The sequence below is a fragment of the Schistocerca gregaria genome, chromosome X (assembly GCF_023897955.1).
Source record: "Schistocerca gregaria isolate iqSchGreg1 chromosome X, iqSchGreg1.2, whole genome shotgun sequence".
NCBI classification, from domain to species: Eukaryota; Metazoa; Arthropoda; class Insecta; order Orthoptera; family Acrididae; genus Schistocerca; species Schistocerca gregaria.
Window position 1 is genome coordinate 187175671 of NC_064931.1, and position 144179 is coordinate 187319849.

The 144179-nt window shown below is 40.1% G+C and overlaps 1 protein-coding gene across 3 annotated transcripts; it reads right to left on the reverse strand.

Moving 5' to 3' along the window:
- Positions 1-42300: 42300 nt before the first annotated feature.
- On the reverse strand, positions 42301-107085 carry LOC126299120 (uncharacterized). Of its 3 annotated transcripts, none has more exons than XM_049990819.1 (2): positions 105767-107085; positions 42301-44585 (listed from the first exon to the last, which is right to left on the reverse strand). In XM_049990819.1, the coding sequence occupies exons 1-2, from the start codon at positions 105985-105987 to the stop codon at positions 44240-44242; spliced, it is 567 nt and encodes a 188-aa protein (XP_049846776.1). In that variant the 5' UTR covers positions 105988-107085; the 3' UTR covers positions 42301-44239. The 3 variants fall into 3 exon arrangements, with proteins under 3 accessions (XP_049846776.1, XP_049846777.1, XP_049846778.1); XM_049990820.1 differs by lacking the exon at positions 42301-44585 and adding an exon at positions 91688-92186 and having other exon boundaries at positions 105767-107066; XM_049990821.1 differs by lacking the exon at positions 42301-44585 and adding an exon at positions 103443-103708 and having other exon boundaries at positions 105767-107077.
- Positions 107086-144179: the final 37094 nt, after the last annotated feature.

Sequence of the window (144179 nt, forward strand, 5' to 3'; positions counted from 1 at the left end):
TGAGCTTTAGCAGTACCCAGGACACATGCTGCTTGGTCAGTTACTGCAACAGCAACCTGTTAATAATTTCCATGTGATTGGAAGCCTTTCTCTTCCAGGTCCACACCAAGCTCACACATGTTTTTGAATGTCATTTTCATATTCTTTCAGCCATTTAATTACATCATGCCTCTCCTCAGACCTTCCAATAGGTGATACTCTCTCAGTGCAGCACTGTAACTGCTGCTGTTCACATAAAATTGTTTCACTAATAGCACACAGTCTCTCTTCACAATAACCATACAATTTGCTTACATTATGGCTTGTCAAATGACAGCCTAGATGTCATATCATTATACAAAAAGTGTGTGAAGCCAGATATGCAACTGGTGGCCAATTTGGAACTAATTCTTTTCCAGCATAAATTGCTGCCACATCAACATATTAGCATATCTTGCAACTTTTGCTGCCACGTGATAATTACAGCCCACATTCAATCTTGGTGAGTAGCAGCACTTTAATTATAATCATTTGGTATTATGGGAAAGCTATGGAGAATGATAAATTACAAGACTCTAACAACTACTGTTCCATTCATACTAGGCAATGACCCAAGACCTACTAGATGACTATATCTTTCTGTAACTGCTTTCAAGTAAAGGTGAGTAATAATTAGTTTATTTATTTTGAATACTTACCTCCCCTACTGAAAGTATCACATGCCACATTAATGTTGGACTTAGCTAGAAAGGCACTGTTACAAAATAAAATCTATGCAATGTATAAGCATTACTGTGAAATCTTTTGTGTGTATGAAATATTTTTAAAGTACCACTTATTGGAAAAGCTCAAGTATTTCATTGATTTGCTCATCTGGGATTTATATACTTATCTTGGATGCAAAGAGGAAGACACGATGTTTCATTTTCAAGAAAATTTCATTTTAATTTTTAAGTGTTGCAGTTTCTCCATTAGGCTCGATTATAATACTTGCACCCTTGTGGTAGGAGGGAAGTTCAATAAGTAATGCAAGACATTTTTGTCTGAAACAGGTTGGTTTTATTCAGGATTCCTATACACGATATTATTCCTCACTCTTTTGGCTACAAAACCCTACTTTTCAACATAATCTCCATTCCATGTGATGGCCTTATACAACCTTATGGGAAGAGCCTATATGCTACCACTCTTGTTATAACTTCAAGTTGAACAAATATATTTCAAGGATGACGCAATACATGAAAGTCACAGATCAAGTAAACAGAGAAAGGCATGTGTCACTTTAACAGTCAAATCATAACTGAGTCCAAGTCTAGTGGCTGCTGGCTGGTTGGCCACTTAGGTGGCGCTGCTGTTGCATGGCTGGCAGACAGGGTTGCATGTAGAGGACGAGTGTAACTGTGCGGCGGCACTTTGAAAGATCAGCGAGTCACAACACTTTTCCCCCCTTTGAAGTTTTTGCACTGGTCTTCATGGAGGTGGCCTGTAGATTGCTAATGTCCATATGTGTTGTTTGACTGGCCATAAAGTCTTGAGGAGGAGGCTTCTTGTATGGATGGAAGTGTCCCCGATGATAACGGGTCGAGATGACAGGAGATGTGGGGGTCGAATATGCTGGGGCCCCATGCACCAATCTGCCCATTGTGGCAAGTTTGGTTGTTATAACAGGAGACACAGACGATGTGTCCACATCCATAGGAGAAGGAGGCGAATAGAGTTGCTCCGACAAAGGGTGGTCATCTGGTTCCTGCATGAGCACGTCTCCTGTTGGCATCAGTTCTTGTGCTGGCACCGATATGATGGTGAGAGGACTGCATTGTGAGTAATGAGAGATTCCAGGATTCCGAGCATCAGGTGGAATCTAAGGTGGTGTAGTGGCATCCGGAACAGGCATTGCCTGCACATGAGGCCAAAGCTGGTCTGAATGACACACTGCAACACCCGTGTCCATTTGGATTTCATACAGGCATCAGCCATGGTGTCGTAAGATGCGGCCAGGACTCCATTTTGGGTGCCTGCCATATACTTGTACCCATACAAGGTTTGCCTATGGTGAACCGGTCAAGCGATGGCACCCGCGGCTGTGAGCTGGAAGGCCGCAGACGATGAAGTAGCGTGCGGGGCTGTCGGCCATGTAAGAGCTCAGCCGGGCTGTGGTCGCCCATGGGGGTGAAATGGTAAGAAGCCAGAAACTGGAGAAGTGCATCATCAGCAGCAGAAAAAGTCAGGAGTTTCCTCATCTGAGTCTTAAATGTGTGGACCAGTCGTTCAGCCTGACCGTTTGACTGTGGATGGAACAGAGTGGCCGTGACATGCATGATACTGTGAAGGGCACAAAAATCCGCAAAATTGGAAGAGGCAAATTGTGGATGATTATCAGTAACAAGAGTGGAGGGAAGGCCTTCCGAAGAGAAAATGCGAGCTAGAGCATTGGTGGTTGCTGCGGTGATAGGCGACATGCAATGGACAATGAAAGGAAAGTTAGAGTAGGCGTCAATAATAAGAAGCCAATAAGTACCTAAAAAATGTCGCACGAAGTCAGCATGAATACACTCCCAGGGCTTCTCAGGCAAAGGCCACAGTGACAAAGATGACTTCGGGGTGGCGGCCTGTGATGCACAAGGGCCACAGGCAATGACCATGTGTGCTATTTCAGAGCTGATGCCGGGCCAGTACACATGACGGCGTGCCAGAGATTTTGTGCGAGAGACACCCCAGTGACTTTGGTGAAGGAGGCACAAGACTGAAGCACACAAAGACACAGGTACCACAACATGCGGCGAAGCATTTTCAGTGGAAAGAAGGATAACACCATCCCTAGGCGTAAGGTGGTAACGCAAAGCGTAGTAGTTCCGCAACAGATCAGAAGTCTTAGCGGATGGACAATCAGGCCAACCCTTCTGAATACAGCATAATACCTAGGAGAGGGTAGGGTCAGAACCCGTAGCAGCCAGTGATGGGGAACCTGTCCACAACCCGCTGCTCGGCAACATCCAGGTGGAAACACAAGAGTTCATCCCTATCAAATGCCAGATCATGACCCATGGGAAGGCGAGACAATACATCAACATTCGCATGTTGAGCCGTCAACCAGAAATGAATCTCATAATTGAAACGAGACAAGTAAAGAGCCCAACGCTGGAGGTGATGTGCAGCCTTGTCGGGAAGTGACATTGATGGATGAAACAAGGAAACAAGTGGTTTGTGATCTGTAACAAGATGAAATTCGGATCCATAGAGAAAAACACCAAACTTATGGATGGCATAAATAATGGCCAAAGCTTCTTTTTCAATTTGAGAATACTTTTGTTGGGCATCTGTGAGCGTTTTGGAGGCATAAGCAATGGGTTGTTGAGAACCATCAGAAAAACAGTGCACAAGGACTGCACCAACCCTGTATTGAGAGGAATCCATGCCAAGAACAAGATGTTGGCCAGGTCGATAAGTAGCCAGGCATGGGGCCTGTTTCATCATAGTCTTCAATTTCTGGAAAGCCCCAATGCATGACGCAGACCAGTGAAAAGGCACGTTTTTATGCAACAGGCGATGCAACGACTGAGCCACTGAAGCAGCAGACGCTAAAAACCTATGATAGTATGGGCATCGATCGCAGCAACAGTTTGCTGAAGCAGACGAATACCATCCCATGAGAGTTGAAACCCCAAGTATGTGATAGATGCCTGAAAAAATTTTGATTTCTGAAGATTACACTTAAGACCGGCAGTCTGTAAGACATGAAAAAGTGTGCAGAGATTTTGAAGATGTTCTTCAGTGGTGGAGCAGTGACAACAATGTCATCCATGTAATTTATACACCCAGGGACAGTCAGTAATAATTTTTCCCAGAATCGCTGAAAGAGAGAAGGGGCGTTGGCAGCCCTGAATGGCTATCATTGGTATTGATAGAGGCCGAAAGGCGTGTTAAGGACCAGAAACTGCCAGGAACCAGCATCGAGAGGAAGTTGATGAAAAGCTTCTGACAGGTCAAGTTTAGAAAAATACTGGCCTCCAGCAAGTTTAGTGAGCAATTCTTCAGGTCGAGGCATTGGGTAGGTGTTGATAAGGCATTGAGCATTTACAGTGGCCTTTAAATCACCACAGAGACGAATAGCACCATTTGGCTTAGCAACGACAACAACAGGAGAGGACCACTCACTGGAAGTGACAGGAAGCAAGACCCCTGAAGCAGTGAGATGATCCAGTTCCCATTTTACCTGATAATGAAGGGCCACAGGAATGGGCCGAGCCTGAAAAAACTTAGGCCGTGCAGTGGGTATGAGAGTGATATGAGCTTCAAAGTCATTTGCATGGCCTAACCCAGGAGAAAAAAGGGATAAAAATGTCATTGACATGGAATCCAATTGAGCATAGTGATAGCATCAGAGACGATATTGACAGAGTCATCTATGGAGGACCCAAAAATGCGAAAGGCATCGAAACCAAAAAGCGTTACTATGGTTGACCACAAATATGGGAACAGTGCGAACGACAGATTTGTAAGATACCTCAGCATCAAATTGTCCAAAGAGAGAAATCTTCTGTTTATTGTACGTCCATAATTGCCTAGTGACATGTGACAGGATTGGAGAACCCAACTGAAGATACATCTCAGAATTAATTATAGTGGCAGCAGAACCGGTATCCACCTGCATGCAAACATCCCGACCAAGGATTTGGACAGTGAGGAATAACTTCCCTGAAAGGGAAGAAGTACAATTGACAGAGAACACAGAATCAGAATCAGCGCCATGTTCATGAACATAATGCATGTGGTTGGATTTGCAAACGGATGACACATGACCCTTTTTTTGCATTTGTGACACACGGCCCAACATTGTGGACAATCCTATCATGAATGGTTAATAAAACACCGTGGACATGAAGGAAGTTGCCGTGGGTTTTGCTGCAGTTTCTTAGAGGTTTGTTTACGGGTAGGCCGAGGCTGCACTTGGGAGCGTACTGCAGCCATGTCGGCCGGCAGGGACACGCCACACGCTTCGTCAACAGCGCACAGAGGTTGTATTTCCCTGGCGTCACCCCATGCCTCTATTTGCACTCCAGCGGTGCGAGAAATTTCAAAAGAGTGAGTGATGGATAGGACTTCATCTAGAGTCAGATTTGCCAACTGAAGGGGACGTTTCCGAACTTCTTTGTTGGGCACCGACTGGATAATAGCATCCCGTACCATGGAACTGGCGTAGGATTCTTTGTGAACTTCAGTAACAAATTGACACTTTTGACTGAGGCCGTGAAGTTTAGCAGCCCAAGTGTGATAGTATTTATTTAGTTGTTTTTGACAACGACAAAAGGCAACATGAGAGGCTACCACATACGTATGCTTTTGAAAATAAACGGACAGAAGTAAGCACATTTCAGCAAAGGACAAAGATGCAGGATCTTTCAAAGGAGCCAATTGCGACAACAACCGATACATTCGAGGTGAAATCCATGAGAAGAACAGAGACTTACATGTTTGGTCGTCTGCAACATGAAATGCCAACTGCTGTTGAAGACGTTTTTCATAATTGGACCAGTCTTCGCGACGAAATCACGAATCGCATTTCTGAGAAGCGTTTGCTGTTCTATGAGACCTTGCAATAGTTGCTCTAAAGTAGCCATGGAAACACGTGGGTCAATGATGAAAAAGAAAAATATCCCATCCTTGTCGCCAATTGTTATAACTTCAAGTTGAACAAATATATTTCAAGGACAATGCAATACATGAAAGTCACAGATCAAGTAAACAGAGTGAGGCGTGTGTCACTTTAACAGTCAAATCATTACTGAGTCCAAGTCTAGCAGCCGCTGGCTGCCTGGCCAATTAGGTGGCGCTGATGCTGCATGCCTGGCAGACAGCGCCGCATGTAGAGGACCCGCGTAACTGCGCGGCGGCACTTTGAAAGATCTGCGATTCACAACAACTCTATTGGTCAACTTCAGAGCCAACATCTTGCTACATCAATAACTTTCTCACCACTCACATACTACTTTCTGTGGAGTGCATCTTTCATTGAGCCAAACAGCTGGAAGTCATTATGTACAAGATCCCTGCTGTAGGGTGGATGAGAAAGAATAATAGAATGAAGTTTTGTGAGCTTTTCTTGTGTGCACAGAGTTGTGTGAGGCCTCGTATCATTATGGAGAAGGAGAAGTTCATTCGCATTTTTTTGATAACAAACACGCTGAAGTAGTTTCTCGAATTTCCTGAGGGTAGCACAATACACTTCAGAGCTTATCATTTCACCATGAGGGAGGACATCAAACAGAATAACCATTTCAAAAGACCATCACCATGGCTTTATTGGTTCAGGGTGCAACCTTGAATTTATTCTTATGAGGAGAGGTGGCATGGCGTGAATCCGTGCACTGCCATTTTGCTTCTGGTTCAAAATGTTGAACCCGTCTTTCATTGCTGGTGACAATGTTTGACAAGAAATTGTTATGATCAGCCTTGTAAGATGCAAAAAGCTCTACATAGATGGCCCTTCGTTACTCTTTATGGTCTTTTGTTAGGTGGTGAGGAACCCAGCGCGCACACACGTTTGTTACCCCAACTGGAGTGTGTCAGCAATACTAACAGAGATGTGTTTGATTGTGATACACTGATCACCTCAAATGAGTGTGTCCGCACATTCTAACAGCTGTGTGCAGCTGGCTGGCATGCGGGATATTGGTTAGGTTTGTGCAACCTTGTTGCAATGATGACAGATGCCTTGCCCAATGACTACAGTGCTTTTGTTCATTGCCAGGCTTCCGTATACATTCTGCAAGTGCCTATGAATATCTGTGATGTGCTGGTTTTCTGCAAAAAGAACGTCAATGGCAGTTCTCTTCTTGGAATGCATCTCTGTTACAGATGACATTTTGAAGGTTACGCACAGTGCTGCCACCTATCAGAGCTTTATGAAACTGCAGGGGCTGAAGCAGGAATATTCTATGATGTCCCATAACAAATTCTGAATTTTTCAGGTGACATTGGCTAAGAAAAAAATGTGGTGCATTACTTATACACTCCTGGAAATTGAAATAAGAACACCATGAATTCATTGTCCCAGGAAGGGGAAACTTTATTGACACATTCCTGGGGTCAGATACATCACATGATCACACTGACAGAACCACAGGCACATAGACACAGGCAACAGAGCATGCACAATGTCGGCACTAGTACAGTGTATATCCACCTTTCGCAGCAATGCAGGCTGCTATTCTCCCATGGAGGCGATCGTAGAGATGCTGGATGTAGTCCTGTGGAACGGCTTGCCATGCCATTTCCACCTGGCGCCTCAGTTGGACCAGCGTTCGTGCTGGACGTGCAGACCGCATGAGACGACGCTTCATCCAGTCCCAAACATGCTCAATGGGGGACAGATCCGGAGATCTTGCTGGCCAGGGTGGTTGACTTACACCTTCTAGAGCACGTTGGGTGGCACGGGATACATGCGGACGTGCATTGTCCTGTTGGAACAGCAAGTTCCCTTGCCGGTCTAGGAATGGTAGAACGATGGGTTCGATGACGGTTTGGATGTACCGTGCACTATTCAGTGTCCCCTCGACGATCACCAGAGGTGTACAGCCAGTGTAGGAGATCGCTCCCCACACCATGATGCCGGGTGTTGGCCCTGTGTGCCTTGGTCGTATGCAGTCCTGATTGTGGCGCTCACCTGCACGGCGCCAAACACGCATACGACCATCATTGGCACCAAGGCAGAAGCAACTCTCATCGCTGAAGACGACACGTCTCCATTCGTCCCTCCATTCACGCCTGTCGCGACACCACTGGAGGCGGGCTGCACCATGTTGGGGCGTGAGCGGAAGACGGCCTAACGGTGTGTGGGACCGTAGCCCAGCTTCATGGAGACGTTTGCGAATGGTCCTCGCCGATACCCCAGGAGCAACAGTGTCCCTAATTTGCTGGGAAGTGGCGGTGCGGTCCCCTACGGCACTGCGTAGGATCCTACGGTCTTGGCGTGCATCCGTGCGTCGCTGCGGTCCGGTCCCAGGTCGACGGGCACGTGCACCTTCCGCCGACCACTGGCGACAACATGTACTGTGGAGACCTCACGCCCCACGTGTTGAGCAATTCGGCGGTACGTCTACCCGGCCTCTCGCATGCCCACTATACGCCCTCGCTCAAAGTCCGTCAACTGCACATACGGTTCACGTCCACGCTGTCGCGGCATGCTACCAGTGTTAAAGACTGCGATGGAGCTCCGTATGCCACGGCAAACTGGCTGACACTGACGGCGGTGGTGCACAAATGCTGCGCAGCTAGCGCCATTTGACAGCCAGCACCGCGGTTTCTGGTGTGTCCGCTGTGCCGTGCGTGTGATCATTGCTTGTACAGCCCTCTTGCAGTGTCTGGAGCAAGTATGGTGGGTCTGACACACTGGTGTCAATGTGTTCTTTTTTCCATTTCGAGGAGTGTATAATGCCCCTCGTACATCAATTATGGTTATTCCTCATTCTGAAGATACTGTTTTCTGGTGGATTCTGGCGACTAGAGGAAGCAATGAGGTGCTGGGGTGCAAGACTCACACATCCACTTATCATTGGACTCATTTGGAGGTGCTTTGCCAATCTTTTTCTCAGGATAGCTTGCTGTGATGATCTGCCCAACTTCTTCTCCAAAGATATGATGATGTTTGGAGTAATTTTCTCTACTCCTAAAATGATTGCGTACAATCAGTATACTTTTAAATCAACCCTACTACATTTCACTCCCACAAACAGAACACCACATAACAGTTTCACATCAATGAATAATATTTGGTAAACCCAATGACTTACAGTCCGTCAGAAACTATTGATTACTTTTACAATAAATACAGTTCCAAAAATCTCTCAACGTTGTCTCAAGTCCACCACCTGCAATTCTAGCAAGTCAGTAAGTAAGTGTAAGTAAAAGTAAGAGTCTTTTCTTTTCGTTCACAAAATTCAACTATTTACAATAATGACTGATATGGCACTGTCACGGAGTAAGGTGTGCTTGCTCTTAGTGCTTGTCATGTAACTTCTGGGATGAGCACGGCAACCAGTTGCCTGCACTGATCGACCATCACTGCTGTCGTATCCTCTTGGCACATGTCCACCCTGCACACACAGAAAACTGCTGCGAGGTAGACACTCTCCCGTTTCTCACGCTCATACATAAAATATTGGGTGTTCAAGATGGTGGAAAGCCAAGGGTCTCTAGAATTTGCATCGAAATTATCGAGGCACTACATATCCCTCCTCTTAGCTCGAACACTCGATATTTAATATATATTCAGTATGTACATTGACACAAGATAATAATTCGTTATCTTCTAACAGTGCCGTGCATATTTGACCACAATTACAAACTGTGAACCTTTCAGTCCATGTTGAAGTTATCTTTGTTTTCTGTTCCTTTTCCACTCGTAAATTCCAGGTGCACATAACTTATGAATATTCTGCTGCTTTGCTCTTACTTCACATACCACTTTTCCTAAGTATGTACTAAATCATTACTTGTTATAATCTGGAGGAACTCTGGGTAGAATAAAAGTGTTCCCTTCTTGGACATTTGTAAACTTGACAAGGCTAGTGTAATAGAGAAGTCAAACTTACCAGAATAATCTCTATAAAATTGTGTGACTTCTGTCATGATACTGTCCTTCCCTTTAGGAACAGTACCTATAGCTTACATGGGTTGATCCTAGGAGTACCCTTTCTCCTTCTATTTTGGTAGGTACTCCCCTTTTAATTTCCTAATTTATGGTACAGGTCGATCCCCTTATTGGTGTATTGGTGACCCTGCCTACAGAGTATAGGTCAGCCTCTCTTTGGTCTGCCTATCTGCCCTTTTTCCCATTCAATAAATGGTGGGTGCACCCTCCTTCTCCTTCCTAAGTAGGCCTCCTGGTTCATTGCCCAAGCATACATCTTTATGAATACAATTCTTAAATACTCTCTGGTACAATTACACTCTACTTTACCCTCATATTCCACTTTCTAATACATCATCTTATGCCCTAGATTCCTCTCTCACTCCTCACTTTTACTGTTGTAAATAGATATCCTGCACACACATAGTAGACACTATGTCTACCTGTATTTACCAACTTTCATAAGATATTATGCCTTTTCTCCAAGGACTAGCATGGCACAAGTAAATATATATTTTAGAGTGAGAGGGAAAAAAAATAACAATGCAGAACCGTCACATATCCACAATGTAATATGTGCAATGATTCAGATGTACACGTATCTAGAGTGACAAAAATAACAATGCAGAACCATCACATATCCACAATGTAATATTTTCATCGATTCAGATGTATGTATATCTATATTCCTCTACATCCCTTGGCAGTTCTGACATCGCTTTAGGTTTCTAGCTCGTAATTTTCATGTTTGTGTCTAAGTGCAACTTTGTGCGTATGTCAATGTGTGTTTGAGGAGCCTGATTCTTTGGCCTACTTATGTAAAATAAGTTGGAGGTTATAGGAAACCATGGAAAGTAAGAAGGACTTCAGCGATAGAAGTGTATGCATATGGAAAGAGGGAAAGATAGACTGGTACTCAATAGAGAAGTAAGAAAAGGAAAAAGTAGAAACAGTTGCTAAGATCAAAGAAGTGAAATAAGATAACCCCAAAGCAAGAAAAACCTTTCCAACCCCCGTTCCCCACCGGTACTTGAGTAAGAAGCTGGAGGAGGTATGATGTTAAACATATCCTACAGAAGGGACATTCTCACCTTCACCTTTGAGGTCTCCAAAGAAAGACCTTAGCAACTCCTATGGAATGGCAAATGGTGAAGAATCAGTTACACTTGTCAGCGAGGGTCATTTAAAAGTTGTGGTGTGTGTGTGTGTAGTTTTAGTCATGATTGTGCCTATACTACCCACCTTTCCAAAAGTGATACAAACCCTCCCATTTACTTTGCATCTCACAAACGGTATAAAATTACTCTATAAAAATAGAAAATTATACACTACGATAGCACAATTGTTTAGTCATTCAGTTTATACTATTTTTCTTACATACATAAAGTACTTTGTTCAGTTTATGACATCTATATATTACTTTGCTTGAATAGTACAATGATATTACCTTTATGCTAGTACTATTTCCTATTTGTTTCATTCCATGTTTAGATATCACTGCTCATTCGTGAATCTCTTCAATTAGTGACTATATTGTAGTCATATTTGGTTGCTTAAATACTAATATGATAGGATAGTGTAAGAGGTTATGAATAGGATACAGAATAGTTGAAGATTTGAAGGGAATTTAGTGTGGGAAACTAATGTGGAAGTAACACCGAAAACAACTCAGGGACCAACGGTTGTCACTCCACCCATTAACACAGAATGTTAACATCCCTGGAGTACAGATGTGACTCCTCCTGGATCCCATGGATCTGACATCAACCTCACTTGATTATTCACGGACCAATATTTCTCATTAAATTTCGTGTCAAAGTTTCCCTAAATTAAACCATTACCATTTTATTAGGAAACACAACACTACGTAAAGTTATTCTATTTTCTACTCTGTCATGGACAAGTTTGAATTCTTCATCCATACCCTTGCTAGAATCATTAGGATTGGAAAAAGCAGCAGTCGAAATGTTTCCGGAGATTATACTCTCGGTAATTTCTTGATCTATAATTATCTCAAATGGTTCCGCCAGAGTACTTACATTTATAATGTCAAAGTTAGCTAATTTTTTTAAAATTTTGTTCTACTTTGTTTATTCACAAACTAACAGTTCATATACTAACACCTGGAATACTCGATTGAATAATCAATATTAATTCCTTAGGCCAATCTGTTCTCTCTTTTAAGATATCCATTTTCTGGTTTACAGAATTACATTTAACATTACATAAAGTTCCACAAGATTCTAATTTTTCGATAAGATTGGGTTCTTTATTATTACATTTAGCGTCAAATTTAGTTTGCAAGGCAATCGTGCCTTCACACAGATTACTCAATTCTTTATTCTGAGTGTCTACTTTGACATACAACAAATTTATGTTTGTTGTTTGGCTTTTTCGAATTTTATTTGGAGCATGTAACTTAGAACTTACAGATACTACGTCTTTACTTAGAGTTGCACTTAAAACTTTAGTCCGGTCTTTTATAGTTGCAGTCTGGGTATCTTTTTTAGTACCGATTGAGTGTATCAAGTCTAGGGTTTTCTTAAAATGATCATCTAAATCTTTTGTAAAAGCATTTAAAACTTCATCCTGGGCTTTGAAATGATCATCTAATTTAGCATCTGATCTAGTTAGAGCTTCACTCTGGGCTTTAATTAAATTTACTAATTCAGACAAGTCATGTCATTCTTTAGCAAATTCCATAGCCATGGCTGGTTCTGACTTCTCCCCAACTGGTTTTATACTTCCATGCTTCTATAGATTTTTGCTCTTGTGAGCATCTAATACTACAGGGTGGTGCACAAAATGTGTTACTATTTTGTTTTTTAATATAAACTTTATTGTCAATACAATCTGAAAGGAACATATGCTACAATGAAGAGCCGTCCATCAAGATTTTTTCTAACTCAGCACATGCTCAATATGTTCACCATTTCATTTCCTAACTTCCTTCAAACAAACACTGAAGTTAGTGATTACCCTACGGCACATGTCTTCTGTAATTTCACTGCAAGCTTGAAGAATAAGTCTTCTGAGGTCCATTAAATCAAGTGGACGTTTCGGGAAAATTTTTTCCTTTAGGTACCCCCAAAGAAAAATGTCACATGGATTGAGGTCTGGACTACCGGGTGCCAATTTTGTCCATCATTGAAGCTTAGGCCGAGGTTGCTTCACTTCCAATACTGTTCCTTCCTGTACAAATTTATCGTACAACATGTGAATGGTCTTATTGCAAGGGACCCATCATGTGTTAAACTGTTGTCGAAAACGCCTTTGTGTCACAACAAGGCTTTTTGTTTCATGAAAAAGTAACACAATTGCTGATTGCTGCTGTCTTCCATTGTCAGCCATTGCTGCTTACTAGTCTCCTAGCGGCAGTATCGTGAATTACACATCATTTCGTTACTCATTTGTTTTTCCAACTCTGCTGGTACTGCTGTAGAGATCCCAGAGGGATATCTAATGTGCGTCATAAATTGTGAAAGAAATAATTGGTAACACATTTCATGTGCTATGCTGTAATTTCAATTATACCAATTACACAGTAAAATTTTGCATCATAGTATTTTGTAACACCTCTTACTAGAATAATAAAGTTTTTATTTCACACTCACCTGGCATAGAATTTCATGCTGTGTCTGTGAGCAGGTGCAGAATCAGCAACGGTGAATAGCACAGGCTCCGGCAGCTTTGAACGGTGGTTGCAGTGTCGGCGAGAGGATGCGAAGTCAGCAATGGTGAATGGCAGTTGCAGACGGCCACGGTGGATGGTTACCATGTTGGTGTCATTGGCAGGATACTGCATTGACGTCAGGGCTGGTTACTGCATCAACATCAGCCGGTTACTGCATCAGTGTCGGCTGGGTCAACGTATGTGTGAGGACTGTTTACTTCCCCACACCAAATCTTCTTAATTGAACTATTCTCTGCGTCTTCCTTTGTTCAGAGCTTATTAACTTTTTCACACTTTTTTTTCTTTTAGGTAGAATCCAATTCTGTGTAACGGTTTCTTTGTCTTGTTACTCTCAGTTGCTATGACAACTAAGTATCTTCTTATCTCAATTTCTGTTGTAAAATTCCTCCTTTTCGAGTCATGTCATGGTCGCCATGTTTTGGCAGTTTCCTGCAACTAGAGGAAGCAATGATGTGCTGGTGTGCAAGACTCAAATGTCCCTTTCATCACTGGACTTATTTGAAGGTGCTTTGCCGATCTACTTCTCAGGATAGCATGCTGTGACAATCTGCCCAACTTCTTCTCTGAGGATATGATGATGTTTGGAGGAATTTTCTCTACTCTTAAAATGATTGCATACACACAGGATACTTTTAAATCAACCCTAGTATATTTCACTTCCACAGACAGAACACCACATAACAGTTCGACATCAATGAATAATATTTCATAAATTCAATGACTTCCAGTCCATCAGAAACTATTGATTACTTTTACAATAAATACAGTTCAAAAAATCTCTCAAGTCCACCATCTGCAAGTCTAGTAAGTCAGTAAGTAAGTGTAAGTAAAAGTAAGAGTCTTTTCTTTTCTTTTACACAATTCAACTGTTTACAATAATGACTGATGTAGCACCGTCTCAGAGTAAGGCGCACATGCTCTTAGTGCTGGTCATGTAACTTCTGTGATGAGTGCAGCAACCACTTGCCCATGCCAATAGACCATCACTACTGTCATATCCTCTTGATACAAGGCCACCCTGCCCACACAGAAAACCAGTGCGAGGTAGACACTCTCCTGTTTCTCAAGCTCATACGTAAAATATTAGGTGTTTGAGATGGTGGAAAGCCGTGGGTCTCTAGAATTTGCATCGAAATTATCGAGGCACTACAGTTTTGTTGTGTACACCCTCTGGGTTTCTTAATGTGACACTCTGCATTCTCTATTTAGATAGTGTGAAAACCAGTTGCCACAACGTCTCTGCTTCCCTAGGAGAATACTGAGGACTGCACAATCAAATGCATTTGAAAAAATCAACTCTATGATGAGCCCCAGAGGACCAAATGATGAAGCTGCCATGTCATCCTGTGCCAATGGTGGCATTTTGATGTGGTATGGGGTGTACGGACTCAGCATACTGTTCTCCCACCAGTTATCAGTTTTCCAGACCTTGGAACCATTACTTTTCATTCAAGTAGCTCGTCAGTTGGCTTTATGAGTATCAGTGCACCCTGTTCCAGATGTCCCACCAAAAAAAAAAAAAAAAAATCCCTAGCAGTACCAGGAATTGAACACATGATCTCCACACAGCAGGTGGACAAATGTTTTTGAAGAGTTGCAGCAAATATCAGTTCGCAATATTTTGTCACAGAAATTTCATATGATCTGATTTGTGAATTGAAAACTAGCATGTTATATGAATCCTTCTGCAGTACAAATTAGGATGGAATAATTATTTTGGATCAGGCATATTATTTTTCTTGTGTGAGTCATCTTTTCACTACCTTAGAGGAGGAAGTAAACAATGAGACTATTCAGCAACTTTGTTTTTCTTTTTTTTCGTTACTGATCATTGTGTTTCATCCTTGCAGACATCGCAAGACATCCTGTTCAAGTTCGGTGGTTGATCCTTCCACTCAGTTTTTTATTACAGAGGCCAATCGGGTCTCTGACCAAACACGCTGAACTACTGCGCAGGCTATTTTGTATCTATACTTTATGGTCTTCATTGGACCACTATAGTCAATTAAACAAAGGTTTGTTAATATTCATTAATAAAATTCAGTTCTTTAACAATTCAATAACACAGTTGAATAATGCAATGGCTATACAAAGGATTATTTTAATTTATTGTTGTATAAAGGATTTTTCTGTATTCTGTATGCCCAATATTTCTTCATTCTTTCAGATATGTTTTTTTCTTCATTTGAGATCACTATTCCTCCAGTCCTTTTGTTGATCTTCATTTGTAATTGGATTTGTGTATCTTGCAGTATTTTGGTTTTGTCTGTATTGTTTTAGGTCATCTACTGTAATTTTGAGTTCTCTTATGTCTTTCTTAAGGTCTGTAATTCTGTGATGTTGCTCTTTCTAGTCCACAGTTCTTCTATTATCCTCTCATTAATTTTATTTTCTGGTTTTATGATCAGATTTCCAAAGAATGTGTTTCTTCTTCCAGTAACTTTTGGGTTTGCAGCCGGATCCCATCAACATTCTGCCACCATATTTTGGCCCAGAGACATCTGGCCATCCTCAGGTGAGTAGATGAAGTAATGAAGAGACCTGATGCAGTTATTGTATTTATAGCAAATTCCGCACATGCGAATCGTACTGGCAGGTTACGGCGCATGTGTTAGGAGGTGACACGCATGAGGCAGCCAAGTAGTATGTGATGCTCTCAGTGGTGAAGAATAAACAGTCTAATCACTGAGTATCGACTGAACATGTCAATTCTGCTGTGACCGGATAATTTTAATAATTGGATTCCAATTTGTATCCAGCTGAAAGCTGTTATTGTGATTTATTAAATTATGAGCAAGATGTATTATCATGGATTCTTTAATTACAGAGTCCCAGAAGTGTTATTGTATTCCATTGAATGTCCCATGGAAATGCAATGTTCTGCTACTGCTGATTTTAAGGGTTGCCACACATGAGTGTGTCTTTCATGTTCTACACAGTGTTCCTGGACCATTCATGTCATCTGACCTATAAATGCCGCACCACACTAACAGAGAATTATATAAACACCCGTCTTCCTCAATTGTAAATCGTCTTTAATGGATCTACTAAGGCGCTGCTCTTTGCTGGTGGATGGAAGATGATATTGATATTATTCTTCCTAAGCAATCTGCCTATATTAGAAGATATGTTCCCGGCATATGGAAGGAACGCAGTTGATTTATAGTCACGTCACCTCAGAGCATTGCTTCTTGTTATTATAATTGTGCATGGCGTTCTGTATTTGATGCAAAGTATAGCCATTCTCTTTAAAAACCTTCTCCAGAGGCACTAATTCTTCATGAAGGCTATCAGCATTCAATATTACATTTGCCTGGTGAATTAAAGTACTGAGAACACCGGTAGTTTGTGCGGAGTGATGGCAGCTGGATGCTTGAAGATATAAATCTGTATGTCTGGCTTTTCTGTACACCGAATGTCCCAAAGACCCGTCATTCTAAAAAGAGTAAAGTCCCATCTTTCTCAATCTCCATAGTAAACTTGATGTTCTCATGTAAAGAGTTTAAACGACAAAGGAATTTTTCCAGTTCTTGTCTGCCATGAGGCCAAACAATGAAAGTATCATTTATATAACACCAAAAAACTGTAAGCTTTAAGACGGCAGACTCACGAGCTTTTTCTTCCATAAAAAGATTGGCCACCGCAGGGGACAAGGGACACCCCTGGCGACACCATCAGTTTGTTGAAAAAAATTGTTATTAAATAAAAAATACGTTGAGGAGAGAGTATGTTCAAACAAAGCCATCAAATCATCACTGAACAAGTTACCAGTAAGATGTAGCCAGTCAAATAAAGGCATTTTGGTAAAAAGTAAGACCACATCCAATCTAACTAGTAAATCCAACCTGCTCAGCTTAACAGTCTTCAAAGGATTGATAAAATCCTTGAAATTATACATGTGGTGGCAGCACTTACCCACATACAGCTTGAGTAAGGAGGCAAAATGTTTTGCAGTTGAATAAGTAGGAGTACCAATATTACTCACTATCAACTGTAGTGGAACACCATCCATATGAATCTTGGGCAGTCCATACAGTCTTGGTGGAACATCATTGTGTGGTTTCTTGATAACTTGTTTAGGTAAAGAAATATCGTTCAAAAGAGTAGCAGTCTTTCTGGATCTATGGCTCATTGAGTCCTTATCAATTTTGTGGTACATAGAATCACTTATGCTGTTGTTGTGGTCTTCAGTCCAGAGACTGGTTTGGTCTTCAGTCCAGAGAGTGGTTTGATGCAGCTCTCCATCTACTCTATCATGTGCAAGCTTCTTCACCTACCAGTACCCACTGCAACCTACATCCTTCTGAATTTGCTTAATGTATTTATCTCTTAGTCTCCCTCTACGAGTTTTACCCTCCATGCTGTCCTCCAATACTAAATTGGTTATCCCTTGATGCCTCAGAACATGTCCTACCAACCGATCCCTTCTTCTAGTCAACTTGTGCCACAAACTTTTCTTCTCCCCAATCCTATTCAATACCTCCTCATTAGTTATGTGATCTGCCCATCTAACCTTGAGCATTCTTCCATTTCGAAAGCTTATATTCTCTTCTTCTCTAAACTATTTATCATCCACGTTTCACTTCCATACATGGCTACATTCCATGGAAATAATTTCAAAAGCATCTTCCTGACACTTACATCTATACTCAATGTTAACAAATTTCTCTTCTTCAGAAACAGTTTCCTTGCCATTGCCAGTCTGCATTTCATTCTCTGGACTGAAGACCACAACAACAACGACAGAATGACTTAGTTGACTATATATCTTCGTGTTGTAGGATTCCCTTGGCGAAAGGACTGTAGCATTACCCTTATCAGCAGGGAGTGTGACTGTACCAATATCTTCACGGAGATTGCGAAATGCAGCTCTATCTGCTGGAGAGTTGTTGCTCTGTTGCGGCACACATTTCAGCAAGATATGACATGATTCCCATCGAATTTCATCTGCAGAATCTGCAGAAAATAGGTCTAATAGCCTCTTCAATAGAAATAATGAAATCCATTAAAGGAGGTGAAGAAGGTGTAGGAGCAAAGTTCAAATCTTTCACAAGCACTGACATTGTTGCATTGCCAAACGATTTCTCCGTGAGATTCACAATGGATTGTCCATAAGGGGCTACTTGTGGTTTACGTGTTGCGAGATGATTAAACTTAGTACTTTGTCTGTCTGTACTATCCCTTTGGGCCCAGTCCACATTGGCCGAAGTTACACCATCAATCCAATCGCATCTATGGGAGGAGCATCTTGCCACAATCTTCAGATGTAAATTAAATAAATCTTTGGAAATCACCTCTAACTCTCGACATGTAAAACAGATTCATTCTCTAACCAAGGCTATACTTGCCCTACGCTTAATCTTATTTGCAGCAATGCTATTAATAAAATGAACAACTCTAGCAAAGATTGGAATCAAATTATTTTCTCTACATTTCAATAAGAAATTTAATGAGGACAGTAAACTGGCTCTTTTCTCATGTAATTTATCCAGTCTGTGGATATCCTGAACCATCTCCTCTCCACAGAGGTATTTTTAGCACAGTTTCCACCTTCTGGGACTCTGTAATTAAAGAATCTGAGGAAATATGTCTTGCTGACAATTTAATAAATTGTGATAATGGCTTTCAGCTGGATAAAAATTGGAATCCAATTATGAAAATTATGTGGTCACAACAGAATCAACACGCTCAGTCGATACTCAGCGATTAGACTGTTCTTACTTCACCACTGAGGGCAGCACACACTAACTGGCTGCCTCGCGCATGTCACCTCCTAACGCATGTGCCATAACCCACCAGTACCATTCACATGCTTGGAATTTGCTATAAATACCATGACTGTATCAGGTCACTTCAGTACTTCGTCTACTCACCTGAGGATGGCCGGACATCTCTGGGCCAAAATATCATGGCAGAATGTTGATGGAATCTGGCTGCAAACCTGAAAATTACTGGAAGAAGAAATACGCCGGGAAAATTTCAGAAGTCACATCAATGTGTTTCTTCCTGATCATGCTCATTACCTCTTCTATTTTCCTGCTGCAAGAAGGGTGGCAAGTTCCTTCGCATACTCTGTGTAAAATCAAACTGGTATCCCATCAGGTCCAGCGGCCTTTCCTCTTTTGAGTGATTTCAATTGTTTTTCTATCCCCCTGTCATCTATTTTGATATCTACCATTTTGTCATCTGTGCGACAATCGAGAAGGAACTACAGTGCAGTCTTCTTCTGTGAAACAGCTTTGGAAAAAGACATTTAGTATTTTGGCCTTTAGTCTGTCATCCTCTGTTTCAGTATCATTTTGGTCACAGAGTGTCTGGACATTTTGTTTTGATCCACTTACCACTTTGACATAAGACCAACATTTCTTAGGAATTTCTGCCAAGTCAGCACATAGAACTTTAGTTTCGAATTCATTGAACGCCTCTCGCATAGCCCTCCTCACACTTGCTTTGTGTAATTTTTGTTTGTCTGCTAGGATTTGGCTATGTTTATATTTGCTGTGAAGTCCCCTTTGCTTCCATAGCAGTTTTCTAACTCGATTGTTGTACCACTGTGGCTCTTTTCCATCTCTTACGATCTTGCATGGCACATACTCATCTAATGCATGTTGTACAATGGTTTTGAACTTTGTCCACTGATCCTCAACACTATCTGTACTTGATATAAAACTTTTGTGTTGAGCCGCCAAGTATTCTGAAGTCTACTTTTTGTCACTTTTGCCAAACAGAAAAATCTTCCTACCTTTTTTAATATTTCTATTTATGGCTGAAATCATCGACGCAGTAACCACTTTATGATCACTGATTACCTGTTCTGCGTTGACTGTTTCAGATAGTTCAGGTCTGTTTGTTACCAGAAGGTCTAATATGTTATCGCCACGAGTCAGTTCTCTGTTTAACTGCTCAAGGTAGTTTTCAGATAATGCACTTAAAAAAAAAATTCACTGGATTATTTGTCACTGCCACCCATCATAAACATTTGAGTCTCCCAGTCTACATCTGATAAATTAAAATCTCCACCCAGAACTATAACATGGTCAGGAAATCTACTCAAAATATCTTCCAAATTTTCCTTCAGGTGCTCTGCCTTAACAGCTGCAGAGACAGGGGGCCTATAGAGACATCCAATTACCACGTTTTCTTTGAGTGCTTTTTCTGCTCATTGTTTGTAAGTCTAATTTATTCAGTTTGGTTCTTATCAGGGCATTTACATTGATTTGTGAGAGTTATTGGTGTTCTTCACAGTTCAAAAGTTTATTAAATGCTTTTGCCATGATTTCAGCATTTTCTTTGTTACTGTGTATCTTTCTTCCAATCTCCATCTTTCATTATTAGTGTAGGGTGTTCATATTGTTGTAGCTGTTTCGAAAAAGGTTTTTTAGTAAAAGGTACATTCAAAAAGGAATGTGCGAGAGGCTGTAGAACTACTGAAGGGATCATAATGCCATTACCTACAGAAGAGGGTGTGGTCTCTATAAGAGTGCTGATCCTCTAAACTAAGCACTAGGACAAAGGCTCACACCCACATGACAACAGAGCAAGCATGTGCACACATTGACTATACACTGTACTTAGACATGGAAACTTCAAAAGAAGTTCATGTCCACTGCAAGGGTCATGGCACAGCATAAAAGATTCCAGGATGGACAAATGTCATGTACCAATGATGAACAATCTGGAACGACACTCCGTATTAGGAGCACCACTGTCCAGCTGGTGAATGCCATCATTATTGAAGACCAGCAGCAGCCATTGTGCCAGAGGTCAAACTGAACATTAGAATTTCAATGAACATGCAGTGCTCTCCTTACACTTGTGCCATTATTTGATGAATTTCTGTTCCCCTCTCTCCATCTGGTGTCACAAAACACACTACAGCCCGTTGATGTTCTTTTGAAGCTTCCATTTCACTATTTTCAACATGACTGAGTGCACATGATGTTTGACAGGTGCACATGATTGCTCTGTGATAAGGTGTCCACAGATTTTTAGAGGTTCAAATTCATGACCTTTTCATGACTTTTTCATTACCTCCATTATTATATTCATGACTTCATGAAGCTGTGTGTGGTATGATGACAAAAATGCTTTTTTATGAACCTGAAAGCTGGTTGAAATAAAAGATGAATGTAATAATTCTTATATTACTTAATTGTATATCAGCATGAATAATGTAACTGCGTAGTGTCAGGAAGTCTTTTCTGAAAGTATTTGCATGGAGTGTAGCCATGAATGGAAGTGAAACATGGACGAAAAACAGTGTAGACAAGAAGAGAATAGCTTTTGAAATGTGGTGCTACAGAAGAATGCTGAAGATTAGATGGGTAGATCACATTACTAATGAGGAGGTATTGAATAGAATTGGGGAGAAGAGAAATTTCTGGCACAACTTGACTAGAAGCAGGGATCGGTTGGTAGGACACATTCTGAGGCATCAAGGGATCACCAATTTAGTACTGGAGGGAAGCATGGAAGGTAAAAATCGTAGGGGGACACCAAGAGATGAATACGCTAAGCAGACTCAGAAGGCTGTAGGTTGCAGTAGTTATACATAGATGAATAGGCTTGCACAGGGTAGAGTAACATGGAGAGCTGCATCAAATCAGTCTCTGGACTGAAGACCACAACAACAACATAGGATTATCACCACTCCTCCCACTATGACTCAATATTTTTGCTATTTGGTTAGTTGTCATTTTTATTACTCCCAAACTATTCACATTTTGCCACAGCTACCGTTACCATATTTAAAATGGTAAGACTTTGTCAAAAGCCCTCCATGAGTAGCTTTCCATAGATATTGTCTCTCCCAATATTGTAAGTCTTCTATAGCTCACAAAGTCCTGTCTTTGTAGGGACCTTTGTTATTTACCCATGTTCCTAATTAATACTTTATTTCCATTAATATCCCACTGCATAATTCTAAATTTTGACATTTTACTATCAAATCATTTGTAAACCTGAAGCACAATGTGGCACACACAGTGTTATATGGGGCATGCCATTCCCTTCTTCTGGGGCAAAGCTAATTCACATACAGTTAAATTATAGAATAACCTAGAGAGTAACATAGAAGCTCAACAATGATGTTACTGCTGTAGTTATTTTTGGCATGTACAAAGGACCCGCAGTATCAGGTATCTAACACAGACTGTTCATCATGACACTCTCATATCAACTTACAGACGTGAGTATAATACATGGCTTGTTAATTTTACAGTTTTATCAGACCAAGTGAAATTATTGTCACTTTCAGCGAGTCATTTTCACTCATCCACATATGTGAGATGTGTGTGATACAGTGTATATATTGATGTCATAGCCCATAAATGTGATTTGGTAGTGGACAGTCAACAGTTATACGTTGTAGATTAACCAAGGTTTTCTTGGGTGGCCAGTTGGTCCAATGAAATTTATCTACAGACACACAGTAGTCACCACACATAACACTTACCTTGACTTGACTCCACAATTTAGCCCGTTAGTCACACCAAGTGCAATAAATGTTACAGTAGCAGCTCACAAATAACTCATAAGGGCAAATGTTAGAGATGAGGAGTCCCTACAAAACAGCCCTCCAGGTCCTATTCCGAGTTACTAACTGATCAATTTGATACATTTTACAGGGTTTATGACGAGGCCCTAGAAACCCCACACAGCTGTATTAGGCATTTGGGAGTGTGGTCATAATTACTGATATGTAAATCAAACAGCCCTTGAGGATGCATGTAACCTCTAGAGGGCACAACAGCAGGTAGCAGAGAGGGGAATGTCCCCCCACATATGGGTGGTAGTGGGAAATCAAATACCTCCCATGGACCAACAGGCACACATCAGTGTCTGATCCAAAGTCTTATGAGCCATCCCCCAAAAATATTTCTGGAAGTCATGCATCAAAGGTTATAGGAAATATTTTAGAAATTAATTGGTGAAACTATAAAAACCTTAGATACAAGAGAAGCACTAGTTGCATTAAACTTTTAGTACAAAAAAATGCTATGATCAGTATAAAAAAGTAGGGCTTAATTTTATTGTGGCACACATTTTCAACTGTCCCCATTGACTTATATCAATGCCAGTATGCTGCTAGGGATATGCATTTCACTGCAATTACAAGCTATTTTGGCCAGCTATTGGCCAAAAGCAGTGCTCATACCATAGCTGTAGTTATAGGGGGTAGAGCACCTCCAACTTCTCACAGCACAATAAATAACTTTCTAGCCAATCTACCATCCAGACTAACAGTTGGCATATTTGTAAATGAATGCATTAAAGCACTGTTGTTAGTTGATCTTGATACAAATACCTGGGTATCTAATTTCCAAGGTTCCTTTCATATGCATTTCCTCTTCAAATTCCAATCGATCAGAGTTGAAAATCAATTCCTTACTGAACAATGGGATAAGTTTGTTTATCTCATCTATACATTTTTAGGCCAATTCTACAGTTTGCTGTGCATAATTAAGCTGACACTTTGCTTGAAATTTCGTTATCTTACATCTTCCAGTTCTATAGCAATGTTTAAATCTATGCAACCATCCACTGCTTACCTTGAAATCACTGTAATCTAAGTCACTCACAATTTGATGTGCATAGCATATTAGGTCACTGCCATGCACATCCTGTAAATTGTATCAAGCATCCTTGAAATGTGCAAACACCAGTTTTTGTAATAAGTTTGCCTTGTCCTCCCTTGAATATCAGTAGTTTTTCTTATGCATGACATTGTCATATTGCTGCAGACTTATTCGAAATCTGTACACAACTGTTTTTTTACTGTGCTGCAAATGGTCTTCCACATACGTAATTCTGTTTAGAACCTATTCCTTCAATGGTTGTCCTTTACTACGTTTCAGTGGAGAGGGAATTTGTGGCTCCCTGCCTGCCAAGGATGATGAACTACATGGGTCATCACCTGCTTTAATATCATTTTCTATTTTTAAGCACACATTGTCATCACTGTATTCCTCATGTACATAGTCCACAGAGTCGAGTGGGTACGACACCACACCTTCCACTGACTAATGTTGCAGAAACACTAATATTTCATCTGCCACTTCTTATTCACCCTGCAAAATTCCTTGGGTTCCTTCCTGACAAAATGTCAACTTCAGCAACTGTTGTTGTAGGTACAATGCAATGTTTTCTTTGTTTATCATTCCATTGCTCTGCTTTGTATCAACACACCACTAGCACTGTAGTGATTTACTTACTGACTAAGCAGAAATGTTAACAATGTTTAAAAAGAAAAAACTAAATACCTAGGACATAACTTACTGAAGACAAAATATATACTTCTAAAATTGATAACAGAAGGGAAAATTGAGGTTAAAAGAAGAAAAGCGTAAAGAAGAAGAATGTTTTGGTTAGATAATATAAAACAGTGAGTGCAACTCAGCTGCTAGCAGTTCATGGAATAATGATGCATCGTGGGGTTGACAACATCCATTAATGAATAGGTAGCAGAAGAAGAAATCAAACAGCTGTTGCATCAGACAACATTCATTAATGTCACTTACCATGGGCAGCTGAGGAAACACAAAGAATTAAGTGCTAACAAACTGTGAGTTAGAACTGACATGCTTAGCACAGAAATTGCAACACATGAGTGGCATTCAAATGAAAACCGAATACTTGCAACAATGCGACCATGGAATGGCTCTATTCAAAAGTAATAATAATAATGTCATGTGACGAGGGCCTCCCGTCAGGTAGAGCGCTCGCCTAGTGCTAGTCTTTCGATTTGACGCCACTTTGCCAGCTTGCACGTCGATGGTGATGAAATGATGATGATTAGGACAACACAACACCCAGTCCCCTAGCGAAGAAAATCTCCAAACCAGCCGGGAATCGAACCTGGGCCCTTAGGATTGACAGTCCATCGCACTGACCACTCAGCTACCGGGGGCGGACATTCAAAAGTAATCACCCCATGCATTAATACACTCATCCCACTGGGGGATGAGAAGATCAATTCTTGTTTCGTAGAACAAAGTTGGCTGCTCATGCCTCCACAACCAAACCAACTCTCTCATTTAGTCATCCAACTGAAACTGATGTCCACATGTCCTTCTTCAAGTTGCCAAAGATGTAAAATCACACAATGACGACCCAGACTGTACAGAGGATGTTGCAGTGTTTCCCTACAAAAGTCCTGTAGTGCAGCCTTGATCCAAATGGCAGTGCAGGGGCTAGCATTATTGTGCAACAGAATGATTCTGTCCAACAGTATTTTGACATCATGAGGATAAATGGCAATGCCAACAGTGGAAACATCCTACATCTCCCCCCGCCCCACCCCCGCCCAATGAAATCCAGAGCTGCTCACACAAGTCATGATGACCTCCTTCCCTAACTGCAGGAGCACTCTGCTCATTGAGTTCCTTGGATGTGGACCACAATCATTGCGCAGTGCTATGAAGACACTTTACAGAAACTGCAATGTGCCATAAAGTCAAAACATCCAGGAATGCTGATGGATGGAATCGTCCTGTTGTATGATAATGTCCGCCTCCACACTGCCAATCGAATGAAGACTACATCACAGTGATTTAGTTCGTAAACACTGCAACATCCTCCATATAACCCAGATCTTTCATCATGTGATTTTCACACCTTCGGAGAACTGAAGAAAGACATACATGGACGTCAGTTTCAGTCTGATGAGGAAGTGCAAGAGTGGGTGTGGTTGTGGGTCTGTCAGTGGCTGGCCACATTCTGTGAAATAGGAATTCATCGTCTTGTCTCCCAATGGGATACATACTTCTTAATGTGTGTCATGATTATTTTTGGATGGAACCATTCCATGATCCCATCGTGGCAGGTGTTCAGTTTTCATTTGACTGTTCCTCATATGTCCCACACACAGCTTCATACTAGACTCTTCTGCATATCTTTGTCAAATGAAGTGCCATTAGTAAAAGCAGGCATGTCACTTAACAGCCAAAATGCTTTTGTGGATATCATTTTTCTAATTTCTTTCTAACCAACAATTATTCCATCTATCAAAATAGTAAATATAACAGAGCAGAGGTATGGTCATGGAAAATAAGATAGTAACATTCACATCAACCACATATAAATAATTAAATCAGTAAGTAGGGAAACAAGTTATGTCAGATTATTTATTTTTTAGGGTTTTGAAGAATCTGCATTTGTTAGACCTACATTCTAGAACGAAATGCAGTACAGGCAACAATCATATTTTGCCTTTCAACATTATGAGGTGACATGAATTACGTCAGCAACATAGTCGTTTTCTTCATGTTGCACTGACCATTTCGTACAGTTGGTGCAACAGCTGTAGCAACATTTCATCTGTCAGAAAATACTGCAACCCAATTATTGTTTCAATTTAATCTGTGGTTTGTGCAGCCATCCAAGAGAAATCAGAATGAAAGTAGGGCAAAAGAAAGATAGATCAATTTGAATGCCAAATGAAGAGGATTAAGGAAGCAATGATCCAGTTTTATCTACAGTAGCCTTAGATGAAATGATGTTCCAAGAAAAGCACAGACAGTGGCATAATAACATTCCCTGCACAACTACTTGAAGTTGCCACAGGTGACTCCTGCTCTTGGGGGTCCCATAGTACTGGCACATTAGTCTCAACCCTATAATGGCCCAGGTTTTACTACATTTAAAATGAAAATTTATAAGTTGAAAAATTCAACAAAATGTTTTTGATGGGTTTGAGTTCAGATGCAAAATGCAGAGGAAATGTAGTGTTCCAACAAAAGAAACAAGTGATGCATTTCAAACACACACTGTGTGACTGGTTAGTTACCCACCCATTTTATGGTATAAAGGATTTTATCAATTTTAATATGGTACTGTAATGTTAATAACTAGCCTGTTTTTTTATTATCAGTTGTATTGTACCATGTGTACCTTGTTGTCTACTGCCATAATGGTTTAGTGACAGTAAAATAATAATAATAATTGTTACTATTATTATTACTATGCCAACAGAAATTTTATAATCACATTCAAGGGTAAAAATGTATTGAAATTCTTCCACAGTCTTGAAAACTATGAATGAAAGAAATCATCATATACGTATATAAAGACCAACTTTTTTGCCACATGGCAAACAAAGATGGCCAAGGAGAACAGGCTTTGAACTTTCAAATTTAAGAAAGAACATTTCTTTAATATTTTGTGATGTGAAATGATATACATATTTGTAAAAGTCCCTTCTTATGTTTCCACAGTGTTTCACAAAAACAGATCCTCCACATAGGAAAGTATAAGTCTAAGGCAAAACATGCAAACATGTGCAGAACAAAAACCTTGCCCCACTAAAAATTCCTGAAAATTGCAAAGGCCATCGATTCCTAATGTGGAATTGCATATTTTATACTTTTAAAGGAAGAATACAGAAATAGACCAAGAGAACACTCCTAGGGAAAGTGTCAAATTATAGCAAATAACATGTTTGTCAAAATAGTTCATTGTTGAACTATTTCAACATGAAGTGCACCAGGACAAGCTGAAGAATCACAAATAATATGTTACAGTGATTTTGACTCAGGGTGAAGATGGAATGGATTTCATTTCATGGTGGCCTCTAGAAAATCAGCCAACAGGTGAGTACTTCATAACAAAGATCAAAGTTTTACCATTTCAAAATTAATATTTAGATATAATCCATCCAACTATAGAACACTTAAGTTTATCCTTTTATACATAACTGAATCATGATGTCTAATAACTGATTCCTCCTCTCTGTTGAACCTGGCTTTAAAGGGTATATGAAATGGGATTAGTTAACACCATTTAAAATAAAACTGATGATATTTAGAAACTGTTACATGCATATAACTAGATGAAGTACAACTCCTTTACGGTGAAAAATTTAACTGGACAACTCTTTTTGTTTAAGGATCCCATTTACAAGAATGTGATTCTGTTGTACCTTTATAGTGCCTGCAGTTAGTGTAAACACACATTTTTAAAGAAACAAAACTCTAATGAGAATAGATCATTCTTGTAATTACACTCTGATTTTTGTTTTTGTTATCACAAATTTTCCATGTAATTTTCATAGCTTACCATATAAATAGATTTAAAAATTTGAAACTTGTCAATTTAACACTTTAGCTACAGAATATTTTTTGGCTCCTTAAAAAGGAGAAAAGACTTTTCTTAGTGGTTGTTACTGTGATTTTCATTTTAAAATATGATATCATCTTCATTAAGAAAAGAAAAAGTTTGGTTTTATTATAAGGTTTTGTTTTTACTTTGACATTTTTTCATTACAAAAAGATAAAGTTGGTTTTAGTATAAGGTTTTGTGTTAGACTGTTTGTTTGTTTGAAAATTTCCTCTTGCTGACTGAGGTGGGAAGGTACTTTAATGGCAATGCTAAAATTTAAGTACAAGATAAGATTATTACCCTTTCCCACCCCCCCCCCCCCCCCCCCTCTCCCCCTTCTTATCAGTCTTCTGACGAGTTTGATGCTGCCCACCACAAATTCCCCTCTTGCGCTAACCTCTTCGTCTAAAAGTAGCACTTGCACCTGACAACCTCAATTATTTGTTGGATGTATTCAAATCTCTGTCTTCCCCTACAGTTTTTACCCTCTACAGCTCCCTCTCGTACCATGGAGGCTATTCCCTGATGTCTTAATGTATGTCCTATTACTCTGTCAACATTCTTCTGTAGCACCACACCTCAAATGCTTAAATTCTCTTCAGTGCTAGTTTTCCCACTGCCTATGATTCCTTACATCATCAACTAACTTCTTTAATGGTGTTAGTATTTCATTATAAAATGTATGAGGGTGATGCCTTCTTACAAAAGATATTCCCAACTTAACATTATAACACCCTTCCACCACTAATCCAATTTTCTAATCTTTCTTTACTTTTCATTATGTCAAACTTCTGCAACTCTTTCACTACTCTGCACCCCTTACTGTTACTTTCATATCTGTCTTAGTGCCAAACCTTCCCCATAAGGTATCACTATTAGTGCTTCCTACAGGATTTTATTAATAAGCTGTAATTCATTACTTCAACTGGACTTTCTGTGCTCTTCCTGCCAAAACAGTAACACAAATGCTTAACTTTGGCAGTGGCAACTCACACTCTACTATGTATTTAGTTCCTCACAATGGCTGGCACAAAGATAATACTTATCTTGCCAGTTGATGGTATATTATCCAGTTTTTTCTATTTTCCACCCACCTACCCACTCCCCATCCCACATACATTCTAACTTTAACAATTATTTACACTAGTCCAATAAAGAAAATTGCAATATTGAATTTTTACTTCCTGTACCTCACTGTGATGTCCTTGTGCATTTCACAACCTCTAACTGCATGGGCAAAATTCCGGGGAATGAACATCAGTAACAACACAACAAAAACATATAAATAATACATTTAATCACAACATACACAAAATACAATGAAAGCCACATTTATATCTTATGAAACAACAAATTTACAACATCAATACATATATTGAGCACTATGAACACAGATACACATTTCTGTACAGTATCATCAAACTTCAAGGTTACAAAAATACTTGCTTAAGACGATAACACATTATATTTTAACAAAAGTAAAAGAAACATTCTTTGTTGTACTTCAAAAAATTAGTATACACCTTGCTTTACTAGCATTTTCTATTATGAAATACTAATAATGTAAATATTTAAAAATTAAAAAAAATTATTTCTTTGAATACCATAAAATATTGAAAGACTAGAGATGGAAAAGTGGGGAAACTTTGAAGTGTATCAGTATTACAGTGTTAACAGAGGCACAGCCAAGACCTGAACACACACACACACACACACACACACACACACACACACACATCCTTCTTGTAAGCCATGTTATTGCTACGAACACCACCAAAAGAGGTCATATAAAAAACTGTGTCAGAGGAAGAGCTACACATAACAAATTGAGCTGAGACATCTGCATCAACATTTTAATGGTACAATGCAGATCATATTCCTGTTATGGTATTGTGACAAATATTTTATATAATTATTCCATTCTTTTCTTCACAATTTCTTTGGTCATCAGCATGTGAAGTGTACAATGATTGATACATGACACACATTTAACTCTGAAATACTTAAACATATTTTGCCAATTTCTGGAATTTATATAAGAGATTCTGTATAAATTACATGCAAGTAAAACTGCCATAAATTATGTGTAATGTACAAGTAAAACACACTTTGACAGTTCACATGAAATGTGTTGTATGCTTTGCTTGCACCTACCATTTATAAATAATTTTGTATTAAAACACACCAAGAATGACACAGATATGTTTCTGTCATCAGCAGTCTAGAAAAATGTTTGCATCTGCAAATAAAATACTAATTTTTACTTTGAAACACTGTTATTGCAGCACAAGTGCAGCTTAACAATGATCTTCATTAAATGAACCAACTGAACAACTAGAGGCAAGAACATAACTTACAGTTTGAATGATTTAACAGAAAAAAAACAAGAACAAAAGCGAATATAAATTCATTAATCACTCCTCAGCAATTGTACTGCAGAGTGGCTGCAAAATGACAGAAACAACAGAACAATTGTCAGATGTAATTCAAAATATGGTTGGCATAGACATCTACAACAGAAGAGAGCAATAGTGAAATTTTTGGCCGAACGTGTAACACATGGTGGGCCACTATCATTGGTTAGAAAGGGCAAGGGCGGGAATACTTCACTTACTAACTAATGATGATGGCCCACCAATGGTAACCACAAGAATTCTACCCAATAATCCCATGTCTCCTTTTTATAAGGGGTCATGGCACTGGTCTACAACAGTGTTCAATCAACAGTGGACACCACAACATCCTGCAGCAGAGGGGTCAAAACTACTATCATTTAGAAGAAAATATGATGTGGTCTAACCACCCAGAAGATTTTAGTTCCAGTGACAACAGCCACAAGAGCCAACAGACATACATTTTAACCACAGAGATTCTTTTATGTATAAATACTGATAAACCCATTACTGGGTAAAATCCTCTTAATCTATCATCCTTACTTATCAGTATTAAAATATATAGTGATAACATAAATATATATATACATATACTTTTCTCTTGAATATTTCACTTCCACATTAGTCTGTATAAAATGCAGATGATTAAATGTGTGATAATCTAGAACACATTACAATAGTTAAGATACCTAATTTGAACGTACACATTAAAATACACCGCAGTCCTTACATGATATACATCTTCAAAAATAATTTAGAGTTCAAAAGAATTGAGCATAATGGCCACAAATGTGCTGTTTTCATTATATACATCTCTCTTTCTAATGTTTTCATGGATATCACACTTTATTTTTTTAATTTGGCATGACAAGCTTTGGCTTATTACACAAAACTAATGTTCTACTTCTCCTTTTACTCTCAGGAATGAGAGAAAGAGCAATGAAAGCGTTTATGCATTCCAAGTATGCACAACACGGTAAAGCCTCTTCTCTATGTGAAATGTCTGAAAGACTAGAGACAAAACAGTACCCACATAGTAGAATTTTTTTTCGGTAGGTGAGTATTATAAGGAAACACAGCCACAAACTGCACACCAGTGTCCATCTCTTTGATTTATCTTCAAACAGTCTCCACCCTCTGAGTACAGAAGGTGAGAAACAAGACAACAGCGTGTCTAAATTATTTTCAGTTCCAATAAGGCTCTATCAAAATAACAATATTTAAATATGAACAATAACAGAGATAGATGGGCACTTACAATTTTCCAGTTATAAAAATGCTATAAACTCTAGTTAGAGAAAAATGACATATTATTTTATCGTCATCACTGCCCTAAGGCTTCCACAAAGGTTCCTGTTAAATGTAATACGATACCTGTCAGAATTACACAATTACAGTCTCCAATTAAAGCTATGAAATATTTCTGACCACAAATCTGAGGTCTATTATAACCAATGATTGCATATTCTCCCACATTTTCCAGTAACAACAATCAGTTGGTCATCACAGAGTATAATTTTTGGTATGCAGATACCATCCTGCATCTCTTTTCTCTTGCTCTTAATATTGAGTTTTCCAACAACCAAAGTCTAAAAGTTCCCTAAAATGTAAATTATGTTTTGTTCCAGAATAGCTCTGAAATAAAACATCTACTACTGTCATTTATGTAAATAGAAGACACTTTATGCAGTATTGACTCTGCAGTTATGCAATTTATGACTTTTCTAAATGCTGAAAGGCAGACTATTGTCCTATGTTGTCCTTTAGATTCAATAAAATACAGCATAAATGCTACCACATTTCAGTGCTATTGCTTGTGCTTCAAATGTTTGACTCTGTACATCTGGTGTCCAAAAAAACAATTAGAACACAAAATGGACACAGGTCTTCAGTCACGCAGTCAGTCTGTTTGTTTCATATCCCATGTATCATTTGCATGAGAAATCATAACAATGTGGAATGAGTTACTTTATACTCACAAATTGTTTTATAAGTAAGACTACATGCTGATCATTTAGAATGTCTTTTTTTTTGCTTTCTTCTCTTTTTAGGGCAATAAAATGATGACTGAAATGAAATCCCATCTGAGTGCAGCACCTGTTACTACAATTGAGAGCTGGAGATATACTAGACACGTAGACACGGGCTACAACTGAATAGGAGAGGGAAAAAAGAGGTTGGCTGAGCTTCTTGCAGATAATATACAGGAGCTGCCACCACCACAAAAGCAACATCCCTGTGGTTACTGGTGTCAGGGACTTATCTTTTTTAGATTAGGATCAGGGGTCAGGCACCCTGTTTTGAAAGAAGTCAAAATAACAGACGAGCACAAAATGTTGAAGAATGCACAGAGAAGTAAATTTAGCTTATTTCCTCAACATATTAGAGAATTGAAAAATTAAGTAAAAGAGCTTCTTGAGTGGAAAATTTACAGAGCTCTGAAAAGATAGACATCCTGCATCTATCTGAGCATGAAATATGCACAGGGTTAGGTACGTTACATACAAAAGATTACACTGTTGCAGTTTATTCAAGCAGAACTAATATGGGAAAAGCAGGAGTTGTTACATATATTAAGACAGAACACATATTCAAACACATTGAGACAAGTATATTTTGAAGAGATTAACACACAGAAGTGTGTGTGTGTGTGTGTGTGTGTGTGTGTGTGTGTGAATTAATACTGAAAAACAGTTCACTTTTAATTCTTGAATAATACTGAAAAATAGTCCAATTTTAATTCTAAGTGCATATAGATACTCACTGGAAAATTTTGAAATGTTTAAGATAAATCACGATTCTTTACAATGCTACCTGTCAGACAGCAGTAAGCTGTTAACAGCTTGTTGTGACATCAATGTAGATTTTCTAAACGATTCTGATAGAAAAAGTGGTCTGAAACCTCGTGTGGATTTACAATTTAATCTTTGTTATTACATTTCCAACATGAGTAGATAAAGGCAGTAGGACCCTAATTAATAATGCTTTCTCAGTGAAGCTCAAAGCAAAAAAATAACTGTTTAACCAGTAACAAATGCTCTCTCTGATCATGGTGCACTGTTAGTGAGGATAAATAACATAGTGCCTCACAGTATGGATATTGCTCAGTGGAAATTAGTTAGAATAATTAAGGGCTCCAGGGCAATATTTTTAAGTAAAGTTTACAAGATATAACATGGGATGAAGTTTAATCTATACCAACATAAGTTCATATCATTATTTGAAAATAGTTTTCAAACATAAGCTAATCAGAAAGGACATTCAAAAGCCATGAATCACTACAGGGATTAAGTATTTTGGAAAGGAAAAGGGAAATGTATCTGCTGACAAGAACAAGTAGAGACCCTGCAGTAGCTGTACAATACAAATACTGCTCAAAATTAATAAGAAATGTTACTAAGAAATAACGGAACATTCACATAATGTCAGAAATCAGTCATTTTGATGACGACTTACTTCTATATGGAATGTAGTGATACGAGAGACACAACACCAAGCCACAGAACAGGATAACATCACTACTGAACTGAATGGAATGGCTATAAATGATACATTTAATAATCATTTCTTAAATATAGCAGAAAGTATAGAGACAAACAGTTCAAGAGAAAAACCACGGCACTATCTTGAAAACTCTGTTAAAATTCAGTTGTATGAATGTATCACCAACTTCTCCTACTGAAATTAAAAAAAATTTTATATGCTCTCAAGAATATAAGCTCCTCTGGTTTTGATGGTGTTTGCAATAGAATACTAAAGATTAGTTCCCATACAATAAAGCTGGTCTTATCTGAAATATGTGCTGCATCACTAACTCAAGGAATTTTTCCAGAGAGACTGAAATGTGCCATAGTCAAACTCCACTTTAAGAAAGGCAATAGGAGAGATGTCAATAACTACTGACCTGTTTCATTGCCCACATAATTTTTCCAAATTTTTGAATTCATGTATTCTAGAATAGTATCTCACCTGAGCAGCAATAATATCCTCAACAAATCACCATTTGGCTATCAGAAGATTTGCTCTACCAAGAACTACATTTAAATGTTCATTCATCAAATTTTACAAACATTAAACAGTGGTGGCTGCTTCTTTCTGCAACCTGTCTATGGAATTTGACTGTGTGAATCACAGTATTTTCCTAGAGAGAATCAGAGAGAACCAAATTATTATTTATTTTATTTTAAAATTGCATCATAAAAAATAAATACTAATGTCCAGAATTCATACAGATGGATGGAAGAGGGAGGGAGGGCAGGGGGCAGGACGGGTGGATAGGGAGGTGAGTAGGAGTGAGGAAGGGCATGGTGGGGTGAAGGGGGCGGAGGAATGGGGGACTGTAGGGAAGGGGAGCAGAAGGAAGTGAGGGGCACAAGTAAGGGGGGGGGGGGGCAGGGACAGAAGGAAGGGGAGGAAAAAGAAGGGAGGGGGGAGAAATAATGAAATAATGGGGAGTAAAAGGAAGAGGGAGGAGAATAAGGAAGGGGGCACCAAAGGGAAGGGAGGTGTGGAAGAAAAGGGGGGGGGGGGGATGCAACAGAAATGGGGAGCAGTAGTAAGGGGAAAGAGGAGGTGCTATATAGCCGTTACATTTCCTAATAAAAAGGTTCCACCTCCCTCCCTCCTCACCACCCACTTCCTTCTTTCCACCTTCCCCCCCCCCCCCTCCCACCAACCCTCTCTAGTCCCCCATTCCTACAGACCCTCCCACCTAACCTGCCCTGGCTCCTTCCTACTCACATCACCATCTCCCTCTTCCATCCATCTCTCAGAATTCGAGGCTTTTATTATGTATACTTTACGATGCAGTTAACCCTCGAGTGGGCGAGCCTGTGTATAAAGTGCGCCAGCTATAAATAACATTATCCTTTACTATTCAATTGCTAGTCTGTATATGTTCCTTTGTTATTGTTTCAGTTAATACTGCGATAAGTTGTGCCATATGTCCAAGAGAGCAGCAAAGGCATGCGACTTCTCATGGTTAACAACTTCATAAATTGTACTTAATATGTACACCTCACATGATGGTCTACACTTTGCTTGTACTGCTTGCTAGTGTGAGCATTTTTGACCAATTTGCAAGCACTTACTTTTCAGTACGAGTTTCATTCTTGTTGCTACTTGATTTTTCTTTGCCATATATTTTACTTATGAATTATGTATTGTCTTTTATTGCCACTGTTTCCTGAAGATGATGTATCAAAAAGCGTCACAATAAATAAATCCATCTGTGACCAAGACATCTCTCAGAATTTATTACAAGTGAAGGTTGAATGGTCATGTACCTAAACTGATGATGAATTTTTCAGTCAAGTGTAAAAAATTTCTTCCAGTTAAAAATACAACAAGCAGCTATATTGATGATTATATAAGGGTCAGTCAAAAGAAAACTGAACACCCACAACAATGGGACCATGAAATTGCTACATTCAAAAGTAATCACAACACACTTTAAGACATTTATCCCACTGGGAGACAAAATTATCAACACCTGTTTCATTTGCTGACAGAACCACAATCACACTCACGCTTACACTTCCTCATCCAACTGAAACTAGCACCCACACATACTTTTTCAGGTCACCAAAGATGTGACAATCACACAGTGAAAGACCACGGCTGTACAGAGGACGTAACAGAGTTTCCCAACCAAATTTCTGCACCTCTTCCTATTGGCAGTGTGGGGGGCGGGAGTTATTGTGCAATAGGATGATTCCATCTGAGTGCATTCCGACGGCCCAAGGGCCAATGGCAAAGCCAACAATGGAAACATCCCATATTTCCCTTGCCAAAGAAATCTTCTCTGCCAATCAAGCTCCTCTAGCTTGGAATCACAATCAATGTGCAGCACTATGACGAAACTTTGCAGAAAATGTGATGTACCATAGTCAAAAGGCCAAGGAATGTTGTTAGACTAAATCATCCTGGTGCATGATAACCCCACATTGCCAATAGGTTAAAGGCTGCGCCTCAGCAGTTTGATTGCGAAACACTGCAACATTCTCTGTACAGCCTGAATCTTTCATCATGTTATCTTCACATCAATGGTGGTTGATGAAAGACATGCATGTTGGTTTCAGCTGAACGAGAAAATGCAAGAATAGGTGCAGTTGTGGATCTGTCAGTGGTCAACCACATTCTATGAAACAGGAATTGACTGTCTCATCTCCCAGTGGGATAAATGTCTTAACATGTGTGGTGACTGCTTTTGAATGGAACCATTCTATGGTTTTATTGTGGTGGGTGTTGCTTTACATTTGAATGCCCCTCATAAAAGAATTAATGATGAAGGACATACGCAGAATAGACCACGAACACTTTCCCACTCGCAATCATAATGCTCCAGATTGACATCTACCATCTTGTTACAATCCAATAATTTACAGCCAGACAACGTGATGACCTGTGTACTGGAACCACATGATCTGCCTGCAGAGTACGCACTATACATTAGTGTAAAGTATTTGGTGAACATATCATGAGTGCAGATTTCAAAAATGTGAAAATCACTTTGTTAAAGGCCTTGGCTGTATGGAGGACATTGCAGTGTTTCCCATCCAAGCTGCTGAACTGTAACCTCATCCTGTGGGCAGTGTGGGGGAGGGAGTTATCATGCAACAGGATGATTCTGTCCGAGTGCATTCCGAAAGCCTGAGGGCCAATGGCAAAGCTAACGATGGAAACATCCCATATCTCCCCTGCCAAAGAAATCCCCTCTGCCGATCGAGTTCCTCTAGCAGGGAACCACAATCGATGTGCAGCACTATGAGGAAACTTTGCAAAAAATGTGATGTGCCCTAGACAAAATGCCCAGGAATGCTGTTAGACTAAATCATCCTGGTGTGCGATAACCACACACTGCCGATCGGTTAAAGGCTACACTTGAGCAGTTTGATTGGGAAACACTGCAACATGCTCCGTACAGCCTGAGTCTTTCATCGTATTGTTTTCACATCAATGGGGGCTGAAGAAAGACATGCTTGTATGTCAGTTTCAGCTGAATGAGAAAGAGCAAGAATGGGTGCAGTTCTGGATCCGCCAGTGACCGATCACATTTTACAAAACAGGAGTTGATGGTCTCATCTCCCAGTGGGATAAATGTCTTAAGATGTGTGGTGACTGCTACTGAATAAACCATTCCATGGCTATGTTGTGGTGGGTGTTTGCTTTTCATTTGACTGCCTTTCATGAAAAATTGATGAAGGAGGTACACAGCATAGACTACGAACACTTTCCCACTCACAACCATAATGCTTCAAATTGACATCTACCATCTTGTTACAATCCAGTGATTTACAGGCAGACAATTTCAAAAATGAAGAGGTTTGTATAAAAGGTGAAAATATTTCTATCCCACATGCTTTTTCATGAAATTGTGGCAATAGCTGAATGAGGAAGATAGTGATAAAAATTACCACGATGAAGACCGTTGCCATAAGGATACCACTGATTTTAGTGATCAAATATCTGATCTATAGTGAAGAATAAAGTGTCAATATTGAAGAAGAGTATAATTGACAAGACGAGTTTTAAAAGTACAGGTAGTACAAATGAATCACCCAATGCTGTTTCTTTTCTAATCATTGACACACAAAACCTCAAAGTTGAATCAGTATCACACCAAATCAATAGTTGCTCCAGACCTTACAATTTCCAGTTTTTTCTGGAGATGCCTCCATGATAGACAAGATACCTGTTATATCCATGCATGAGAAGTCAAGTCCCAATATTGTTAATCACAATGATAATAGAAAGATTGACTCGGGGCTTGGATGGAGAAGCAGGCATATTGCTGTTTTGTTATCCCAGGGCGTTGGTTAATATGTACGGTTCGTGGTCAGTCAACTTGAAAGGGAAGGTTTGTTTTTAACATACCACTGACATCGAGGTCATTAGAGATGAAGCACAAGTGTGGATTAAGGAAGGATAATGAAGAAAATTGGTCATGCCCTTGCAAAGGAGCAATCCAGGCATTTCCCTTAAGCAATTTAGGGAAATCTCGGAAGACTTAAATCAGGACGGCTAGAGGGGGATTTGAAATGTCATCACTCCGAATGTGAGTCCAGTGTGCTAACCACTGCACCACCTCATTCAGTAGTTGCAATGAGAAACAATTTATCTATATGTTTGTATGTGATGTGTTTTGACAGTTGCTGTTAATACTGCCCAGGTATCTTATTAAAAGGCTAACAGAGCACGATACATGGAAATACACATATGGATGTAGGAGAAGTATGACACTGAGCCATAATAATAAGTGTGACAGAGAGCACCAGGTGAGAGAAAGAAGGAATGAGAGACCAGAAAGCAATCTCTACATTGTCACCTGGGGCCAATGAAAGCAGGAGGTATTAACATTATGTCATCAAGCATCAACAGAGATCAGAGCTCCCCCACCACAACCCCCCACACCACCTCAGGACATGGGAAAAACAGGAGGAATCAGATAGGTAAGGATATCAAATTGTGAGGATAGTGGCACTGAGGGGCCAGTGGTCAGTCTCAATAAGTGAGAGAGAGAAAATAACTTTGAACTTTTACTTTTGTAGTCTGACATTTAGCCATCATTTCACACAGAACTGATTACATGCATTTTGAAACAGAAGCTATTGCTGAGGAAATTTAAATATTTTGGTGCTCTAAACGGAAAGCTCATTTTGCTGTTTTACAGTTTTCCACCATGTGAAGAGTGTGAATCTGAAGCAGCATAAAACAGAAACAGACAATAAAGGTTTTTATTTAAAAACAGTCTAGGATCGCATGTAAGTTGTTAAACACTGCAGTGTTTATTGTCAGTGCATAAAGGGCTGTTCCTCACCGCTCTCTCCAGCTGTCATCATGGAGCTTTAATAGTCTGATGATTGTAACACAATTCAAACCGGTCACCTAATCAACAAATTTTAAAATTTTAACAATTTACATGCAATCCTAGACTGTTTTTATTTAAAAACTTTTAATTTAATGATCACTGTTTCCCAGGAACAATGTCCCAAATGATGCTTGTAATTGGCTGTTGTTCACAGAAAGTTTCAGCTGATACACGAGAACTTTCAGCTTTGCAGCTTTTAATCACTGCCTATTGTGATAATGTTTACATGCTTCCCCCTTAACTAAATATCATATGAAGCAGGAGTTGACTGTAATCCAGTGGCAAACCTCACAGATATATACAAACAGAAGACATCAATATTCTAGGCATTATCTCATAACACAGAGTCATAATTTGAGGGGGGGGAGGGGGGGGGGAGGGGGGGGGAGGGAGGATGTACAGCAATGATCAACAGCCTTTCTTTTAATGGACAGCCAAAGAATAGAGTTGAATGGTACATACAGCCACAATTACAAAAAATTAAAGTAGACGAAGCGTGCTCATCAAAGGTGCACTGGTGTGTTGTGCAGTTTTCTAGTGTCTAGTGTTTTGTGCATTTTGAGTGAATCAAAGGTATGAGCAGCAGAGAAAAAAGGAAAACAAAATGTTAAACCTAAGCTCAGGGAGCAAAAGCACAGACATGTGCAAAATTTGATTCTAGAGTTTCTGAGAAATATAGAAGAAAAGACACAACAGGCTATACGAACAAAAGGATGAAAACCTGATTGAAAGAAAGCACAGAAGTAGTTCATTAAATTACTCACACAAAGCCAATAAGCAGCACAGGGAAAGCCAGAAAAGGAGAGGTTGAAAGGATACAATTTATTTTAAAGGCTGAAGGCAAACTCAAGAAAGACCAGTTTTTTAAGAGGGAAAATGAGAGGTAAAGTTTGTATGTGAAAAAGAGAAGAAACAGCAGAAGCTCAGCAAATTTTTGCAGGATGGCAAGGAATAATGAGGGGAAATAAAATTATCTTAAAATGCAGGTGAAATCTGAAGAACAAGAAGGATGGAAGGTAATAAGAAAGGAAGATCAGTGTTTAGCATACTGTCAAAAACAAAATAATAAGACACAGATATTTGGAGGGTGTAAAGACACAATGGACTAAGAGGAAATAAGTCAAAAAGGAATTCAGAAGTTACAAAGTACAAAAGAGACATCATATGAACTGAGTCTCCCCATGGTTCAACCTGGTTCAAGAATGGAAGACCACTGTCAGTAAAATGTCAAATGATTTTTGTAATTGTGCACAACAACAAAAATTAAATTAAAAATAAAAATAAATTACAGTCTGATCATAACTAATGACCTCTTCTACAAGACAAGATGTAATCCGTGTGTGATACAACTACTCAACACAATACATGGCTCTTCAGAATAATTAAATAATGTAAAAACTTATTTCATATGCAACATTTTAAGAGCAACTAGAGACCTCTTTTTCAAACATAATATTCAAAATTCTGGAAATCCCATATATCAAACATAATTCAGTTTTTAATCATACTGATGTCAAGTATGGTAACCACAAACCACAACTACATGCATGTATAGCTTCTGAGAACTATGATGATTATGTAATACAACACTTTAAATCAGATTTTCTGAAGATGCGTTCACATGAGAGAACTGTGCAAAATTCTAGTGCATAGTGCATCCGATGGATAAAAATTTACAGCTAAATGTCTAGTCCTCAACTGACTTGTAACAGTATCTTTTTTATTTATATTTTACAAAAATAACAAAGTGAAAATCCTGGGAATCTTACTCCACAGCCACACAGTATCCTGAAACACATTTTGTACTACAATATCAATAGGAAATAATTACACTACTGCCCACTAGCAGAGCAATCACAGCCATTGGTTTGTCACAATGCTAGTATACTTTTCATTTGACATAACATGAGTACCTTTTCAATTACACACACAAAGGACAACAGTAACAATTGAAACAATTACAGCCTTTTAAATTATTTTTCACAAATTAAAAAAGAACAAGCACTAATAAACTACATAGTAGTAATCATTCTTTACACATAAATCTTTGAAAAATTTTAGGCAGACTAACAGACAAAGAAAACATCCTATTTCATAATGAAAACAAGTTAACAAAACCTAAATAACTATGTTTTCTCAGTAAGTTCGAGTAACGATACAACAGAATACTTAAGGATAAATAATTTCAGTCATTTCAACAGTTAATAAATCCTGCTAAAAATGCTTAAAATGAGAAGAAACATGAATATCAGTATGTGTGTTTCTTGTCTTGAGTTTTTAAGAAAAAAAAGGATGTAGTAGACATCAGTTTATGTACAGAAACTGAGCAAGCAACATTCAGAAGCAAGCATCCGTGTGCCAGTAGTAGAATGACAGGAACAGTTCTTTGTGATGAATCACTAAGAAAGTCATTCAATTTAATAAAATAGCTTGTTTCTCTCAAAAGTGCTCAAAATCAAGATGATATATCTGATTAGTGAAAAAGTGTGGAGGAGTTACAACTGTTCCAAGCAGCAGATGGAAAATGAGAAAGAAAAGAAGTAGCTGATTTGAATGAGGAGGAATGTAATCATATCATGAGAGGAGAGGGGGGGGGGGGGGAGGGGAGAAGAGAGGGAGAGAGGGAAGGGGGGAAGGGGGGAGGGGAGGGAGAAGGGTGTGGCAAGTGACTCCATAATCAGTATGCTCACTGATATGCACAAACAGATATAACACTCATTATAACACCATATCAAAAGGAAAAAAAGAACAATAATCATCAGATTAATGGCTTTTGAGAATATTGGCTTTAAGAAATTATTAACTGAAACTGTACTTATTTGCTTTTGGGAAGTTAGCTGCAAAATAGAAACACAGTGCCAGCACTATGCAAAATCCCCTGTAGTTGATTCAAAATGTCTAATCATTGCACTACTTACCGCCAGAAGTAGAACACATTAGTTTTTAGGATACCATTGGAGTTACAACAAATTATCAATATATGGCACAGCATAGATCTAAATTGGGAAAATATTATTCTGATTAATATTGTATAGTGATGGCTTTTTAATGTAAATCGTTATCATTTACCACAAATTCTGTCATCCACTCAGTCTGACACAAGACAATTTTTCTAGTCTTCAGCTTCGTGGCTGCTTAAATTCCATAACATTAAGCAACTGAAGTGGCATTCATGGACACCAATGTATATTATATTGTTGTGTTCATCAAATTGTTATAATTACATTCAGAATTAGTACAACATGTCTAGATCATATTCTGGTGCCAGTAAATTTCTGCTTGCTTTGTTTCCTGGGTTTGATGCTATTTTGTCACCTTACACAGTGAAAATTAATACTATCTTCAGTTCTCTGAATAGTCAATTCTGAATTATGTCAACATTGCAATAATTTTTTGTAGTTTTTCCATATTAACTTAAAAAATTATGCCTTGTAGTCAGTATATTCTCCAATAGAAAATTAATGCTTTGAAATAATATTCCATAACTCATTTTACATCTTGTGCAAAATATTTAGTACCACTGTTACTTAACAGATATATTTTATCTTAACAAAATTCATAAAGTTCACAAACTGGTATAAGTAAAATCACCCAGAAAAGATCACTGTGGTCCCTATTACACTTAATCTTTCAAAGTGTATTCAAGTTTACTGATACTGTACTATACAACTATTATTTCTAATACACTATTTTATACATAGGGCAACCACAGCCAAAATATTCCATGATTTGAATAAATAAGACCACTGCAATTGTTAGAATTCTTTATTGGAGGACAGACAGATAGCAGTTATTTCGCACTGCCAACAGCAACGCTTCCTCCCCAGGCTGTCTACAGTGGAGGTTGGGGATGGCCTTAGTTCCCAATACATTTTTTCATAAATGCACCCGTATTTGTGAGTCAGAAGTTTTAAATACTTGGACATAAATGTCGGGGATGGCTCTATCTGGTTTAAATAGCAACTTTAATCTCTTGACTTGAATCACCTGAAGATACAAATTTAATTTGTAAAACTGATAATGTTCTCCAACAAAAAATTCTAACAGTTGCAGTGGTCTTGTTTATTGAAATCATGGAATATTATTTCTAACTATGAATGTTAGGGAAATTAGTAAACTGATCTGGTAATCACACCATCAATCTGAGCAGCACATTTGTGCAATTCTTTGGTTGAGGTAAACATTCAAACAGTACCACATTTTTGTCAAAAATACATATATAAAAAGCTGAACAATAAAGCAAATGTTTCCTATGTTGACATATTTCAGTCTGGATTCAGAAGTCAACGTTACATATGGGATTGAATTTTTTTAATCTTTAAAATTAGCAACAAAAATATGAACTGGGAATGGGAGGACAATAAGTTCTTAAACTGCTCAAACATGAGTAGAAGGAGATGTGGGAAACTACATAAGGAACATGAAAACCAATATTGTTTTTTTTCTTTTTAGATACAAGCATTAACTAATGGAGAAATGTTTGTTTTACAAATATTCAGTGGGGAAAAAAAATACTTTCATACTGTCACTGTGAGCTAAGCAGAGGACTGACAATGTACACTTATTTCTGTATCTTATATTTATTCATGTAGAAGTAAATCTAAAAGACTATGAAACTTTGAGTACCCTTTCAACATCTGTTCTTCTTTTTCATCAGACACATTGTTGAGTCCAACACATGGTGATATAATGCAGCTTTCTGTTAGGTATTTAACGGGGTGTAGTATCTCTGTATCTCTAAAGTTCTCTCTCTCTCTCTCTCTCTCTCTCTCTCTCTCTTTCTTTCTTTCTTTCTTTCTTTCTTTATTAGAAACACATTGATGATAGGCCACTCCATAGTAATGCAGAATTTCCGTTACTAGTTTCGGGTGCTTTAATTTGATAGAAAATGAAACAAAGATTCTTGTTGTGCCAGCAGTGAGAAACCTGAAACAAGAAATACTGTAAGATAATAAAAAGAGACAAATGAAAACAATGTAATAAAGATTTTGTGTGCCAAAGATAGACCTTACACAATAAATAAACAATGTGTATGACAATTTCTGTCTTTAATAAATTCAATTATTTTTATGTTTCATTTAACTGAAATATTTTTATGATGTTAGTAAATTAAATTATCTTTATGTAATAGTAGTAGTAGTAGCAGTAGTAGTAGTAGCAGCAGCAGCAGTAGCAGTAGTTGTAGTAATAGTTCATTCAGAAATACCAATATGATTGTATAATTTGAGAAAACCAATAAATGTATATTAACATAAAATCAAAATTTTAAGCTTAATTTTAATCTTCATAATACCTACTCCAATCAAAACATAAACTGACATATAGCAGGCTCCAGCAGCAGATTCAGACCCGACCAAAGGATAACAATACTAGATTTTATAACTCGAGGTTTCTTCATACACCAAAGGAAAGAAATGGGTGACAGGATACAAGACAGTCTCGTATTATGGAGGAAATAATCTGGGGCCATGGGTGAGACAGTGAAATGTAAGAAATAGAAAGCTACACAGTGAAACATCACAAGTTAGAAAGACTCTCCTTCACTCCAATAAAACACAACATGGAGTGTTTAGAAGAGCATGCAATTTACCTGATTCATTTATCCATTTTCTGTTTCATTTACAAAAAGCATATGGGAGAAGTGACTGGTTGCATGTATTCATTCATGTACGCAGTCAACATGTCAGAAAAACAAGAAACACGAGCAAACTAGAAGTAGAACCAAGACAAATATTTGAAGCAATGGCAAGAAAAGAAGTAGGTAACAATGTGCTAAGAAACAGCAACAAAAACAGAGTACACTCTAGAGAAGGTGCTCTGCTATATGGAGAATATGAAACTTTATAACAGATTGAAACTGTGTGCCAGATCAAGATTTGAACCCAGAACTTTGCCTGGATATTCAGACCTGGACAGCTGAGTCAGTAAGAGTATTATCCACAGAGGGGAGGTTCCAGATTCAAGTAGCGGTCCAGCACACAATTTTAATCTCTCTCAAAATTTCAAAATAGCACTACTCCCCTGCTGGATGAGACATTTGCACTGGAGTTCTCTATATTCATTCCACTGTTTGTATTCCAGTAAAGAATTTCCAACATCATATTGACTCCATGTCTGTTTAACCCAAATATGTAATTACTTGGTTTATATGTTGGATCATCCCTAAAATTCTGAATGTGTTAAGTTCCTGAATCTTCTAGGTAGGGCATTTTCACTGAGTGGGTCAATTTGATTAGCTAAGATCAATTCTCGCAGTGACGCAATCAATATTCAGAGAGTTTCAAATAATTATTTCACAGATGGAAGTCAGACAGGCACAGCCTAGTGATGCTTTGATTAGACAGAAAAAAGTAGACATATGGACTCAATAAACTACAAATCAGGTTTGCGACACTAGTGTTGTAACATGTAGAAAAGATGACAGTTCGCATACATTTACAGGTGTAAGAATCAATAACTTTTATTCACTAGTGACAATTCACATTAAACAGGCTTTGTCAATGGTACAGTACAAGCATTTCAATGAGCATATCAGAAAACTTAAAACTAAAGTCAATACTGTGCATGTCATAGAAATCTTTTCTACAGCAAAATCAGTTGTCTGGCAGATAGTTTCATTGTTTTATTTTTGTATTTTTCAATAGCATTGATCCGTCACAGAGACGTAACACATTAGACATTCCAAGGATGTAATTGGTGATTTTAGTTATATGGACATTAGCTATGGTCTAAGTCATGTTTCTGTAACATTTCATCTCCTAATGCTAGACACATCTTCAGAGGTTATAAAGTCTTTGTTGGTTGATTTGTAAACTCAAACAAGCTCAGTGAGGCAAACTGTTTATATGTAACAACACAATGGTCAGGTTATGACATTATTTGATCACTACCTAAGAATGAAGAGTCATGCCAGCATGTGTTAAGGAGCTCGTACTGATGAAGAATTGGTGCTGTTCATTTTATTTAGCACTTTGGCCCTCAACTTGCCTAATTTCAGTCCTCCTTTTCTGTTAAAAGTGTTTTTTAACTTCTATGGTGTATGTACATCCTGGCATAGCATGCATTTTATTGTTCTGAGGACACTCGATTCATCTGAATTCCAGTTTGTATTTGCTGATACTTTTCCTTGGTTCTGGCACCATGTTGGTGAATTTCTTTTCTGGCATTACACATTACTTGTGTAATGTTGTTCCTGACATTGAGAGCAGAAACACAAATATACAGTGTCACAATTGTAGTAAAAAGAGAATGACAGGGATCTACAGGACTAGACTTACATACTGTATGGACACACTTTTTTGGGATCAAAACCTTTTAGCTGATATCCCTGTAATGTTACCCTACTGTGTCTTCATTATTCAGAGACTGTGTATGATTTCAAATATAATCCTCCAATAATTTCCTCTCTCTTTGCTGTATGAAGGAAACTCAATTCAACTAGTTAGTACTGAAGTTAGCTTTTTTTATGTGTGTTAGTCATCCATCGACTGATAAGTCCTTTTATCTTTATTTAACTGCAGTTACATTTTGGAATTTCCTTTCTTACTTTCCAATTTAAAAAAAAGAGGCTGCCAAAATAGTAATTAAAACCAGTCACTCCTGAGCACTGCACTAAGAGCATACAAAGTCACAAATCCAATGACAAACTTTAATTATTTTTTAGTAGCTATAGATTTTTTATTTTCATTACGCATTGGTCTGCATGATCAGTGCTATTCACTGAACTGAAATGTGATGGAGGGATAATATCTGATATCCACCCTCAAACTTTACGAAGGAAATTATTCAAAACAATTGGCATACTAACAACAGTTCCATGATATTTTTCCTCTCTTATGAAGTTTGTTATGAATAACCACTCATAATTTTAAAATAATAATAGCATTTATAAATAAAATATTAAGAACTATAACGGCCTCCATTACCTACAACTTACTCTTAACCTTGTACAGAATGGATGAAAGTATACAGACATAAAAATATTTTACCATGTCCCTTGTGAATTAAATATACTGGTAGACTATGAATACAGTTTTAAAAACAAACCGAAAACTTTTCTCTTTAAGAACACTGTCTACGTCCTGGACAATTTCCTGAATAGACAGTATCTGTGTATGGTTAGGTTGTATTTATGAAGTAACATTACAGATTAAGAGTAAAGTAAAAGTCTAATTATGTACATAGTTAGCTTGCAGCCATATTTTCACTGAGAAAATGTATAATACTGGTCACCTTACTGGCATAATTGCTAGTTGTCGCAAATGTCATTAACAGAATATCCGTATAACTAAACAGAACTGAGCAATACTGTCAACAAAAAATGAACACTGCAGAGGCATCCTATCATTGACAGCCAAACATTAACGAAAATCACAGACATCAACACTTAAAACAGACCTTTGAGGAGCAGCATTTGCTTGTTTGAATATTTTATATTGAGTGTTTCCAACCTGATACACAAAAATCATCTTGCACAGACACCTACAAGGTTTTGTCTTCAAAATGAGCATGTTGTATTGTCATCTCTACATGTGTAAGGTTGTCAAGGGTTGAAATTTATGTCCTGAGCCCAAATTTGAAGAATCCAGTTTCCTATATTCCAACTATGTGTTCTACACTCATTCTTACATGTTAGTGAACGCAGCACTACAACAGTTATTAGATAATACACTGGCACTCACTTGCTTCATGAGGAGTACCACAAATTCCATCACCCAGAAGTCTGGTAAGCCTTAAATAGGCTAACTTACAGCTCTATGTTAGGTATTTTATCATGCTATAATAGATGATACCATTTTCTACACAAACTTGCCCACTTAGTTGTCACATGGAGAAAATGTAGTCGTACTGTATGATACTGTTGGATGTGAAGTCCCAACTAACCCTCTATACTGGTGTGCAGTGGCACTAGACAGATAAGACTGTTATTTGTAGTGGAAAGGACTAGATGGATATAGTTTGCCATAGTTACCACACACTGTTTGCAGACACCCTCACTTCAAAACAGAACTTACTGATCACTTGTCATTCTTGCAGAAATTCTCCTTATGGTTTCTCATATGTCTGAGGCGGCACTGGAATGATTTATTGAGTTCTTTATGCCTTAAACATTATTATTTGGAAGCACAGTGGTTATCTGCAATTGATAGGCATCTGAACCACCCAAATTGCAGAGCAACACCAGACATAGTACAGCTGTCATGGTGACTTCAGGACTTTAGGATGGGATGGGTGCATCATGATTGTCAAATCTGCTGTGATGAGTTCAACAGTTTCCTATTGAGACCTGCATATTCTCTTGGGTGGGTCCAAATGGGAAGTAGTCACTGTTTAGTTTCATATACTGCTTTAGCTAATGTGTGACTTTAAATTGGAAAGTAATCATTTAAAAGTCACCAATTCTTTTACACTGAGAAGTGAATGAGGGGAGTACAATAGAATGGGGTTTTAAGGGCACAGAATGACCCATCACAGTGTTGATGGTATGTTACCATTTGTAATAAGAGGGTGTAGTTCTTACAACATGAAGCTCTTAATAACAACTCAGTTCCTGTGGCTAGTATATGCATTAAAGTCCCTTAGAAGTAGTAACAGTATGGGGAGTTATGATGTATGATCTTTGAAAGGATCTCTATCAAAAGCTTCCTCAGGTGGCGAATAAATATTAACCAATGCAGCATTAAATGTCATTTATTTATTTATTTATTGGTCCAAGAACCAGTTTCGTACATTGTTTGTACATGTGATATAGGACAGTGGTAAACCGAGTTAGTTTACAATACAGTGGTCATTTTGACTACATTGTTGACATAATAAAAATGTGTAACAATGTAGGTTGGTGTACTACATTGCTTCTACATGTGACAATAGCAGTTATTAAGTGAGATGACATCATAAGCACAATTTGAACTATATTATGTATTGACAATTAGTGAAATTTGGTAAATGTGGTTTACTTATTATGAAGTTCCATAAGCTCAGACAAAGACTAGAAGCAGTGGTCAAGCAAGAACTGTTTTAACTTTATTTTAAATGCATTTAATGTTGGTATGCATTTTAGGTAAGAAGGCATATGGTTATACAGGGTGTTACAAAAAGGTACGGCCAAACTTTCAGGAAACATTCCTCACACACAAAGAAAGAAAATATGTTATGTGGACATGTGTCTGGAAATGCTTACTTTCCATGTTAGAGCTCATTTTACTACTTCTCTTCAAATCACATTAATCATGGAATGGAAACACACAGCAACAGAACGTACCAGCCTGACTGCAAACACTGTTACAGGAAATGTTCAAAATGTCCTCCATTAGCGAGGATACATGCATCCACCCTCCGTCACATGGAATCGCTGATGCAGCCCTGGAGAATGGCGTATTGTATCACAGCCGTCCACAATATGAGCACGAAGAGTCTCTACATTTGGTACCGGGGTTGCGTAGACAAGAGCTTTCAAATGCCCCCATAAATGAAAGCCAAGAGGTTGAGGTCAGGAGAGCGTGAAGGCCATGTAATTGGTCCGCCGCTACCAATCCATCGGTCACCGAATCTGTTGTTGAGAAGCGTACGAACACTTCAACTGAATTGTGCAGGAGCTCCATTGTGCATGAACCACATGTTGTGTCGTACTTGTAAAGGCACATGTTCTAGCAGCACAGGTAGAGTATCCCATATGAAATCATGATAACATGCTCCATTGAGCATAGGTGGAAGAACATGGGGCCGAATCAAGACATCACCAACAATGCCTGCCCAAACGTTCACAGAAAATCTGTGTTGATGACGTGATTGCACAATTGCGTGCGGATTCTCGTCAGCCCACACATGTTGATTGAGAAAATTGACAATTTGATCATGTTGGAATGAAGCCTCATCCGTAAAGAGAACATTTGCACTGAAATGAGGATTGACACATTGTTGGATGAACCATTTGCAGAAGTGTACCCGTGGAGGCCAATGAGCTGCTGATAGTGCCTGCACACGCTGTACATGGTACGGAAACAACTGGTTCTCCCGTAGCACTCTACATACAGTGACGTGGTCAACGTGACCTTGTACAGCAGCAACTTCTCTGACGCTGACATTAGGGTTATCATCAACTGCATGAAGAATTGCCTCGTCCATTGCAGGTGTCCTCGTCGTTCTAGGTCTTCCCCAGTCACGAGTCATAGGCTGGAATGTTCCGTGCTACCTAAGATGCCGATCAATTGCTTCGAACGTCTTCCTGTCGGGACACCTTCGTTCTGGAAATCTGTCTTGATACAAACGCACCGCGCCACGGCTATTGCCCCGTGCTAATCCATACATCAAATGGGCATCTGCCAACTCCGCATTTGTAAACATTGCGCTGACTGCAAAACCACGTTCGTGATGAACACTAACCTGTTGATGCTACATACTGATGGGCTTGATGCTAGTACTGTAGAGCAATGAGTCGCATGTCAACACAAGCACCGAAGTCAACACAAGCACCGAAGTCAACACAAGCACCGAAGTCAACATTACCTTCCTTCAATTGGGCCAACTGGCAGTGAATCGAGGAAGTACAGTACATACTGACGAAACTAAAATGAGGTCTAACATGGAAATTAAGCGTTTCCAGACACATGTCCACATAAGATCTTTTCTTTATTTGTGTGTGAGGAATGTTTCCAGAAAGTTTGGCCGTACCTTTTTGTAACACCCAGTATAACATAGCTCCAGAATGATACATTCCTCTTTTGCATACATTTGTATTTACTGTGTTCCTGTGTAAGTTCACCTTCTGTCTAGTTTCATGTGTGTGTATATCATAGTTGTGTTTGATAAGATTTTCCTTTTTTAAGATGCTGTCTTTTGTGAAAATTAGTATTTCGTATATATACAAGCAAGGCAGTGGCAATATTTTCAGAGTTTTAAAAAGGGGTCTACAGGAATCCTTACAGTTAGCTTTTTTTATCACCCTGATAATCTTTTTCTGTATTTTAAATGTCCTTGTAGTATTTGTGGAATTTCCCCAAAAAATTATTGCATACGTAAGTAGCGACTGTATACTGCAGTGATACATTGTCAGCACTGATGAGCAGCTTGTATTTTGAGTGAGGATCCTAACAGCATATGCTAGTGAATTCAGTCTCTTATTTAAATTGTTTAGGTGTGCCTCCCACTTCAGATATGCCTGAACATGTACACCTAGAAAATTTGTATGACTGACGTTCAACACATTTTTTTCCTTCGATTGTGAAAACAGGGTTTGCAGGATGGAGGTTTTGTGTGGTATGGAAGTTAACTGGCATAGTTTTTTTTTCAGAATTTATGATGAGCCTATTGGTCTTGAACCAGTGTGTTAAGGTATGCATAACTGATACTGCAGCCTCGTGCAGATTTTCCTCATTCTGTGATTTAATTAGAATATTAGTGTCAACTGCAAACAGTACAGTGGTTCTATCATGTATTTTACTAGCCAAGTCATTTACATACAGCAGAAATAGGACAGGTCTTAGAACTGACACTTGTGGGACTCCATACTTGATTTTCTGCTCATCATTGCAAAAACTAGAAATTTTTGGTGTTTCACTATCTTTGTGTTTTATTTCTGTAATCTGCTGATGATTACCGAGGTACGACTGGCTCCACTTTTCAGACTGACCTCAAAATCCATAATTACTTAATTTACACAAGAGAATGCCATGATAAATTACATCAAAGCCTTTACTTAGATCCGGAAATATCCCAGATACATGTTGTTTATCATCCACTGCTTTTAATACTTCATTTAAGAAGGCAAAAATTGGTGACTGAGTTGACTTTCCAGTTCTGAACACATATTGGGAGTCACTTATCAGCCTCTCTTTAATTTTGGAAAACTGTTAATCTTCTAAGGAACATTTTTTCCATAATTTTGCTGAAGCCTGAAAAAACTGAAACTGGTCTATAATTAGCAAGATCAATTTTTGCACCCTTCTTATGCAGAGGTGTTACTTTTGCAGTTTTTAGATTATTTGGAAATACACCAGTTTCAAAAGATGAATTTACTATGTCTGTTAGTGGTTCCACAATAAATGTTGCACTAACTTTGATAATAGCACCTGGTATCTCATCAACACCCACTGAATATTTATTAGGTAATTCTTTTAGGAGTCTTGACAGTTCCTCGGGTGTTGCTGGATACAGGAATAATGTGTTTGAATGAATTTTTTGATTTGAGAGACTGGTTGGCTGTTTGTCATGGTGTGTATTTATTAATTGCTGTGCTATATTTGAGAAATAATTATTGAAAGCACTAGCAACATGTTTGGGATCAGTTAGTTTATTTTTATTCATAATCAGCTCTATATTACTGTGATTAACTGGCCTGGTACACATTTCTTTCCTTATAATTTGTCAGGTTACTTTAGTTTTTTTCTTGGAACCACGCAATATTTTGTCATTTCCTAGTTTTTTTGCTTTTGAAATAACTCATGTTGGTATTCTTTTGTATCTTTTGAAATATGCAATAAAGTCAGGACTGGTATTGTGATTGGAGTACTCATACAATCTCCTTTTATTTTGACATGATATCCTTATCCCTTTTGTAATCCACTTGTCTGTTTTTTGAATAGAGTTCCACATAGTTGTATTCTTGGGAAAAGCCATTTCAAAAAAAAAGTTTGAATGTAGCCATAAACTTATCATATTTCTCATTGGTCTCTTTACAGTCATATACATCTTTCCAACTTTCACCCTCTAGGAGAAAACAAAAATATGCCACATTTTTTATACTGAAATTCCTTACAGTGTGTTGTATTCTGCTGGGAATTTGGGGTCCTGAAACATTTATTGCAAGAATTTGAGCATAGTGATCGCTAAAACCCATGTTTAAAACTTTTGTGTTATAGGGATATTTGCACTTATTTATCAAGATCTGATCAATAATAGATGCAGAGTTAGCTGTTTCTCGAGTTGGTTCAGTTACTGTTGGACTGATGTTGAACGATTCTAGTAAATTTATAACATCATCTCTGAATTTATTGGATTTCGAGAAATCAATATTAAAGTCATCACATATAATTATATTTTTCTTGGGGAGTGAATTTCTTCCAAGAGTTCCTCCATGTGATTGTAAAACACTTTTTTGTCTCCATCTGGTGACCTGTATACACAAATAATAACTGTATTTTGCCTTGGTAGTTCAGCACTAGAGAGTTCTCTATCTTTTTCACATAACAGTTTATGGTATTTAGTTAGCCTACACTATTGAATTCAATATTTTCTTCAACATATATACAAGTATCCCCATGACTCTATATTTTCCTACAAAACATGCTTGCAAGTTTGAACTGAGGAAGGTATATTTGCTCTAACATATCTTGTTTGAGCCAGTGTTCTGTAAAGCATAGTACAGAAACATCATTTAGATCATTTAATATTATTTCTATTTCGTTTAGTTTATTTGGGAGTGACTGAACATTTTGATGGAATGTGCATTGCTGCAACAAGTACTTGTACATCTGTGATGGATGAGGGGAGAGAGTACATTTCTCCTCCTCTCTAGCTGTGTTCCAAATGTGATCACCTTTCAGTGGAAACTGTACCTTCTTAGTACAAGATCATTAGTATTTTGAAAATGGCTTCTGTGTAGGCACAAACACAAGTCTGTGCTAAACACTTCAGTTTTTCTGTGTGTATTCCTGAACTAATTATTGTTCCACTGGGTTGCAGGATCATATATTGCAAAGGTCTGCTGGTATTGCTGAGCTCTGTCTAAGGGTGGAGTTTTGGTACTACACACTAACACATCTGAAGTACTTCAAGTTCATTTTTGTAAGATGTTTCACCCATTTGGGTATTACAAAAAGCTACAGAACTATGCAGTCTGTCCCTGCAGAGCGCAATATGCCTGGGTAAGCCTAGTACAACTGGAGTTCACCTGTTGTGTCACAGATTGATTGCCAACAACTTTTAAATTGAAATAAAAGTTATTGGCAAGCAACACCATTTATGTTAAGTGAAATGTAAACTTATTTATAAAAAGACTTATGCCAGTTAGTTCAGAAAACAGTGAAACAAATAAATTACACTCCACACTAACCTGCAACAGTCCATGTCGGCCTGACTCTTAAGCACAGTGGTCCTGATGGTGAGTTGTGAGCATTTGGAACACAGTGATTGAGTCACAGGGAAGCTAGTTGGCACAGAAACAGCATTGGGAAGGGCAAATGTATGTCCAGACCATTGGCAGATTAGAGGAAAACCGCAATCAGCACAAAGTGGGACAGAATTTGAATGTCATTTGGAGTGTCTTTTATAACAGCAAAGCTCTCTCATCTCAAAACTGTTATTTTGCCATTAAGTAATCAAAGGCATCCAATCAGCAGAACAATTACTCAACCTACAACTTTCATGGCAACATCTGATCCACACATATTTCAGAATCTGTACTTTTGATTATAAATGAACTACTACATCACACACTGCTGATAGTGACAAGAGTATACAACCTCATGTCACACAAATTTTGATCTGTAAATAGAATGATCTGTTGATGGACCAGGAAAGAATGTGGTATGCACAAGCTGTTTAAACAGAAGTTCAGAAGCACCGTGATATTGGAGAGGTCGCTTCTGGAACAGTGTCTTGCATCTCACTGCAAGTAGTTGCCCAACTTTCCAGTTGCCGGAATTTTACAGAACTATTGTATCTTTGATATCGGCACAAAAACGTCAGTGTTGAAAATGTGAATGCCGCAATACATAATTTTGTTTTATCAGAAGTGAAAGTAGGGTGGCAGTGAAATGTTTTAAATTTCTACTGATTTTTTAAATGTTAGCATAAACATAAATGCTTTACATTTGTCATACAAGTAATTAATACAAAAATGGAAGAATAATTGAAAGGTCACCTCCTGGAGATACAGCTTACCACATTTTTGTATCCTGTTTTCAAATATTGGATTTTACAATAGACTCTTCTGACAGGAACTCACGAATCCAGTCACACAACTGAGACAGTACTCGATAGGCACATAATTTTATTAGAAACCACTTGTAATGAACAGTATCAAAAGCCTTTTGGAAATCTAGAACTAGGGAATCAATTAAACAGCCCATGTCAGTAGCATTTATTACTTTGTGAGAATAAAGAGCTAGTTGTGTTTCAAAAGAACAATACTTTCTGAATATGTGCTGACTGTGTCAACAGATTGTTTTCCTTGAGTTAATTCATAATATTCGAATGTGTATATGTTCCAAACTCCTTTTGCAAATTGACATCACTGATATGGGTCTGTTATTCATTTGATTACTCCTACTGCCTTTTTTGAGTATTGGTGTGACCAGTGCAACTTTCCAGTCTCTAGGTACACATCTTTTGACAAGCAAGTGGTTGTATATGACTGTTAAGTACAGAGTCGTTACATCAGCAAACTCTGAAAGGAAGCTAACTGGTATATACAATCTGGACCAGAGGACTTGCTTTTATTAAGTGGTTTTAGTTGCTTTGCTACATCAATGATATCTACTTTTAAGTTACTCATGTTGGCAGCAGTTCTTGATCTGCATTCTGGAAAATATACTGTATCTATTTGGTCAAGGAATTTCTGAAAACAATACTTAGTGACTCAGCTTTAGTGGCACTGTCATCAGTAACATTACCATCGCTATTGCACAGTGAAGGTATTGATTGTATTGCTGCTGGTGTATTTTCCATATGACCCAATCTCTTTGGATTTATGCCAGATTTCAAGACAAAGTTTCATTGTGGAGCCTGTTAAAAGCATCTCGCAAAGAAAGTTCACACTAAATTTTGAGCTCCTGTAAAACTCTGGGAATCGTTGGGAATTTTTCATTCTTTTAAATTTAACATGCGTTTTCCATTGCTTCTGCAACAGTAGTCTAGCCTGTTTTGTGTACCATGAGGGGGAGGCATCAGTTCCATCTCTTAATAATTTATTTGGTATAAACCTATTAACTGCTGTTGATAATATTTCTTTGGATTTAAGCCATATCTGGTCTACACTTTCGTAGTTGGTTCAGACGGAATGGAGGGTGTATCTTAGGAAGGCATCAAGCAAATTTTTTGTCTGCTTTTTTAAATAGATATATTTTGGATTTATTTTTGGTAGGTTTGGATGTTACAATATTCAGTCTCACTACAACAGCCTTGTGCTCACTAATCCCTGTATCTGTCATGATGCTCCTTATTTGTGTGGGATTATTTGTTGCTAAGAGGTCGAGTATGTTTTTGTGACCATTTACACTTCGAGTACGCTCCTGAAGTAATGGTTCAACACAATTTTCAGAGAAAGCACTTATTAAGAATCTGGATGATGCTTTACACCTACCACTGACTTTAAACATGTATTTTTGCTAACATATCAAGGGTAGGTTGAAGTAATCACCATGTAAAATTGTACAAATGGGGTACCCATCTGAATTGAAACTCAAGTCTTCTTTGAACTGTTCAGCAACTGCATCATCCAAGTTAGGCGGTTGGTAAAAGGAACCAATCCAATAATTAATTTATTTCAGTTTTCAAATATAACCTCTACCCAGAGTCATTCACAGGAACTACCTACTTCAACTTCACTACAAGACCGACTACTTCTAACTGCAAAGAACATTGCACCACCAACTGCATTTAAACGATCCTTTCTCAACAATGTTAAGTTCTTCGTAAAAATTTTGGCTGAGCTCATCTCCAGCTTTAGCTAGCTTTCAGTATCTATAATGACTTGTGCTTGTGCTTTATATTAGTGTCTGGAACTCTGGTTCTTTTCCAAACACAGCTACGTCAATATACTACTATAATACCTATGGTTCCTAGGTCAACCTTTGTCCTGTGTTTGACCTGCACCCTCTAAGACTGAAACCCTTTTTGTTCTTTGTTGAGACACTCTACCCTAAAATACCATCCACTCCATTCCGCACAGCCCCCATTATCCGTGCAGTTATCTCCTGTGTGTAGTGAACCTCTGGTCTATTAAGCTGGACGCAATACCACACCACCCTATGGTGCAAGACGAGGGATCTGCAACTCACTTGGTCACAGAACTGTCAGAGCCTCTGATTCTGCCCTTCTTATCAGCTCTGTACCAAAGGTCTACAGTTGGTCCTGCTGATGATGCTAGAGATGTTGAGCTCTGCCTTTATTTTGGAAGCAAGACTGGCAGTGTTCATCAATTCAGCTAGTCAGAATCTGTTCCAGTCCAAAGCTGCACACATCATTAGTACTGATGTGAGCTATCACCTGCCCCTTCTGACTCGTTCCACATTTGGATGACTACCCCAGTATGCACACAATATTTCTTCCCCTCCTTGGTAGCCACGTCCCTAAGGGACATCATTACATGCCTAAAATTAGAGCTCCCAACTTTAAATAATCCCACATTCAGTGACTGCCCAGATCTTGCAGGTTGAGTGGCTTCCTCTATAACAGGACAAGCAACTGCATCTGGCTCAGCCACAGATAGCACCTTAAAGCCATTTGTCAGATCAACCAGGGAGGCCTCTTGATCCTCCCCCCAGAAAGTCTTTCACTGCCTGCCTTGGGACAACCTGCCACTCAAAAACTGGTGAGGGTCCAACCTCAGTGTGTGGGCAGTAACCGGGGCATCAACAGTAGTGGACCAGTTGGGCTACATATGGGACATATTGGAACTATCCCAGATCCCCACATCTGGTCCCCCACAGCGATGCCCATTGGCAACAGCCTCAAGCTGCGAGATTAATGCCAGCACTGCCTAGAGCTGTGAGAGAAGGGTCACTATCTCAACTTGCATCTGAATACGGCAATCACAGCCACTACCCTTACTAATGTTGGCGGACCTCTACACTGCACAATTATTAAAATGCTAAACTGCGCATAGCAAGCACACAAACACAGAACAGATTTAAGAATTAAACTAGTAATCACACAGGTAACTGAAAAAAGTTGCTCCTATTTGGAGCTCATAAAAATAATTCACCAAAAAAAAAAAGACACTGGGAAATTTGTTGAAAACTGTTGCAAACAGTCAGGGAATAAGTACTAGGTCTCTCAACACTCCTTAGCAATGTCACAAGTATCTTTGTGAGAGTACTGCATACAAACCACTTCACCCCTTTTGCATCCACAAGGTGCAAGCAATGCTGCTGGGAGACTACCAACAGACCCTGTTGATTATAAATCAGCAGCTGCAAGACTACTGTTTCTCAAGAATGATACTCTTCACAACTAGAGCCTGATTCACAAGGAATGGCACAGTGAATTTTCATAATATACATGAATGAGCAGAGGAGGTAGGTCCCCACAGCCCAAGTTCAGATTGAGAGAGGATGAGAAACGAAATCAGGTATGTGATTTTCAAAGGTATCAGCCCAGTATTTGCCTGAAGTGATCTATGGAAACCACAAAACACCAAAATCTGGATGGTCGAATGTGGATTTCAACAGCCGTTCTCCCGAACGAGTGTGCAGTTTCTAAACCACTGTGCCACTTTGCTCAGTTATGTTTCTTGGAGGAAGTAACACATTTCTCAACTCTTACTGGAGTAGGGTACAAGTCCCTAGGAATTCTGAAAGTTAGACCATTCAAAAGTCATAATACCTTTCTTGTATCCCACAGCAGTTTTTTTGGGCATTTCAGCCACATTCTTGTGCTTCAGTGACACATTATGTACCTCTACTCTGAATCTTCCCCCATCCCTTCCACAAACCCAACTTTGTAAGACCTGTTCACTGATGAACATCACTCATGAACAGTTTCAATGAGGATTTTCTAAGTGAATTACATTTCCTCGAGTTCTACCAATAAATTTCAAGACTGGCCTCTGCCTTCTTCACAGGTTGATTTATGTTGTGATTTAATTGCTCAGGGCACATACCACACATATTTGACTGATCACAAATTGTGTCATCAAATGCCTTTAGGTCTTTTGTCCCTCACGAATCTTACATTACAATATATTAATTTATGTTGATTATTGGCTGCCATTCTTTACATCAAGTGCTTATCATCAACAAGTCTTCCTGCATTTCACAACAAATTTTAATGACATTTCTCCTATGTACATAACTGTGTCACATGTGAACAACAAAAGAGAACTACAAATGGTTGCCTGCAAGTCATTTACATATGTATCACTTCCTACATGTACACTGGACACCATATTCTGATTGCTAGGTTTTCTTCAATCAGTAGCCCATTCATTCTGATATTACATTATAACATTTTCTCTTCACGACAGCAGATAGATACATTTTCCGTGGACCTGTGACTTCTCACAATGATGTGGAACGTTTCAGTTAGTTTATAATTATAGTACATCTGGGTGGATTACATGTCCCCACCTCTCGCCATATGAGGGTATGTTCAGCACTGCTAAACATGATTGTTTTCCGGTCTAGATGTTATGGTGTGGGGAGGCATAATGTTGTATGGGTGCACTGATTTGCAAAGTACACTCATCGGTAAGTGTTATTGTTACACTATACTCCTTCCCCAAGTGCGTCTTTTCAGGCATGCATTCGGCCCCGACTTCATTTTTTTGGATTACAATGCGTGACTGTATCAAACACTGGAGGAATAGGAGGTGGAGGTCTTGGAATGAGAGAATTTACAGAGGCCGGCAGCACCCTACAGATGCCTGAATTGTTTGCTTTATTTTGATTGAACCGCCACTATTAAATTATGTAAATACAATTCAGTACCCCTACAAAGTACTTAGCATTGTAATGGAGAAGGTCTCAACGTAATTGTGAGTTGTTTGTAATCAGTCACGTGAGACTGCTCTGAAATAACTGGAGTCACAATCACGAAAAATGCATTTAGCACATATAAAGTGGCATTACCATACACAAATAAATAAATCATAATGAGTAGCCTGATTTCAGCAGAATCATAATGAATGACATGGTAGTTTCTAATAGACACAGGTACGGATGTAACTTGAAAGAGGGGAAGCAATTGCGCCTCCACCTTCCCTTTTTTACAAACTGAGCTCAAATCCTGACCCACCATACAGATGGACATATCAACTAAGATTAAGTTTGAAGAAAGGCAGAACATACAAAGCAAGTTTACTCAAAACCATGTCACGTGTCATGAAATCTCAAAACTATTTTAGCATTCACCATGAAATTAATGTGGGTTGCCCCCTCCAGGACAGAGAGAGCGCACTGTTGCATCACATTCTACAGTATTACAATCATAGTGCTGAAACTGATTTTATTGTGTCTACTGTGGATTGTCTATGCAAATTACTCCATCATAATTTTTTTTAAATGTTCACCAGTCGTAGCACACAAACTTGCTGTAACAGCAGACGATATAAAGATTCTTAAAGAAGAAAAATGTAGTAGCCCAACAGTTGCTAAACTTACTGTGGATGCAAGTTGCGCCTCTATGGCAAGCATAGTGTGCACTGACATTCAAATAGAATACCCACAGACACCCTTGGTGGCTGCCAGGGGCAGCACCCTCATCAACCACAGTCACTGTGGACGCTGGGGGAAGAAGAGGTAGCCACAGTACAAAAAGTCCAACCAGGGTAATGTGGACAAACACGTCGTCAGCAGCAAGCACAGCAAATGCCACTTCCTTTGTGCTCCCTTGTTTCGTACAGCATGAGCTAACAGCCTACCCCAAGCGCTTGATTTCTTGCTGTGTAAATGTAAGGAGAGAAAAAGGTCCCATAGCCATGGTATGTCGATGGCACAATCTTACAAGGACTTTCGTACACACAATGGCGGTCATCAACATGCCACAGCACCTCCCTTCCATCTGCAGTCAAACAGTGAGGCACAACACCTTGTCTGAACATTTAAGACACTCGTGCCTAAGTGCGTGGAAGATTTATGGCTAAGGAGGATCTCATTTTTTTTAAGTTCTTACTGAATGACACTCATCGTGACTAAAAAGTCTGCTGAGCTCCTGCACAGCTGTCAGCTGCCAACCCTGCTCAAACTCTTGCAGTTGAACATGCATACCCCAGCAGTGCCAGTTTCGTCAACGCTTGTGCGTGGCATACCAGTCTGGGCCATGGATTTCAGATGGCACACTCACTGGATTCTGGTCACCATCCACAGCTAGCATTGTCACAGCATCTTCATGGTTCGCACCAAAGATCAACTCGTGGCACATCACCGGAACCAGTTGTGTCCAAGGATGGGTGAAGGCCCTTCCTCAAGCTGTGGGCCTGGTGCCCTGTTCCTCATTGGCCCTGGCCACTCTGGGGGTCAAGCAGACCTCACCATGCCTGCCCTCTAAGGCACTCAATGCTCTGTCAGCACTCATAGTGGGTTTGCTTCCTGTTGTCTCCTCCCATTGCACTAAGCAGCTGCCACCATCAGCAGGGACAGAAGCCAGTTCTACATCACCAGAGCCTTTCCTCTCCAGTCCACCATCATCACTACATGGTCCGACACCACCTCATCACAGACTCTGATGTCCAGATGGTTCCTGCCCCTGCCCCCTCCTGGTCGAGACCTGTCCACCAGCTGCCATGGGTGGCCTCATCCCAATCACTTTCGTCCATATGCGTCAGTCGGGATGGATCGGGAACTTCTCATGTCTTCGGCTGCCACTGTCGATGCTGCCACCAACACCATGGATGTGTCTGCAGTGACAGCACCATGGACAGCAAGACCTGGTCCTTCCCACTGAAAGGAAGTAGTGTAGTAACCCACTGGTTACTATGCCTACCATGGACACGAGTCAGCCCACTACAGCGAGCATATGGCTCTGAGCACTATGAGACTTAACATCTGAGGCCATCAGTGCCCTAGAACTTAGAACTACTTAAACCTAACTAAGGACATCACACACATCCATGCCCGAGGCAGGATACGAACCTGCGACCATAGTGGTCGCGCGGTTCCAGACTGAAGTGCCTAGAATCGCTTGGCCACCCTGGCCGGCACAGCGAGTATAGTATAAGGTTAGTTTGCATGTTGAGGAATTTGGGGAATGATGGTGAAGCAAGGTTAGAGGTTAAGAAATTCTGCAAAGTTCACAGGGGGTGGTTTGGAGGCAATCGGGGGTGGATCACGGTTGGATGGAGGAGTGAACTGAATTAGGGAAAGTCCAATATTGGTATTTGGTTGAGTCTGATTGGTAGGGTTGGTGGCAAAAAAGTATGTCCACTGTAGGCACCAGGAGAAGGTCTTTAACAAGCCCTGCATGATTGAATTTGGGAGTGGGGCAAAAGGTGAGGCCTTTGGAAGGGACTGATATTTCTGTGGGGCTAAGACTTCTGGAGGAAAGGTTCATGACTGAGTTGCAGGTCTGGATTCTGTGTGGTAGTGGGAGGGAGTTTTTGAGGGTGAGGTAAGTCTAGTAAGTGTGTGAGACAGGGTTTGTCAACTAGGAGGGGTTGTGGAGGAGGTTTGGAGGTTGCTGTAGACGTGGTACTACAAGGTGAGAGTAGGAAGTGAGCAGGATGGAGAGCTTTTTGAGGTGGCATTGTGCATGTTGTTTGAGCATGTCTCATTGAACTACTACACTTACCCAATGACCCAAAACTCCCTTCCACCACCACAAAGTATCCAGAATGTAAAAAGACCTGCAAGACAGTCATGAGCCTTTCCTCCAGAAGCCTCAGCCCCACAGAAATATCAGTCCTTTCCAAAGGCCTCACTTTTTGCCATACTTCCAAATTCAATCATGCAGGGCTTGTTAAAGACCTTCTCCCCTTCTCCAAGTCCCTGCAGTGGGAACACTTTTTCACCACAGCCCTACCAATCAAACTCAACCAAAGACCAACAATGAACCTTCCCTAACTCAGTTCACTCCTCCATCCAACTTTGATTCACCCCCACTGCCCCCAACCCAATCCCTGTCAACTTCACAGAATTTCTTAACCTCGAACCTCGATTCATTCCCCAAATTCCTCAACATGCAAACAGCAGATGCGCAAAACATCGATCTGTTTTAGAATTTTAGAACATGTTTTTTGCTCGTGTATCATGTCATTTCTGGAAACCCAGAATCTACTCTGTAGGAATCAACATGGATTCTGGAAACAGTGATCGTGTGAGACCCAACTCGCTTTATTTGTTCATGAGACCCAGAAAATATTAGATACAGGCTCCCACGTAGATGCCATTTTCCTTGACTTCTGGAAGGCATTCAATACAGTTCTGCACTGTCACCTGATAAACAAAGTAAGATCCTACGGAATATCAGACCAGCTGTGTGGCTTGACTGAAGAGTTTTTAGCAAACAGAACACAGCATGTTGTTCTCAATGGAGAGACGTCTACAGACATTAAAGTAACCTCTGGCATGCCACAGGGGAATGTTATGGGACCATTGCTTTTCACAATATATATAAATGACCTAGTAGATTGTGTCGGAAGTTCCGTGCGGCTTTATGCGGATGATGCTGTAGTATATAGAGAAGTTGCAGCATCAGAAAACTGCAGCGAAATGCAGGAAGATCAGCAGCGGATTGGCACTTGGTGCACAGAGTGGCAAGTGACCCTTAACATAGACAAATGTAATGTATTTCGAATACATAGAAAGAAGGATCCTTTATTGTATGATTATATGATAGCGGAACAAAGACTGGTAGCAGTTACTTCTGTAAAATATCTGGGAGTATGTGTACAGAACGATTTGAAGTGGAATGATCATATAAAATTAATTGTTGGTAAGGCGGGTGGCAAGTTGAGATTCATTAGGAGAGTCCTTAGATAATGTAGTCCATCAACAAAGGAGGTGGCTTACAAAACACTCATTCGACCTATACTTGAGTATTGCTCATCAGTGTGGGATCTGCACCAAGTTGGGTTGACAGAGGAGATTGAGAAGATCCAAAGAAGAGCGGCGCATTTCGTCACAGGGTTATTTGGTAAACGTGATCGCATTACTGAGATGTTTAGCAAACTCAAGTGGCACACTCTGCAAGAGACGTGCTCTGCATCGCGTTGTACCTTGCTGTCCAGGTTTTGAGAGGGTGCGTTTCTACTTATACCTCCCGAGGATATCACAAATGTAAAATTAGAGACATTAGAGTGTGCACAGAGGCTTCCCAACAGCCGTTCTTCCCGCGAACCATACACAATTGGAAAAGGAAAGGGAGATAATGACAGTGGCACATAAAGTGCCCTCCGCCACACATAGTTGGGTGGCTTGTAGAGTATACATGTAGATGTAGAGCCTTAAACCCACAGAAAGAACCACAGTCTACAATCTAAAAGCTGATCCTGACTTTATAATCCTACCTGCAAACAAAGGCTCCACCACTGTTGTTTTGAACCACAAGGATTACCTGACAGAAGGACTCCACCAGCTGTCACGATACATCCACCTACAAACCTTGCCACAGTTACCCCATTCCAGTAATCCAACAAGATCTCCACTCACTACTCAAATCCCTAGGTCCATCCCAGAACCTCTCCCCGAAGTCCATCTCTCTACTCACTCCTACCACTCCCCGCACTTCTCCCTTCTACACTCATGCTGATAAATTAAGGATAATGCTGATATGTGGTGAAACAACACTCTGATGGGTGGATTGCAGGTTTAAATCACCTCAAGGTATGACCATGCAGTGCATTTGACCTGCGGTTGTCGCCCAGTGGCGCTGGCAGTAGTCCACATACCCAGAGATGTGTTGGTGCATGTCAGAATACGGTGCAGCGAGTAATTGTGCAGACATTTACAGACAGGCTAATGGTCACTGTGTGTTGAAAATGGCTCAAAGAACACATATTGACGACGTTATGAGAGGGCGACCGGAGGCTGGTCAAACACAGCAGGTCGTCGCACAGGCCCTCCGTGTGCCACAAAATATGATCTCAAGATTATGACAACGATTCCAGCAGACAGGAAAAATGTCCAGGCACTACAGTACGGGATGTCCACAGTGTACACCACCACAAGAAGACCGATATTTCACCATCAGTTCCTGTAGATGGCCACGGAGTACTGCAGGTAGCCTTGCTCGGGACCTTACTGCAGACACTGGAACAGTTGTCTCCAGACAACAAAACAGACATGGTTTATTCGCCCGAATACCTACAAGATGCATTCCACTGACTCCTGCTCACAGGAGAGCCCATAAAGCCTGGTGTCAAGAACACAGTACATGGTCACTGGAACAGTGGTCCCAGGTTATGTTCACAGAGTCCAAGTATAGTATGAACAGTGATTCTCACCAGGTTTTCATCTGGCGTGAACCAGGAACCAGAGACCAACCCTTTAAGGTCCTTACAGGGACCTGTATGGAGGTCATGGTTTGATGGTGTGGGGTGGGATTATGACTGGTGCACATACATCCCTGCATGTGCTTTGACAGAGGAACTGTAACAGGTAAGGTGTATCGGGACGTCATTTTGCACCAGTATGACCGCCTTTTCAGGGGTGCAGTGGGTCCTACCTTCCTCCTGATGGATGATAACGCATGGCCTCACCGAGCTGCTATCGTGAAGGAGTACCTTCAAACAGAATATATCAAGCAAATAGAGTGGCCTGCCTGTTCTCCAGACCTAAACCCCATCAAGCCCATCTAGGACGTATCACTGCATGTCTTCAAACCCCTACGAAACTTCAGGAGCTCAGGCAGGCACTGGTGCAGGAATGGGAGGCTATATCCCAGCAGTTGCTTGACCACCTGATCAAGAGTATGCCAACCTGTTGTGCGGCCTGTGTACATGGTGCATGGTGATCATATCCCATACTGATGTTGGGGGTACATGCGCAGGAAACAGTAGCACTTTGTAGCACATGTGTTTCAGGACGGTTTTCTCAAATTATCACCAATACCGTGGACTTACAGATCTGCGTCCTGTGTGTGGCACCACATTCTGCAATTATCCTTAATTTATGCACTGCAGTGGAGAGCCCGTGACCCATCGCACGTTGGCTGGGGCGAGGCAGCACACACAGTGAAGTAGTGTTATTGACTTGGTACGGATGTTCCGTGTAATGTTAATAAATTTTATGGGGACCTGCCGTTGTGGGTGTTCATTTTAGAAATTGACAATGCCCATTTAGGCAAGCTGTTTTTTATTTTGTTCTGAAGAAGGCATGGTTATCCACGTTGAAACCTGGGTAAACACCGGGAATTTTCGCAATCGAGGCGGATTATTCATAATTTATTTATGACTACATCAGTACATCTATCCATATCAAACTTACTAACCACCAGCGATACCTGCACTTTGACAGCTGCCACCCATTCCATACCAAGAAGTCCCTACCGTGCAACTTAGCCACTCGTGGTCATTGCATCTGAAGTGATGAGAAGTCTCTCTCGAAATATACCGAGGGTCTCACTGAAGTCTTCATGGATCGTAATTATCCTCCTAACCATTTACAAATACAAACCTTCTGTGCCTTATCTTTCCAGTCTCCCAAAACCTCCCAAAGTCGCACCGTCAGCCACAGAGGAGCGTTCCTCGTAACTCAGGACCACCCAGGACTGGAGCAACTGAATAACATTCTCCGCCAGGGTTTCGATTACCTCTTGTCGTGCCATGAAAAGAGAAATGTCCTGCCCACTGTCCCTCCCACAGTGTTAATTCTTCCGTCCACGAACCTACAAAATATACTCACTCCATCTTTACACAACCCCTGCTCCCAATCCTTTACCTCACGGCTCATACCCCTATAATAGACCTACATGGAAGAAGGTCCCATACATCCTCCCACCAACACTTCCACCTACTCCAGTCCGGTCACTAACATCACCCCCACCATACTATCCCCCCCCCCCCCACCCTGCCTCCTCCTTACCCTCACCCAGTTGCCACTCGCATCATGCACTGGTGCTGATGCTCGCAGTGTGGTTTCAGTTGCCTGAGACTGCAGTCGTGTGTGTGTGTGTGTGTGTGTGTGTGTGTGTGTGTGTGTGTGTGTGTGCGTTGTTGATGAAGACCAATGGCTGAAAGCTTTCATTGTGGGAGTCTTTTTGTTGTGCCTATCAGCGACTCAGCATTTCCACTATATGGTGAGTAGCAACTTTCCTTCTCATAATATTGTTACATTCCATCCTGGATTTTCCATTGCTTGATTTCTTCAGTCTCTTCATATCTGCAGAGCTAGTTGTAATATAAACTTTTACTACTGTGGTGGCTATTTGCTTAATGTCTATCTTGGCTACAATACTGCGTACACAATGCTGCCCATAGTAGCTTACCTGCATTCTGACTTTCTTAATCATTATTAGACCTACTCTTGCATTACCTCTGTCTGATTTCATATTGATAACCTTGTACTCACCTGACCAGAAGTACTGTCCATTCCGAGCTACCATCTCCCTGTTTAGATTTTCTAACCTGCCAGCCTGATTAAGGGATCTAACATTTCACATTCTGGCATACAGATTGCCAGTTTTGTTTCCCTGACAACAACCTCCTGGCTAGTTCCCGCCTGGAGATCCGAAGGGGGACTACTTCACCTCTGAAATATTTTATCTGAGAGGATACCATTATTTAACCACACAGTATAGCTGCATGCCCTTGAGAAAAATAATGGTTGTAGTTTCTTATTGCTTTCCGCTGTTTGCGTTACCAGCATTATAAGGCCATCTTGGTTGACGTTACAAGGCCAGACCAATCTATCATTCAGACTACTACCCCTCTTCAAGAATCACACATTTGTCTGGCCTCTCAACAGATACACCTCCACTGTGGTTGCACCTACAGTACAGATATATGTGTTGTTAAAACATGCAAGCTACCCCACCATGGCGGGGTGTGGATGGGGAGGGGAGGGGGTGAGATGTGCTATTAATGAATAACACTAACACCCTTAAGCTTATAACCATTATCATCGTCTATAGTGTGGAAGTTGCAGCCTCTTAGAATGACAATAATTTTTTTGTTTGTCTTCTCCATACACAAAGTTTTTTCTGTGCTAGGAGGTAGAGATCTTCCATACGTGTTCTGAATCAAATCATGTTTCACTGAATTGCAAGAGCCACTGATCAGTGATGGTTTACTTCCTCTTTTGTCTCTGCCACGGTCAGTGTCATTATTGCACATACTGTTGGTGCCGTGGCGAGCACAGCCACACAAACGCAATGGTCGGGTACTGTTGCAGAGTTAAGCGGCGCCTGCAACTTAGTACCGGAGTGTTCCACCAGCTGGCACTAGAGGCGTTCTCGCCAAACATTCAATCAGCCGCAAACTACACATGCTCACGAGCCTTTTTCCAGCGTGGATGGTCACACTATGATATCACAATCTGCCAATCAGGGATCACCAACGGCCGCCAATCATCACTCCGGAATCAGCGGAGGAAGACTGGAGCCACTGTGTTAAATAGCCGGAGGAAAGTAAAGCAGATGTCTTTCGACCTGCCGTGGACTGCCGCCCAGAAGAGGCTTCGACGCAGCCAGAACGTCCAGGTGTCACGTCTTCGCTACGCCAGCCAACGACCCTGGACTCTGCGCCAGTCTACTTCCTCGGCATTCGCCGGAAAACATCGAGAGAATACCCAACAAAGGAACGTAAATTCAGTTCAGTTGCTAATATTTGAATTCAATAAGGTGGCATAATTCTTTGGCTTGTTATAAAATTTTGGTAGGAGAAGAAGCTTTTTGTTTTCGAAGGAAGTTATCTTTTTGTAAAATTAAGCCATGGCCTTGCTCCACCTAACAAAAATTTTTTGTTTGCAAATGTGTGTTGATCTGTGTATATAACAGTTGGCTCTGGAGAAGCTGCGGGGCTCAGAAGCAATTTTCCATTTACAGGTGCAGCTATAAATACATTCACTTTTTGTCATCCGGGACATTTGTTGCTTTTGGTGACAGGTAATTAAAGAACTGTTGCATAAGGGGGTGGAAAATTTTGGAGGCCGCACTACTTGGTTTCAGTCACTAATCATAGGGGTTTCTTCTCACCTTCAGTTCCTCAGTGTTTGTTGGTTCATTGTTAGAGTGAAAGGAACTAAACAGCAAGGTTATCGGTCCATTAAAGAGCAAACCAGGAGTTGTCTTTAAAAGTTCAGTCAAGACAAGGCATTAAAACCAAGAAACGAGAAAGACTAAAGAGGAATAAAGAGGTGAAAAGGGCAGAGACCGGGCTTGGCCAACGAGCAAGGGACATCCAGCGGTGAGGGGGCTGTCGGGGGGAGAAGAGTGATCCAGCAACTCTTCAGGCAGTCAATGCAGCCAAAAAGCCCTACCTTACAAGGTAGAATATAAACCACCTTCGCAGGCAAAATGTAACACCAGATCAGCCTCTTTGGCATCATCTGCTAGCACCAGAGGTAGCATGTCAGGAACATTAAGATGGCACTTCAAAGCATCTGAATTCGGGCAGTCTGTGAGTATGTGAGCCAATGTCAGGCATGCCCTCCATCGGCAGCGAGGGGGTTCCTCACATGGTAGAATGTGGTCATGGGTCAGCCACGTGTGGCCAATACAGAGTTGACAGCAGACAGTGGATTCCCTGTGAGAAACATGCAGGGAAGGCTGCTACGAGGTCGTGGTCTCATTGTCCTCAGTTTGTTTGGGGAGATCAGGGCAGAACATTTTGAGTTTCAGACTTCTGCAGTCGATGGTGTACAAATGACCGAATGTCTGGTTCTAGGACCTCCATTTCCAGAATCGGTTTCCTGACGACCAGCTTGGCCAACTAGTCAGCTCATTCATTTACCGAAATGCCAACATGACTATGGGCCCAAACGAAAATGACTGGTTGTCCAGCTTGATGGAGGCCAGAGACAAGATCCTGGATAGCAGTAACCAGTGAGTAAGAAGAGGAGCACTCGTCTATAGCCTGAATGCTGCTAAGGGAGTCACTATATATTAGGATACTCTTGCAGTGCAAGAACGAACATGGCTAAGGGCTAGTTTAATGGTCAAAGAGAGAGTGCAATGCAAGAAATAACGGCAATACATGGAAAACAATACATCAGATCCCTTAGCCTAGAGACAGCAATGGCATTATTCAGAGCCAAAATCTTCCCAATACTGACATACGGCATAGAAATTATTGGACCACATCTTACAGTGAACAACCTAACAACACTACCAAGAGTGAAGACAACTTATATAAAGAAAGCAATAGGAGTTTCCAAAACAACACGATCGAGACTTGTATACTTGCTGGCGAAGGAACACCTCCTTATTGAAGACCTTCGTAAATTTCCTGATGCTACCCAATAGCAGCACCATGGAAAGTCTACTTAAAACATTGAAGGAAAAAAGAGAAGACATACCTCCAGAATTTTACAGCACAAGTGCCATGATTGACCGAACATGGACAAAGGAAAACTTCGAAATGAGACACATGATCACCAGATTGGCAGTCCATGATTTCCACCACCTTATTTGCAACAAATCATATCATGAAACAAACAAAATGTGTGAGTGTAAACTGTGTCACGAAATTTGCAAACATTACCATATAGAGCTCTGTACCAAAAGGACACGAACAATAAGTGAGTATGCAAATCACAATATGCGAAATTTCTAATTTATCTTATTATTATCACTGTACATTGAATTTGTATGGCTACTTGGCTGCAATAAACTTATTATTAAAAAGAGGGGGGGTGCTCAGTACAGGGCCCTTTGGGAACCCGTTCTCTTGGTTATGGGGAGTACTGAGTGAAGCACCCTCTTGGATCTGGAATGTACGATTCGACAGGAATTTCTTGACAAAAATTGGGAGTGGACCCTGGAGACTCCTCTAATGTAATGTAGTAAGGGTGTGGTGATGCCACAGCATAAAGCTTCTAAAAAAAAATTAGCGAAGAGGTGCAGAGGTTTTCCGGATAGTGGACTCCAGGTGAACCAAACTATCATCAACGGAGCAGCCTTTGCAAAAACATTTGAGCAACTTACAGAGAATGTCCGTAATGCTGATCGGGTGATAACTGTCCATGTCTAGGGGCTTCTAACCTGGTTTCAGTATCTGAAGTATCACACTTTCTTGCCAATGGAATGGAAACTCGCCCTCGTTCCAGATCCGATTAAAGAAGACAAGGGAGAGGGGAGAGGTTGTAGGCTATGACCTAAGGTCATGTGCTACCACTGGTTGAGGCATCAGGGGATCCACTGATAGGTTCTGTGGCACATTGCCTGGGGAGATCTGGTGTCTCAGGTGCCACTGGGATCTCTATATTGGGCACTGGAGGCCATGCAGAGTCTAGTGGCATCGCGTCTACCAGAGTTTCCTTCGTCTTAGAGGATTTCTTTTTGCCCTTGTCCTGCTACTCCTCAGGAGGAAAGGATTGTGAAGGTGTCCCTGAATTGGTTTCAGGAACAGAGAAAGAACAAGAAGTCTGACAGCCAGCAACCTGTGGTTCCTTCAGCCACAAGCTGCTGTCTGGCTGTGGACCAGCAGAAACCGTCAAAGGAAGAGTCCTGAGGGACCCCTTCCTAGCTAGAGAAGAAAGAGGGGGATGAGACAGGATACACAGATGGGGGAGAGGCACAAGTAATGTTCACATGGAACGTACTTCCACAATACCAGCAAACAAGGGTAACGGTGCAATGGGAAGGCATATGTCCGAACTTTATACACATGAAGCATTTCATAGGTGGAGGAACACAGGATTTCATGTCACACTGTAGAACATCACCTTGACCTCCTCAGGCAATGTATCATCCTCGAAAGCCAAGCTGAAAGCCCCAATAGCAACTACGTTTTTCCTTGGTCCCCTATTGACACGACAGATGAAGTGCATACCCTGTCGCTCTAAGTTTGTCCGCAGGCTCATCGTCACATTGAAAAAGAAGATCATGGTGAAAGCTGATGGCCTGGACCATATCAAGACACTTGTGGGAAGTAAGTAACGGGAACATCACCCAGCTTTTCACAAGAGTGTAGCTCCTATGAATGGGCAGGAGATGACGTGTTAATGAGGAGGGAACTGCTCTTCATCTTAGAGATGGCTGAAACTTCCCCACTTTTATCTTCAATGTGTTCCAAAAATAAATAAAAATGAAGACTTTGTGGCCAAAAATGTGTGTTGGTCCTGGTACAGACCAGGTATTGGGAGCTGGATTTTGCTCCTTGTTGTTTAGCCCTGTGTTCCTCCCACAGCATGGCCAGGGAAGGGAACACATTGGGATCATAATTTGTTTCATCAAACAAAGGCCTTTCCATTTGAAGAGACTGCTGTGGCCGTGCGACCACCTGTTTGAGAAAGTTTAACTCAATTCACGTGCAAACTATCCACCACGGTGCCACACAATCTGAAGGGGGGCGCTCCTCATGGGTGCCACCCAGTCACAGCAATGTCTATCCGGCCAGTAATCCATTTCCAGGAGTCCCCATGCCCCAGTCATGATGGGCACGTACTCCATGGCCTACATGGGGAAAGTGTAGCCAAGTGCCAACAGTGTGATCCCTGCGTTGTCAAGGGGCTACCATTGTGCAGGTACTTGATGACCCCCTCCTCCACTACAGGATGGATACTGTGCTGGGTTTTGGGCATACTACGACATCAGGAAAGGGTGTCAGGACGGAAGGGCACAGAGGCAGAGCATGCACCACAGTGTATTGATGACACACACTCCTGAATAACTTGGGAAAGAAGGTACGTCAAATCCAATAAAGGGTGCCATATAATTGTTAATGGAAGGTGGAGATAGCATCAGGCCTGAAATTATAAATCAAGACCAAAATCGTGAACTAAGTCCAGGCAGGTTTTGCACCAAAAGTACAATCTGACAAAGTCAGAAGAGGTAAGAGAGAGTATGTGTATGTTTAGAGCACAGAAAGAGGGAGTAGTGTTGCAAAGGCTGGGCCCGTGGTAGCGAATCACTTTCTCACCAAAGAGAGGTGAGCTCCCTGACAGGTCCTCAATGTTTGTCTCGTAAATATGAAAATTTATGTTCCACACACAATAACCTGAGTTATTTACAGTTTGAGGGAAATATACATGATTCTTCTGCTTTATGTCCTGATCCATATTTGCCACACACAGCTTGATTGTTACAAGCACAGTTTGTATTACCACACTTAATATTTACAGTACCTCATAGGGATTTGTATACAGAGTCTAATTTCAGCCAAATAAAATTTTAAGTTAAAACAAATGCTATGCAGTATTTTATAGTGACTATCTACTTTTTTATAATGAAATTCCTGTGATGACTACATATGACTATTATACCTGCTGTTCTTAGGGGTTAATACCCATCAAATGACAGAAACTACTCAATAGCCAAAACTATGGTTGTTACAAATTAATTAAAGTCACATTACAGTGTTGTCTAATTTTTTGAATGCTCAAAGCTAAGACACTTGTTCTCTAATATCTCAAAATTATTTGACTTGTTTTTAAAACCCAACAACTACATCCAGATCTTTATAAATATAGAAATGGCCCTGAGAACTATGGGACGTAACATCTGTGGTCATCAGTCTCCTTATAAATATAGAAAAGCGATGCTTTCTTGAAGGATCTTTCCTCAATCGTCACTAAAATACATTAATTATGGCAAACGTTTGCCCTGTTTGTTTATTTAACATAAATTATATATAAGGCTCACTGGCCATTTGACCATCATCTTCTGTGCAGATGCACAAGCAGTGCCTGAATCTGCCGTGGGTAAAGAGTGTAATAGGCAGGGGCACTATGAATATATTGCGGGACAATAAGTTGCGAATGTGGGTCTCACAGGAGGCATGCCAGAGATAAGTCCGTGGAGTTGCTCTATCCTCTGTGTCCTCGATGGCTCAGATGGATACAGTGTCTGCCATGTAAGCAGGAGATGCTGGATTCAAGTCCCGGTCGGGGCACACATTATCAACTGTCCCCATTGACTTATATCAACGCCTGTATACAGCTAGGGGTGTTCATTTCATTGTAAATGATTTATTTTCTCACAAGATCTGCCCACCTGACATCTCATTGTTGATTATTAGTAGTCTCAATTGCCCAAATCTCACTGGGATTTTATAGAGTTTGATAAGCATAAACGAATGCTCACACAGGTAGAGCATATAATATCCAGAAAGGGTCAAAAATATCTGAGCATGCCTATTACGAGTGTGATGCATCAGTGCTCCAGAATTAGCCCAGAAGTGTGAGTTTTGCCTCCACAGAAATTATAACCGTGTGCAGTCCATTTTTAAGTTAAAGATTCTTTTAGAGGGATTTGCACCACCCTCACAAGTCGGGTGGTTAAACTAAGACTCCTGTTCGAGAGACATTTCATAAAAATGCTGCATTAATGGCAGCTACAACATGTCCAGAGTATAATGGATTTGTCATGCCTATTGGTAGCTTCAGCTGCCTGAGACATCTAGGGATTGTAAAAACTTGAATTCTCCCTTATCTACATGCAACACACATGTGTGTCTTTGATGAGGCCTTTCCAGCAAGAATGAAGTTTCAATGATATGCCAAAACTCTCCTGACCAACAATGAAAGTGCCTATGACACAGGACTGACTAAACCAGATGTTGTACAGAGTTTCGGGGAGAGCATAAGGGAACAATTGACAGGAATGGGGGAAAGAAGTACAGTAGAAGAAGAATGGGTAGCTCTGAGGGATAAGTAGTGAAGGCAGCAGAGGATCAAATAGATAAAAAGACAAGGGCTAGTAGAAATCCTTGGGTAACAGAAGAAATATTGAATTTAATTGATGAAAGGAGAAAATATAAAAATGCAGTAAATGAAGCAGGCAAAAAGGAATACAAACGTCTCAAAAATGAGATTGACAGGATGTGCAAAATGGCTAAGCAGGGACGGTCAGAGGACAAATGTAAGGATGTAGAAACTTATCTCACTTGGGGTAAGATAGATACTGCCTACAGGCAAATTAAAGAGACCTTTGGAGAAAAGAGAACCACTTGTATGAATATCAAGAGCTCAGATGGAAACCCAGTTCTAAGCAAAGAAGGGAAAGCAGAAAGGTGGAAGGAGTATATAGAGGGTCTATTCAAGGGCGATGTTCTTGAGGACAATATTATGGAAATGGAAGAGCATGTAGATGAAGATTCAGTGGGAGATACGATACTGGGTGAAGAGTTTGACAGAGCACTGAAAGACCTGAGTCGAAACAAGGCCCCGGGAGTAGACAACATTCCATTGGAACAACTGACAGCCTTGGGAGAGCCAATCCTGCAAAACTCTACCATCTGGTGAGCAAGATGTATGACACAGGTGAAATTCCCTCAGACTTCAAGAAAAATATAATAATTCCAATCCCAAAGAAAACAGGTGTTGACGGATGTGAAAATTACCGAACTATCAGTTTAATAAGTCACAGCTGCAAAATACTAACTCAAATTCTTTACAGACGAATGGAATAACTGGTAGAAGCCGACCTCGGGGAAGATCAGTTTGGATTCTATAGAAATACTGGAACACGTGAGGCAATACTGACCTTACGACTTATCTTAGAAGAAAGATTAAGGAAAGGCAAACATACGTTTCTAGCATTTGTAGACTTAGAGAAAGCTTTTGACAATGTTGACTGGAATACTCTCTTTCAAATTCTAAAGGTGGCAGGGGTAAAATACAGGGAGCAAAAGGCTATTTGCAATTTGTACAGAAACCAGATGGCAGTTATAATAGTTGAGGGGTATGAAAGGGAAGCAGAGGTTGGGAAGGGAGTGAGACAGGGTTGTAGCCTCTCCCCGATGGTATTCAATCTGTATATTGAGCAAGCAGTGAAGGAAACAAAAGAAAAATTCGGAGTAAGTATTAAAATCCATGGAGAAGAAATAAAAACTTTTAGGTTCACCGATGACATTGTAATTCTGTCAGAGACAGCAAAGGACTTGGAAGAACAGTTGAACGGAATGGTCAGTGTCTTGAAAGGAGGATATAAGATGAACATCAACAAAAGCAAAACGAGGATAATGGAATGTAGTCGAATTAAGTCGGGCAATGCTAAGGGAATTAGATTAGGAAATGAGACATTAAAGTAGCAAAGGAGTTTTTCTATTTGGGGAGCAAAATAACTGATGATGGTCGAAGTAGAGAGGATATAAAATGTAGACTGGCAATGGCAAGGAAAGTGTTTTTGAAGAAGAGAAGTTTGTTAATGTCGAGTATAGACTTAAGTGCCAAGAAGTCATTTCTGGAAGTAATTTTATGGAGTGTAGCCATGTATGGAAGTGAAGCATGGACGATAAATAGTTTGGATAAGAAGAGAATAGAAACTTTCAAAATGTGGTGCTACAGAAGAATGCTGAAGATTAGATGGGTAGATCACATAACTAATGATGAAGTATTGAATGGAATTGGGGAGAAGAGGAGTTTGTGGCACAACTTGACAAAAAGAAGGGACCGGTTAGTAGGAAATGTTCTGAGGCATCAATGGATCACAAATTTAGCATTGGAGAGCAGCGTGGAGGGTAAAAATTGTAGAGGGAGACCAAGAGATGAATGCACTAAGCAGATTCAGAAGGATGTAGGTTGCAGTAAGTACTGGGAGATGATGAAGCTTGCACAGGATAGGGTAGCATGGAGAGCTGCATCAAACCAGTCTCAGGACTGAAGACCACAAAAACGACAACAACATGACACAGTAGCACTAAAAGACAAAAATGGAAATTGTATTCCTTGAGCTAAAAAAAGAAAGGAAAACAGAGTTATGAAGAGTGGTAAGACAATTTATCAGGCCTTCCCATTCACTAATTTCAAGATTCCAAAACTATATCCTTGATTACTTGTGCTTCTTGAAATCTTCAAAGCAGTTCTGTGTTGAAACTGACGACCACATTCAAAATCACTACTACTTTGCAGCATTACCTATGTGAGAATACATCACTAGTTTATGTCTCAATATATATGTTGCAAGCCACAATACAGTGCATGACTGAGGGTCCATTATGCAATATTAGGTACTTTTTGTCCTATTTCACCTGCGTACAATGTTATGAAAATCACTGCCTATACAGCTTGGTACATGCCATTATCTCTCTCACGTTATTCACTTTGTCTCAAATGTGATACATAGTAACAGCAGCAGAACTGTTGAGTACTCATTCCCTAAATTTATCCAAAAGAGCTTCTTGAGAACAATGACACCTTTCTTCAGAAGTTTCCATTTAAGTTCACTAAGCACCTCCATTAGATTTCTGTATCAGTTGTACTAACTTGTTATGATTTTAGTCAACATTTCCTGAGTTCATTTGATATCTGTTGTCAAGCTTACTCAATAAGGACTACATAAACACTGGAGCAGTACTCTAGAAATCATCACACTAGGGCTGTGCCTGTGGTTTCCCTTTACAGATGCACTGCTCTTTCCCAGAAGCTTTCCAGCAAATGTATGTCTTACATTTGTATTCCCTACTACTGATTTCACATATTTTGTCACATTCTGTATATCCCTCAATATTTCATACAATGTGACTCACTCGGGACATTTTAAATCAATCTTGTAATCACATGCTACTGGGTTCCTTCTTTCCCTTTCTTTTAGACATCATCTTGCACAGACCCGCATTTGCAATTCAGAACGACTACTGAAATACTGTTCAAAATATTTTACTTTTCTCTATAATCAAACAATGATAGCTCCTTGCAGATAACAGTATTGTATTGTCAGCAAGCTGATCATGTTGCTGACTCTACCCATTAAACTAGGCCTTCATTGGCACACGTGCAGATAAATATCAATCTGGATGGGTGAAAATGATAACAGGGAGTGTGGTTCATAAGTTGTACTGACCGGTAAAGGGATGGTTCATTTGCAAGTGGTAAATGCTTGTGAGGAGTGTTGAGTGTGCATGAAGAAAATGCAAAAGACTTGTTTCTATTTATTTATTTATTGTTCCATGGGACCACATTAAGGAGAAGTCTCCATAGCCATGGAATGAGTCAATACATGAAATTACAACACGATAGTGGAAACAGATAAAATGAAATATAAGAAACACATTCAGGCGACAGTTCGTAAGATTAAATAAAGAAAATCAACAATGTAACACTGGAATTTGCTTAATTTTTCAGCTCTTCCAGGAGCTCCTCGACAGAATAGAAGGAGTGAGCCATGAGGAAACTCTTCAGTCTAGACTTAAAAGTGTTTGGGCTACTGCTAAGATTTTTGAGTTCTTGTGGTAGCTTATTGAAAATGTATGCAGCAGAATACTGCACTCATTTCTGCACAAGAGTCAAGGAAGTGCGTTCCACATGCAGATTTGATTTCTGCCTAGTATTAACTGAGTGAAAGCTGCTAACTGCTGGGAATAAGCCAATATTGCTAACAACAAACGACATTAAAGAAAATATATACTGTGAGGGAAAGGTTAGAATTCCCAGACTATTGAATAGGGGTCGACAAGAGGTTCTCAAACTTACACCACACATAGCTCGAACAGCCCGTTTTTGAGCCAAAATACCCTTTTTGAATCAGAAGAGTTACCCCAAAAAATAATACCATATGACATAAGCGTATGAAAATATGTGAAGTAGACTACTTTCCGTGTTGAACTGTCACTTATTTCAGATACTTTTCTAATGGTAAATAAAGCAGCATTTACTTTCTGAAAAAGATCCTGAATATGGGCTTTCCACAACAGCTTACTATCTATCCAAACGCCTAGGAACTTGAACTGATCCGTTTCGCTTATAAGATGCCCATTCTGTCTGATCAAACTATCGGTTCTTGTTGAATTGCGAGTTAGAAACTGTAAAAACTGTAATTTAGCATCAAATTAATTTCCACAAGCCAGAACTTGTTTCATGAACTACATTATTTGATACTGTTTCAATATTACACACGAGATCCTTCACTACCAAGCTGGTGTCATCAGCAAACAGAAATATTTTTGAATCACCTGTAATACTAGAAGGCATATTATTTATATAAATAAGAAACAGCAGTGGCCCTAGCACCGACCCTTGGGGGACGCCCCACTTAACAGTGCCCCATTGGGACTTAACATCACTACCACTCTCAATATTGCGGAGAATTACCTTCTGCTTTCTGTTCTTAAAGTAAGAGGCGAACCAATTGTAAGCTACTCCCCTTACTCCATAATGGTCCAACTTCTGCAGTAATATTGTGTGGTCAACACAGTCAAAAGCCTTTGTTAAATCAAAGAAAACACCTAATGTTCACAACCTTTTATTTAATCTGTCCAAAACCTCACAGACAAAAGAGAATATATCATTTTCAGTTGTTAAGCCATTTCTAAAACCAAACTGTACATATGACAGCAAATTATGTGAATTTAAATGCTCCAGTAACCTTGTATATACAACCTTCTCGATAACTTTAGCAAACACCGATGGCATAGAAATAGGTCTATAATTGTCAACATTATCCCTGTCTCCCTTTTTATAAAGTGGCTTCGCTACCGAGTACTTTATGCGGTCAGGAAACCGACGACTCCTAAAGGAAGTACTGGGCTCACATACATAGAACAATACGTCATTATTCTGCCAGGTACCGTCATATCCATGAGAGTTCTTAATCTTTAGTGATTTAATTATTAACTCAATCTCCCTCTTGTCAGTATCATAGAGGAGCATTTCAGGTAACAGTCTCTGAACAATTTTTTCTGCGAGCGCTATATGATTCCCTGTTGGGACTAGGTTTCTATTTAGTTCACCTGCTATATTCAGAAAGTGACTATTAAATACTGTACATATATGCAACTTATCAGCAACACGGACATTCCCACTACACACTGATTCTATATTCTCGACCTGTCTCTGCAGACCCGCCACTTCCTTTATGACTGACCATATGGTTTTAATTTCATCCTGAGACTTGGCTATTCTATCTGCATACCACATACTTTTTGCCTTCCTAATAACTTTTTTAAGCACCTTACAATACTGTTTGCAATGGGCTGCTTAATTTAGATTGTGACTGTTTCTAACGTTTTGATATAATTGCCACTTTGTTTTACAAGATATTCTTATCCCTTTAGTCAGCCACCCAGGCTGCCTGTTTGTGCTAGTACCCTGTTTTGAACTTTCTAACCGAAAGCAACTTTCAAAGAGCACGAGAAAAGTCTTGAGAAAATCATTATATTTATTGTCTACTGTATCAGCACTATAAACATCTTGCCACTCTTGTTCCTTGATAAGGTTTACGAAGGTCTCTACAGCAACTGGATCAGCTTCCCTAAAAAGTTGATAACTATATTTAACATGTGTTGCAGCACAAAAACCTTTTAGAGTTAAAATTTGGGCATCATGATCTGAAAGGCCATTCACCTTTTTGCCAACAGAATGCCCTTCTAGTAATGAGAAATGAACAAAAATATTGTCTCTTGTTGTTCTATTGTTCCCTTGCACTCTTGTTGGAAAGAATACGGTTTGCACAAGATTATAGGAATTAAGGAGGTCTACCAGCATCCTTTTCCTTGCACAAACACTTATTCAATTGGTATTGAAGTCACCACATATAACTAACTTTTTGTATTTCCTATAAAGTGAACCAAGAACTTCCTCTAGCTTTAGCAAAAATGTTGTGAAATCGGAGTCTGGGGATCTATAAATAACAACAGTAAGAAGTTTAGCTACACTAAATTTAACCCCACCTGCACAACATTCAAACACCTTTTCAGTGCAGTACTTTGAAACATCAATTGACTCAAATGGGATACTGTTTTTCACATACATGGCTACTCCCCCATACCACAAAGAACTCCTAGAAAAGCTGCCAGCCAGCCTGTATCCTGGTAAAGGAAGCCTCTGAATTATCTCCTTATTTAAGAAGTGTTCAGATATACCAATAATTTCAGAGTCAACATCTATAAGCAGTTCACTAACTTTATCTCTAATACCTTGTATATTTTGATGAAATATACTAATTCCTCATTAATCAGGTACCTAAGCTCTGTTGAAAGTGGTTTCTTTGTTAGAGAGACTTCCCTTAAGAAGGAATACCTATCAGCTGACTTCAGTCTAAAAAAGGTACAGCTCTAACACCCACAACTACCAGAATTTTCCCATGAGTGATCCCACCACCCCCACCTATGCTGTCACCTATAAGCTTTGCCAACCTCCCCTTTCCATACCTGTTGAGGTGCAGGCCATGTCTAGTGAAACCTGTCCTGCTGATAGACTCCACCGACACCACTGAAATGTGACACGATAAAGAGGGTATCGTCATTCTGCAAGGGTCTCTGCAAGACTTTTGGTGCACTGACAGGGACCACTTGTCACTCACATCTCAAAATACTGCAAGAATCTGCCATCTCCATATAGCTTCTGCAACAATGTTACAACATCATTGCCTTGATTCACCAGATTTTTGTTAAAACTTGTTTCAATAAGCATGATACATCAATGGACTTTTGGCCTGTTAATTATATTTAAGCAGCCAATCTCTATCATTTCGGTTTAATTTGTCAAATTTATTCAATTTATGTTTCTTATTGAAATACACAGTTTGTGTGATATGACCTCACTTTGCAGAGCCAGTGTGAATGAAGATTTAGGCTTCAAAAGGTGTAATTACATAATTTGCTACCTTTTCCTGTGCATTCAACTGTTGGCTGCCCACCACAATTTGCGACATCTTGCTGTACATTGACACTGTCTCTTTCATTAAACTATCGTCTGATCCAGAGTGCATCTTTCATTCAGCAACTGTGTGTACATTGTAATAACACTTGCTGATACATTACAAATATGTCTCATACTGATCTTCCCATAACTCATTTTTATCTATAGCTACACATATTATCCAGAGTCCATCTTATTACATGTGTGGCTTAGGTTAAGTCGTGTATAATGACCATTTCTGCCCATTTCAAGTTCCATTTGGCAAGCTTCCATAAGAGCTTGAAAATCCAATTTTACTATCACTGTCATGTATTCATGAAGAAATATGTTGCTTGACACTTCTTGAAACGCATTCTCTTAGAATTTCAACAGAAAATCTTTTTGTGAAGCACAATACATTTGTCACTGTATCTGTTGGTCACCTCCCTGAAGCTTTTTAACTTACTAAACAAACCTGATGATATGCACAATTCTTTGTATCTTTTGTAACTTCTTTTAATCTTACATGATACAGGACCCAGTTTAACATGAAACACACAAGATCACGTAAAAATGGGGATTTTTGTACGCTATGATGTATGTGAGTTAATCATATTTCCTTAGGATTCTTCAAATGAATTACAACCTGGAATCTGACTTTTCCTGTAACTAGTTTTTAGTGGCTGTTCCACTTTAAATGACTGACCATAAATCTTTACAGACTTTAAAATTGTGACTGTTTCCACAGACTGATTACCACATGTACAGCAGAATAAAGAGCTTTTTCCATCTATTTATGTGCAATGTACTACATTTGTTTAAACTGTCAACTGCTAGCCTCTGCACCAAGTGTTGATCGTCAACAGGTTTCCAGAATTTAGTTACAGTTTTCCGACTTCCTTATATAGAACATCATTTGCAAACAAAATCGTGGAGCTTTCAATGTTATCCACCAAATAACTTATAAATATTGCAAATAGTAATGGTCCCACACTCCCTTTGAGTGCAACCACAGCTATTTTCATGTGCGACAAATTCTCATTAAGAGCAGAGCACCGAGTTCTATTGGCTGTGTGTTGTTTGAACACATTACAATGCTTTTCATAATTTGACAGTGCCTGCTTAGGATTGTTATAATTTTTTTTTTTTTAATTTTCATTCATTTTGTGTCATCTGCTACTAAAACTTAGGTTCAGCAAACATCTGTGTTGTGTTTACATTCTCATGCTTTTTACATCCGCCTGCCACCTAAAAGTTGGCTAAACAACTCACCAATAGATAAGTTCTCACTACTGAATCAGATGGCAGAATCACATTACCCACACTTTCCACTAGCCAACATATTTTAATGTACAGAAATTATATATATTTTTTAGGTTCTGTACGGAGATTGGTAATTGGGAGTCTACTTTTAGCACCAGTTTTATAATAATATCTGTCAACTGGTGATCAGGTTACATAACTGACAGTCGTAATAGGCCTTTAACAAAATCCATGCACACAACACATTAAGTGTTTGGTTGTTAAAATTTACCCAACAGACAAGAAATTTATATCTTCATCAATTTCATGTGATTAATGTTGCTGGTTTGTCACTACATTTTAACTGCTTTAGTAAGTAATTGAGGAAAAAATGTGTATAATCTGGTTCTAATTTGTCAACAGTACAATGTATCTTTTTGGAATAATTTTTACTGTTACCTTTCCTAAGTTATGATTTTTTTTTCTGGATGTACTATGGATATTACTACTTATCCACACATTGCATTTTAGAGTAATTTTTATGGCCTACTTTGGACATATGGTTATTTTCGAAATCAGCTTTTATGTTATAATGGGTCCCAATGCTGTTGTAAGACATGTAATAAAATATCTCCTTCATATGAGTATTCATAACCGTTTGCTTTACAGTTTCATTTCTGTTGTATCAACTGTAAATGTATGTAAGATGGGTTCTGACCCAGTGCTTGTGCAAAAGTGTATAACGAGAGTGCGATGTATTTTTTTGGGACACATCTTTGATAGTTTAAAGAGAACACTGTTTCCTTATACCCAAGTTTTGTTTGTATCATATGAGGAAATTTGTTCTATAAACAATAGGTGTGGGAGTGCAAGTTTCTACTACACTAGTGTATTTCATGCACTTGTCTCTGTATCCAACATTTCACTAATTCTTTGCAATTTGTAACAGTAGTTCTTACTGATGATTGCACTAAACGATCTCTGCATCCACAATGTGCTTTTATATCATTCTGCTTTTCATAACGAATTTTTTTTTTTTTTTTTTTTTTTTTTTTTTTTTTTTTTTTTGTAATTAAGCCTCAGAAACAGGTTATAATGTGTTAACATGTCCAAACAGGATGAATGAGGTGTGTATCATCATGTCAAATATGATAAGCTGTTAGTCTGCACACTAAAAAAATTTTCTTTTTATAAAGAATATTGTGTTTCATGACATTTTGACCTGTTAAATTGTGGCATATACTGTACAATCACCACTATTTATGTATTTGACTTTGTGGTTTCAATGTAATATTTCACACATATTAAGAACTTTGCACCTCCGACTTCCAACACCAGATAGTGGTTACTGTGTTATAACACATTCTGTTACATTTGATGTCATGCTATTTGTATATTTTTCTTTTTTACTAGTTCTGTTATCAAAGACCTTATAATTTACCTGTTGATTTTTATTCTTGCATGTTTCTTTAAGTTGTTTGAAAACAACATGCCAGTGTATGTTGGCAAGAAGTGCCTTCCCTGTTCCTTTTTGCTATGCATTTTAATGTACAATTTTAAATTTGAAACATTCAATTAATGATTTGCAAGTGCACATTTGGTATTTTGTGGTAATCTCTTGGCAAATAAAGTAACGTCAAGACGTCACGTGACGTGTCACATAGAGGGTGTTCCAAGCCCCTGTCACACTGAGGTCTGTTGTATAGGTGAATGTAAACAGCACCCTCAGTTATTGTGATCATTTCATAGCTTGTGTTACTGCTAATAACTAGAAACCAGTGCCTACGAGCTTTAATTTGTACGCTAAAGGTATGTTCTTACCAACAGTTGGTTTATACTCAGGTGTATTTGTTGTCTTTTGTTTCTTATTCACTGATCGCTATGTGAAATGTTTAATTTCCAGCACTGAAGTTCATTATGTGATCGAATATCAGTTTTGCTGTTAATAAATCATCAAAATTACGGCCAATGCTGACCTTCCCTCTAATTTTATTTATCATATGGTCGCTGTACACACAGCACACTATGGAGTCGCCAATCAAAATTTTACTTTATTACAGTTTAAGTGTGTATTAATATTCTTTAGTTTTCTGGAAAGTAGATCATGTGCAACAAATGTGTATGTTTGCAGAGGTTGGCGAGTATAGAAGAAACAAGTCAGGGTTGTAGGTTCACGTTTCACTGGGGCGATTGTAGTGGGGAAGCCAGTGTAGTATCAGATGAGGCTCTCGCATGGATTATGTAGTCAAGACAAGACGACCCTGAATGGGGAAGAAAGATTTGTGCCCTTCATGCAGATTAGAAATGATGTGCTTTGAATTTGATATGTTGAAAAGAGAAATACAATGGTAGATGGTAAATGGGAAATGGTAGCAAGTAATAAGCAAAAGGAGGAAACCTGAGAAATCACCTTAAGAATTCAAGTTAGCAATAAAAATGATGTGTTATCTAGAATACAAGTAGAGCCTCAACCAGTTTTTGAACAAAGCAGAGAGCAATGACTTAGTTTTAAAGTCCATAGAAAAGCCAGGTAAAAAAAGAATCCTGCTGCTAGGTAGCAGTCACGGGAGTGGTGTGGAAAAGCTACTGGAAAAGCTACGCACAGAATACCAGGGCACAAGCATAATGAAACCCTGTGTCAAGTTTAGCCAGGTGACAGAACATAGGGGCCCTGCGCAGAAATTTTGATGAAGAGAATCATGCACTTAAAGTATGGGGAGCAGAAAACGGCATGGGTAGCAACTTAATAAAGAGTCTGGTAAAAAGGTGACCTGGAGGAAAGAGGAGTAGAACTAGCACACAATTGTGTGGGGTTTATGGGGGTTTCTCAGTGCCATGACCAGCTCTGGATTAACATGGCTGTTAGCTGTGTAAATGAAGAGCTGAGTGGATGTCTTGACTCCAATATCATTTCTCTGTCATGCCTGTTGCTGCAATTGGGAAACTGAGATATACTAATCATGGCGTGCACTTTAATTGGAGGGGAAGGACACACTAGCTGAGCATCTTGCAGGAAGTGTAAGAGGGCAGCACAAGCACTAAAGTCAAAATCCCTGCAATTACTGTTGTCAGTGGGCATATTTTTTGGGTTAAAGCATGTTATAGAAAGACACAGTTGAAATAAATTAGAACAGGACAGTAAGATATGAAATAGTTACCATAAAAGTAATTTCTTTTATCGAAACATTAGGGACTTTAAAAACAAGATAGATGGGCTTCTTGTAGACCTAGAAGATGTGGAAAATTCTAAAGTGTGTATTCTGTGCCTCTGAACACCATTGCAGCCAAAGGGATGGTGAAGTTGAATACCAAGAATTTTAGACTAGTATCATTTTCATGTAAAGCTAACATTGAAAAAGTAGAAGTTGCAACATATGTAAAAGTTGAAAGTAATGTTGAAACAAATATTTTCATGTAGATCAGAATGTAGCAGCCTGTGCATGCAAGTTGTACCTGCAGAATACTTCTCTGGTAATTTCAACAGCCTTAAGATCTCCTTTAAGAAAATTTCAACTACAAGAAATTTAGATGCATTATTGAGCTCCCGGTCAAACAAGAAAAACACAGGTTTCTTAAAAGATACACACACGAAAAATTAACTAGAATCAGTATTTGGGCGTTTGAATCTAATTTCAGTAGTCAATTTTCCAACTTGTGTGTAGTAAGTAAATTGTCAAGTAGTATGTACATCCTGACAAATTAATAATGTAGATAACAAGATTAAAACTCCATAGGATATTGTCAAATGAGACAGTACAACTAATCAATGTACAAGATACCATAACAATTAAATGACAATATCGCGGTTTAATTGGTAAGTTGTGAGTACTTATTACTTTCTCAATGCAGAAATAAAAATAGGATTAAATGGTTCACTCAAACAAGCAAGAAGGATACCTTGAAACTGTCATTCCACAGAACTTTAAGCAAATAGAAGTAGCACTATTATCCTTCAGGTAAGTAACAGAATTGTAAAAATTCTCAGAAAATAAATGCTAGTCTGGTGTTGATGGGATTACAAACGGAATTCTGAAAAATTGTTCCAAGTTAATAAGTAATGTCCTTCGTGATATATGTAATGCATCACTGGTGCAGGAAATTTTTCCAGACAAGTTAAAGCATCCAGTTGTTAAACCACTTTATAAGAAATGTGACAAAAATTGTCAGCCAGTTTCCTTATTGATACCTTTTCCCAAAATATTTGAAAAAGCAATGTACTCCTGAGTAGTCTCACATTTATGTAGAAACAATTTACTTAGCATATCACAATCTGGATTTCAGAAGAGTTGTTCAACTGAGAATGCTATTATACATTTACTCACCAAATCTCACAAGCCTTAAATATAGTCATCTGGTTTATTTTTTGATCTTTCCATGGCATTTGCTTGTGTAGATCATGTTATACTCTTGGAAAAACTAGTCTGAATCATACTTACACTGGAAAATGTGCTAAACAATTCAGACTAAGTTGGAAGGGTAGAGGATTCTAATGAGAGGGGAGAAATCAATGGGAAATCCACAGGGTTCAATTGTGGGGTCCCCTCGTATTCTTCATGTGTGATCTTCCACTTAACATTCAACAAGCAGACTTGGTGCTTTTTGCAGATATTACAGGTGTTATAAATTCCATTAGAGGGAAAGCAACAGAAGAGAGTGTAATGACTTTTTCAAAGAATTATTAAGTAGTTCTCTGAAAATGGTCTCACCCTAAATTTTCAGAACACACACTGTATTCAATTATGTACAAAAAATAGTCATACCAGCAACTGATGTAGCACATAAACAGGAGACAGTCAATAGTGTAGAATGCTCCAAATTTTTGGGTGTACATGCTGATGAAAACTGAAAGAAGCATATCACTGCACTTCTCAAACAATCAAGTTCAGCTACTTTTGGTCTTTGTACAATTGCCCATCTCGAAAACAAACGTATCAATCACTTGACATATTTTGCATATTTCCACTCAGTGACATCTTATGGAACAGTGTTATGTGGTAACTCCCCACTTACAAAGAAAACATTGTTTACAGAAAGGTGGGCAGTAAAAATCACATGTGGTGTTCACCCATGCTCTCCATGTAGTTGCCTCTTCAAGAAGCTAGGCACTTTTACTGCACCGTCACAATACATGACCTCCTCCTCCTCCTCAAGGATTAGACTATTGCTTGTTCTGAATTCACAAAAATCCTTTTGGCTTGTAGTTCTGGATTGTCTGGGGAAGTCTCTTACTTGCTACTCTCATGAGGAGTTGTCTCCAATCTTCACAATACTTGTGGATTTATTTTTTACATATATGCATATATTTGCTACTGAAATTTCTAATAAATAATACCTCAATTTGAGAAGAACAGCAACTTTCATACCTATAATGCTAGAGGAAATAATGAACTTTTTTCTTCATTATTAATGCTGTCAGTTGTTAAAGGGAAAAAATAAGTAACAAAACTGTCTGATCATTTGTCCAATAATGTAAAACATCTGACAGGTAGGAAAGCAAGTTTTAAATCTAACCTAAAATCACTTCTCTTGGACAACTTATTCCATGGACAAGTCAAATTTCCACTTAAAAACTCTTACCGAGAAAAAAAAAAAAAAAAACAACACCTTGCTTTTAAGTGTAGTTGCATGAGTAGGACTAAAAAAAAAGTCTTCATTTGTGTGTGTGTGTGGGGGGGGGGGGGGGGGGCAGAGTGAGTGTTTCTGATGAAGGCTGTGTCTGAAAGCTTGTGTGTGTCTTAATTGTGATTGTCTGCAACTTAGTGTCATCTTGAAGTTAAGTAGCAATCTATCTTTTCCTACATTGTTGATATTCCAAGCTAGAGTTTCCATTGTTGGATGAAGAAAAAAATTATAGTGTGAATTTACTCACCGAGATATTGATCAAATATAGTTCAGTCTTTGAGACTTGTTCAATACCACATTATAATATCAGTATAACAACTGAGCAACTGTAAATATCACTGACACATTCACAGACTTCACATAAATCCAAAAGTCTTTCAATTTCTAATTCAGCAAGGCAGACAGAATTTTAATTTGGTTACATTTAACCCTTCTCAATTGTTCTCTTTTGGGTATTTTGACTGGATTCCACTTATATGTCTGTCAGCAGGTCTTTGGATTTGTTTAGTTCTACACTGAAGCTTTCATTGCTTTGGAGCAAATTCCTAACATGGCTACTGAATCACGAGTCTTTCTCATGCTGTAGAACCCTGCCTGAGATGTAAATGTCTAAACAATCTTGCATAAAACTAATTTTATCCACAGATACTCCACCTAAAATATCACTATTTCATGTTGACTGTTCAGGTAACTTGTTTTCTTGTGGAACTTGCTAAATTAAAATATTTTCCAACCACTGTTAAAATTACTGTATATCTGTAATTACTGGTGCTACAACAGCTTTACGGTTCTCAGTTCCCTCCTCTAAGTGCTGTCACTACAGTTCCTGAGGCAGGTTGTCTACAGCATCATTTGATTACCATATTTGAGCCAAATTTCACATTTACCTTCACTCAGATTATATGCATTTGCAATTGACTATCTACCTGTGTACATACATATAAGGATAGATGGACATATGCATGTTTCACATCTCCTAAGCCACTCTACCAATTTTGACCAAACTTACATACATATCACTAACTGTTTGGAAAGAATTGCTGTGAGGAAAGAACCTCCCTCCTATTAAAAAGTTGGGGGCGAAAAATCAGTGCAGCCCAAGATGCATGAATATCCATACTTCATTCATTCATTCATTCTCAGAGAATGAAACCATTTACTTGCAAAAAACTGTACATATAATTGCAAACCTTTACAAAACTTTCTCGTTACAACCCTCACAAAATTATGAAAGAAAAAAGTTCATCGCTTACTACATTTTTGCTGTTGATGCCCTAAATCTTTCACATTATGTTTCAATTTATTAACTTCTTACTAATTGACTAAATTCATAACATTTCACAGGTAACAGCCATATATGCAATTGGATGCACCTGCAAAATTATATCATTGAAAAGGATTGGATTGGAGAGAGAGAGAGAGAGAGAGAGAGAGAGAGAGAGAGAGAGAGGAGCGGGGGGGAGCAAGGCATGGACAGGCTAATTACAGGAGGAAGGGATGAGGATGAGGAGGGGGAGGAGGAGGAGGAGGAGGAGGAGGAGGAGGAAGAGATGGGGAGGGGGAGGAGGAAGGGTTGGACAGAGGGGGTTGGAGGAGGCCAGGGGGGACGGACAGAGGCAGGGGGAAGGGGGGGATGGACAGAGGTGGGAGGGGATGGGCTAATAAAAAATTGGAATACATACATACCTGGGCAACACCAGATACTCAGCTAGTATGACAATTAGGATGTTCCCACCATTTATGTCCAGCCCATCCTTGTGATATATATTCCAATCTGAGTTTACGATTGCCCTGATTCTCACTTCAGATTTTAGGCAGTTTTCTACTCATAGTGCTATGTAGGTATTTTTATTATTAACAAATGAGACTAATTCTGCTCATTTACCATGGAAACTATGGCAGTCAGCTAGTATCTTGTTAACAGTTTTTTTCTATTAATTCAGCCGACCAGTTAATGAAATCAAGGATAGATTCATAACTTAGGGACCTGCATTATTTATAAACTTAAGTCACAACTGACAGCTGCCTGTACCTAGAGCATTCAGAAGTTGCTAGCAAAGCTTCCTTTGCATCTCTGACAAAACTACACATAGGGCACACTGGCTTTCCTTCTGGACCAGGCAGTTATTTTCCTACAGGACTCCATTAGCCACATCACAACAAAGCTTGAAATGACCAGCATACTGACAATATCCGACTGTCTGGACCTTCCAGTCCCAAAAAGTGAGGCACCCCATGCTGGCTCAGATATTCTTTCAGCAATGGGGAGTACCTCATATCTGTTGCTAAGGTTTAAGGGGACAGCCATGCATCCAGTACGGTCATTTGTCTTCTGCACCAAGATTTGTGAATCTTGGGAATGTTTGTCATTCATCCACAAGAAAAACTGCACACATCATAAATGTCAGAATGTGCATTGGCAATATACATCGCAGATCACACCGGATGTGCCACAGTCTTAGCCTCGGGTGCCTCAACACCACAGCAGCCTAATATCTGTCTACCAGTCAGCCCATCATTTCGTTTTTTCTGGACATCAATCAATTCCCTTTTATCCTCCACCACATACAAATATTCAGTAGCAAATAAGAGGATACTAACTCAAATAATTCTAGACTAAATTAAGAGTACAGTGAAACTCCTGTAATAAGAGAATAAATTAAATGACTGATTTAGAAACATGTAGTACCAAAATTATGAACTACCAAATACTGAAACAAAAATTAAAAACAATCCTTGGGAGGTTTGAGGAGGCAATTACACTATTAACATTGTTCCACAAGTTAATAGGTAATCAGTGAGTATTACACTACTGGACACAGACAGACAAATGAATAAAAATGTAAACTTCACACATCATCTGCATTTATATTTTTTATTTATGTAACAGCAATCATGAAACAAATCAATAACCTTATAAACAGTAGCACTGGTAAACAATTTCTTACTTGAGCATTAGTTTCCATATGCAAGAAAATTGCTGCCACTTTAGTGATATAATAGCAGTTGCATGTGAAAACACTCAGATTCCTGTGGCATCATTCAGATGATGCCTCTTTTAGCCATGCCACTACAGTCGAAGCCACTTTGATATCCACTTATGTTCCTCCACCACTGATTAACCTCATTTCACTGCCACCTTGTGCCTAAATTTTGAAGCACATTCCTGTATTCTGGTTTTCGTATTAGAAATTTTGCAGTTTGTGTTTCACAGTACCCAAAAATGTCTAAAAGATAATCATTAGCAACAATCATACAGTTTATTCACAATGACTGAATTAATAAATAGGGTAAAATTTTAAAATTTTATAGATGTGATGGGTCTGCAGGTCCATGTGGCACCCAGAAGGATTGATTTCTGAAAAATCATGTAGCAAATGTAGAGCAGTAAAAAAAAAATAAATGGTACTAAAAGAACTTGTCACTTTGTGTGTATTTAGAAACAAGTTATCTCCATTCTCTTTAAAATACAAGTGTGAGTTTGCGACAGCTGGGCGGAAATAATGTCACTACATCTACATACATACTCTGCAAGCCACTGTACAGTGCCACATACCACTACTTAGTCATTTCCTTTGTAGTTCCAATCTCAAATAGAGCAAGGGGAAAAGTAACCGTCTTAAAATTCTCCATATGAGCCCTAATTTCTCGTATCTTTGTGTTCCTTACACAAAATGTATATTGTCACCAGTAGAAACATTCTTATGTCTGCCTCAAACGCCGGTTCTCTAAATTTCCACTGCAAGACCTCATGAAAAGAGTGCCATCTTCCATGAAGGAAATCCCATTTGAGTTCATAAAGTATCTGCAGAATACTGTGCAGGTCAAATCTACTGGTAACAAAGCTAGCAGAATGCCTTTTGCTGTACTTTGTCAACACAAAGAATTGATCATTTTATGCTGTATAGTAAGTGCACTGCCATAACAACAAAATGATATGCAGTATGATTTTGTTCTTTACAGTGAGTACCAGGAAACTCTGATGTGTGTGTTTTTATTTAAGATAGTATGTGCCTATTTCCATGACAACATTGTGTGTATTTTAACAGGAACATGATATTACCTTTCTCTGTTCAAGTTTACTGACAGAGGTTTTACCATGCCAGTTACATGAACAAGATGGTTATATCATGAAGGTATATGATATTTCTACAATTCCATGCATGAATAAGATGTGTGGAGTAAGCAAGTGTTACTGAGCAATTAGTTACATGTGATTTGTAGTTTCGCAGCAGCTTACTTAACTCTACAAATGATGAATATTAATGGTAGTAATTTACATTCTAGGACAGGCAACATAAAAATGCACCTTAACATCTGCCAAGTGAATTTTAGACAGAGATTAACAAGTTTTCTGGTGATAGTATAATTTCAGCTTGACTGCAGCTTTCAATAAAGGAACATGAATATCCATTCATAAAATATATTAGTGTCCTAGTGCATTTGCACAAAGCATAGCTCCAAACTTCAGAATAAAAGTGCTTCAATATTTTGTCTTATTTAACAAATGTGCAAACCATGACCGAAAATATTAGCTTTCGAATGAGCATCCAACAATAACAATAACATTAAAACTGTACTTTTGGGAACGTGGTATACATACTGAAGACTCTTAACCACCAGTAGTTTCACTCAAAACTAGTATGATATATCTAATGTATCAGATTTCTTAATTGGGGTTGATACACCCCTCAACAAGTATTTTAAAATTTACTTTTGTTATCCAAAAGCAGTCTGCAAATGGATTTTTGTTTACGAGTGTTACTTCAATCATAAGTGTGTTTGATGCCTCTGACATTACTGCACAACACCCACTTCAAAATCTAGCTTCTTTTTCTTCTTCCCCTTCTTCACTGGATTTCCAGCTCAATTTTAATGCCATAACCTGAATGACAACATTGTCTGTCCAAATAACCTGACCTGACAGCACACTAAAAATGGTGCAACTAAAATTTTGACAGTTGAATGTGGAAACAGCAGCACACAGTGCCATTGCTGTATCAGCTATCACACCACCTGCTGTGGCCTCACTTTAGTAGCATGGGGGCCACCCGGTTTAAAGGTTTCTTGAATAGTTAAGCAGATTTCTACCCAAACGTCAGTTTCAACACTGTATGCTTTACTAGACATGACAATACCAGAAACAATAAGCCTTGTCTGTGTCCAATCTTTGCACTGGCTTATCCAGTCAGTTTTAAGTGGACCTATAGTTTGATGTTGACATCAAAGCTCACACCGTGAATAGGTAAATAGAATGCACAGCAAATGAAATTCACTGGCGTCCCATGTATTTGCAAACTTTTTTTTTCCTTTCTATTTCATGAAACTCAGATTAAATTATAACATGAGGCATTATATCTTTTATAATTGCCAGCTGAATTATTTTTTCCGTTTATCTGGTAACTTTTAGTTTGAAAGTGCATATCATGGCATTTTAACTGGCACATTGGTGACGTAATTTCTTATTTTCTGACAATATACCTGAAGCAAACTAACAAAAAAGCTGAATTAACTCTTCTTTAATGACATCTTACACTCTGTATCATCCTCTCTAGTAACTTTGTAGAAATTAATAAATCTTCGTGGATGCCAATATCTGGGATACTACGTTAGTTGTTCCTGTAATATATCTGAAATTAGTAGAAACTTAACTACATAATAACCAATTTCAATTTATTTTAACTTCAAAATATGTTATGCCTTCGAGTTCATACAACTCGAAACTCCGTCACCACATCCATTCATGTAAGATCACAAATCTCCATTTTGGATTCACTAAGTCACATTTTGTCCAGACACAAAGTTACAAAATGTTACCTAAACAACATTAATGTCAAATTGTTTTAGTACCCTTGTTTACCTTGTAGTACACAAACAGGGGTAACTCCCCACAACAGAAAATGACAACCAAAAAATGGAAGCTTTCAAAATTATTTGAGTGTGACCTATTCCAAAACAGTATAAATCACTTTAAGAAAGAGCCTTGATATTGTGGTTTTTCTTTAATACAAAGTGGAAGAATGGAAACAGTCCATTCTAATCACCCAGTAATAAACACTTCGGTTGACTTATTTTTTTAATTCTTTCATATTTTGTTTCAAAACTATCTTGATTGCTTCCCCTTTTTCCACAGAATAGAATATTCATAATCAGTGGGCCTCTTTTTTATGAAGCTATTAAATGCATGAATTCACTACATGAGATCATAAAGATAATGTATGTATGTTGATTTTATGATTACAATTGTTGAAAAATTTAGTTTGATCCAAAATAAGATTAGAGTGAACAATGAAAGTTTATAGTGCAGCCACAGTTTTATGAAGATGGTGTCATATGAACAATTACATGACAACCAATTCAAAAATTTTGTAGATGATTTGAAAGAAACAAATGAGGTTAATTTGTCAAAAGATTTTTGCTTTCCCTTTTACATATTCCTGTAGCAGCATAGTGACATTTGATAAGCTTGAATTATTCTATTCCAAACAAGTTTTAACCATATTATGCTATGATAGAAGGATTTTTTCCATGCCTCACTTACTGCTGTGACTTTTTGATTGTAAAATCTACATACTCCTGCTAGATTCCATTATTTACACAAAATCAGAAAGAACTGGAGAGCTGGCACTCAGATTCTGTTTTCCTTGTTGACACATGAATCTCTGCAGCTTGTGTACCTTTTCTTATGAACTACTTGGAGCTGATATAGAAACTGAATGGCAATAAGACATCGTTCACGTGTCTATGTACATCTATCACCATCTATAATATCCTAAGTTGAGCCCTTTCACCAGTTATGAGAGGATAAATAGTAACAAAATATGCACTGTAATCAGCTAACATGTCCTTACGAACACACACCACTAGTACATGTAGGTGTCAATACAACAAATGCATTATCAACATAGAACTAATCCATCACAAAAAAGTGGTGCATAGTCCCATACAAATGTTACATGTATATCTCTCCTCAATACCTGTTTTGCTATGTAATATCAAAGAGGATATTGTGATAGATGAATCTGTACTGTAATGTTTAATATCCATAGTTAATAAAATTATTGTATTTCACCTAAGGGAGCCATACAATGTAATCAAAAATCACTAACTACAAAAAAAGTTTAAAACTTGTAAGAGGCATCAAATTCTGTCCTTGTCTATATTTTCACCGATTTTCCATATTAAAACAAATATCATGTATGAGACTTCCTGGCAGATTAAAACTGTGTGCCCGACCGAGACTCGAACTCGGGACCTTTGCCTTTCGCGGGCAAGTGCTCTACCATCTGAGCTACCGAAGCACGACTCACGCCCGGTACTCACAGCTTTACTTCTGCCAGTATCCGTCTCCTACCTTCCAAACTAAGCCATGTCTCCGCAATATCCTTTCTTTCAGGAGTGCTAGTTCTGCAAGGTTCGCAGGAGAGCTTCTGTAAAGTTTGGAAGGTAGGAGACGGATACTGGCAGAAGTAAAGCTGTGAGTACCGGGCGTGAGTCATGCTTCGGTAGCTCAGATGGTAGAGCACTTGCCCGCGAAAGGCAAAGGTCCCGAGTTCGAGTCTCTGTCGGGCACACAGTTTTAATCTGCCAGGAAGTCTCATCAGCGCACACTCCGCTGCAGAGTGAAAATCTCATTCTGGAAATATCATGTATATTTAATTCACACTACACTGAATCAATTGCTCAGATGAGGAGGCAGTGTCCCTTTAAGAATGCACATTTCTGTGACACGCTGTATAATAGCCATTTTGGTGTTGTTGTGGTCTTCAGTCCTGAGACTGGTTTGATGCAGCTCTCCATGCTACTCTATCCTGTGCAAACTGCTTCATCTCCCAGTACTTACTGCAAACTACATCCTTCTGAATCTGCGTAATGTATTCATCTCTTGGCCTCCCTCTACGATTTTCTGCATCCCTTCTTCTAGTCAAGTTGTGCCACAAATTCCCCTTCTCCCCAATTCTATTCAGTACCTCCTCATTAGTTATGTGATCTACCCATCGAATCTTTAGCATTCTTCTGTAGCACCACATTTCGAAAGCTTCTATTCTCTTCTTGTCCAAACTATTTATTGTCCATGTTTCACTTCCATACATGGCTACACTCCATACAAATACTTTCAGAAACGACTTCCTGACACTTAAATCTATACTCAATGTCAACAAATTTCTCTTCTTCAGAAACGCTTTCCTTGTCATTGCCAGTCTACATTTTATATCCTCTCTACTTCGACCATCATCAGTTATTTTGCTCCCCAAATAGCAAAACTCCTTTACTACTTTAAGTGTCTCATTTCCTAATCTAATTTCTTCAGCATCACCCGACTTAATTCGACTATATTCCATTATCCTCTTTTTTTTTGTATTTTTGGTATTAGTATGTGAAATTTCTCTATGTATAAAAATATCGAAAACAAAATGTGGTTATGTCACATCCATTGTGTTTCATGTGGCCCTCTGAAAAGGTTTGTACAGGAACGAAGGAAGCAAGTTCAGCGTTCCATAGCTAGTCAATGATGACAATCATAGATGAAACAGATTCAGACTGAACAAAGCTGGGGACAAAACGGGGCACAGTCTATTTTAACTGCATCACCACAAAATTTGGCTTTGGTGATAAGCAGCAGCTACAGAAAATATAAATCATGATGGTGCTCCTCCCGAAAACAAGTTCAGTGCACCATCTATCATTAGAGAACAATTTGTGAACTTTTCAGAAACAGCATGTCCTGGACAAGAGAAAAAAAAATTACATTAAGCATTATACAAGTGAATCTACAACCATTCTCACTGTACAATACTATCTAATGTAATGGCAGGGGTGAATGCAAATACATCACTGAAGTGTTCTATTAAACACATTGAATACAATACAATGCAATGTATAAGGGTGCATTGATTAGTGATATCAACATGTCATGGTACAAGACTAATCTGTAGTGTAACTTGTGGTCTAGGTCGGCTGAAAAGTGATAAGAAAGTTGTCACTTCACATAGCCAATAAACGTGTCATAACAACACGCGGTCACACACACACACACACACACACACACACACACACACACACACACACACACACACGAGACACCCGCGCGCACACGAGACACACACACATGCACGCACGCACGCACGCACACGAGACACACACACACACACACACACACACACACGCACGCACGCACGCACGCACACGAGAGACACACACACACACACACGCACGCACGCACGCACACGAGAGACACACACACACACACACGCACGCACGCACGCACACGAGAGACACACACACACACGCACGCACGCACGCACACGAGAGACACACACACACACGCACACGCACGCACGCACGCACGCACACGAGAGACACACACACACACGCACGCACGCACGCACGCACACGAGAGACACACACACACACGCACGCACGCACGCACACGAGAGACACACACACACACGCACGCACGCACGCACACGAGAGACACACACACACACGCACGCACGCACGCACACGAGAGACACACACACACACGCACGCACGCACACGAGAGACACACACACACACGCACGCACGCACACGAGAGACACACACACACACGCACGCACGCACACGAGAGACACACACACACACGCACGCACGCACGCACACGAGAGACACACACACACACACACACACACACACACACACACACACACACACACACACACACACACACGCACGCACGCACACGAGAGACACACACACACACACACGCACGCACGCACGCACACGAGAGACACACACACACACACACACACACACACACACGCACGCACGCACACGAGAGACACACACACACACACACACACACACACACACACACACACACACACACACACACGCACGCACGCGAGACACACACACACACACACACACACACACACGCACGCACGCACACGAGAGACACACACACACACACACACACACACACACACACGCACACGAGAGACACACACACACACACACACACACACACACACACGCACGCACGCACGCACGCACGCACGCACACGAGACACACACACACACACACGCACGCACACGAGAGACACGCACACACACGCGCGCACACTAGAGACACGCACACACACGCGCGCACACTAGAGACACGCACACACACGCGCGCACACGAGAGACACGCACGCACACGCGCGCACACGAGAGACACGCACGCACACGCGCGCACACGAGAGACACGCACGCACACGCGCGCACACGAGAGACACGCACGCACACGCGCGCACACGAGAGACACGCACGCACACGCGCGCACACGAGAGACACGCACGCACACGCGCGCACACGAGAGACACGCACGCACACGCGCGCACACGAGAGACACACACACGCGCACACGAGAGACACACACACGCGCACACGAGAGACACACACACGCGCACACGAGAGACACACACACGCGCACACGAGAGACACACACGCGCGCACACGAGAGACACACACGCGCGCACACGAGAGACACACACGCGCGCACACACGAGAGACACACACGCGCGCACACGAGAGACACACACGCGCGCACACGAGAGACACACACGCGCGCACACGAGAGACACACACGCGCGCACACGAGAGACACACACGCGCGCACACGAGAGACACACACGCGCGCACACGAGAGACACACACGCGCGCGCACACGAGAGACACACACGCGCGCGCACACGAGAGACACACACGCGCGCACACGAGAGACACACACGCGCGCACACGAGAGACACACACGCGCGCACACGAGAGACACACACGCGCGCACACGAGAGACACACACGCGCGCACACGAGAGACACACACGCGCGCACACGAGAGACACACACGCGCGCACACGAGAGACACACACGCGCGCACACGAGAGACACACACGCGCGCACACGAGAGACACACACGCGCGCACACGAGAGACACACACGCGCGCACACGAGAGACACACACGCGCGCACACGAGACACACACACGCGCGCACACGAGAGACACACACGCGCGCACACGAGAGACACACACGCGCGCACACGAGAGACACACACGCGCGCACACGAGAGACACACACGCGCGCACACGAGAGACACACACGCGCGCACACGAGAGACACACACGCGCGCACACGAGAGACACACACGCGCGCACACGAGAGACACACACGCGCGCACACGAGAGACACACACGCGCGCACACGAGAGACACACACGCGCGCACACGAGAGACACACACGCGCGCACACGAGAGACACACACGCGCGCACACGAGAGACACACACGCGCGCACACGAGAGACACACACGCGCGCACACGAGAGACACACACGCGCGCACACGAGAGACACACACGCGCGCACACGAGAGACACACACGCGCGCACACGAGAGACACACACGCGCGCACACGAGAGACACACACGCGCGCACACGAGAGACACACACGCGCGCACACGAGAGACACACACGCGCGCACACGAGAGACACACACGCGCGCACACGAGAGACACACACGCGCGCACACGAGAGACACACACGCGCACACGAGAGACACACACGCGCACACGAGAGACACACACGCGCACACGAGAGACACACACGCGCACACGAGAGACACACACGCGCACACGAGAGACACACACGCGCACACGAGAGACACACACGCGCACACGAGAGACACACACGCGCACACGAGAGACACACACGCGCACACGAGAGACACACACGCGCACACGAGAGACACACACGCGCACACGAGAGACACACACGCGCACACGAGAGACACACGCACACACGAGACACACGCACACGAGACACAGGTAACAGGATCATCTACACCCCAAAAACCCCAAATTCCTGCAGTGGTTCCAACACTAACAGTTAAATTATATTAGTGAAACCAATGAAGTCTCATTTTATTACTGTTGTAATAGCTGGGTTTGAGTCCCCATGGAGTATAATCTTGCCATCCCATCACTAACACCTGGTATGTCTTGTAGGCAGGCTGTCTGCAGTATATGAGCTTATCTATGAGTAATCAGGTCTATATTGGTAGGATGGGTGAAATTGAACATACAATACCACTTGTCTGCTTTGATCTGTGCTACATTTTGTGTCATGGTGGTATAGCATGTTTGCCGAGTGTGTGTTGGAATATGTGGTGCTGGGCTCTAGTGTGGGACATTTATGTTTCTAAATTGTGTTTTTTTTTTTTTTTACAGATATTAGGCTCATTGAGTTTTGTTTGTGATGATAGTGATAATGGAAGAGTGTGGCAGTTACAGCAAAGTTTCATTTTGGAAATTAAATTTTGTGTTGTGTTAATTATAGTTGCGATAAAGTTGATAAGTCGGTCCCTGTATGTCACAATGGGGGACAGCATGTTGAGCACGACTAAATTCCTAGACTTATTTGTATGAATTACCAAGCACACAAAGTATTAAGTTTGTGGAGAAGGTATGAGAATGACCAAAGTTGCTGCATTTTGACCCAGGAACCAGTATATGTGGTGGTGGTGGTGGTGGTGGTGGTGGTGGATAGTGTTCTGTACGAAAGAGTTCCTGGTCTGAGAATTCTAGGCTTCCTGGTTACGAGATTGTGTTGATGAAATATTGTTTTTGCTATCACAAGACAGCTAGTTTGGTGCATCATCTGAGTTGGTAGGTATTTTGTATGGTTTTTTTCTATTTAATATGTATGGTATCTGCATAATTGTTTCATGTATAGACAAATTAGTTTTAGCATAATTTTCTATGAACTTTTTGGTTGTGTTGTTAACAGTTGGCGATTACTTTGGATTGAGATTGGTAAAGGTATCAGTGTGTTTCACCTGCATGGGGTGGAGTCATGTTTTAAAGTGTTAGTTATATGAAGAAGTTTTGATTTTGTGGTACCATGGACAGATTGATGTCGTCCATACTGTCTTACATTAGTATTCATGATTTTTCACTTTGTGTATCTGTCATGTCTTTGGCTTTTATTAGTGAGATGTTGCTTTTGATTTTTGTGTACATATCAGTCTTTAAAACTGAGCTACGTGGGTCACCATAGGTTGTCAATACTGAGTTTTGTTAGGTTTTGCAATTTTCAACAGTTGTGTAGCACAACTTTTAACATTTTTTGTATTGATATTGACCTTTCCAGCTGAGCAATAAAGGTCAACTCAGGTTGTCAATATCATGTTTTATTATCTTTTGACGTTTTCCCTGTAACTCGTTTTGTTGCTGCATTTATATATTCCAGTACTAATGTGATTTTGCAGTTACATTCCACAATAGTATCTCCCCCACTACAAATTCCATTTCTGACAGCTGTCACATTAGTTTGTTTATTATTAAGTATTTGCATGACTTTTATATTTCGTGTTTATAGTTGGGTGCCATGGAAGTACTGGTTGCTATCTCGAAATCTTTCGTGTTGCACCTTGGTACGGCATTACTGGTCAAAGCTGACCAGTGATATTGTACACCCTGGTTTATCCTGCTGTATTCCATCAACACATGTGATGGAGTTTTGCCAGCAGGCCAAACCAACAATGGCAATGCGTCCATCAATTTAAACAAGCTCATGTCGAACATTCTTGTATAAGCGGTCCACAGATGAGTAAAATTACTGTTACTACAACTGTGTGCCTTCAGCATTTGTGTTATTTTGTGTTTGAAGAACTGTAGGAGACAAAGAATTTGGATGTGTGTCCATTCAGCAATAAGATACTCAAGAGATGGAGCACATGTTTGGAAACAACAACAACAACAACAACAACGCATCAGCTTTTCAAACACACCAATCTAGCATTTGCTTAAAGTGATTTAGGGAAAACATGTAATCCAAGCCCTGTTATTTTTATGAGAATTTGGACCATATTACTTTCAAATTTATGTGAAGTCCAAGCATTCATGCCCACTATGATTTTAGTATTGACCAAAAACTAAAATCATAATGGGACTGAATGCTTGTTAGCCTCTTCTTACATCAAATGTAGTAATACCAAAACTGTACTGATTGCAAAATCTTATTTGTGAGCAGAGCCGCACAGGATTAGCCAAGCGTTCTAAGGTGCTGCAGTCATGGCCTGTGCGACTGGTCCCGGCAGATGTTTGAGTCCTCCCTCGGGCATGGGTTTGTACTTAGAATAATTTAGGTTAAGTAGTGTGTAAGCTTAGGGACTGATGACCTTAGCAGTTAAGTCCCATATGATTTCACACACATTCGAACATTTGTGTGTGCATAAACTCTAAACTAGAATGATTTAATAGTTGCAGCCACAGTACACAATTATTCACAAGCATTCACAGTGTTTCCCTTCTGCTCTTTAAAGGGTGCTAGTACAGTTCCACAATGTCACACTTATTTCTCTTTGTCAAAATCATATTCACTTCATTCAATGCTTCTCTTCAGCATTCAAAACCACTGGCAGTTGAGAACATTTATTCAGCCAGGACAACACATCTTCATACTTAAAAATGTGCCTTTTTAAAGTACAGTCTTTGGGCGCAGCAGAAGGGAGATTATGACACAATATCCTGAGAAAAAATAATGTCCCACAGGGCAAAATCAGGGTTAAAATGAATATAGTCAAGAACTTTCAAGCCTATTGCATCAGAACAGTCATTTAAAATTATTCCCTGGCGTTCAGTAAAACTGTCTTGGAGAATTCATTTGATGATGTACATAAGGTTGTGCAAATATCTTTAAGTGTGATGCCCACAAATACCTGATTTTTTCTAACAACATTAAGATCCTGCAGGCTTGTGTTAATCACAAATTCAGATCAGCTTATGGACTTCTCACTGGTGATATGATATACTGGTTTTCTTCAAATAGTTTGACTGCAGCAAGATTCTCTTCATAATCACTGACCTGAGAAGAATATTTACAGCACTTCATTTACCCACTTTCATTAACTTGTACCTACTTAACTATGTGGATATGGTGATGCAATGTGTACAGCCTCATAAGAGCCCAGCATACTATTCTGGTAGCAATTTTCCCCCAACAGCACTCAATTATACAGAGCTGCACATGTCTGTCTTTAATTGTGACATATCTAAATTTTAACATATGAAAAATTTCTGCAGAACTTACAGTTATGTAGTCTCTCACCCACCCCCTTACTATTTTTCATAGTTTACATACCAAAAGCACAACAAAATATTTTGGTAATTTGTCTATAATGTAATATAACTTTTTCAGCTCAACTGAATCTACTGATATCAAAAATGTTCGCTCCATTCAGTAACATAACGACACAGTGCACAAAGGTATGTGATTGTGCAAAAAATGACAGAACACTGACAATATGTCATCTACATTTATATTAGGTTTGGAATGTAGGCTGTGGCAACAAACTGATCTGTTGATAGCCTTAGACCCAGGTCAGGTTGGAAAACGACAATTTGTGGGTTGGCAAAGCCAACAAATGTTAATACAGAATCTTTGATGTCATGGCATATTGATCTGCAGCTTAGGCAAAGATCTAAGCTAACTTGAAAGTTGATAGTACATATGCAAGTTATGTAAGCAGTATCTAACCTTTCAGTTAATCCACTTTTCCTATTTTGCAGTTTTATTTATAACAAAAATTATGTTAAATATGTGACAAATGTAAACTTTAGGCAATGACACTAAATTTCTGATGACAACCTTTATGTTGTATTCACATTCATTGGTTTCACCAACTGTCAATCAAATTTTCATCCTCCAACTAAATAAGATCCTGAGCTACACTACAGCTATGTCACCACTACTAAGATTTCAAGACAAGACACTACCACACACTAAATGCACATGTACCAACATGCTGATAACTTGTGTCTTTATCCTCACACCACATAACATTTCTAGTATGGTATGTTTGATACAGGGTGTTTATAAATTAGTTGTGCTACAGTAACATTTGTCTATGAAAAGGTAAATAACTTACAGAAATGTTCAATACAGCAAAACATATTCCAGTTTTATTTACAAATTTCAGTGTTACTATCTTTTGTAGTGAGACAAATGTCCTATTTGTAATTAGTTTCCTGCCAAATCCTATCAAGCAAATCTATGTATGAAGACAACTGTGTGTTATTTGTTGTCACACCTCACTAACATTTCCCAGAAGTAGAGGAACAAACACTGCCTTTAACGAAACTCCATACACAGCAGTCTATTGAGGTTAAATCAGATGATCGTGTTAACATTATTCTGCACTGTCCAGTCCAAGTCAGGACATTCCTACAGAGATAAGTAACAGTTCCAATTTGTAGTATTTGAATACCTTGCACACTATAACTAAGCATATTCTATTCTAAGCTGGTATGTCTCCGTTTATCTGGACTACAAATTTAAGACTGCCAACCTTGTTCAATTGCTGCATCAGATATTGCTGACCGACTGACTGGCTTCCTGTGTGATACATGGCCACTTTTGGTGAAATGATTGTACCAATTAATAACAGTTTGTCTTTGAGATGGTGGCTTGCAGTGTTTAGTCCTGAAATATCTCTGAAATCTAGTAGGCCTAGTAGATTTAAACTGATGAAACGACAAACAGAACATGCTCTACAGCCTTATAAGACTCCATGATGACTGTTGCAGTAACTCAATTACACATGTAACCTAGTGGGAACATCAGGAAGGCAGAAATAAAACTTTATGATACAGTGCATTTAGTATTGTTTCGGACATTTCTGTAAGTTATTTAGCCTTTTCACAATGCTCTTGCATAACTTATTTGTAAACATCCTCTATTTTTTACTCGTTAATACATTTTAACCCCACCCCCAATTAGACGTAAATAAAAATAAACAGAAACTGCTATGTATAAGATGATAAATTCAACAATGAAACTTCTGTGTGTCTCTGATCTACTTTTAATTCAAGCACACACTACAAAGAACCAAAACTTAAAACATGCCACAATGTTGTGACTCACCCGTATGATTCAAATTCCATAACCGAATGTTCAAAGGCCGTCGTCATTGTCATGGCTTGACAGTGGTGACACGGGAGATGGCACACCCACTGCTTCCAATAATATGCTGTCAACCAACTGTTCTGTTGCAGTTTCATCCCAGTCATGTGGAAAACTAGTTTCTGCGATTTTAGAGACATTTGAATTTTCCACTGGGGGTGAAAATTTATTACAGGAGACATTTAATGGAACATTTTGTTCAAAATCTTGTGCTAAATTACTCTGTTTTTTATCATCTCGGCTGGGTTCAATATGTGCAAACTTGTCTGGCTCTTCTGAGGCAGTGATGGCACTGACATCTTCACTACCACCATTTGTTGTACAAGGAATCTCCTCAGGGTGACCATGGCACTGTGTCGTCTCCCCTACATGGAGGTGGTTTTCTTTAGAATCACTTGACATTTTTTCCAATAGTGCTGCGTACTTTGAAATTGCCAGAATATATCAACAATTAATTATTATGGCCTGGCTTATTCGACCACTTTGCACCTAAAATTATGGGTACCTCAAGTACGTGTGTATCCGAAAGTACAATACAGATAATTGCATTCACATAAAAATGTTGCAATCAATCATACTTGTTAAGAGCAACAATATGATCATTTATCTTGGGTCGATTTTTAATTTTATTCGCCACCACTTTAAAAATGAGAAATTAAGGTAGTTTACATCTGACAATGACGAGGAGAGAGAATCTGGTACGAGCCTTCTTAAGGAACCATCTCTTACTTCTATTCAAACAAATAATTTTCCAGCCTGTATATTTTAGTTGCTTTTTTATGGTGGAACATACCTGAGGTCGTACGATTCATGCCTGATGAAAGTCACCAGTTCTCTGTTTCAAACTGGGCACGTTTCTTGGAACAAATGCTCCTGCTATTGGAAGGCGTAACGCATTTTCCACTTCGTCCAGTGGTGTCTATTTCGCGTCTTTACCTTCGAAATTACGAGAGCCAGCGAATGCAGAGATTCATTTGCAGACAACGCAGCACTGTTTATATAAATATGTTTCCAAGTGTTTGGAATCGTTTAATGTTGAAATCTAATTTCGCCGGGAAAACCATTTGACTTTTCAAATCTTCTTGGATAATTTAACATGTTCCACCGATAACCATAAATTTGGCAAAAGATTTTTCCAATTCCAGCAACAGAACTTTAGCCAGACCACAACACTTCAGTTTTCCCGCAAAAAAAACAATGAATGATTGAGATTCATGACAACTCAATCCACCGCTACTGTCACTACCTTCCACCTCCCACCTTCTAATCCTTCACACAACAAAATCGATTACAAGCTTCATTACCAAAGATACTGCACACTAATAGCCAGCGTTGCCAACCCAAAAAGTATTCCTTTTAAGTGAAGTTAAAATTCCAATAATTGTTTATTATTGTCATTTACCTTCCTAAAAATCAAATTTCGAGCACTGATAACTTAAAAAGAAATTTTTTGTCATCTCCATTGCGTATTATTCTTCTTCTTCGTATTATTATTACTATTCTTGAGTGTATTTTTGTTCTGTCGTTGCAACTAGAGAAATACGTGATTTTTTTTTTCACCACACGTGTTCCTCTTTATTGAGGTAAAATATCATCAGTTCGTTAAGAATAAGTTAATTTCTATTTAAGGTGATTTTTGGTTGATTTCTCGTTTACATCGGGAAATGCCGTCTGCTAGCACATCGTTGTTTTATGCGTTAAACACTCATAATTTTCTTCTAATTTTTAGTTTTTCTGCAGTACTATGCAGTTTCTAACGCAGAAAACAACTATGTGCTAGCAGGCGGCATTTCCCGATGTAAGCGAGAAATCAACCGAAAATCACCTTTAAGTACAAATCAACTTATTCTTAACAAACACATATATAAAGGAAATAGCACTCAGAGAAGAAAATGCTGTCTGCAACACCTGACATGTAAATATCATCTGCATACACGCCACTCTTTCCAGATTTTATAATCTTGTTGTAATTGTTGATATAGGCGTTTCGAATAACTAATTTTTAATCTAACAGCTGCCACATCACACTCTAGAGCTATTTCCTGCATATAATCCACAATTTATACAATTCTTGGTCTCACAAATTACGAAGTTTATACGACTCGCATTTTTGGTTACATGTATTAAGATTATTTATTTATTCCTTCGTGGGATATGTCACTGGTCTGCACACACACACACACAAAACTGCATAAAAACAATAATAGGTTGCTGTTTTTGTAGTTCTAGAAGCTGCGAAAGTGTACTTACCTACCACCATTTTGACTTTTTTCATAAATAAAATAAAAACACGTTGAAACCGAAAGGGGTGCTGGAACAATGACTGTACGATAACTGCGACAGAATGCTCGTGTTTCGCAATACTGCTGCCACGGAGCAGTGGTCGTAGGGAAGTGGCGCAACAAAGTACAACCAAGTTGAACTTCCTGTGGTGTTACAAAAGTCGCGTCTCCTAAGTTGCACCACTAAAAACTGGGAGTTCATACATGCAACTGCATTACCGGTATGCTACCAGCTGTGGCGACACATTTGTTACGTGTGTGAGCCCACCTTAAGATTAATAGATGATGCAGTCAACCGCGCATTATTAATAATACACACGAGAAAGGATAAATATCTAGTTTCAATTTTAATCGACATCGTCGGTGTTTTTGATATCTGTCGGTGGCCTGTGTTGTTCGCTAGGTTGAGTGAGATGCAACTACGAACTGTCCTGTACAACAGCTTAATAGATTACTGCAAAAATGGAATAGCAGAGTGGGAAGCCGAAAACCAGAAAATAGTCATGAACGTAAGGAAAGGATGGACGCTAGGCTCAATCTGTGGAACAATTTGTTGGGACATTGCTATCGAGCCACTCTTAAACAACGTGGGTGGAGATGACAGGGGGTTGTTAGGTGTCGTATCAGCAAACTCATGGGTACACCCAGAGAACAAAACCACATAACTTCTCATATGTATAAGTAATTGGTGTAGCCAATACAAACTCAAAATAGCTGCAAACAAAACAGTAAATCTATTGCTCAAAAGGGGCATTGAAACGGAACCCATTTATTAAATTGTATAACATTAACATAAAGAGGAAACAAGTAACTCTATATTTAGGAATACATATTGACAAACGACTTACTTTCCATCTACACATCAGACTCGTAACTGACAAAGCGACGAAACTGATGCACAAAGTTGCAAGGATAAGCACCATACAATACTAGCTATGTTTGAGGACGCTACAAACGTATCACACAGTTGTCTTGGAAGCCATGGAGCACCGAGGTGACAAACGTCATGGGATAGAGATATGCACACATACAGATAGCGGTAGTATCACATAAACAAGATATAAAATGGCACTACACTGATGGAGCTTTCGTTTTTACTCAGGTGACTCATGTGAATAGGTTTCCAACGTGATTGTGTAAGTACAACAGGAATTAATAAACTTTGAATGCGGAATGGTAGCTGGAGCTAGACGCATGACACATTCCATTTCGGAAACCGTTAGGGAATTCAGTATTCTGCAATCCACACTTTCAAGAGGGTGCCGATAGTACCAAATTCCAGGCATTACCTCTCATCACGGACAACGCAGTGGACGAAAGCCGTCACTATTGACCGAGAGCAGTGCGTTTGCGTAGAGTTGTCAGTAGTAAGCTGGCCGAAGTGGCCGAGCGGTTTTAGACGCTACAGTCTGGACCCGTGCGACCGCTACGGTCGCAGTTTCGAATCCTACCTCGTGCCTGACAGTGTGTGATGTTCTTAGGTTAGTTAGGTTTAAGTAGTTCTAAGTTCTAGGGGACTGATGACCTCAGAAGTTAAGTCCCATAGTGCTCAGAGCCATTTGAACCATTTTTTTGTCAGTGGTAACAAACATGCAACGCTAAGTGAAATAACTGCAGAAATCAATGTGGGACGTACGATGAATGTAAACTTTAGGGCAATTCGGCGAAAATAATCGGGTGTAGGAGCAGAGGACCTATGCGAGTTTCTTTGCTAATCAGGACATTGCTTGCAGCGCCTTGCCTGGGCTCATGACCATATCGGTTGGATTTTACACGACTGGAAAACCTTGGCATGGTCAAATGAGTCCCGGTTTCAGTTGGTAAGATCTGATGGTAGGAATCGTGTGTGGCGCAAACCCCCAAAGCCATGGACCCAAGTTGTCAACAAGGTACTGGGCAAGCTTTGTAAGGTGGCTATAATTTCGCACCTTACAAGCACTCATCCTCATACTTTGCCGTGAACTACAACCACAATTAGGTATCATTTGATAGGTTTTACTTCGTATGTATGAATATTTAAAGGAGACTGACATTGTCACGTACACCTTGTAAACAATTGCTAACGCTTATTGCACGCTTATCGTCCTCCCAAATGCGAGTCCAGTGTGCTAACCACTGCGCCACCTCGCTCTGTCACAAAAGGTGATGGAGTGTCTTTATTAACAGGACGGCGTAATGAATGATTGTCTATACTAGTAGAGATTGGAACGCCAGTGGACATGCAATGGCAGACAGAACTCAAGCTCTGGGTGGAAGGCCTGCAAGGTGATGGTCCTGCTTAAATACAGGAAGTAGCTAGACGGACGTCGTGGCACCTGAGCTCTGGAGCACAACAGGGGGACGGCCAGCCGCTATTGTAGCAGGATCGAAAGGATAATCGGGAACTCTGCAAATCTTGGACGCAGCTGAGAGGAAGGAAGAAGCGGTACCTCGGAAACCACGCAGGCTGGGTTATTTCTAAGGATTTTTACTCATAAGCGTAGCATTGTACGAATACAGGTTTTTGGCTGGAGTTTTTCCATAGTTGCAGATGAGTACAAGAACCATCACTTCGACGCAGCGGACGCAGTTCATGTGATGAAATCGCAAATTGCTTCAGCTTATTAGGGCTACAAAGCTAAACAGCTGTGACCACGTTAGTTTATTTCCACTGAGGTTCCACACCACCGTAGATCATATCTGAAAGTAGTGTCTTCTAGTGTTTAGTACGTAGATGATGTCAGTCAATTCGCGTTATTGATATTAGATTGCGCAATCATAATAACGGGCAGAGTTGGGCAATTGATTAATAATTTTAGTTAGGAAATATAGACAATTGTACTTAAAGGGCTGATTTGAATCTATAATAAATATATATTGAACAACAACGTTTATCATTTAGTAGTATTAGTTGCCTTCATCACACATTTATGTTTAGATTGTAATTTATATATAAAAAGAGAATGAAGACATCCTAAGATCTGCTTCAAGGGATAGTCAGACAGGGCCAAATCATCATTTTAGGATTTATTATTTTCCATTGCTCACATTCATTTAACACCCACCTGGAGTAGCATCATGGAGCTTCATAATGGAGTGAGATACGTTTAGATGGAATGGACAGGGTCTTATGGTCAAACTTAACCGATCGTTGACTGGAAATGATTATGCTCAACTCCTTGGAGGCAGTTTGCAGCCATTCATTGACTTCATGCTCCCAAACAACGATGGGATTTTTATGGATGCCTATGTGCCATGTCACAGGCCATAATTGTTCACAATTGGTTTGAAGAACATTCTGGACAGTTCGAGCAAATGATTTTGCCACCCAGATCGCTTGACATAAATCCAATCGAACATTTATGGGACAAAATCGAGAGGTCAGTTCGTGCTCAAAACTCTGCCCAGTGTTGCCAATTTAGCGACTATGTCGCTAGAAATGGCGACTTTAGCCTTCGTCTTAGGGACAAAAGAAACTTTTTAGCGACAAAAATTATTTAGCGACTTATCTGGCGACTTTTGGAGTACTGATGACTTTTGAAGTACAAAACAAAACTATTTTGGGCCAGTATTTTCATTAACAAAACTAAGATTTTAACTATAGAATGTGTACTACACTGACTTTATTGTAGGTTTACTAAGTTAAATTAAGTTCTTAGCAGGTCATGTAGCATTGTTCAGCATTTAGTAAATCTGAATGTGGGAATTGTCTACAGAGTAAGAAAACCTTGACTATAGAACAATTCATTATTCATGACCGACTAGCCTGTTATCGTCGATAGCGTATCGATCTACAATTCTTCAACTTTTGAACTCCCCTTTATTTTTCGAATTGACAAAGAACATGCGTAATATCAAGTATAATAAAATACATTTCTGTCCAGCAACCTCTAATTTTTCGAAATGTTAATTCGCACAATTGTAACGCAAGAACAATTCGATGGCGATATCTCAGACATTATTACGTTTTAAACAATGAAGAATAAGACTGATATCGAGTTACTGAGTGAGTAGATTGTTTCATGGCCTCTAGTCTGCCCGAGTTTTAATGTATTTCCAGTGATTATAAATTGGTGAAACTTATGTTGTGGTGGCTTACATAATGGATTTACCGCAGAAGAAGAAGCAGTATGCTCAAAAATATCGGGATGCGTGGGAAGCAGAACCTGAATTCAATGGGTGGCTGAAACCAGTCGTTGGAGGCTTATCCAAGGCAAGATGTATGCTAAATTGTGTGATATTAGAAAGCATTCGAAAACTATTAAGCATAAACAAAAAATTTATTAAAAAAATACATAAACCACATTACCTATGAAAATTGTTCCGAATACTACAGTTAGAATAGCAAGCAGAGCGGAAGGCGCACTTTCTTTATTTATTGCTGAATATTGTTCTATTTTAGCTGTAGATCATTTAGGAATACTGTGCAAGAAGGTGTTTTCCGGTGATGAGGGCGCTAAAAACATGCAATTACATCGTAAAAAGTGCACTAACAATGTAACTTAAGTTTTGGCTCCATATTTTACACAATCATTGGTTGAAGATATAGGTAACCAAAAATACAGTGTACTGATAGATGAATCCACAGATGTATCAATATCTAAAATGCTAGGTACCGTTATATGGTACCATATTGTAAACAACCAAACCATTAGATCAGCATTTCTCAAACTCGCTGTAGTAGAAACTGCAGATGCAAGAAATCTGGCTGCTGTTCTTGACAATTCTTTGAAGCATCTCAAATTTCCAATAGCTAAAATGGTAGGAATTGGCACAGATAATGCTTCTGCAATAGTTGGAAGAAACAATGGGCTTTTCAAACAACTCAAGAGAGAATATGGTTTGAAGCATTTGGTATTGATCCGTTGCCTTTGTCACTCTCTTCAGCTTGCAGTTTCGCACGCCTCAGTGAATACCATACCTAGAAACATAGAGGTTCTTGTACGGGAAACCTACAATTGGTTCTCCATTTCACCTAAAAGACAAGAGGAATATAAAAAGATTTATGAGACAATAAATTGTGGAAAACAGCCACTAAAAATCTTGAAGGTCTGTGCAACATGTTGGCTTTCAATTGAACCAGCAATATGAAGAATTCTGGAGCAGTGGGAAGAACTAAACCTACATTTTTCACTTGCCATGGTTCAAGACAAATGTTGCACTGCCGATCTTTTGTATGAGATGTATTGTGACGACTCAAATCATCTTTACATGTTTGACCTTAAACATGCTTTAAAATACGTACAAATAGCAATAAAAACTTTTGAAGGAGAAGACAATGACCCCACTAAATTACTAGATACACTTGTATTTCTCATGCAGTCACTCGGACAAAACATAGTTTTTCGAACTGTTGATGTGTTGACAACACCAGTTCCAAGCAAATGTATGTACGCAAATCCGAACCTTGGCTTTATGTTTGAACAGAAATTGTCTGAGTCAAGGTTGTCTGAAGAAAATAAATTTTATTTGAAGAAGAGATGCATTCAGTTTAGTCTGAAACTCATGCAAGAAATTCAACAAAGACTGCCAAGTAACGTTACAATCCCTCAAAAAAATGTCAATGCTGAATGTTGAAGAAACACTAAAAGTGAATAAAAATAATGGTGTAGCGGATGTAGCTAAAGAATTGGGTTTTACATGTTAGTGGCGATTTCATAGACGATATGCTGCAAGAATGGCATAATATCAGCTTCATTAGGTGGAATAATACTACTAACACTGTTAGATTTTGGAGTGAGGTTTTGCAGTATAAAAATGCCGCAGGGGAGAATCCTATTTCTTTGATTTCACAGCTAGCAGTGACTGTTCTATGCCTACCGCATTCAAATGCAGAAGTGGAAAGAATATTCAGTTCTATGAACATTCGGGAGGACGATGGTTCAATCCCGTCTCCAGCCATCCTGATTTAGCTTTTCCGTGATTTCCCTAAATCGTTTCAGGCAAATGCTGGGATGGTTCCTTTGGAAGGGCATGGCCGATTTCCTTCCCAATCCTTCCCTAACCCGAGCTTGCGCTCCGTCTCTAATGACCTCGTTGTCGATGGTACGTTAAATTCTAACCACCACCACCATCTATGAACATTATAAAAACTAAACAACATAACAGATTGTCGTTAAAGACAATTAATGCTTTGATCATACTGAGAGATCAGCAGAAGAAACAAAATAAAGATCGTTCATCTATTGACATACCGTCAGACGTATTGGAGCAAACAAAAGTTACTCTTTTGCGACAAAACCAGTCGAACTGCAACTTCATCTTCTGAGCGACGTTCAACCCTCTACATCAACTACAGTTCTGTCAGAGCATGAAATAGAAGAGTTATTCCATCTTCTGAGTGACGACGATGAATAGCTCACATACCAGTATGTAAATACACTCCTGGAAATGGAAAAAAGAACACATTGACATCGGTGTGTCAGACCCACCATACTTGATCCGGACACTGCGAGAGGGCTGTACAAGCAATGATCACACGCACGGCACAGCGGACACACCAGGAACTGCGGTGTTGGCCGTCGAATGGCGCTAGGTGAGCAGCATTTGTGCACCGCCGCCGTCAGTGTCAGCCAGTTTGCCGTGGCATACGAAGCTCCATCGCAGTCTTTAACACTGGTAGCATGCCGCGACAGCGTGGACGTGAACCGTATGTGCAGTTGACGGACTTTGAGCGAGGGAGTATAGTGGGCATGCGGGAGGCCGGGTGGACGTACATCGATGTTGTCGCCATGGTCGGCGGAAGGTGCACGTGCCCGTCGACCTGGGACCGGACCGCAGCGACGCACAGATGCACGCCAAGACCGTAGGATCCTACGCAGTGCCGTAGGGGACCGCACCGCCACTTCCCAGCAAATTAGGGACACTGTTGCTCCTGGGGTATCGGCGAGGACCATTCGCAACCGTCTCCATGAAGCTGGGCTACGGTCCCGCACACCGTTACGCCGTCTTCCGCTCACGCCCCAACATCGTGCAGCCCGCCACCAGTGGTGTCGCGACAGGCGTGAATGGAGGGACGAATGGAGACGTGTCGTCTTCAGCGATGAGAGTCGCTTCTGCCTTGGTGCCAATGATGGTCGTATGCGTGTTTGGCGCCGTGCAGGTGAGCGCCACAATCAGGACTGCATACGACCGAGGCACACAGGGCCAACACCCAGCATCATGGTGTGGGGAGCGATCTCCTACACTGGCCGTACACCTCTGGTGATCGTCGAGGGGACACTGAATAGTGCACGGTACATCGAACCCATCGTTCTACCATTCCTAGACCGGCAAGGGAACTTGCTGTTCCAACAGGACAATGCACGTCCGCATGTATCCCGTGCCACCCAACGTGCTCTAGAAGGTGTAAGTCAACTACCCTGGCCAGCAAGATCTCCGGATCTGTCCCCCATTGAGCTTGTTTGGGACTGGATGAAGCGTCGTCTCACGCGGTCTGCACGTCCAGCACGAACGCTGGTCCAACTGAGGCGCCAGGTGGAAATGGCATGGCAAGCCGTTCCACAGGACTACATCCAGCATCTCTACGATCGTCTCCATGGGAGAATAGCAGCCTGCATTGCTGCGAAAGGTGGATGTACACTGTACTAGTGCCGACATTGTGCATGCTCTGTTGCTTGTGTCTATGTGCCTGTGGTTCTGTCAGTGTGATCATGTGATGTATCTGAACCCAGGAATGTGTCAATAAAGTTTCCCCTTCCTGGGACAATGAATTCACGGTGTTCTTATTTCAATTTCCAGGAGTGTATTTTGTAACCTAATTTGAGTTCTTGCTTTCTTCTGTTACAAATATAGTTGTATATTTCTAGTATATTTGACTACTGTGATTGAAACAACAATTTATGTGTTGCGTGAATTATGATAACATGTTTAATTAAACGTTAACGTATTTTATATGTATGTTGTTGCAAGCGATGCATCATTTAATTAAGACAATATAACAATTACGTATGAGACAATTTTCATTAATATTTTATTACCCCCCCCTTCCCCCCCAATTGGTTTATTTTGCCATTCACAGCACGAAATTTTCAGTACACCCCTAGTAAAATCAGTTTTAGCGACTTTCTAGCAACTTTTGATATTGAATCTATCGATTCGGTTTTTTTTTAGAGTTGGCAACACTGACCACACCCGGCAAAACTTTTGCTATAATGGACGGCTAAGAAGCTGTGTGGCTTAGTTTTTCTGCAGGGAACCTCCAAAGACTTGTTCAGTCCATGCCACGTCGAGTTGCTGTACTACGCTGGGGTTAAGAGGTCTGACACGATATTAAGAAGTATCCCATGACTTTCATCTAACAGTGTATGCTTTGCAATAAGTGCATGAGCTAATGTCCGTGTCTAGTGACCTATAGGAACATGGTACAGTGAGGACAGAGGAGCGTAGTACACAGAATGCTGGGTGCTTTCGCCACTGCATCAGTAGAAGCCTTGTGTCTGATTCTGGAGACTTGCCCCTTTGACATCACTGTCCACCACAAAGCGGCGGCATACTGGGTAGAGAATGGCAGACGTGAGAAGGTTTGTGAAATAACAGGGGAAAAAAATTGGAGACATGCGTTAATTGAACAGGTGGCACCTTGACACATGGCATCGAGAGCGGGAGATGTCTGAAAAAGGCCATCACATTTTCTTTTTCTTCGACAAAAACTAAAGCATGCCGATTCTATTCATGGCATGATTCAATTTTTGACCGGCCACAGACTGTACCCAGCACATTTTAACCTCATCGGCCTCAGTCAGAGTACTACTTGCATGCGTGGAGCATTACATTGAAACTCCTTCACATGTGTAAGGTCTGTAACAAAGTATAGTGATGTCAAAGAAATGTTATGAGACCCAGACAAACGGTGTGCTCTAGGTAACATTCATGATAAGGTTTCAAGAACACTGCACGACATGTGTAGACAAGAAAATCCATATGACAGATCTCAAACAGACACACAACAAACACGAGAACAGAATCCTTGGCAGGACACAAACTGAGACAGGCAAAAACACTGATGTGGATGTAGACACATAAAATGACACAAACACAACATTGGACACAAGACTCATAACATAAGGAATATAACACCTAGAATAGATAAATATTAGAAGAGCAGACATAGCACATGATTGGTTCATGTATCAAAAACTGCACTTTAACTATGATAACTAAATAAGGTAAAGGAAAATGACAAAAAATATAAGCAGCGATACAATAATTACATCTAAGCAATACACCATACGTGACGCGCAAAGTTTTAAGTTCCAAGGCTTCCATACTGCCTATGGCACTGGTTAAGGGAAATAGTATCATGGAGAAAAACATGCAACAGAACAGCACACAAACAACATGTAGAACTATGTCTATATATAGGTTGGTTTGTGGGGGTTGAAGCGACCACACTACAAAGGCCATCGGTCCTGTCTATATACAGGGTGTATACACACTTTGAAGCGTCATAGAAAATTTATTTCCCGTTCTACAATGTTAAATTTCTGGAAATGGAAAGCTTAAAGTCCAATTGGAAAAATAAATGTACTTTGCAAATATGATTAATGTTCAAACTGGTGGCCTTCAGCATCATTACATTTCTAGGTATGAGTCACCACTGATTCCGTACATCGTACCAAAGTGTCCAATGAGATTTCTGCACTCACCGCCAGAATCTCATTCCAAAGTGTGTCCAGGTTACATGGTTTGCGTTTGTACCTCTCATCTTTTACTGTGCCCCATAAGAAGGAATCCAGCGGTGTGAGGTCTGGAGAGCATGCAGGAAACTCGATTGGTCCCCTGCATCCTATCCACTGGCCTGGCACATTGTGATCCAGGCATGTTCGTACGTCCCTATGATAGTGCGGCAGGGTGCCATCTTGTTGGAAATAAAACTCATCATTACCGTATAATGCCCGAAAGGCAGGGAACATGGAGTCAGCAAGCATTGTTAGGTACGTTTCCCCAGTAACAGTACCTTCAAAGCGAAAAGGCCCAATGAGCCCTCGCAGACAAACCACACCACACATTTACACCAGGTAAATTCACAGTCTTTTCAACTGTAATGTGAGGATTGTCTTCAGCCCAGTACACACAATTGTGACTATTGACAGTTCCATTGAGTTTGAATTGGGCTTCTTCCGACCAAATTATGCTACCCATAAATCCCGGTGCACGTCTCACCATCTCCTGAACCCAGTCACAAAATTCTAAATTTCGATCTGGATAGTCGTCACTTAGCTGTCCCACCAGCCTTGGAATATACACACAAAATTTGCCTTTCTTCAGGATGTGTAGCACACTACTAGCACTTACATTACTCTCACATGCCGCTTGCCTTGAGGATTTTTGAAGCGAACGCTAAAAAACACTTCCAAGAGAGCAGTTGTGGAATCATCACTTGTAGCAGTATGAGGTCGCCCTGATCGACTTTTACGCACATCACACAGTGTTCCATGAATTTCGAATTTGTCTCGTAGACATGTAATTGTTAACCTTGAAGGTGGTTCTGTACCATACTCACTTCTCCACAGTCTTCGAACCGCAGCTACATTCTTAAATTTCCAGTATCACTTAATTATCCGCTTCCGCGCTTCAAAACTCAAACGCACGTCCACCATGTTGCAGTTACTTCCTTGCCACTGCTGCCACCTGTTGAAGAAACATAACATTACTTTCTTACAGATATTTAATCTTGTAGAACGGGAAATAAATTGTCTATAACTGTTCAAAGTGTGTATACATTTTTTTGACACACCCTGTGTATAACAGCACAAATAGTGCAGTGGGTATGCCTCGCATAAGCACTTAAAGAATATAACAAGCAGTACTAGTTCTTAGACAGTAGAAACAAATACATACAGAGTCACTCATGCTGTATTTCATTTATTAGCATAAGAAGACATAATTTTGTATGCTACCTCCATTGAGACAGGCTCAATATTTCTGGCAAGCCCCACACAAATAGAACAGCAACAGCACGAACCATAATTCATATGTTATATTTTGTTTTAACAGTAAAAGAAAATTTGCAGCTTGTCCCTTTCCTATATTTCTATCATTTTCTTCTAAATTACTAACATTTACTATTTTTACTCTCCATTTCCTACAACTAATTTAATTTTCTTTGTAACTCATTGTTATTACCCTTGTTTTATTGCTCAAAAAAAATTTTGCTGGCAATGTGGAACAAGCTGGCAATGTGGAACAATGTACTGTTACAGGTAAAATTATATAATGCACGACCTGCTTTTTAAAATATCAGGCAGCATATCTTAAAATATGCAATAACTGAAATGAAATGTTTTGGAGATATGTTTTATCAAATTTAGTTGGCTAAATGTCCTTCCCTTCTCTTCATTGGATCATGGTAAATCTAAAAGCATAATAGACAGATATGTAAGTTCTTGGAAAGGATCTGAGTCACTGGCATCTCCGTTTGACCTAACTTCATTCCAAAGTGCCATAGAATTGTTTATTTCTTTTCACTAGACAATAGCAAGCTTCGAGCACCGAAAACCAATTTTGTTTACTGTTCAAGCGCATTTCCTGAGCCAACGACAAAACGCGGAAAACAGTTTCTAAACTGGATGTCCAACGGGTATTGCACTTCTGAACTATTTTCAGTAGATTACCTCTACATCTACATCTACATCCATACTCCGCAAGCCACCTGACGGTGTGTGGCGGAGGGTACCCTGAGTACCTCTATCGGTTCTCCTTTCTATTCCAGTCTCGTATTGTTCGTGGAAAGAAGGATTGTCGGTATGCTTCTGTGTGGGCTCTAATCTCTCTGATTTTATTAAAAAAAATGGTTCAAATGGCTCTGAGCACTATGGGACTCAACTGCTCTGGTCATTAGTCCCCTAGAACTTAGAACTACTTAAACCTAACTAACCTAAGGACAACTTTAACAAAAGCCCGTACCGAGCTACTGAGCGTCTCTCCTGCAGACTCCTCCACTGGAGTTTATCTATCATCTTCGTAACGCTTTCGCGATTACTAAATGATCCTGTAATGAAGCGCACTGCTCTCCGTTGGATCTTCTCTATCTTTTCTATCAACCCTGTCTGGTGCGGATCCCACACTGCTGAGCAGTATTCAAGCAGTGGGCGAACAAGCGTACTGTAACCTACTTCCTTTGTTTTCGGATTGCATTTCCTTAGGATTCTTCCAATGAATCGCAGTCTGGCATCTGCTTTACCGACGATCAACTTTATATGATCATTCCATTTTAAATCACTCCTAATGCCTACTCCCAGATAATTTATGGAATTAACTGCTTCCACTTGCTGACCTGCTATTTTGTAGCTAAATGATAAGGGATCTATCTTTCTATGTATTCGCAGCACATTACACTTGTCTACATTGAGATTCAATTGCCATTCCGTGCAACATGCGTCAATTCGTTGCAGATCCTCCTGCATTTCAGTACAATTTTCCATTGTTGCAACCTCTCGATACACCACAGCATCATCTGCAAAAAGCCTCAGTGAACTTCCGATGTCATCCACCAGGTCATTTATGTATATTGTGAATAGCAACGGACCTATGACACTATGGGACACCTGAAATCACTCTTACTTCGGAAGACTTCTCTCCATTGAGAACTCCTCAATCCAATCACACAATTGGTCTGCTAGTCCGTATGCTCTTACTTTGTTCATTAAACGACTGTGGGGAACTGTGTCAAACGACTTGCGGAAGTCAAGAAACACGGCATCTACCCGTGAACCCGTGTCTATGACCCTCTGAGTCTCGTGGACGAATAGCGCGAGCTGGGTTTCACATGACCGTCTTTTTCGAAACCCATGCTGATTCCTACAGAGTAGATTTCTAGTCTCCAGAAAAGACATTATACTCGAAAATAATACGTGTTCCAAAATTCTACGACTGATCGACGTTAGAGATATAGGTCTATAGTTCTGCACATTTCTTCGACGTCCCTTCTTGGAAACGGGGATGACCTGTGCCCTTTTCCAATCCTTTGGAACGCTTCGCTCTTCTAGAGACCTACGGTACACCGCTGCAAGAAGGGGGGCAAGTTCCTTCGCGTACTCTGTGTAAAATCGAACTGGTATCCCATCAGGACCAGCGGCCTTTACTCTTTTGAGAAATTTTAGTTGTTTCTCTATCCTTCTGTCGTCTATTTCGATATCTACCATTTTGTCAGCTGTGCGACAATCTAGAGAAGGAAGTATTCCAATCTGAGTTTAGGATTTCATTACTGTTTACGTCTGGTTTCAGCCAACTTTCTGTCCCTAGTACTATATGGGCGTTGTGACCGTTTATTAATGAGAGCAGTTCTGGGACCTTGCTATAGACGCTCCTGCAGTTTACTATTAGCACATTAATATTGTTATTCCGTGTTGCATTTTGCCTACTTCTACCTTGCTGCGTCTCAGGAGGCGTCTTGTCGGGCCTAGTGATGGAATTCTCTAACCCAAAAAACCCCCATGTGCACTCCACACGTACTCCGTTACCCTTGCAGCCGCTTCCGGCGTGTAGTGCACGCCTGACCTATTCAGGGGGACCATTCGATAGCGGAGGTCGAGAAATTCATATATTGCACTGAATAACTTTCTATAAGCAATTTGACGAGATAAAGACATGGTAAACCAAGAATACGTTTCTGACAACAAAAACTCCAAACTATGGGGCAAAGTTTCTGCTGCAGCAGAAGATACCGTCAGCTGCTCGGAATGGCAGACACAATGGCCTAAGATAAGATGAAGAACTTCTCTTTTCAAATGCCGATACACACCATTATTGATTGATGCTTACCGTAACTGTTGCATCGTCAGTACCCAAACTGCGCTTTAAATGAATGTTGTAGGCGTGCTCATCAATCAAAGATTTCAGACCATTAGTTATTGCAGTTGCCTTGCTTTCTTCTTGCTGTATCATATCCAAGAATGAGGAAAGAATGCGACCTTGGGCTTCAGAAAAGTATACCACACACATAGCTAACAGTTTACTGACACTAATGTCTGTAGATTCATTTAGAAGTACACTGAAATATCGGTCACCTATACCAGTTTTCGGGCTGGCATCGAAATGTTGGCAAAGAACATTTTTAATCAACACAACTACACGTGCTTTTTTGCGAGCGCCTGTGAGAGACATGGTCAGCATCTTTAAAATACCGCTTTGAAAGGCAGCGGGTGTTATCCACAGATATTATTGGGCAATGGTTAGCAACAAATGAACTTAATGGGACATGTGCAACAGAAATTGCATTGGAATGCCAAACTGCTGGTGAACCTGGTCTCAACTGCTCCTGTGAATGGTAGGATGCTTCAGCTTTTACTTGCTGTTTTGAATGATTTAATAAATTCGACGAACACGAATTTAAATCAACTGGCGAAATCGACATCGTGCGCTTGAAAGATCGGTGGGGAGCTTAGATTGCCAGTCTTTAAATTGTTTGTTGCTAAGCCACTTGTTTCTTAACTTTTGTCTGTATTTTTTGTCCTTTTGCTACGGCATTTTGATGACGTAAAAATACAAAAGTAAAGATAATCACTGAGTACACCGCGATCAATTGCACCATGAAGATGAACATTTTAATTTCATGCACTGTACTGACAAGAAGGCCAAACTTCGGTCCAGGTTAACTTGTAAACGCGATGCTAAAGGCAAAGAAGATCGGGAAGGACTGTTCTGTAAAAATATCGAAATCTGATTATTAAACTTTACGCAATAAGCACGTGAATGGTACGAAGTAGGGGATGCTGAATTGCATTCTCACAGTTTTGTCGTAAGAGCTTATAGAAGAAAGAAGTCAAAGCATTGAAAAGTATTCTGATCCATTTGTTATTTTCTGCCCTTATGAGTTTTCATAGTGCAAACACGAGAGGAAAGCATAAGCATACTATTTTTCAGTACCATTATGACTTTGACCGAATCGTATTACGATAATCATGCATATAGGTGGTGGTGGTTAGTGTTTAACGTCCCGTCGACAACGAGGTCATTAGAGACGGAGCGCTAACTCGGGTGAGGGAAGGATGGGGAAGGAAATCGGCCGTGCCCTTTCAAAGGAACCATCCCGGCATTTGCCTGGAGCGATTTAGGGAAATCACGGAAAACCTAAATCAGGATGGCCGGAGACGGGATTGAACGGTCGTCCTCCCGAATGCGAGTCCAGTGTGCTAACCACAGCGCCACCTCGCTCGGTAATCATGCATATAAACACACGCCTTGCAGGTCGAGTTGGTATGTATAGTTCATGTCATGTTTCATAAGTATTGTGTACTGTGCACGTTTCATTGAAATGCATGTGTGGGAAGAAGGGAGGTTAAATTGCAGTCCCATAGTTTAATCGTAAGAATTACGTGGAGTCATATCGTTGCCAGTTCAGGATTTTTTACACTAAATATAGTTTCTAATTGTATAATGGAAACACTGGATTAAACAGTAAAATACTGTTGCAGACAACAATCCATAAATCCGTTGATCGCTAAATACATAATTTCACCGTCACATTTAGTAGAAATTCCGTTAACTTGACAATCCTGCTTATTATTTCACAACTCAGGTATTTTTTTATTGTCCTGCCAGCTGGCATGCCACTGTGCAAATAGAGTGCTTCCGCAGGCAAGTCGATAGTCAGAAGAGGTCTTTGCACTATGTCTGTGCAAGATTTTAAAGCCTATGGAAACCTGGCTGACTCTAAGCATCGAACTGTTTTACTGAATCGGTGATATCTCCAGTAAGGACAGTGACAGTTGTACAATACAGCTTTCAGTCAGGCTTTTCATGTATTTTAGGGAGAGAAACCTCATACAAATATTATTCTACATCTACAGCTACACTCTGCAAACCACTGTGAAGTGCAGGACAGAGGGTACATCTCATTGTACCAGTTATTTTGATTTCTTCTCATTCCTTTCACATATTGAGCACGGGAAGAATGATTGTTTAAATACCTAAATACCACTGTGTGTGTTCCAATCAATCTAATATTGTTCTCACGATCTCTACGTAAGCAACAAGTAAGGGGTTGTAGCATATTCGTAGAATCACCATTTAAAGCTGTTTCTTGAAACTTTATAAGTAATCTTTCTTGCGATAGTTTACATCTGTCTTCAAGAATCTGCCAGTTCAGTTTCTTCAACTCTCCCACAGGTCAAACAAACCTGTTGCCATACGTGTTGCCCTTCTCTGTATGTGTTCAATATCCCCTATACATCTATTTGGTACGGGTCTCACAAATTTGAGGAATACTCCAGAATGGGTCTCTCAAGTGATTTGTAAGCAATCTCCTTTAAGGACTGATTGAATTTTCGCAGTATTTACCAATAAAGTGATGCCTGTCATCTATTTTATCCACGACTGAGTTTATGTTCAAATGGTTCAAATGGCTCTAAGCACAATGGGACGTAACATCTGAGGTCATCAGTCCCCTAGACTTAGAACTACTTAAACCTAACTAACCTAAGGACATCACACACATCCATGCCCGAGGCAGGATTCGAACCTGCGACCATAGAAGCCGAGTGGTTTCGCACTGAAGCGCCTAGAACCGCTCGACCACAGCGACCAGCTGAGTTTATGTGATAACTCCATTTGATACCACTACAAAATATTACTTCCAGTCATTTTTAGATGTCGGCTGATTTCGGCTGTGACTCATAGTTATTATAAGATTCAGTGTGTTTTCGTACTGTGAAGAGCACAATTTCTGAAAATTTAAAACATGCTGCCAATCTCTGCTACGAAATCTTATCAATATCTGATTAAATATTTATGCAACTACTTTCAGGGAGAACTTCACTACAGATAACTGCATCCTCTACTATTAACATTGTCATCCAGGTCATTGATATACAACATGAACAGCAAGGGTACCAACACTCTTCTCTGGGACACACCCAAAATGACTTCTACATTAGACGATTACTCTCCATCCATGATAACATGCTGCATTATATCAACCAAAAAATCCTCACTCCAGTCACAAATTTCGCTTAATACCCCATATTATCGTACTTTTGACAATAAGCGTAGATGTGGTATTGAGTAAGCGTTTTTCCGAAATCAAGAAATACAGCATCTACCTGACTGCCTTGATCCAAAGCTTTCATTCTGTCATGTGAGAAAAGTGCACGTAGGGTTTCATGTGATCAATGTTTTCGGAGGCTGGGATTGTGGAGGTCATTCTGATAGAGATTCCTCACTGTGTTTCAGCCCAGAATATGTTTCAAGATTCTACAACAAATCGATGTCAAGAATACTGGATGGTAGATTTTTGGATCACTTGGAGGAGGAGATTACTGTTGAACGTCCCATCGATAGCAAGGTCATTAGAGATGGTGCGCAAGCTCGGTTTAGGGAAGGGTGGGGAAGGAAGTCGGCTGTGCCCTTCCAAAGGAACCATCTCGGCGTTTGCCGGAAGTGATTTAGGGAAATCACAGAAAACCTAAATCAAGATGGCCGGAAGCAGGTTTGAACTGGCGTCCTTCCGAATGCAAGTCCAATGTGCTAACCACTGCGCTACCTCGCTCATTACTACTACCTTTCTTGTAAACGGGTGCGAACTGTGAATTCTTCCAACTACTGCGCACTGTCTTTCTTTTGTTCGAGGGATCCACAATAGATGTTAGTTAGAAGAGGGGATAACTCAGCTGCAAAATCAGTATATAATCTGTCAGAAATTCCATTGGCCATTGGAGCTTGGTAGAATATTAACGATTTCAGCTGTTTTCCAACAATGCCACTGACACTAATAGTTCACTCATGTTTCAGTGGTATGAATATTAAATTGGGGCAATTCTCCTGGGTTCTGCTTTGTAATTGAACATTTGAAAACCGAGTTAAGCATTTCAGATTTTGATTTGCTACCTTCAGTTCCAATTCCTTACAGCAGTAAATAAGAAATTTCATTAGTAAGTGATGCCTCTATAAACCGTTTGTTTTTTCGTCCGGGTGATTTGTGACAGTACAGATAGTTACACTATGTGATCTAAAGTATCCAGACACCCCCCAAAACATACGTTTTTCATAATAGGTACATTGTGCTGCCACCTACTGCCAGGTACTCCATATCAGCTACCTCAGTAGTCATTAGACATCGTGAGAGAGCAGAATCGGGAGCTCCGCGGAACTCACGGACTTCGAACGTGGTCAGTTGATTGGGTATCACTTGTGTCATACGTCCGTATGCGAGATTTTCACACTCCTAAACATCCCTAGGTCCACTGTTTCCGATGTGATAGTGAAATGGAAATGTGAAAGGACGCGTACAGCACAAAAGCGTACAGGCTGACTTCGTCTGTTGACTGACAGCGAGTTGAAGAAGGTCGTAATGTGTAATAGGCAGACATCTATCACACAGGAATTCCAGACTGCATCAGGATCCACAGCAAGTACTATGACAGTTAGGCGGGAGGTGAAAAAACTTGGATTTCATGGTCGAGTGGCTGCTCATAAGCCACACATCACGCCAGTGAATGCCAAACGACTCTTCGCTTGGTGTAAGGAGCGTAAACATTGGACGATTGAACCGTGAAAAAACGTTCTGTTAAGTGACGAATCACGGTACACAATGTGGCGATTCGATAGCGGGGTGTAGATGTGGCGAATGCCCGGTGAACTTCATCTGCCAGCGTGTGTAGTGCCAACAGTAAAATTCGGAGTAGTGGTGTTTTGGTGTGGTCGTGTTTTTCATGGAGGGATATAGACTGGGAGACTCAAACGTTCATAACGGGTGGCAGGGACAAAGAATCCAGTGAAATATTTTTAAGTGCTTTATCTGAAAACTACCTTGAGCAGTTAAACAGAAAACCGACTCGTGGCGATAACATATTAGACTTTCTGGTGACAAACAGACCCGAACTATTTGAATCAGTTAATGCAGAACAGGGAATCAGCGATCATAAAGCGGTTACTGCATCGATGATTTCAGCCGTAAATAGAAATATTAAAAAAGGTAGGAAGATTTTTCTGTTTAGCAAAAGTGACAAAAAGCAGATTACAGAGTACCTGACGGCTCAACACAAAAGTTTTGTCTCAAGTGCAGATAGTGTTGAGGATCAGTGGACAAAGTTCAAAACCATGGTACAATATGCGTTAGATGAGTATGTGCCAAGCAAGATCGTAAGAGATGGGAAAGAGCCACCGTGGTACAACAACCGAGTTAGAAAACTGCTGCGGAAGCAAAGGGAACTTCACAGCAAACATAAACATAGCCAAAGCCTTGCAGACAAACAAAAATTACGCGAAGCGAAATGCAGTGTGAGGAGGGCTATGCGAGAGGCTTTCAATGAATTCGAAAGTAAAGTTCTATGTACTGACTTGGCAGAAAATCCTAAGAAATTTTGGTCCTATGTCAAAGCGGTAGGTGGATCAAAACAAAATGTCCAGACACTCTGTGACCAAAATGGTACTGAAACAGAGGATGACAGACTAAAGGCCGAATTACTAAATGTCTTCTTCCAAAGCTGTTTCACAGAGGAAGACTGCACTGTGCTTCCTTCTCTAGATTGCCGCACAGTTGACAAAATGGTAGATATCGAAGTAGACGACAGAGGGATAGAGAAACAATTAAAATCGCTCAAAAGAGGAAAGGCCGCTGGTCCTGATGGAATACCAGTTCGAATTTACACAGAGTACGCGAAGGAACTTGCCCCCCTGCTTGCAGCGGTGTACCGTAGGTCTCTAGAAGAGCGAAGCGTTCCAAAGGATTGGAAAAGGGCACAGGTCATCCCCGTTTTCAAGAAGGGACGTCGAAGAAATGTGCAGAACTATAGACCTATATCTCTATCGTCGATCAGTTGTAGAATTTTGGAAAACATATTATGTTCGAGTATAATATCTTTTCTGGAGACTAGAAATCTACTCTGTAGGAATCAGCATGGGTTTCGAAAAAGACGGTCGTGTGAAACCCAGCTCGAGCTATTCGTCCACGAGACTCAGAGGGCCTTAGACACGGGTTCACAGGTAGATGCCGTGTTTCTTGACTTCCGCAAGGCGTTTGACACAGTTCCCCACAGTCGTTTAATGAACAAAGTAAGAGCATACGGACTATCAGATCAATTGTGTGATTGGATTGAGGAGTTCCTAGATAACAGAACGCAGCATGTCATTCTCAAAGGAGAGAAGTCTGCCGAAGTAAGAGTGTGCCGCAGGGGAGTGTCATAGGACCGTTGCTATTCACAATATACATAAATGACCTGGTGGATGACATCGGAAGTTCACTGAGGCTTTTTGCAGATGATGCTGTGGTGTATCGAAAGGTTGCAACAATGGAAAATTGTACTGAAATGCAGGAGGTTCTGCAGCGAATTAACGCATGGTGCATGGAATGGCAATTGAATCTCAATGTAGACAAGTGTAATATGATGCGAATACATAGAAAGATAGGTCCCTTATCATTTAGCTACAAAATAGCAGGTCAGCAAGTGGAAGCAGTTAATTCCATAAATTATCTGGGAGTAGGCATTAGGAGTGATTTAAAATGGAATGATCATATAAAGTTGATCGTCGGTAAAGCAGATGCCAGACTGCGATTCATTGGAAGAATCCTAAGGAAATGCAATCCGACAACAAAGGAAGTAGGTTACAGTACGCTTGTTCGCCCAATGCTTGAATACTGCTCAGCAGTGTGGGATCCGCACCAGGTAGGGTTGATAGAAGAGATAGAGAAGATCCAACGGAGAGCAGCGCGCTTCGTTACAGGATCATTTAGTAATTGCGAAAGCGTTACGGAGATGATAGATAAACTGCAGTGGAAGACTCTGCAGGAGAGACGCTCAGTAGCCCGGTACGGGCTTTTGTTAAAGTTTCGAGAACATACCTTCACCGAAGAGTCAAGCAGTATATTGCTCCCTCCTACGTATATCTCGCGAAGAGACCATGAGGATAAAATCAGAGAGATTAGAGCCCACACAGAAGCATGCCGACAATCCTTCTTTCCACGTACAATACGAGACTGGAATAGAAGGGAGAACCGATAGAGGTACTCAGGGTACCCTCCGCCACACACCGTCAGGTGGCTTGCGGAGTATGGATGTAGATGTAGATGTAGATGTAGATGTAGATGTAGATGTAGATGTAGAGGGGGCTTGCACTCCTTGTTTTTTTGCGTGGCCCTACACAGTACAGGCTGACATTGATGTTTTGAGCACCTTCTTGCTTCCCACTGTTCAAGAGCAGTTTGGGGATGGCGATTGCATCTTTCAACAAGATCGAGCACCTGTTCATATTGCACGGCCTGTGGTGGAGTGGTTACACGACAATAACATCTCTGTAATAGACTGGCCTGCATAGAGTCCTGACCTGAATCATACAGAACACCTTTGGGATGTTTTGTAACGCCGACTTCGTGCCAGGCCTTATCAACCATCATTGATACCTCTCCTTGCAGCACTCTATGAAGAATGGGCTGCTATTCCCCAAGGAACCTTCCAACACCTGATTGAACGTACGCCTGCGAGAGTGGAAGCTGTCATCAACGCTAAGGGTGGGCGAACACCATATTGAGCTCCAGCATTACTGATGGAGGGCGCCACGCCCTTTGAAGTCATTTTCAGCCTGGTTTCCGGATACTTTTGATCACATAGTGTACTTATCAGTTGTTAAGTCATATTGCTTTTAAGGCCTCTAGCGGCCTCATATTGCTGTTTAAGGCGGACTGCTCCACTGAACGGCACTAGTCATGGGTTGGGTTGCTTGGGGGAAGAAACCAAACAGCGAGGTCATCGGTCTCATCAGATTTGCGAAGGACGGGGAGAGACGTCGGCCGTGCCCTTTGAAAGGAACCATCCCAGCATTTGCCTGGAGCGATTTAGGGAAATCACAGAGAACTTAAAGCAGGATGGTCGGACACGGGATTGAGCCGTCATCCTCCCGAATGAGAGTCCAATGTGCTAACCACTGCGCCACCTCGCCCAGTACTAGTCATGGAACAAGGGTACATGTAAACTTATGAGATACAGTGTATCGAGTTTTTAATTGTGGTATATGTTCATCTTGTTTCTGTACAATGTGTTATTGTAATTATTGTAGGAATATTACTTCTAATTTCTTTTGTTTACTGGACTGATGATGCCTGTGGCTGAAACGTGTTAAGTTGTAATTTAAAAGAATAAAGACATAAATAGCGTTCACGACAGACAATTATATTGACTAGTTATAATAACTGCGGACTCGTACAGTGATTTTATGTCATGTATAGACTATAATATACAGGATGTGTCAATATTCATGTACTTGGCTGCTGCAACATGTTTCCTTGCAAGCTAACAGAACAAAAACGTTTGTAACAGAATTTTGTTTCCTGTATATTTTCGGTAGAAAATGGATGTCAAAGAAAGGCAGTCTGGCGATGCTGTAATCAAATTTATGTTATATATCTTGATTTAATACCATGTAACTGGGCTGGACAGTTAGTGCAGCTGCAGTCTTGTGTTAGAAGTTGAGAGGTCAGTTCCAGGTCTGGGTGTAATTTTTTTTATTGTCTAGTTTTATACTGCGTGATACTGCATTTTTCCGTTTTGTGATTCACAATTTACATTTATGAACATTTAAAGCAAGTTACTGATCTTTGCGTCAATTCGAAATCTTATCAAGATCTAACTGAATATTTATGCAGCTTCTTTCAGTCATTAATTCACTAAAGATAACTGCATCATCTGCAGAGAGTCCGAGGCTACTATTAACATTGTTTGTAACGTCATTAATATACAACTTGAGCAGCCAGGGCTTCAACACACTTCCCTGCGGGACACCTGAAGTTACTTCTATATCTGACGATGACCCACCATCCGAGATAACGGGCTGCATTCTCCCCACCAAAAAATCCTTAGTCCAGTCACAAATTTCACTTAATACCCCATATGATCGTACTATTGACAATAGATGTAGATGTGGTACTTAGTCAAATGCTTTTCGGAAATCAAGGGAATACCTCATCTACCTGACTGACTTGATCCAAAGCTTTCAGCATGTCATGTGAGACATTGTTCTATAGCAATTTTGGCAGACTTTACACAAAAATATGCATATATTTAATACCAGAACAGAAATGTGAATGCAGTTGCTTTTATTATTCCACTTTTAACACCGTATTTTGTCATTAAATGTTTATTCTGTGCTCTTCAATGCACTGCATAATTCCATGCCTTCTTGTCCAATGCCTGCATTGCTTCCATTTTCTTCAGTTGTACCCCTTCCCCAAGGTAGAAAAAAAAGAGTCCATTCCTGTTTTTCTTGGTGTATCCCTGCTTCCTTAATCCTAAGTAGTTTCCCTGCAAACATACAGATCATATGGTCATATCATCCAAGTGTATTATTTTGCACAACTTCACCAATTACATTTGAAGCCAATTTGCAGTATTCCCCCCTGCCATTGCTTCTATCGATTAATACCAGTTACCAACCTTATCACTTCTATGCCCATTAAATTTATTTAGGACATTATATTACGAGCACGTCTAGCAGCACACTTCATAGGTAATACCAGACTTCACTTGGTATGAGAGGCAACCACAGCTGTGACGATACATTTCAGTTGACAGAAACAGGAAAATCCATGTCAAAATGGTTTGTTAATCACGACTGGTTTCGTGACATTGTACTTACATCTTCAGCTAACAAACCGTTGACCTAAAGAAGATACAATAATCATAATTAGACCTACAGTCAGTTCCACAAAAAAATGTACCCAGTTATGAAATAAAAGACACTATTATAAATATAATATTTCCATAAAATACATGTTTTTACTAATTATACAATACCCAAGAGTTAACTTAATTTCACATTAGCCTTCTCTTCGATAAATCAGCTATGTTTGAAACTTCTAAATATCGTTTGACCCACCTTGCAAACGAATGTCTTTGACTTTCTAAGAAGTTTAGCAGCAGCTCCATAAGAAAACTTTGGTCCCTTTGGATGATTTACAAGGAACACTGCCTCATGATGCTTTAAACAGCAGACAACAAAACGAAACACTCAATTCTCACAGTGTTTATCTGAACACTATGCAAAAGCGCATTGATTACAGATTCGAAAACATTACCAGAGATGTAGCTGCGAGCGTTACATTTAAAATTATGGCGTACACTTCCTGTGGAACTGACTGTGTCTTAACACACCGAACTGATAACAGTCTAACAGACATCTGAAATATACGGACCTTTTAATACCTAACGTCCTTAAAACTGCGTAAAGGTAAATAATAGAAGTCTCGGACTTTCTAACACGAAACGGTCGTCACAAAGTACGCAACTGCCACGAATAAAATAACCAGGGAAAGACACAGCCACAGAAAGAAGAATAGTTGAATAAGAATGGGCGTCCTAAACTGAAATCAATTCCAACCCAAAACAAGCCTACCGGACATACAGGGGACGTCCTAAATTGAAATAAATTCCAACCCAAAACAAGCCTACTGGACATACAGGGAACGTCCTCAGGTTGTGGCCAGCTACAATAATGTCACATAGACAGAACAAGCAAGCCCTATGGGCGAAAAACGGGAGAACCTCCCTAGTAAGATAAGAATTACCAAACGAAGCAAGAAGCAAAGGCAAAGTGTTAAACTACACCAGTATAAATAGACGTATAAGCACTGGAAGATAGGGAAACCCCTGTAAAAACCAGAAAACAGGAAACAGGTGTTAGCAGCATTACATGTACCTTTTTTCTTTCTTTTATTGTATTTCAATGTCCCATCTAGGGCGGGATGGCAACAGCATATGCGCTGCTCTTCAGCCGAAAGACATTAATCATACAACAGAACACTTTTAAAATAACGCAAAAGAAAGAATATGGCATACATCGAAAAAAAGGGGGAACATCATGGAAGAGAACAGACAAAAGTTAGAAGGCGACTATAGAATGGAGATAAAAACCGCAAAAAATATGCGCACACAAAAGAAAACAGCACATGGATCGTAAAAGTATCGACGGATGGCGTAGGACAACAATCTTTGACAATAACACTATGTACAACTCCAGCACACAATTAAAACCACAGCTCTTGATGCAAGGGAGGACAGCATCAAACACAAAGCTGATGTAGTACAGTAATGTCGATGAGCAAACAGAGAGATGAGGAGGGAAGAAGGGTGGGAGGGATGGAGAAGGGGGAGAAGGAAAGAAAGGAGGGAGGGGAGGAGATGGGGTGGGAGACAGGCGGGGGGTGTGTGCGCCGAAGAGGGCCGGGGAGGGAAGGACGTGGGAGGGAAGCAGTCGATGAGGGGGTGCAGGGACTCAGGGAGAAGGAGGGGAGAGGAAAAAGGGGAGAGGAAAAAGGGGAGAGGAAAAAGGGGAGAGGAAAAAGGGGGCCCTGGGGTGGGGGAGAGGGAACAAGGCCAGGTTGCAGTTGAAGGAAGGGTAGATGTCACAGCGAAGTTCAACATCTGGGAGGGGGAGGTGCTGACAATTGCTCTGATGAAGGAGATGGAGAGTGTGAAGGTGGAGAGAGGGAGGGATACAGCGATAGAGGCGTGGCAACCGGTGGGATGAAGAGAAAGGAGGAAAACGTGGGGGAGGAGGGGATCAAGCCTGCGGACAGTGTAAAGGATGCGGAGATGTTGGAGGAAAATGAGGAGATGGTGGAAGGGGATGAGGTCATACAGGAGTGATGTGGAGGAAGGAAGGTGGATACAGAAGACAAGGCAGAGCACATGGCGTTGGAGGATTTAGAGGCCTTGTAATAGCGGGTGGGTGCAGAGGTCCAGGCAACGCTGGCATAACAGAGAAATTACAGGTACCAAGCAGATATTATGGTAACCTAACACACATTACAAAAGCAAGTCAAAAACTAATCTATAGAAATGGCATACAGTGCCACGAAAGGCATAAGCAGAGGCTAAACAAACTTGTTATGTGTCACCCTCACCTCCCACCCACTGTAGGGTAGGACAGGCCAATATTTCAGAACTTCTAATTGGAAACGACATTCGCAGTGTTGTATTCCTCCAGCACATCAAATAGGGGAATACTCGACGTTCCACTGTGGCCGTTCAGCCAACTAGGACATACCATAACAGCCAGTACACTGCGGTTGGTGCTCATGTATTGTGCGGACATAGAACAGATATTGATTCTAAACATTACAATACTTGGTCAGTGTTTATTGCCTGCACACCTACCTATCTTTTGAAGAACAGACGTGCAATTGAACGATGAATGTTGCAACTGCAGAAGAAAAAAGTGAAATGATTCTGCTTTATGGAGAATGTAGGAGAAATGTTGAGGCTGCTGTTGCCTTGTATGCTGAGCGTTTTCCAGAGAAAGCTCGCTCTCGTTCGTAGTTTTACAAGATTGTATGCGCATTTATGTCTGATGGTAGGCCGGCAAAAGGAAACGAATCAAACGTATTACAGGAGAAGCTAATGAACTAGCTATACTAGCGGCAGTACACCACAACCCATAGATAAGTGTCCGGCAATTACATTGGATTCCCATATATCCGTTGGTAGTATTGTCACAATACTGCATCGTCATAAGTATCATCCATGCCACATGTTACCACATCAAGAACTTTATGGCGCCAATATCCATAACGAGGTACTGTTTTGTGAATCAGCATGTCAAAAAATGCAAACGGCCCCACATTCTTTGCTGAGGTACTATTTTCCAATGAGTTTATATTCACAAACCATGGTAGAGTTATCTGGCATAACACACATTACTGGAATGTAGACAATCTCCACTGGTTACATCAATTTGACCATCAACGTCTTTGGTCGGTTAATGTATGGTATGGAATCATAGGGAACAAACTCATTGGCCTGTATTTTATCGACGGCATGTTGAACGGACACAAATATGGAACGTTTTTGGAGCAGGAACTACCGGTATTACTGCAGGACGTTGCCTGAATGTATGTGGCTTCAGCGTGACGGTTTCCCAGCGCATTAGGCAATTGGAGCGTGGGAGGGATTAGACGGTGTTTACACTGGTTTGTGGATCGACAGAGGTGGCCCTATTAATTGTACCGATGTTCAGTTGTATTGCAGCGACAATGGGAACATAATGCCTAAGTCGAAAACATGGAAGGACAAAAAGACAGGTGCAACTCGTTCTTTACCGTGGGCTGCATTAAGAAGAATTAATGCTTCAAGAGCAGCTACATCTGCGACACGTGCTGCTACTGATACAGATGAGGTGCTTGTCGCCATTGTTGATTTGTTTTCTAATTTAGACGACAAACCACAAGAGCCACGAGACGTTATTCAAGAAGCGTCTGATAGTAGCCAATTAAACACTCCACCTATTAAGGAAACAGATAAACATTTTGGAATAAAACAGAAAGCTGAAGAAAATCTTCAGCCTGATTCAGCAGAACATAAGCAACCACGTGAAGAAACTTCAGGTAATGAAATAGAAATGGATGAAGAATATTCTGCACAAATTCGTTCTGTAAATAGTGACAGTGGTACTGATGGTCGTACTAATAGTGTGGATCAGTCATCAAAGTTTTTTGTGTGGAAAAGTGCAGGTGCTATTAAAAATAATGATATACATTTTATTAATACTCATTTGTTCCAAGTATGGGGCTATGGACATAGCTGACAATATATTAAAGATGCTCAAGGTAACACTCATGGTAAACGTTATGTAACATCTGCAGTTCAATGGTATTTTAATCAATTAAGTCAATTTTTATCTAAAGCCCAATTTTATAGTTTACCTTATTATTGTTATGTTAAATCTATATCTACTGATTTAATTCCTGTTGAATTAGAAGCTTCATTTTCCACAAGTAGTATATTAAGTGGATCGGGATCTATAACACATGTACCTTTTATTATGTATATTAAAGGTGGAAATTTAGCTGTTGCTCATGAAATAGTTGAAATAAGTAGCACGTCTACTAATCCAATCTTAATTAATGGTATTAAGGGAAAGAAAGGTGTATCAAAAATTATGTGGGTAGATGGATATAACGGTTATCCTTCTTGTACAACGGTAGTATGTAATTGGCCTAATTATGATTCATGGATTATCCCTTTGATAATAATGGTTCAGGAAAAAAGAATATGTGGAGTATACAAAATGAAGTAAGAGGACCAGTATTATTAAATAAAATATATTCACAAGGTATAGCAAGTTGGGCAGTTGATAATTCAGAAATTTTTTAATGGAAATACAAGCCACAAATAGATATAAATAAAACAGCTCGTCGTAATCATGGTATTGGTTTAGCAGATGATACATATATGTTAGGTTCAATGAATATACCTGTTTTTTCAACTGTAATGAAAAATGTAAGTCCATCTAGTTTTGCAATGCAAGAAGAAAACGAAAAATTAAAACCAATATCTAATAATATAACATTATTTGTGTATGACCAGTGTATTGAAAAAGGTAAGGAAATAGGTAAATTAAATGAAATTCATCAAGCACATCATATACCTACTTTCAATTTAGGTGTTAATCCTGTACCAAATAATACTCCTACAGAAGGAAATTCATTTGTAAATGCTAAAATGGTAATTCAGATGACAACTAGAATTACTATAGGTACTAATTATGAAACATATAATTCTTAAACATGTAGATTAAGTCGTACTGACGAAATGTGGATGACTTCTTCTACTAAACCATTTGTAAATGATTTTAGAGGGGTTTGTTTTGATTCTAATGCAGTGTATAGGACTGATATATTACCTGGCTCTTCTGCACGTGTTTATAGTAATTTAAATGTACCTTTTAAATAAAGAAAAAAGGTAGGAATCGTGACCGTAGTAGATCACCTATTTTACATGAAAATGATGTTGAGGATTTACGATAAAACAATATGTATTATTTTTATAACAGTTTATATTCAATAAACAAATAGTACAAAGAAAATGGATTCAATTGTTTTTCTAATTAAACGTTTATTAGCACATTCCATCAACCCAAACGTAAAATGTTTATTATTTTTATTACACCATCCTGTATTTATCATAGCACTTGCTATTACATGAGCAAATGTAGATTTAAAACTATTTGGTGGACCTATTAACTGAATACAATTTCGTTTTCAATTTGTTTTGATTAATACATTATGCAATGTACAGATAAATCATAAATAACATCCAAGTCACCACCAAATTGTTATTCTAACAAATGTTTAATTATATCTAAAGATTGTTTTTCATTGAAATAATATGAATCAAATTGTTGTGCATATGCTTGAAAATACACTTCCTTTGCATTCAAAAGATAATTATAAAATTGCCATAAGGAAAAATCACTTAGTATAATTTGAATATATTTTACAACATTTGAAAAAATCTTATCACTTAAAGTACATAAAGAAATATTATTTCTCCAACATAACATATTTTGTATTTTGTTAATTGGAACAGTAACATGATTTTCTACAATATTAACTCGTTCTGAAAACGTATACTTTTTTGTAATTTGTTCTGTATTTAAATTGTCCAGATAAATTTGTGTACTGGTTATCAAATTTCGGTCTGCTTGAGTCACTTTCGAATTGGGATTCTCCAAATTCACATACATTTGAATTTTCCATAATTTGGCTTTGTACCAAATATAGTGGGGTAACGTTTTGATTTTCTGAACATTGTAGAATTGACAAATCATGAATACATTTTCCGGTTTGTCCGACGAAGAAACATCTTGGTTTTGCAATGAAATACTTGAGGAGATTGATTTTTCCATCAAAGTCATAAGGTCTGATGACCCTAGTAAATTCGGCCCGCCCAAAGATAGAAGTGATGCCGTTGTGGAAGATACATCTGCATGATCCATTACATCGTTTACAGTTGTGAATGAAGTGGATATGTTCTCTATTACTTCCTGCTTTTATGAGGAAGAGAAAGACGAATTTTCCATATTTTGTGTTTTGTGTGAATTTTCTATAAAAATTTGTCATGATTATATAATTGTTTTTATATTGGTTTTGGCTGAAGACGTTATGTGACCAACTGCTTTCGAATTTGAACATGTTGCAGAAATTAACGAAATGTTCTGGTTTTTGTTTCGGTTCCACTTGTCTTGTATGCAATTCACTATTTTGAATAGTGATACTCGTATATTTTTTGATAAAGTGTTTATATAACCATACAAGGAATCTATACATTCTTGTTCTGATTGATATAATTTAACAATTTTAATTAGTAAAGTTATAATTTCTAAATATGGTACTGAATCAGTACTGTCAGTGCTTTCAAGTTTCCTTTTTCTGCCCTTTCTCTTAGGTGTTGAATTTGTATTGGTACCTTCTTCTTCTTCTTCTGCTTCAACAACTTCTAAATCTTTACCTGGAGTTTTAGGAGGTTCTTGTTCGGTAATGTCTTCAGTATCAGAATAGTCTGAAGAGGAAACAGTGGCACTAATTTTTATTATTGGACGTGGTTTTAGATCCAAATAATTGGTTAATGTCTTTTTGATTTGGAGGAAAATAATAGATATCTTCTTTTCCTGTTTTCAGTAACCTAAAACATTTCAAAATTACACTTTAGTCTGTATTTGTGACACATCATGATAAATATATTTATCAACAAATTTTGTATGTATTCTTTCTCCAAATGTTGCTTTTAAACATACATTACAAAACAGAATTGAACTCATACGCAATACTGTTTCAAATATATTTGTAATTTCTTTACACCTCATTTCCATTGTCTGAAAAGCATAATGATCTTGACGTGGAGAATAAGTTGCATAGATATAAGGTCTCGTGCCAACATATGCATGTACATTAGTTAATTCATTAAGTGCTTCATTATCTTTCTTATACTTGGAACAAATGAGTATTAATAAAATTTATATCACCATTTTTAATAGCATCTACACTTTTCCACTTAAAAAACTTTGATGACTGATCCACACTATTAGTACCACCATCAGTACCACTGTCACTATTTACAGAACGAATTTGTGCAGAATATTCTTATGACATTTCTATTTTGTTACCTGAAGTTTCTTCATGTGGTTGCTTAAGTTCTGCTGAATCAGGCCAAAGACCTTCTTCAGCTTTCCGTTTTATTCCAAAATGTTTATCTGTTTTCTATCAGACACTTCTTGAATAACGTCTCGTGGCTTTTGTGGTTTGTCGTCTAAATTAGAAAACAATTCAACAATGGCGACAAGCACCTCATCTGTATCAGTAGCAGCATGTGCCGTAGATGTATCTGCTCTTGAAGCATTAATTCTTCTTATTGCAGCCCATGGTAAAGAACGAGTTGCACCTGTCTTTTTGTCCTTCCATGTTTTCGACTTAGGCATTATGTTCCCATTCTCACTGCAATACAACTGAACATGTGCTGTGGTGTACTGCAGTCATTTTATACCTATATCTGTTTGGACAGCCTTGACTGATCACTTGCCAACAGCAACCCACGATCCCCCATCTCCCACCCCCCTGCGGTTTCTGACGATTTGACGTCGCTGGACTTCTTTCAGTAGGTTCAAAATGGCTCTAAGCACTATGGGACTTAACATCTGAGGTCATCAGTCCCCTAGACTTACAACTACTTAAATCCAACTTGCCTAAGGACACCACACCCATTCATGTGCGAGGCAAGATTCGAACCTGCAACCGTAGGAGCAGCGTGGTTTAGGACTGAAGCGCCTAGAACCGCTCGACCAGAGAGGCTGGCTTTCGGTGGGGAAATTTGAAAGATAAGGTGTACCAGCACATGCAAACAGGCCTTGAAGATATGGTCGACCGCATCAGCAATGCCTGTGCTGTCTTTTCTGCAGATATGCTTCTGTTCTGTGTACGCTCATTTGAAAAGTGGATCACTTAGTGTATTCAAGTTGGCGGTACAACGTTTGAATACTTACTCTAATTGGAAAAGTAGAGTGTAGTTCGCCTTGAGCCACGAGCAAATGGTGTGTCGAGTAGTCCCCTGTTCGATATGTCTGAGGAATACAACGTAGTAAATGGGGTTGCTACACTCACAGCGTGAAGGTGAGGTCCCACGTGGCATTGGTTATTCAAGGGCACACACACACACTACGCAAGAGGAACGCTTACTATGATATAAGTACTGTTAAGAATATGGACAAGCCATTATCTCCATGACTAAATCTGAGAATACTAAAGACCACATGAGAGTATCACAGTATACAGATGGATGCAACCAATGTACGTATTAGAAGTTGATCATGTGATCATTAACTTGAAATTCCCTAGGCGGATATGCCCACCTCGGCGTGACGTCATTTATATACTTTCCCTGTCAGACACCTTGCTTCTCTGCCAGCATTACGTCTATGATGCTGCATGATTAGTTATAATGTATCATACTGACACATCAGGATGTGTATTTTACTTGCCTTACTAACTGCAATTAATCGAGTGCTACCGTTCCAGGGCTGCAATACTATTTGAATGGGCAGTCAATCCGCTGTGATCTTCCCAGATATCAACTTAACACAGTTTTTCCAATGACTCTAACCGAGACTGTCTGTACGCCTTGGAATGTTCCGGTCATTACAAGACTTAATACAACATTCGTGAGCAGCCATACCATGTTTGTCGACTAAAAAGAGCTTGGTTTAATGTCTATGGAATCCCTGACCATTCCAGAGACAACCGATGGAATACATTGTTTTGTTGATGCCTGAGACAATCTTGCTCACTGAGAAGAACTTGCGGCAGATTCGCGTAGTCGCTAGTGTTAGTTCGATATGAGATAAAAGAATTACTGTGAAGGATGCAGCTAATATTAAACTTTCCCCAAATCTTCCGAAACCAGCTTCAGAACTCCATATGACTGTGAGAGCTTCTGACAACGCTTGCCTGCGTAAAATCTGCTTTCAGGAAGAAATGGGAGCACTGTTCTTTTCATGTAGACATATCAGTGCCTGTGTTAACCTCCCCTTCAGTCATGTACTGTGTGCCAGTGACCAGTTTCAGCTACAGTAAGAGCATTTATTTTATGAAAAACATCTGCTTTCTTGTAGGAATTGCCGTTATTTTATTACATTTTTTCATACAATGTGGAAACCAAAGCTCTATAGTTGAAACACCCTTTTTTTGTTTTGTCCTACATCAACCACACTTTAGTTCGCTTTAATGGGTAGCTATGATCTAGAGACACAAGAGACATTAGCTCGTTGAACACTGCAGATATTTTTGTGTTTCTTACTGTTGGGGCTTTTTTCGTTCCTTCATTGACTTTAACCTCTCCGTCCTTGTATGCATTCTTTAGGATTATCTCCTCTGACAAAAACCACATGGGACAACTGCTATGTAGTGTGCTAAGATAAAGCAATGGTATCGCTCTGAAATACCTATTTTTGTTTAATACATATTCACATTGGCTGCGTTAAGAAAAAATGTGGTGATCTCTCTTAAAGAAATTACTTCTGGGTTCCTGCAAGAGATAGAAAATACACACACACACAACACACACACACACACACACACACACACAGACACACACACACACACACACACACACAGATATATATATATATATATATATATATATATATATATATATATATATATATATATATATATATATATATATACTCCTGGAAATGGAAAAAAGAACACATTGACAACGGTGTGTCAGACCCACCATACTTGCTCCGGATACTGCGAGAGGGCTGTACAAGCAATGATCACACGCACGGCACAGCGGACACACCAGGAACCCCGGTGTTGGCCGTCGAATGGCGCTAGCTGCGCAGCATTTCTGAACCGCCGCCGTCAGTGTCAGCCAGTTTTCCATGGCATACGGAGCTCCATCGCAGTCTTTAACACTGGTAGCATGCCGTGACAGCGTGGACGTGAACCGTATGTGCAGTTGACGGACTTTGAGCGAGGGCGTATAGTGGGCATGCGGGAGGCCGGGTGGACGTACCGCCGAATTGCTCAACACGTGGGGCGTGAGGTCTCCACAGTACATCGATGTTGTCGCCAGTGGTCGGCGGAAGGTGCACGTGCCCGTCGACCTGGGACCTGACCGCAGCGACGCACGGATGCACGCCAAGACCGTAGGATCCTAGGCAGTGCCGTAGGGGACCGCACCGCCACTTCCCAGCAAATTAGGGACACTGTTGCTCCTGGGGTATCGGCGAGGACCATTCGCAACCGTCTCCATGAAGCTGGGCTACGGTCCTGCACACCGTTAGGCCGTCTTCCGCTCACGCCCCAACATCGTGCAGCCCGCCTCCAGTGGTGTCGCGACAGGCGTGAATGGAGTGACGAATGGAGACGTGTCGTCTTCAGCGATGAGAGTCGCTTCTGCCTTCCTGCCAATGATGCTCGTATGCGTGTTTGGTGCCGTGCAGGTGAGCGCCACAATCAGGACTGCATACGACCGAGGCACACAGGGCCAACACCCGGCATCATGGTGTGGGGAGCGATCTCCTACACTGGCCGTACACCTCTGGTGATCGTCGAGGGGACAAGGTACATCCAAACCGTCATCGAACCCATCGTTCTACCATTCCTAGACCGGCAAGGGAACTTGCTGTTCCAACAGGACAATGCACGTCCGCATGTATCCCGTGCCACCCAACGTGCTCTAGAAGGTGTATGTCAACTACCCTGGCCAGCAAGATCTCCGGATCTGTCCCCCATTGAGGATGTTTGGGACTGGATGAAGCGTCGTCTCACGCGGTCTGCACGTCCAGCACGAACGCTGGTCCAACTGAGGCGCCAGGTGGAAATGACATGGCAAGCCGTTCCACAGGACTACATCCAGCATCTCTACAATCGTCTCCATGGGAGAATAGCAGCCTGCATTGCTGCGAAAGGTGGATATACACTGTACTAGTGCCGACATTGTGCATACTCTGTTGCCTGTGTCTATGTGCCTGTGGTTCTGTCAGTGTGATCATGTGATGTATATGACCCCAGGAATGTGTCAATAAAGTTTCCCCTTCCTGGGACAATGAATTCACGGTGTTCTTATTTCAATTTCCAGGAGTGTATATATATATATATATATATATATATATATATATATATATATATATATATATATATATATTAGGTGTGGTAGCGGAGTAGTGTTTGTATGCACATGCCCTAATCTTAATCCTTGGTGTGTATGTGAAATATACTACTTTGAAAGTAGAATTATCTCTCATGTCTACAGTCTGATTAACTGTAATGGACTGTTTCCTGTGATACAACATTCTACTGTAGATGCAGCTATCTGTGACACTATGTGAGTACCTTGTAAATAATAACATGAAAACAATATGCTACAGAACACCTATCTGCGACCTCAAAAACTCCACATAGTATACTTAAGGATTGTAGCGATGTCGAACAAGATAGAGGGAATTAGAAAGTTTGAACATTTTTAATGGACTGGATGACGTCTTTATGATACATCCAATTCCATTTGGTACTCAGCTGACACGGATAGATTACTGCAATGACAATGGCGTCGGTGGGATTGGCTGTGAACTAATTTTTTCTTTTTAGTGCAACCCATGTGGGGTTCCATTGCAAGCAGGAGGGAAGAGTTAGCGAAATATGTGATATAGTGTTTTAGATAAACAATTTGAAAAACTCTAGACTCTCGTCTCAAACGAAAAGCAGCAGGTGAAACGTTCAGTAACGTGGAGTACGACTTTTATGTAATCAGTACCGCTATTAAACTAGTGCCACAGTGTGACCAGGGTAGTCTAGGCAAGAGCAGCTGGAAATGTGAGCGCTCCTGCAACCAGAGTATCTACAAAATGTGTACTTATACCCAGGAACCACATACAGATAGCTGAGTTTTGCATATATATATATATATATATATATATATATATATATATATATATATTGTAGATACTCTGGTTGCAGGAGCGCTCACATTTCCAGCTGCTCTTGCCTAGACTACCCTGGGCACACTGTGGCACTAGTTTAATAGCGGTTGCAGTGTCCTTACACACACATCCAGCAACTATTGACTACATTGACTAGGGCAATTCCTAGTTCTAGAGCAATGGCAATTACCCTCTCTCGACTCCCACGCTTTGCACAGCTGGAGGAAGAAGAAAAAATCAATCAGTACACAAAGGAAATAATGGCATCAGCTCCCAGTTGCATTGATTTAAATCAGTGGAGAAAGTTGAAAATTTGTGCAGGACTCGGATTCGAACCTGGGTCCCCTGCTTACTAGGGAGAAGCACTGACCACTGAGCCATCCGGACACAGTGATTATCGAAACTACACAGACTACCCTTGCACGCCT

Coding starts and splice junctions, on each gene's coding strand:
- LOC126299120 (XM_049990819.1), bottom strand. CDS start 105,987: ATGTCTCCTGTAATAAATTTTCACCCCCAGTGGAAAATTCAAATGTCT. Junction 44,586..105,766: donor ATGGAATTTGAATCATACGG/GTGAGTCACAAC, acceptor TTCTTGTTTCAG/GTTTCTCACTGCTGGCACAA.